The sequence below is a fragment of the Plodia interpunctella genome, chromosome 24 (assembly GCF_027563975.2).
Source record: "Plodia interpunctella isolate USDA-ARS_2022_Savannah chromosome 24, ilPloInte3.2, whole genome shotgun sequence".
Taxonomy (NCBI): domain Eukaryota; kingdom Metazoa; phylum Arthropoda; class Insecta; order Lepidoptera; family Pyralidae; genus Plodia; species Plodia interpunctella.
The window spans coordinates 5,573,253-5,717,431 of record NC_071317.1 but is presented as its reverse complement, the minus strand read 5'-3'; the positions used below and the strand labels follow the sequence as shown (position 1 = coordinate 5,717,431).

Genomic DNA, 144,179 nt, shown 5'->3' with positions numbered 1-144,179 from the left:
ACTGATAGAGATACTTTTTTATAAATGGAATTTAAGTCGGGTAAAAGTTGAAAACTGACACATTGAATAAAAAATATACTTTTAAAGTTGAGTACCATATATCACTTTTGTCAGCGACTTTACCGAAGCAGGTGCCCGCAACTGCGACGCAATATTCTTGACACTTGACGTTGTCTCCGAATGAAATGTTCAAAGTCTTGATATTTCGCCTCTGGATTTAGCCAGCTCGACTTGACGTTATCATTTTCAACGTCACTCATCACAGAGTAATCATTATAAATGAATGAGTAAAATGAACAAGCATCAATATTTTTGATTCTATATCTTAATATATATGGACGACCTCGGTGGCGCAGTGGTAAAATTCTTGCCACTGAACCGAGAGGTCCCGGGTTCGATCCCCGGTCGGGTCACGATGGAAAATGATCTTTTTCTGATTGATCCGGGTCTTGGAAGTTTATCTACATATGTATTTGATATAAAATATAGTATCGTTGAGTCAGTATCCCATGACACAAGTCTCGAACTTACTTTGGGGCTAGCTCAATCTGTGTAATTTGTCCTAATATATTTATTTATTATTATTATTATATTCTTATTTAGGTAAGTATATATTTTGATTCTTTATATACTAATTTAATTTTATATACTAATTCCATGGTATATTCATATGTGGCGTTCCAAGCAAAAAAGGTACCCTTTTTTATTTTACATATGACTGGGCAGATTCTATGTTCCGATTTATTTGAGATTTTGTGAAAAAAAGACGGAAAAATTGTCATTTTACTATTTTAATTGATTTCAATGCAACATGCAAAGGGCCACGTGTTCATACAATAATCGTCTCTAAATCATGTACTTACACAACGTGAGACAATTGCAATTGTATGTTAAGTAACTAGAACTCTGGCTGTTACAGTTAAACTTTCAATGACAGTTTCCCAACAATTTGATTTTTGCAAGTGTGAATTTTGATTTTCCTTTTTCAAAAAATGTAAATAAAGTTAATAGGGAATATTGCGCAAAGCTCAGCGCAGATGGCGCTACTGGTACAACTAAGGTATACAAACATTGCCATTTTCAATATTGTTGCCGATTTACGACCAAAAATACCTTCTACGCAATCGTGGTGCGAGTTTAAAGGAAAATGGAAGGATTTTGTGGATTATCCTTAAAATAATAACACTATTTTAGGTTAGGTTTACTGGCTCCAAAATTTTACAGCTTGAAGCGTATCCCATAGTTTTCGAAGTTTTTTATCTTATGGAAAACGATTTTTCCCAATATATCGGCACCCGAATATGCTACATAGTTGTATATTTTCACAAACGAATGCTTACACAATGAAAGGATTTATAAAGTGCTCTAAAATAAACGTTTTAATCGACATAGCAAAAGGCGGCAAAGCTTTTGTGTACATAACATACAGTGCTGTACTCTGGAGGGATAAATGTGCAGTAATACTCCCTATTGATTTTTTATTCCTTATGATAAACCAACTATTTAACTATCTAAATAGCTTCAATATTACCCAAGTGGTACCTAAACGCTTGGAACGCCACACTGTCCTTTCCTCAAAGTAACCTGGAAAAAGCTGTACTAGCGACAATGCTGCTATTTTAGCCTCTTTTTAACCCCCGACGCAAAAAGAGGGATGTGAGTTTAACATCTCTGTCAATGTATCTGTGTATCTTCTGTGTCATCGTAGCTCCCAAACGGATGGACCGATTTTCGTTTAGTTTTTATTTGTGTCATAGATAATTTTATACCGAGTGTTCTAGCGAAATGAATATTATATACTCGGGGTTTTTTTAATTTGCATAACAAATACAATTGTTAGTTGTCTTGTTCTAAATTCTATCTTGTTTATGGTAAATTAAAGTATTTTTATTACCACAGTGTGGCCGCAACAGCCGAAACGCCCTGAGAACCACCCTATTGCCTTCCCTGTGCCTTTAGGCGAAATCGAGAGTTTTCAACAATACACCAACAAACAATAACACAATTTTCAAACAATTAATTTATTGAAACTCTGCCATTACCCTTTCTAGAATGTTCAGCATCGAATTTTCGAAGACAAAAGCACTATTGTAAGCAGTTTTCGGTACTAAAGTACTTATGTACTTTACTTTCCGCATCTCAGCCTAGCGTAAAATGGGATGCCGTCATAGTAATGAGATTATTTTGCGAAGTCTAACGATGCCTCGCGTAAAAACTGCCATGTTCTAGTGACTTCAATATTGTTATCTTTTTTGACTTGTATCACACAATAATTTGACGACCTCGGTGGCGCAATGGTAAGGTTCTTGCCACTGAACCGAGAGGTCCCGAGTTCGATCCCTGGTCGGGTCATGATGGAAAATGATCTTTGTCTGATTAGCCCATGTCTTGGATGTTTATCTATATATGTAGTTATTTGTTATAAAAATATAGTATCGTTGAGTTAGTATCCCATAACACAAGTCTCGAACTTACTTTGGAGCTAGATCAATCTGTGTGATTTGTCCTTAATATATTTATGTATTAATATAGGCCACATTTAGCGGTCTGCTGTCACCCGCTGCTTCCCGAGCGTGCATGCCTTGTCTAATTATTATCCATATTAATATTATGAGTGTGAATGGCTGTTTGTCACGCTTTCATTGCTATAAACAACACTGATTTTGATGGTTGGAATATATTGTTAACTAGTGACTACCGACTTCGCTGGGGTAAAATCGTAATAAAAAAGCCCATCTTGGAGGTTTCGTCTATATTTGTGTTAGCTTTCATCAAAATTGGCTCAGTAGTTTTTGAGTTTATTTATTACAAATAGAAAAACAAATTCTTCCTCTTTATAAAATTTAGTATGGATATGGATGACCCGAGGTTAATAATAAAGACTACGTGGGAATTCAACTATATATGCCAACCGTATAGAGAAGCGACATTTTGAATATCAACCAGAGATAACATCCGTAAAAGGTTAAATTTATGTCAACTAAGTATTGCTTGTGTTCTGAAAATTTATCTTGCATGACTCGCCACCCGCCACTCGCCACTCGCCACTCGCCACTCGCCACTCGCCACTCGCCACTCGCCACTCGCCACTCGCCACTCGCCACTCGCCACTCGCCACTCGCCACTCGCCACTCGCCACTCGCCACTCGCCACTCGCCACTCGCCACTCGCCACTCGCCACTCGCCACTCGCCACTCGCCACTCGCCACTCGCCACTCGCCACTCGCCACTCGCCACTCGCCACTCGCCACTCGCCACTCGCCACTCGCCACTCGCCACTCGCCACTCGCCACTCGCCACTCGCCACTCGCCACTCGCCACTCGCCACTCGCCACTCGCCACTCGCCACTCGCCACTCGCCACTCGCCACTCGCCACTCGCCACTCGCCACTCGCCACTCGCCACTCGCCACTCGCCACTCGCCACTCGCCACTCGCCACTCGCCACTCGCCACTCGCCACTCGCCACTCGCCACTCGCCACTCGCCACTCGCCACTCGCCACTCGCCACTCGCCACTCGCCACTCGCCACTCGCCACTCGCCACTCGCCACTCGCCACTCGCCACTCGCCACTCGCCACTCGCCACTCGCCACTCGCCACTCGCCACTCGCCACTCGCCACTCGCCACTCGCCACTCGCCACTCGCCACTCGCCACTCGCCACTCGCCACTCGCCACTCGCCACTCGCCACTCGCCACTCGCCACTCGCCACTCGCCACTCGCCACTCGCCACTCGCCACTCGCCACTCGCCACTCGCCACTCGCCACTCGCCACTCGCCACTCGCCACTCGCCACTCGCCACTCGCCACTCGCCACTCGCCACTCGCCACTCGCCACTCGCCACTCGCCACTCGCCACTCGCCACTCGCCACTCGCCACTCGCCACTCGCCACTCGCCACTCGCCACTCGCCACTCGCCACTCGCCACTCGCCACTCGCCACTCGCCACTCGCCACTCGCCACTCGCCACTCGCCACTCGCCACTCGCCACTCGCCACTCGCCACTCGCCACTCGCCACTCGCCACTCGCCACTCGCCACTCGCCACTCGCCACTCGCCACTCGCCACTCGCCACTCGCCACTCGCCACTCGCCACTCGCCACTCGCCACTCGCCACTCGCCACTCGCCACTCGCCACTCGCCACTCGCCACTCGCCACTCGCCACTCGCCACTCGCCACTCGCCACTCGCCACTCGCCACTCGCCACTCGCCACCAATATAAAATCTCGTCTTTCATATTTTGTGGCAACCCTGACTGCATTGTCACCGCTGGCGGCTGTTTCGCATTTAGCAAGGCTGTCGAACAACTGTAAGAATCTCATTAACCTGTGATAATTAGTACTGTAGATGGATATTAGTGTAGATTAGATATTTCTAATGTAGATGTCGGGCAAACAGAAAATGGCTGAAAAATTACTACCTTCGTGAGCCACTTATCAAAATCCGGGTCGCGTGATCTTCGAAAAGAACATTAATTCTTTATTTTTATCTGACCACACGAACGGTCGACTTACGGTACAGATTAAATACAGAAATAGAGAGAACAGAGAATATTCTTATCGTTATATATTATAAATCAAAGTCCCCTACCACTTCTGTCTGCGATAAACTCAGAATTTACTGCACGGTTTTCCATGCGGTTTTCACCAATAGTCTAATTTCTGAGGAAGGTTTAGGTGTATAATTGATTATGTTTTTACCCGAGCGACGGTTTTTACTAACATTCAAAGGTATCAGACATGATTTTTACGACTAATTACCGCCATCTAGTGGCAGGTAGTCGATTACACACTAGTGAACTAAACTGTCCATCAGTGTGCAAATAGTGGTCTATGAAAACTATTATATATGATTCAGATTGGTATACAAACTCATATGGCACGAGTAGGATACGAACCTGAGACCTTAAACACTACACCACCACCGCTTCAATATATCTTAATTGCTACGGTTTACGATATATTATGTATAGGAGATCTACACTGTAAGGATGCTTATGAATTATGTGATAGAGTGTTATACTTGCCATTCGCATTGTCTTGGGCTCCGTAATTATTCTCCTCTGCATCCACTTTACGTCCATTCGTGATGAAGGTTAGCCCGGATTATTAACCCTTCCCCTGACCCTCCAGAATTCAAGGGCGACAAGCAATGTGTGGCTAAAACTGGTTTATGTACAGCTCTCTGAATTAGGTCAAACACTTCCGAAAACATATATAAATAAATAAATAAATTCTTTGTTTCAATAACTTAAATGGTAAAGTTTTACAATAAACAAAAATAAGTATAAAAAGTACAGGTACCATAAAAACGATGATATTTGACATCAACCAATATTGCGCGTTTGGCGTGTGGTTCCGCCCTAGATTCGGACCACTATATATCCTTCCGAGGATGTCGTACACGACTATCTGAGCGTGTTCCCGCTGTCTTCTCAGCGGTTGAGCGTCGGAGCCCAGGATCCGCTTTCCTACTTTATCGTCTCGACTTCGCACGTTTGTCGGCATCCCTAGTAGTGTTGGGTTTAGGGGAAGTGTTGGAACAATGTACCACCTCCAATTAGACTTGTTTCTTCTATTTGTAACTTTAAAAATAAAGTTCGGCCAACCTTCTAAATTCACAAAAAATGAACTGTACACTTCGCCGCCGGTAGCGGGTGTTGCCACTAGAGTAAACTTTATTTTTTAATTGTTTATTTTATTTTTAGTAAAGTGTATGTATTGTTTATAATGTACTTTAGCATCCTTTACTAATTTACCTATATTTACCTATATATTTTTCTTTATATATTATGTTGGGTACGTGCGACTTTAACACAAAGTATGCCATTTTGTCTTTAAGCCAAAAACACAAAGTATACCATTTTGACTTTAAGCCTTTAGGGTGGGTTAGTAGCACCGTCGTGCAACCCACCCTAAAGGCTTAAAGTAGGTTATTTTTATGTTACGAAAATAATAATTAATTCACAACCTTATTACAACATACGTTCAATCATAATATATATATATTTAATTAATTCTGTTTTTTAATAATTAAACAGTACCCAATTTTTCAGTATCATTAAATTCACCTGTCTGAAGGGAAGAAGTACCCCAGCACCTAATCTTGGAACATCAACCCAGTTAAGTATTTAAAGCCTGCTGAATATTCTTTGACATTTAGGGTGGGTTGCACCGTCAACTTTGACGTTAACTTTAACGTGGGCAGAAAAACTCAAAGTACGCCATTTTGTCTAAACTCACGCGGCAACCCGTTTGCAATCTAGGTTAAATTTGACGGTGCAACTTACCCTTAAAAGTTATGTTCAAACAATTAGCATAATTTTGTCAAGCTTAGGTTGTCACGTAGGTTACAAGCAATGCTCATAAGTTATGGGATAATATCCAGATCTTTACTTTCTAACTTTTGTAACGGTGAATTTATAATGTTATTGTAATGCTAGCGGCCCGTTCGCTCGGGTAAAAAAAAAATAATTATACACCTAAATCTTCCTCAGAAACCACACTATCTAATGGTGAAAACCGCATGAAAATCCGTGCAGTCGTTTTTGAGTTTATCGCGAACAGACAGACAGGTGCGGCAGAGTACATTGTTTTATAATATTTAAAGATTATAATGTAAAAAACATGTGAACAAAATCGATCACGGTTTTTTTCCTTAAATCAATGCAATAAAGAACTTTATTTCTGACTAGATGTTGCCCGAGGCTTCGCTCCCGTGGGAATTTTGAGATAAAATATAGCCTATAGAAATCTTGGATAATGTACCTTTCTAATGGTGAAAGAATGTTTGAAATCGGTTCGGTGGTTTCGGAGATTACCCGCCTCAAACATACAAACTCACAAACGGTAGAAAGAGGTAGCTCTTTATAATAATAGTATAGATTACATAGATAACTTCGAAATTTAATAATCAGATAATCAAATAATTTCGAAATTGTTATTCTCACAGTTAGGCTAAATTTGCAGTGGTTAGAATCTACAACAAAGTTAATTTTACGAATCGGTGGTGGTGTAATGGTTAAGACTCCCCAGTGAACCGAAAGGTCCCAAGTTCGAATCCTAGAGAGTAGGATTTGGACGCGGATCAGTCAGATGACTCATGTATAACAGTTTTCATCGACCACCACTTGCTTCCGGTGAAGGAAAACATCGTGAGGAAACCTGCACACTAACCGATTATAAACTTGTGTGTGAAATGGAGAAGGCCAATCATAACATTAATAGTGGCAAGAAAGTCGTTGTGTGTGTTTAATTCCCCATAACGACCACGACTCCCAGCCATGAATACGACTATGAAGAAGAAGAGTGGAAAGAAATGTTGTATTCCCACAGTTTATAATATTATGTTAATATACAACGCAACTGCACAAGAAGCAAGAAACATATGGAGTTAGATCAAAATTAAAATAAAATCAAAACATTTATTCAGAAATTAGGCCTTCACAGACACTTTTTCATGTCATATTCTAAATTAAATGATTTTTACCAAAGCTACAAACTACTAGCATTTCGAAAAGACCACTGCTGAGATGCCTACAAACGGTCTATAGTCAATAGACTACGTGCATCGAATTTTGGGAATCAAGTTGGCTGCATCTCCAAAATTCAATCAAAACATTGCTTTTTCACAGCCACTGAAATTCTAGAATTATATTTATACAGAACTAGCTTTTGCCCGTCTCTCATCATCATCATTAACTAATCTGCACGACTGGTAATCGTCTCCCTTTCTGTTTTTTCATTTCCCGTTTCCCGCTACTTTCCCACCCCGTCACTGTCTACGTGTCACGTCCCGTTGTCCCGTTACCAGCACATTTTCTTTTTCTGTTCGCTCCTGTTTGTTTTTCACACATTTTCAGCAATTTTTAAATGAACATTCACTTGTAGATTTGTCCTTCCTGTAATATAGCAAAAAGGATAACTCGACAAGTTTTTATACTCCGAGCCTGACGGTTTCCTATATCGCGATAAATTCATGAAATTACGGACCCGCGCGTTGAATGCTTTCGGAATATTTTCAGGTATTGCCGTGCCTTCAGGTGATGCTTAGTTGGTTTAACCCACACCTCAAATAGAGAGGAATTGTAACCTATTATGACGCCAGTGATCAGAAGGTCATAGGTTTAATAAATCTGTGAAGAAAATCGAAATGAACCACGCCGCTATGTGATCGGTTCGCTGCATCTCAATTAGACTCGATTCAATAGTGAGAAGTGAAATGCCAATCGCACGGAACCATATAAATTCATACAAATATTAGAAATGCGAAAGTCTGACTGTTCCGCTTTCACGGCCAAACCGCTAGACCGATTTTGATGAAATTTGCTATGCATGTAGTCAAAGAGCCTAGTTCAAACATACGCTACTTTTTATTCCAAAAATCAACCCCCAAAATATTATAATGGGGGGTTTAATTTTGTATGAAAATTGTTTCTGTTCCGCTTTCGCGGAGAAATTCACGCGGCCGAAGCCACGGCCAATAGCTAGTAATATATATATTTACCAAAACTAATCATAAACGATATTCATCATCGACAACATTCTTGATCCAATTCTCATACAATATGTGTCAAATAAATTTGCTGCAAGGCGGTTATCAAATTATAGTAAGGTGATATAATGTTGGCTGTCATCATCAGGTATATAGGTATATTTAGAGTGTGGACCAAGTTATAAGCGGGGCGGTTGGGATAATAATATTCAATTATATACTAAACAATAGGTATTAAACGCGCACATACCTTTTTTTATTTCCCAGAAGCCTATACACACAGACAGATATATACATTTGTACATGCAGATACATTTGTAATTGCATTAAAAATAATATTAAAGTGAGTAATATTAAAATGATAAGTACAAAGCAAAAAAAGACATCCAGGACCCAGGTCAATCTAATAAAGATCATTTTCCATCTTGACCTGACCGTGACCGGGGTTCGAACCCGGGACCTCCGGTGTGACAGTCCGACATGATGTCCATTACGCCAGGGATACGCCTGGTTTGTAATAATAAATTAGCCACTTGCCAATCATCTACGCGTGTTGCGTAAAACCTCTCGTATAGTCTACTTTTGACGTTTCTGCTGCGACGTCCATTTTGAAATGACTGGCCTTCACCGCCTATGTTTTGTGCCACACTAAACCCTAGTAATCACGTTAGCCTCAGGTTCGAATCTTGAGGCATATCCACCTGGTTCGAGCTGGATATGTAATAAAATATATTAAATATCGTTACAAGAAATATATGCCCCACTAACTTCAGCCAACGGCTTCACCCGGATTTCCCTTCACTATCATTTAATCGTTCCCACTGCTGGGACACAGGCTTTCCTTACGGATGGATAAAGAGTATGGGCCATGACCCACCATGCGGGCCCATTGCAGATTGGCGGGATACAGGCTGGACCAACAACTTAAATGTGTCTTTCGAATTATGAAGCGAAGGATTTCACTTGGATAAATATACTCCTATGTTTGACAATTAATATATATGAATTATCAGGTGTCACGTACATTCACGAAATTTTAATACAATTTTTATATTATAAATGTTTTATACTTGTATTATAATAATTATATTTCATTTTTCTCTTCTATCTTTCGTGATACTGAGTCAACGATACTATATTCTATAACATATACATATATAGATAAACATCCAAGACCCAGGTCAATCTGAAAAAGATCATTTTTCATCTTGACCTGACCGGGGATCGAACCCGGGATCTCCAGTGTAGCAGTCCGGCATAATGACTATTAGGCCACGGAGATCGTCAACTCTTAACCTTGAAATAAAAATCCCAAATCGTCGATTAAAACATTAACAAGTGTCGATATTTTTCTAGTAAGTATGCTGAAAAATATTTTAATACTTTTGACCGCGGCTTCGCTCGCGTATATTTTCCGCGGTAACAGTTATTTTTCCGGGATAAAATAATATGTGTTTCTCCATGTTTCGAAATACATGTTTGCAAAATTTCAAGAAGATTAGTTGATTAAGTAGATAGGTTTTAAACAACAAACCTTCACAGTTTATAATCTTCTTATTAGTCGTATATTCCTCATGGCTGAGGGACGTGGTCATTACGTGGAATGAAACACACACAACAACTTTTTTGGTGATTTGCCATTGCCTTCTCCATTTCACACACAAGTTAATAATAATCAACCAGTGTCCAGGTTTCCTCACGATATTTTCCTTCACCGGAAGCAAGTGGTGGTAGATGAAAACTACTGAGTCACACTGGTATACAAACTCATGTGGCACGAGATGGATTCGAACCTGGGACCTTTCGATCCACAGGCGGGCGTCTTAACAATTACACCATTACACCAGATTCACATTTATAATATTAGTCAGGATAATATTATAAATGTGATCTATTATATCGGATCAGTATGGAATATTAGTTTTGGATGAATGAAGAATTGAGATGAATTAAACATAGAATGAGTACACACCAACCCCTTCAAAACCACTTAGTAATTAATGGTCACTTGGTTTGTCTCTAAATACCACTTCAAAGGGCATCCGGCAAAACTCGTGCTAACCACTCTCCTAATTTTCGTGAGAGCTTCATGTCCAAATTATTTATGGCCAAAAGGTACTTGTTCATTTACACAATTTTTAGAGTTCCGTATGCAAAGGGTGAAACGGTTACTTTACGAGTATTACTAAGGTTCCGCTGTCTGTCTGTCTGTCTGTCTGTCTGTCTGTCTGTTGGTACGAAATCTGACTCGCATGTGAACAATTTTTTTAAATGATTTATTTAATACAATATACAAAATTAGAAACATGATACATAGGCGCGGAATATTATTATGCCGACCACGCGAATGAATAAACATTGCGTCTTTTGTATACTTAAGAGATTTTATTTACCGCACTAAAAAAACAGCAATGTATAACGAATCCGCCTTTACACTTTTTAGGGTGGGTTGAACCAGTCAACTTTGACGTTGACTTTAACCTGCGCGTCTGGCGTACGTTACTCTGTTCTGCGCAGGTTAAAGTTAACGGCAAAGTTGACTGGTTCAACCCACCCTAAAAAGTGTAAAGTCACTCTAAAACATTGCTATTTAGATATTCGTCGAGCGTTTGTTAAACTAAGTGTTAATTAAAATTCAACGCAAATCCCGGCTAAGGTTAAGCCGGGTGTCGTAATTCCGTCGGATTTTAGCAGTTCGCAACACACGGGTGGCACTATCAGAGGTGCATTGCACCTGGGTGCCAGCGGAGTCGGAGCGCGCCTTTTGATAGACCTACTTTACCATTTCTACCATATACACAAGTTTGACAGACATAAATAACCTACTTTACCATTTCTACCATATACACAAGTCTGCACAGACATAAATCATAAATAAATATATTAGCACAAATCACATAGATTGAGCTAGCTCCTAAGTAAGTTCGAGACTTGTGTTATAGGATACTAACTCAACGATACTATATTTTGTAAACATATAGATAAATTAATGATGCGGACTTATTTAGGCATTGTAAAGTTATAAATATATGTGTGAAAACATAAAAAAAATAAATTCCTTAAAAGTTAAAACTAGAAGCTCGGGTTAGCGCAACTTAAGATACTTACCTAGATATAGGGTATATCTACACCTTCAGTTAACAATGTCCACGGTAAAAGAATGTGGGAGTATTTTCTGCCATCTATATTGAATGAATACTATAACAATATTTGTGAGCAAATAATTAATTTGGAAACCAGTATAACCAAATGTAAATTAATGCTTAAGAACTATATATTAACTGAGTAAATTTGTAATGAGTTGTGACTCGCCTTACCACGTATAAACCTATATAGGTTTTTGTTGGTAGTGCTTGTATTTTTCATGTAAATTATTGTAACATAAATAAAGAAATAAAAAAAAAAAACACCCAAACCCCGGCCTAATCAGAGAAAGATCATTTTCCATCATGATCGATCGAACCCGGGACCTCTCGGTTCAGAGGCAAGCACTTTACCACTGCGCCACCGAGGTCGTCATCATCAAATCGAACTTATTATAGCTAACACAGGTGTGTAGTCCAGTTGTTTGTAGCTTTTGAGAAAACGTATGTTTGTAACGCGATAACATTCGAACCGTTGGTCCGATTTTGATGTAATTCAAAAGGTATGTAGGATCTGTCAATGTAATTTTTAAGTTCGTATGAGATATCAAAATCTGTTAAGTGATTAGTCAAAAAATTATTGTGTTCGCGAGGTCAAGTTCGTGGCGTGGCAAACAACTAGTATTAAATTTGACGTGAAACAGTACCTGTGAAGCTCTAATTTCTGAATAAATTATTTGATTTGATTCAGACTTTTACGACTCCGCGAGCCAATGGCGGGTTGATCAAACTAAACTGTCCACCAATGTGCAGGTTTCCTCACGATGTTTTCCTTCACTGGAAGCAAGCAGGTCATACAAACTCATATATACCTAGTCTTTATCGATTATTCACTATTAATTTTTAGGTTTTTGCTGTTAGAAATAGAAATATTTTTCAAAATCGAGTATTGTGGCTTTGAATTCATTCTTCACCACCTAATGGAATTCACCTCACAAACAAATACGAAAGCGTTCGAAAAATAGAAAATTAAAATTGCATTTCTGAGCTGAAATTGTGAAAGAGATGAAAGAGATAATAAAAAAAAAAACACGCAGATGACTACGATACAAAAGCTAAAAGCTCTCAAACAAACGGCTCATACCTGCGAAAATGAAAATTGCAAAAAACAAATGGGTGAGTTGCACAGTCAATTTTGACGTTGACTTTAACTTGCGCGCCGCTGTCGTTTAGACATGGCGCGTACTTTACGTATCTCTGCGCAGGTTAAGGTTAACGTCAAAGTGACTGATGCCGCTCACCCTTAAAATATCGACGTGTTGAGTGTTGAGAATGAAAATGTTCTGAAATGAATTGGATCTGTTTGCATTGGAGGGAATATTTAGTTTGTTTCAAGTGTTTTTCCAATGAAGTAACTGAAATAAATTGAATTGGCATGCTATATGTACATTTTTTTTTTCATTTTACATCTCTCTCTCATCTGAGCGTTTCCCAGGTTTCTTCCTCAGCCGTTGAACGTCGGAGCCCAGGGTCCGCTGTCCTACTTTTTCGTCTACACTTCGCACAGTCATATCACACATTGGCACGCATATTTTATGTTTTAAATATATGCACACTGCTCCGTCGTGCTCGTATTGCGACGACTCAGCACCTCGTGTCTTCATTGTTGTAGTTTTTAAGAAATTTATACGTGGAAACTCTATGCCACTGCTGTGTTTGCCGTCGACGAATGTCTGCGTACACGACGGTAGACGACGGAGCGCAACGAAGCAACGGGGCATGACACAACGAAATTTCAAGACGCTCCTGAAAGTTTCGGGAATTCCCAAAGTCACTTGGCATTACCGCAATGCAGTTCGTAATTACAGTTTCTTTATTTCAAAGTGGGTTTAGTGAGCGGACTGCACTCGTGGAAATAAAACAAATAGGTACTTGCGCTAATTAGTTAACTCTGCTGACAATTAACTTAAATTTTTACCTTTTTGTGACTCTTGCGCTAAACGGTTTTTTGAATGATTGTGAAAGAATTTCTCTATTATATTTCATAATTCAGAAAGCATTTTCCTGGTCGAGTGTGGTTCCGCCCTAGAAGAGGACCACTCCATGTCCTCCCGTGGATGTCGTATGAGGCGACTAAGGGATAAGTACATGGCACGGTAGGCCTGATAGCATAACCAAGGAGGGTGGTTGTCAAATATGCTGTTATTTTTTACGTTATTTAATAGATTAAGAACCTTGATAAAGAACCTTGAATATGCGAGAGAGAGATTTTGGGAAGTTATTATATGTTTTGCGTAGATACAAGCTTTTTTTAAAAATAACTAAAATCAATGAAAAACTTTAGTCTAATGAGTGATACTTAAAGAAAAATTGGAGAAATTTATTACCAGTTAAATCAAATGTTACAACACGCGACGGGTTGATGTCTATCCATATTCTTACAAATTATAAATCCGAAAGTCTGTCTGTCAATTTCACGGCTAAAACGCTGGACCGATTTTGATTAAATTTGTTATGCATGTACTTAAAGACCCCTGTTCAAAAATAGGCTACCATTTTTCGCTTTTGCGGAGAAATTCGCGGCGCGGGTAAAAGCTGGTTTTAGAAATTAAATGACATCGTCAAATGAAGGCTTTACTTTCTTCATCTCACTCTTTTAGCTGTCTTTCGTGTCTGTCGTTCTCACATGTTTATCAGTGGCTTCCTCGTAAAAATGTACTACCGAAATATCATCTCCGTAATTCTTCGCTCCAGAACGACAAACGATCCAACGGAGACCAATTGTACGGACAAACCGACAAATTCATATTTTTGCATGTCCAGAACTTGCAAATTAATTTATCACCCAGGGCCCACCCAAATGGTGAGCACCTTGGGGAATATCCTTGTGGATTCCCGTAATAAATACATTACACATTGAGAATTTATAAAAACGAAGCTGAAAAATATGTGTATATTTTTTCAGTATTGCCCAAGGTGTGGTATAATTATTTCCTTATCATATTATTTTTTCTTTCTGATTAGCGTGCCGTGTGCGAATTTGTAAAATGGATGTCACAAACAAATTCAAGTAGTTTGATATGACTATCACTAATCTCTCGAATAATAGGTATTTTTAAAAAAATAATTTGCGATTCGGCAGGAAATATTTTTCACTAATAAAATAATAATGAATTTGTGTCAATCGTTTTAGCATAATAATATATTCTAGGCTGTAGTTATTCATAAAAAAGATAAAGAAACTAAAGTACCTGTATTTTGTCACTATCGCACTTCACGAAATAAGAATTGACAGAACGAGACAAAACAGCATGCTTTATCTTTTTTAGGAATAACAAGGTTAGTTTGTAAAAAAAAATAATAATAATTTATATGATAAAATAATGGTTGACTTCGAATTGCAGTGCCAATAAATTTGAATCTGTTTTTGAAAACTATAAATTTCGAAAACAATCCTATAGATTAGTGTTTTATTGTGTCAATAACATGCTAAAATCATTGAGATTGGATAATACTTAGGGGTAGAAAAACATTCTCGATTTTTATTTAGGGGAGTGGTCGGTATAAAGCAGCCTATATTGGACCGACTTTAATTACATAAATACTAAATTTTATGAAAATCCGTCTAACGGTTTAGACATGAAAGCGGTACAGAGAAACTTATTTCGCATTTACAATATTAGTAAGTATACGGATTATAATTTTACCTGAGCGAGGCCGGGATGGGACGCTTGTAACATATAGTTTCTTGGATGGATCTTTGTATGAACTTCCATACAAAGATGATCAAAGACAGTTTCCATTGAAATTACCTCACAAACCTTCGCTTAGACATAACCGCTGTCATAAATGTGGTTTATAGCCGCAGTTTACAACTCTACTTAGACGTAACGTAGTGGAAAATGTTCGCCTGTTTTACAGAGGACATATAGGCAAAATGTTAATCTAAATTTTTTAGCATATTTCTAGAAATTCTATTTATTTTTGAAGTCTTTACAGGTTCCACATTTGGTGATGGGTAAAAATGTTAAACTCGCGTCAGGACACGTGATATGATCGAAAATTCGTAAGTCGACAAAAATGCACAACGTTAATATTCAAGTTTTCACTTCTGCCGGCACTCCCGGGGCCTTCAACCCGTTTTTTTGTTTTATATATGTTATTAGCTGTCTAAAAATAAAATATATAATCCCAACTAATATTACAAATGCAAAAGTAAATTTGTCTGTTTGTTAGGTACACCTTCACGCATTATCTACTGGACCGATTGTTATGAAATTTGGTACACAGGTAGAAAATAACCTGGAATAACATACTACTTATCCCGAAATCCCCACGGGAGCGAAGCCCCAGGGCGCAGCTAGTAATAATTCAATCAATTCTCTCTCCACGTTGGGGTAATTATTTGAGTTCATGTAACTCAACAGTCAACTCACCAGTTGAGGAACTTCATTGAGTTCCTCAACTGGTCAGTATCACAGTCGAGCGCGCTAACTACTGGGCCATTGCCCAGTAGTTAGCGCGCTCAATAAAATCTCTCTCGATAAAATCGACTGTGATAAAAGCGGTTAAGACACTCCCACAATGGTCGCTCATTTTATGGGTACTGCTCAAGAGTATTTCCAAACTATGCCGTTTCCACGAAGGATCTACGTGTTTTGAAACTAGATTAATAATTACATAATGTTTCAATTACTAAAGTTACGCTATTGGATTGTAACTTCGAAATTAGTTTTGACCATCCCATGCCTCATATTCTATGTAATTTGGATGTCTACCGGCTGACGCTTGTTCAATTGTAATGTTAATAGCTGTTGCCCGCGACTTAAGTAAGTAAAAGAAAAAGTAGCCTAGTAGCTAGCTAAAAGTAGCTCTCCAGCGTTTCAACTGTGTCCAAACCAAAAATGAGCCATTTTGACGAGAAAAATTGACAAACAAACTTTCACAAAATACACGGTTACTGGTATCTAACGCATAACCTTCCAATGGCGCATGAGATACATAGAGACTAACATCTTTTGTTCTACGACTTTTATTTAAACGTATAAATACAAAAATGTTCCTTTTTTTAGTTTTAATGTCGCTTCTATAAAACGTTAACTCTATGTTCGATTCCGCTACATAACGCCGCTGTACTGTCTCGTGTTGCTTGGCTATTACATAGAGTTAAGATGTGTAGAAACGCAAATAAGATTGTATTTATTTTTATGAAAAAAAAATTACGAGTCACGAAAAGTCGTGGAATAAAAGTTGCTTGTTTTGATGTACCCAAGTAATCTTTAGGTTTTGTCTTTGATACCAGTAACCCTGTATAATATTAGTATAGATATGTTGTATAATTTAATTTCCGAATATGTTATAAGAAATTGCATATTTTTAAATTTCAATAAGTATGATTTATTGTTATTTAATTACACAGTATGTGTCTGTGTTTAATTATAAATTAAAATGAGGTTCTGAATATTTTTTTTTGCCGAAAGAGTTAAATGATTGGAATATTTTTTTTTGCCTTATTGATGATATGATGATACTGCTGGGCAAAGACTTCCCCTTCCGTTTAAATTTTTTTTGGGATAAATTAAGAACCTATAATTACCAATAAAACATTTTATACGACTATATTTCATATATAACTATCTTATTTGCCAAAATAAAAAAAAAACTCGTTATCCAATTTCAAATAGTTTATTCAAACTGATTTTTACAATCTTAAAAAATAAAGTGAAAATATGACAGGTCATCTATTATGCATACATAAGTACTACCTATGTCGATCTAATTTTATATATATTTACATTATTTTTTTAATAAAACTGATGAAACATCACATTGATTCTACCGATTATTAAAATCTTACATTTAAGATTACAATTTTTCGTTAATATTCAATATTTACAATTCTTTTATTTCATTATTTTCAAATATTTCATTATAAAAACAAATCTATTAAAATATGTTATGATACAAGAGGTGGACGATTTTACAACATAAACAATATATTTTTTTTAATAATGACCAATTTATTATAAATTTATAAATTCTGATTTTGTAGATCATTTATGATAATAGACACAAATTTAAATTGTAAACAGTTACATTTTAGCTATTTTATAAGCCAATACCTTATAAGCGTAACCTATTTTCCCGATTTTATTACATATTTTGTGGTCTTTTTTTGGTCTTACAATATCTTTGCTAATATGAACTATCTGTTATAATGCTACTGATACATAATATTAAAAAATAACAGAAATTGTCGATTGATCGATTGATTAACGACGTCGACGAGATATATGATCAACTAGTGAACGGCTATCACATATAATTATCAAAAAGTATGATCATTCCGCCTACATCTAAACGATCTTAATTGTTTTTGTCCGGTAACTTGGTAAAAAAATACTTTAAATATTTGATTTAAAAATATGCTTTAATATAAAAATGTCTGATCAATTAATCTCACAAAAACATTTAAATAGGTAACTCCTTGAATACGAGTATAATCAGTATCTGTGATCGCAATTCACAAAATTACTTATCCGAAATAACGGGAAAATTTACGATTTGAATAAACAAATATTTTTTCAAATCAGGCTTGTTGCAAAAGTTAGATTTTTTTTAAATCCATTAAGCTTTCCAAGTAAAAGAAAACATGACTTGTAGTGTATGTCTATATTCACTTCCTCTTCACTACTGTGATTAAGTCATAGCGCTGCGAGCAAGCGCTCAGTTTGGTTACGTGACGGCGAGACGCACAGACGTTGGAGCATCAGTCATGTGGCTGTAATGTACATTTACGCGCGAGGATGGGGCACATAACCTCGCAAGTACACTACAAGACTTATTTCCAACCGCACGCAAACGAAGTTGCGGGCATAGCTGGTATAAAAAATATAATGGTGATAACTTTGTACTTGTAGTTTCGAGTACAAGCGGTAGACGCGCGCGCGATTATTTATTTTGTATTTTGCCAGAAATTGAAATAACTTTATATATCCTTTACTTTCTCAACTTCTCATTATTTCGGCTTCTCCGGGCTTCTATTATTTGATTGACATGAAAGTGAATATTTCCCATCCTTTTCGGACAATTTTTTGTTTGTTTGTAAATAAAACGGGAACCTTCCAACTCCCAACAAATAACAACCTTTTTATTTGTCAGCGAAAGAAGGTCCTTTAAGTAGTTCGTCCTTATACATATGTTATTATTTGTTTGTTGTATCGAAAACGCTTATTTTATTTCAAATAAAAAATATTATTTTTATTAGAATTTTACTAGCAATTGTGTCCATAAGTGTACATAATGAAAAACTGTCGATTTCCTAAATAGACGTTTTGCTATATAGACCTCTTGATAGTTAGGCGTTTTGCTACATGGGCGCTTAGCTAGCTAGGCAGATTGCTCATTAGATATTTTGCTACATGGGCGATTAGCTAGCTAGGCAGATTGCTCATTAGACGTTTTGCTACATGGGCGATTAGCTAGCTAGGCAGATTGCTCATTAGACGTTTTGCTACATGGGCGATTAGCTAGCTAGGCAGATTGCTCATTAGACGTTTCGCTTTGTTGGACATTTTGCTACTTAGACTTTTTGATCGGGAGGGTTATTATTTATATTATATATTAGAAGACAAAGTCTGTCTAGTAGATTTTGCGTGATTGAGTTACAAAAATCCTCAAACAGTCGCGAGTATACAAGATTTTGTTTAGTTTCACGTGTCAATGTTCCCATGTTTGTTTGACAAATTTTTTGAATCTGTTTGAATGAAATCTTGCAAGTTAGATTTCTCCTACTTCCATTTGTTCTACACAGATGAAATTTCCCATGTCGCTTCAGTTTCCATAACAGACACCCAGGATCGGACCGAAACGATGGAACTCCTCAACGGTTTACAGCACGGATAAGATTTTTTTGTCAGGCGTTAAATGCCGTAAGATCTCTCTGATGATAATAAAAGATTGTGGCCAAAAATTATTTGTAAAAATTTTGTTCATTTAAATCTAAACTTTCATTGGAATGTTTTTTAAATATTGAATGTCGAACAGTTGTATGGTATTCATATTACACCGAAAAAACTTTGTGCTCAACAAAAAATATCGGTTCCATAACTCATGGTAAGCAAATATTATTTCGTTTCGAACCAGATGCGACATATAACATATAGCTATAAGTCTACATCGGAAATATGTTTGCGCAGTCAAAGAAAATGGTATTGTACAAGATTTATTTGAGTTCCACTATCTGAGGATCACAGTTGAGGTAGGTATTATTTTCGTTTCAACGATTTCAGAGGTTGGGACAATAATGGAAAAACCTTCATTATTTCTGTACCAAATAATGATTTTTTTTCTTTACGGATCAGGAATTTTGGAAGGAGGCTTCCAAATTTTGGAAGCTAAACGTCCTTGGGTGCACATCGACTACAATTTATAATACTCTGAAAGCAAAACGTCCTCAATTTAAAACGACTGCTAGTTTTCAAAACTGCTTATTTCTGGTCCTTATTGCTGAATGTTCTCATTGTAAAGCGTCATGACAGCCAGTAATAAAACGAACGAATTTCTATTCGATTATTCTTAACAAAAAGCGAAGTAATTTTGCATAATACTCAAGTTATTAAATAATTTAGATAAAATAAACGGTATTTATTATCAAAATTTAAAAGAGGAAAGCCTAGAACAGGATAGGGAAATGACAAATGACAGGAATGCGTGAAGGAAATAAAGGTCCAAGGAATTTTAACGTTTCATTTCATTCTGTAATTGGGCTTAATAAATAACGTTTCGTTGTGCCATGACAAATAACGTCTCAGTAATCCAATTACAACGATAACGGTGTAATAAGAAATTCGTTGGATTCCAACGGGAATCGAATTTAAACCTCTTTTGTACTACATTTTGTTTTGTGCGAAATTTCAGCGACTGTCATCGTAAACCTCTAGGAACAAAATACTAGAATCTCAAATGACTCAATAAATTCTACACATAATAAACGTCGAAAATTGGTAATAGCTAAGTCTACAGCCAACTTCTAAAGATTTGATTTTAGAAACGATTAGTACCACAAGAAAATTGTCGGATTAATAGAAATGAATGACAGAGCGGCCGCGTCGCGGTCGATGCGCTAGGAATGGCCAACATATTCCATTAGCTCACTTTTATGCTATCAATGGAAATTATTATGTATATTTATGGAAACGGCTATTGATTTGACCAATAAGTATGTGAGAATAAGTAGTAATAAATATTTATTCAATAACATACTAATATATAAACCACGTTAATCCACGAGTAGCCATGTAATTTTGCATTAAATTACAATTTCACATTTTATTACATACATACTTTTAAATAATGTATAATTCTATATATTAACATTAACATAGTATCTCGTTTAACATTAATATTATAAAACAACTCATTCAACACGTAGACAATATGCGCATTATTACAATTTATATTTTTAATGTACAATTTTATTACTAAACGTAAATATTTACCGCAATAATTCTAAATTTGAAATTATAATTACAAATACGTTCCACATTTGAAATTAAATATAGGTGTAATTTACATTCACATTTCAACATTCTCAGAATTGTTAAATTTTATTTACATTACTGCTTTGTATTATTAAATACATTGAATTCTTTAAATTATGTACAATTTTCACAAAATAGGGTGCTTATATATAATTATACAATACAATATCACGGTGTGTTTATCTACAGGGGATCATTATATATTATTTGGCACATCATAGCCACATTTTACTAAATAGATATGTAACTTTTTATTAAATTCTCATGTATATCTACATATTGATATATGTTTGATATAAATATTATTACAAACTTGTCTCCATTAAGTTTCTACAAAATGAACAACTGATATTGGAAACCTAAGGATCCATATGTATCTGGTCATATTTGTGATAATTTAATGATTTAACCACTTACATAAAAACAATAATTATGTTATTATTCCGTACCAAAGAAGCCGTCTTAACGGTGTCTCGTGAAAAAATATATTTTTAACTTAACATAATATTCTTAAGTTTCAAAACTGTTCTTTTTTTTGTTGTCATTTTCTTGTACAGTCAACCTCATGTCAAGTTACCCTCCGTGGATCTTTATGCCCCCTCGCAATAGGGGCAAGTTTGCAATGAATTTGGATAGCTTGACGTGCTGTTGACTGTATATAGTTCATGTATTGTTTGCAGTTTATTATTGTTTGAAACATTTAAAATAAAATAAAAATGCACGGATGGGAACTTTGTGGTCGACTTGACAAATGTCTATGGTAACTGGCACTATTTTTAGGGTTCCGTACCCGACTACAACCCGGGAAAACGGTAAAACGGGAACCCATTACTAAGTCTGAGTTGCACCGTCAAATTTGACGTTGACTTTAATCGGAGCCCCGATGACGTTTTGACACAATTGCGCAAGCGACTGATCACCTTTAAAATATCGACGAATTGATTGTTGAGAATGACAATGTTCTGAAATCTGTTTGCATTGGAGGCATTATTTAGTCCAACCCAGCCTAAGAATGCTGCTGTCCGGCCCGTCTCTCTGTCCGTCTGTATCTCATATATATATTTTTTAATTATCTTAAACGCAAGCAGTCTACTTTCAAATATGCAACATGCATAAAGAGATAATATATAGAGATGGTATTAGTAAATCATCCAGTTAGATCTATTTTTAACCCCCGACGCAAAAAGAAGGGTGTTATAAGTTTAACGTGTCTGTCTGGGGCATCGTAGCTCCCAAACGGATGAGCCGATTTGGGTTTAGTTTTCTTTTTGTGTCATAGATAATTTAATCCCGAGTGTTCTTGGCCATGTTTCATGAAAATCGATTCAACCGTTCAAAAGTTGTAGCGAAATGAATATTGATTTTTTTTAATTAAGGATTTTTTTAATTTGTCTAACAAGTAAACTTGTTTCCAATGTAATTGAACTGAGATCAGCCATAAAGTCAAATATTATGAGAGCGAACTCAATTCATTTTAAAATTCGATAATACGAACATAAAATATTCTATTGGACAAGCTTTTAGTTAATATTAAATATGTATGAAGCACTTACTAAATTTATTTTTGTTCAATGAGTCTAATACATATTACAGATCTATACATATAATAAAACTGCAAGTGGGCTATGTCTGTATATTAAAGAAAATCTATTTAGGGGGGTAAAATAATTATTTAGGCGACCAATAGAAGCCAAAAAAAATATTTTTTTAGAATTTTTGTCTGTCTGTCTCTATATATGTATGTAGTACCTATTCAGTAGTTTTAGTAGTAGTTAGTACTGAATAGAATTTGATACGGTTTTTACAGTTATATACGAGAAGGTCTAACTTAAAATCTGGCATAGGTTTCATCGCGACGTTGCTTCGACTCAAGTGAGATATATGTCACTATAATTAATTCAAGTATATGTTAGAAATATATATGTTTTTTGACTCCAAAATTTTGTTTTTGTCATTAGAAAAAAATATCCGATAAACTATAGTTAGAGAATAGCCAATTTTATCGGTATACAAATGATATTATTATATAATTATCCAAATTAATTATCGGGCAATGAAGCAAATATAAAAGTTTATATCATATCCAAAATCTATCAATAAAAATCAATTAAGTATTAAACGATTCAATCTGAAACCATTTGAAATGATTAATTGATTCTTTAATCGAGAAAATTTGAAACGCTTTTAATTTTGACGATATCGAGATTCATTTCATACAAAAAGATAAGTGAGTATTTATATACTAAGTTTTATTATATGTATAGATTATTATATTAGCTGCGCCCCGGGGCTTCGCTCCAACGGGAATTTCAGAGTAAATTTTTTCCAGTTTATATTCTACTCGTGTACCAAATTTCATAACAATCCGTCCAGTGGATTTGCGTGAAAGAGTAACAAACGTATATACACACAAACACCCTCACAAACTTTCTCATTTATAATATTTTATAATATTAGTAAGGATTTTATTCATTCGCGTTGAATTTTATTGAAAGTCTAATTTGAAATGAAAAAGTAGGAGTGCGGTTTCTGGGCTACGAGGCTCTGCGAACACGGAAGAAACCTGCAGCTCATATATATATAGGTTTCCTCACGATATATATATATATATATATGTATATATATGACAACCTCGTAGCGTAGCGTAGTGGTAAAGTGCCCCTGAACCGAGAGGTCCCGGGTTCGATCCCCGGTCATGGTGATGTCATGGTCATAATGGAAAATTATCTTTTTCTGATTGGCCCGGGTCTTGGATGTTTATATATATATATATATATATATATATATATATATATATATATATATATATATATATATATATATATATATATATATATATATGTTATAAAATATAGTATCTTTAAGTTAGTATCCCATAACACAAGTCTCGAAATTACTTTGGGGCTAGCTCAATCTGTGTGATTTGTCCTAATATATTTATATTTATTTATTACTATAGTGATAGAAGTCTACCTACTATATATATATACTTAATGCAAAAAAATAATTTCCACTCAACAAGGCAATAATGCATTCATTGACAATGACCTTAATAAAGTGCATAGAAGTGAAGCCTTGCTAAGAATTCCATCTAGTTCTTTATTACTTTCTATTCCTGTCTATGTCGTCTCGAATAGTAGCTTTTACATAACTAGCGCCCCGGCTTCGCATGAGTGCAATATTATGCATCCATACTATAAATGTTAAAAGCTGTATGTCTGTTCCGCTTTTACGGCTAAACCGCTGGCACAAATTTGATGAAATATGATATGCATATAGTTAAAGACCCGTGTTAAAAGATATGCTACTTTTTTTTCAAAAATCAACCCCCATATGACTATAATAGGGGGTGAAAGTTTGTATGAAAATCATGTCTGTTCCGCTTTCGCTGAGAAATTTACGCGGGCGAAGCCGCTTGCAAAAGCTAGTGTTATATACATATAAACTATTGAATGTATCTGTTAAAGAATCCGCATGATATTCCGTTGCGTAGACTTAAAGATCTAAGCATACCAAAGGAGATACAGCGGAAGGGGGCTTTGTTTTTATGCTTGTGAAGATTGGAGTCGAAGCTGTTACGAGTAGAGTGGGAATTTTAATGCAGGATGACTTTATAATCACTGAGAACTTAATTACCTATATGCTTAGTCCATATTACTTAACAACCTTTCGTATTGCAACACGGAAGTCACGAAAAATAATACAGGCGATCCATACATTTTCTTAATTTTTTTTTCAGACAGACTTTTTAAACAGACCATTTTCGCGATTTCGCGGTTACTCCCATACGAAACGAAAAGTTAAGCGTCATTGACTAAGCATGTGGGGCCTATATGCTTAATAAATGACACTTAACACTTGATTAGAAATTTACACCCGCTAAAAGCCGCCAATCCGCAATAGGCCCGTGTGGTGGGTGCCATGCTCTATCCTAGAGGAAGGCCTGTGTCCCAGCGGTGGGGACGTTTAAATGGCTGATTATTTATTAAAGATTATATAGTTAATTGGTGAAGGTATAGCAAATAAACTTACTCTCACATGTGTTTATCAAGTCAACGTTAATATTTGATGTCCTGCTGTTATGACGTAAACATCGTGTGGAGAAATTATAATGCTATACAATTTCTCATGACTAATTTATACGTCAGAATAGCAGGACATCAAATATTTACGTAAACGATTCATGTGCGGTACGAAAATATAAAATCAATAACGTAGGAGACGTTGTTGAAAAACTTTAGTAAAAAAATTAGTACGGTCACTGATAGACAAATAATTGTAGTGGTTGATTATGCCCACCATGCCCCGGGTTCGATTCCCGGTCACAATGGAAAATATAATTCAGATTGATCTGGGTCTTAGATGTTTTGATGTAATGTGTATGTTATAAAATATTGTATTATCGAGTTGTGTCTTATATATAGGTATGTTTTGGACTTTGGGGATAAAAACCCGTGTGACTTGTCCTATTGCATCAATTTTTTTTATCACGTTATTCTTTAACGAGGACATTTAGTATTTTTTATATAAATAACTTAAGAGTTGACAACACATTTTTTTTAATAACCTTTTTATCCAGTAATTCCTGGTTTCTCGTAGTTTTTTCATTATATGTTAATCGAATACTAAAAATACAGCAACAAAAGTACTTCTAAAAAAGTTAACGAACCACGCAGTGTGACGTGTATATTAACGACCATATAATGAAAGATGTTTTTATTACAAATATGACCTGAATTCCGGGTCACAAATACTACTCGAATCACAACCCTACGAATGCACTATATAGATATTATTACATAGAAATATATTTTGTTTACATATAAATATAAAACGCAAATTGTATCTACACAGTTTTAGAGTGAGTTTGCTTTTGGTCGCGCGCAGTTACAGTTAACTTTGACGTTGACTTTAACGCGCCGCCGTTTTCACAAAATGGCGTACCTAGCATTTTTCTGGGCAGGTTGTGTTTAGTCTTAGCGTCAACCTTACGAACCGGTGCCACTTGGCGCCGGCCAAACAATTGTTTATATCTAAGTAGGTATTGTGTCTCCATTCTGCGCGATCGATGTGTTACAAGAAAAAGACGTATCTATCGTCGAAACTACATATGAGCCAATACAATCTCACTAAATGAAAAGGAGTTAAGTCCCCACGGTAAATATTTTCTCGAAATATTATTGCGATAAACTTATGATAATATTCATATCAAATAGAAGCAACATTTACATAATACAAATAATTAACGTTGCCGTGTTTGTTTTCCAGTATTTCCCTCTCTTATCTGACCATTTTTCCGTTTACTTCCTCAGTTGTTAAACTTCGGAACCCAGGCCTCATATAAGCTTCCAATAATTTATCTCACGATACGTTACTTCATAGTATTTGTCAACGTCGAACTCGTGTCCCATTATAATTGAAAACTATAATACTTTCTCTATAAAATCAATTATCTATTGTACCTAGTAATATCTCATTGGACACCATTGATGAATATAATATAAGCCCTCTGGAACGATCGATCCGTTTTCTCGATCGATCTACTTGTCCAAATGGTCTTCTTTTCCAATTCGTGTGCTTTTCTCAACGGTCTACCTTCCCAGTCAGTGTACAACTTAAGAAAATAAATGGTCTTTAAATATAATAATCGATCAAAAAAATCTGGAATCGAGCGGGATAGTTAAGTGTAGTAGTGTGGTGTACTACACTCTAATGAAAATACTGTTCGTCAGCGTAAGACGTAAAGAGATGAATTAATTCAGTCGAACTGGCATGGTCTCAATAGCTCAATGGTTAAGAGCACTGTCCCGGATAGACAGGGGCGCGGGTTCACATCCCGCTCGATTCCAGAATTGTTTTCATCTCATTATTCTTTTCAAATAAGTTAAAAAGCATGTGTGACACGAATATAAAATCCGTTTAAAATTAGTCTTTAGCCTGTCTTTTCAGTTTAGCTCTCCACCAAGATTTCCTCAGGTCTCGAGCTGGACGCCTGGTGGGCTCTGAGCAGGTCAGCTGAGGTTGACTTGACACAGTTATTCATGTGGATATCTGATGATGCGTTGGAGTGGGGATGTTCGCGACGTGGTCTGTAGCAACACCGTCGACCGAATTCCCCGCATATCGATCTGTGACAGACAATAATGGTTACAATCTAAGTTAAGTTAATTAACTCTCTAATGGTTATAATTAAGTCTATAATCTTTGAATCTGGTTTACGGATAGCGGATACTGGACTCCGATGCTCAAAGGCTGAGGAGGCAACAGTGAAATTATTCAGATGAGAGAGAAGTCCAAACAACTGATCGTCCTTTTTGAATCTATATATATATATATAAATCGTGAGAATCGTGTCTATGAGCGCATGCTTTGTTACTTCCTAGCTTTAATGCATCGGAGCCGCGAATCCGTTCGATTTTAAGAGTGTGATGTAAGAATAGTGATTGGTTAATTTATAGAAAAGGTACGAAATATAATTAACTTAAAAAAACAAATGATAGAGTGAAAAAGATTAGTTTGGCAGAGAGAGATGAATTAGTGGAGAGTGAGAAAGAAGATCACCTGTTCGGTAGACTGACAAAATAATCCAACGCCCAGTTATACAGAAACCTTTTGTCAGTGTGAGTGGTGGTATCCCCAGTGAAATAATAATCTACAAGAACAAAACAATATTAATAAAAACAAAAAATGTGTCCGACCGAAAATTAGGTTTCAGTTTCGGCCAGTCTCGGCCTTAAAACCTGGTTTCGGTTACAGTTTGATTCATAATCTGTATTTGATATTTAAAAATAAGTTTAAGCCAATAAAAACAAACGAAATAAAACTTTAAGGATACTTTTTTATTCGTCGAAACTAGTTCTTTTAACCCCCGACGCAAACAGAGGGGTGTTATAAGTTTGACAGCTAAGTGTGTCTGTCTATCTGCGTACGTGGCAACGTAGCTCATCAACGGCTGAACGGTTTTTTTATTTGATAGATAATTTTTATTCGGTAGTTCTTAGTTATGATCAATATTGATCAAAATCGGTTCAGCCATTCAAAAGTTGTAGCGAAACTTAAAAATAAACGAAATAAAATATAATAAATAATTATAAATATATTATGACGAATCACACAGATTGAGCTAGCCCCAAAGTAAGTTCGAGACTTGTGTTATGGGATACTAACTCAACGATACTATATTTTATAACATATACATATATAGATAAACATCCAAGACCCGGGCCAATCAGAAAAAGATCATTTTCCATCATGACCCGACCGGGGATCAAACCCGGGACCTCTCAGTTCAGTGGCAAGAACTTTACCACTGCGCCACCGAGGTCGTCGAATGTATTAAAAAAATACGATAGGTAATTAAGTGTTTATTTAATAAAATGATCGTAAATATCTTTGTAAAAAAATATATTGTAAGATTTTCGTCTAAAAATCATGATTGCTGTTTCGGTCGGACATTATAAAACATATAATTTTACACATCAGATAGCTACACTAAAAAAGTGATACATCAACAAAAAAAATGTCCAAAACTAAGTCTACTTACTTATGAAATGAATAGTCTAATAACAAAAATACCATAAAAGTTCAAACATTAAACAATGATAATGTACACACAACACCACCAAAAAGGTTACCCCAATAAATAGTAATTTAGCCATATAGTAGCCATTATGACCACAATAGGACTTATATAGCACTCTTACATTACCGTTACGCCGATCATGACGTTGCGTGTAGGCTGTATGTTTTGTCTGTATTGTTTAAATGAGTTTTTTTCGGCATTTTTCCTAGCTCTTAGTGGTTGTTCCAAAATGTCAGTACTTTGTAGCTTTTTGAGAAATTACAATATAATATAAAGTATGGCGTGGAAAAGTGCCTGTGAAGGTCTAATTTCTGAATAAATGCTACGACTTTGACTTCCTCATGACTTTGAGGCGTAGTTATGATATGTGGAATATAACACACATAATGACATTTTTGGAAATATTATTCTAGTAGTTTAGCCATTGCCTTCTCAATTTCCACTGAAGCTTATAAATCATAAATTATATTTTATAAAATATGTCTAGAGTCCTGTGACAGATGTCAAATAGTATGAACATATTACATCAGTCTCTGTCGCTCTCATTTCGAATGTATCAAATTCAAATTCAAATTCAAACCATTTATTCAGAAATTAGACCTTCACAGGCACTTTTTCTCGTCAATCTTTATATTTATAGTTATTTCTCACAAGCTACAAACTACTGGCATTTCGGAACGACCACTGCTGAGAAGAAATGCCGAAAGAAACTCATTTGAACATTACAGTGTTGGTCCCTATCATGCCAGATCGGCTTACCATTATTGTTTCTTACAATGTTTTTTTTTTTCTTTCTAATAATATATAAAAGTACATAATGTACATAGTCAAAAGGTATATCAAAACAGGTTATGATTGTGATCCGAGTGCTGATTATATATATCGGTTCATCCTGCTGTCATACTTCTAACACGCTACAAACTAGGTTATTACTAACTATATTTTACATAGTATAGTAAGCAGATTTCCTCGCGATGTTTTCCTTCACGGAAAGCAAGTACGCAAGAAGTGGGATTGAAACCTAACACCTGTCGGTTCGTAGGTGTCAACCTTGTCAAAAATCGCCCCCTAAAGCCTCATCTTTGCCTCCTATTAGGAGGTAAAGATAGACATAGGTTAGATTGTTGCATATATAACTGAAAAAATAGAGTATTATAATTCTTGAACAATAGTTACTTATAATTATTATTTATATCTTACTTTATAATTCCAGTTATGTCTTCGGTATTTTTAATAATGTCAATCAATATTGCAGTCTTTCATTTTTATTTGAAAAAACTTTAGCCGTTAAATCTCAACTTCAAAGTAAAATATCTTCAACAATCTTAAAAATATTGTGTGCGGCGAATTGCTTTTATTAATAGCTTGTTCGTTCACGAGTGACCGCTTAATCGGTAATAACGTTGATCAATATTATTGCTTCTATATGAGTATTAGCTGTTTTAAATGCTACATGACATTATACGTGCCTATTCGGTAAGTATAGTCAAGGGGTGGTGATTTTGTGGTCAAGTGAAAGTCAAAACTCTGGTCAAGTTGCACCAGTCATCTTTGTCGTTAACTTTAAACTGCGCAGAAAATCACAAAGTACGCCATTTTGTCTATACCTCGGCAGCGCGCAGATAAAAGTTAATGTCAAAGTTGACTGGTGCAACCAACTTTTACTACGATATACACCACTTATCGACGTAAAAAATTTTGTCAAAACTTAACAAAACATCGTTTTGGCGAACGATGAAGCCATAACACAAGAAGTGGTTCCAACTCTCCTAGTGCCGTATGAGTTGGCACATCAATTATGTACCTATTCTATTGCAATCATAAATTAACTGGCAATTTATAGAATTAACTGGCAATTTTTTCACTTGCCTTCAGTGAAGGAAAATATCGGGAAGAAGATTGCACACTTGTAGACTATTAAGTCAGCGAACTTAACAGTCTAGTGTGCAAGTTTCATCTTGATAATTTTCTCGCGATTGCAGTATTTGTAGAAGTTTTATCAGTGGAGAGTCTTTAAGACGACTTGAATAAAATCTGACACCAATGTAGGTTAACACACACACTCGATAGGATAAAAGATCGAATATTTCACTCACTAGAAAACATTATCTGTCTGTCTATCAGAATCTCTCTGATGAGCATATTCATGTCGAATAGAATGTATTTAAAAATTAATTTGAACAAGCCCAACGGCAAAACATTGCCGTTGGCGTTGTTCGGATTAAATTAATTTTTATGATTAAAACTTTTATTTGATTTATGTACGCTTGCATTTGAAAAATAAAGAAAATAATCCAGTTTTCATAAAAAAATCAAATTATTTATAGTAGTTTACGGGATAAAACATGTGAATATAAAATTGTGTTAACTGTCACATGCAAATTTTATACCAGTATTCTTTATGAAATATTTAATCAATCATATAACAATATACAGATTTAAATAAAATTAAAAATACAATTTAATTGGGAATTATAACTATATTAAAAGCAAATTTATTTTCAATATTTGCAATTCGTGTTTTCTGTTTCCTAGAGTTCAAATGATTCGTTCCCTTTCACATAAAATGATCAAAATAAATGCTTATCCTATTAATATTATACTCGTAAATGCGAAACTTTGTGAGGATGTATGTGTGTATGTTTTATGCAAAATCTACTGGACGGATTGTCATGAAATTTGGTACTCGGGTAGAATATAATGGAATAGTACATAGGGTACTTTTTATCCAGAAATTCACACGGGAGCGTAAGCCCAAGGGCGTAGCTAGTTTCTATTAATAACTAGCTGATGCCCGCAACTTCGTTTGCGTGGCCGAACTATTTTTGGTAAGGAGTCATTATTATTAGAGAAATTTAACTGTACAGACAAAGCGTAATGATACCTATACAGAATATGCCCATCAGACTAAAAAACGTTTGTTAACGTGTCATTTGTATATTATATGATTCTTCTTCAGGTGTTCCATAGATATTCGATTTTTTTACCTCAACAGAAAGTGCTCATCAGACTGAACAATTTTTGTTAAGTCATCATTTTCTATATTTCCTATTGTTTAGCTGGACCATTCTTGTTCTCCATCAGGTGTTCTAGTTTTCAAAATCATTTATACCCTATATGTTGTCCCAGGCTTAATACCTATATAACAAAAAAGTTTCATTCGAATCCGTCCAGTAGTTCCGGAGATTAGTGTGTACATTAGATAAACAGACATACAGACAAACAGACAGATTTTTTAAAATTCTTACTCTATTACCTATAACTCTATCGCCTAATTTTGTTTTCATGTAAATATATCAATACGTATACAGTAGAAAAAAAAATGTACAGAAGTTTTTTAACTTATTATGGTACTGCAAGCTGGTTAAGGTATGAGTCTGGACTATTAGTAATATTCCTTATGAAATCTAAATACGGACTAATTGGAGTAAAGAAAGAGTAATTTGTATGATTCTTTCGCATCTTGTCACTTATACTGTAAACACCAACAATTCTATTGTCAATCATCAATGGAGCACCTGAATCACCTATATTAGGTGCTTGGTGCTTTTTATCAGGTTTCGGCGCAACAATTATCACTGGTTTAACATATTTTTTAAGACTATTGTCATTCCACACAACACCTTCGCCGATTTGCAAAAGCATTTTATTGTTGATCAACAATTTTTGCACGTGTTCTTTAGGCGTGCCAATTTCTGGAAATATCGATCCAAATCCAGCATATTTACACGCTCTGCCCGTAAAAGTTTTATAATCTGCAGTGTGCAATTGTCCATGCGTTTTAATTGGAACATTGTCTATTAATAATAATCCTACGTCGTTTTCAAGCAAAAAATTATCCGATTCGCCTACGAGTAACTTGAATGCGGGATGTGGAATTTTTTTGCGAATTTTCACCAAACACCTGCTTTTGTTTCTTGGTAACATCATATTGCCACATCTGACTAGTTTCAAACTTGGGCCGAGACAGTGGGCCGCAGTTAACACCCATTTGTCTTTGATCAAAGAACCAGTGCATTTTCTGAAGATTTGCAATCCTAATATTACTGGTTTAATGCGCTCTAGAGATACTGCAAATGGATACTCGTTGTTGACATCAGATATTCCTTTTATGACCCGAGGTTTCGGAGAGTGGCGATAGTGATTACTTAGTGTTATATATTTTAGTGTACTTGTTACTTCTATTAAGCATAGTAACAGCAAACACCTGTAAAATGAAAGAATAAATCTGTTATTCGTAAAAAAGATAAAGCTAAAGCATGTTTTGTCTCGTTCGATCAATGCCAAATTTTGTGAAATACGATAGTGACAAAACCATGGAATTAGAAGGTAATACTCCCTACAACGAAGTACTTATTAAATCCATGCACAAAACATATTCAGCTAATATAAATTATATTTTTTATGACTAAAAGGCTTTGACGTTAAAACATCCCAGGCTTTTATTGTATCTTGTCTCTTTGATTTATTTATTTAATCACAATATTTACAATTAACCTAACGCATATTTACCGTGAGCCAAGAACAGATATATCATCGCATCATCACGTGTTCTCGGTTTCATTCTGAGCTATGACGAAGCCCGGGTTCAACGTTAAAAAATGACCTGTTTTCTTTTCAGATTCGACTGTGATTTTACAACGAATATTTACCATTCTTGTAAATACTATTATTGATACAGCTTTGGCCCTTAGCTGCTTCGTACATCATGAGGATATGCTAGATAACTATTAGTGTGTCTTTCATATCATTTTTGTAACACAAAAACAGCTAGATTTTAAGCTTTAGTTTAGATTTGTCTAAGAAATTTTAATTCTCCTTGATCATCATTGCAACGATACAAGTGTATCTGCAATGTAGTTCCAATGTATTATAAACATGTTTCGCAAAGAATCCAGATTAAAAAAAAAACTATGTCGCGCAGTATAAATAAATATAATATAAATAATAAAAATAAATATAATAATAGTACAAAAAAATAAAAAAGACATTTTTACCATTGCGAATCAGCTCCCAGTGTCCAAACTAACAATAACATCTCATAAACTGAATGGAGATTGGATATTTCAATTTATCGCGGTATAAATTTTATTTCATGTAGCAATAAAAATTGTTTTTTTTTATATAAATTCAGAAGTAAATAACGCATGCACCAGATATATCCATTTTTTCTATTTTAGACAAAGTTAACTACTCTACACTTGTTGTTATAGAAACTTAAAAAGTTTTTACAAAATTTTGGACAAAACAAAAGATAATATACACAAACATTTACAACGATAGCTATTTGACATACTTATATAGACATAGTACATAAAAAAAAGAACAAATAGTTATGGACAAATCTTTATGGTTTTTAGGTGAAAAAAAAATTGTAATAATTTTTATTTTACTAGATCTACCTAGGTAATTAATGAAAATAAAGCATTGAAATACGAACAAAAGCAGATATTTACGTCGAGATTTTTTTCTTTATTTATTTCTTTTGCAATGTATTTATTATAACCATAGTATAAACATTTTGTAGCGCAGTTTCAAATTATAATTTTATACTACAATAAATTTAATAACCAATATATTTTTACAATGTTATTGCTAGATGGCACTTTGCAGAGAGTAAATTCGACATGGTAAAACTATATTTTATTCTTTTTGAAATCAAATTCAAATCATTTATTCAGAAATTAGACGTTCGCAGGCACTTTTTCTCGTAAATTTTTATATTTATAGGTCTTGACCTTTTTAAGCCCCGACGCAAAAAGAGGGGTGTTATAAGTTTAACGTGTCTGACTGTGTATCTGTCTGTGACATCGTAGCTCCCAAACGGATGAACCGATTTTCGTTCAGTATTTTTTTTTTGGTGTCATATGTAGATAATTCTTAGCCATGTTTCGTGAAAATCGGGTCAGCCGTTCAAAAGTTGTAGCGAAATGAATGTTGAAAGTCGGGGTTTTTTAATTTGTCTAACAAATAATTGTTCACAAGCTTTCATTTAACTTGCAATGTATGTCGCTATGTCCCTATGTCTCGAGTGGAATCATGCAACTCAGCAGATATCTTCAACAGATTGAGCTGAAACTTAGTACAATAGATATTACGATTAAAATATATATATATTGCTTCAGCGATATTTTCCGTGAAAAATCAATCTATTTTTGTGTTACAAAAATGACATGAAATAATGTTTTTAATCTCCTATACTCATAATGTTGATAAAATTTGTTTTGTCACTATCGCGCTTTATAATATTTGAAATTGGCAGAAAGAGACAAAACATACTTTAGTTTAATATCATTCTTTTTTTTTCAGGTGTATACTGTTAATGTGTCTTATACCAGCAACGAATAGTCGCTATTGTGGAACTCCCCGGCGTCAAATCATACAATCATCGACTGACGATAAAATCGCGTACCCATTTGCGGTATCCCTAGAACTCGGTAGATCTGTAATCCTAAGGTTGCCAATATTCAGAAAGTGCACTGGATCATTAATAAAAGACCGATGGGTATTAACTGCTGGCCATTGCCTCAGCCCCAATTTAAGATTAGTAAGATGTGGCAACTTATTACTACAAAGAAATAAGAGTGTATGTTTATCGAAAATTCGCAAAAAGATTCCACATCCGGAATTCGTGTTTCTCATTGGCAAAACCGGTAATGTTATCATTGAAAACGACATCGGATTGCTATATATAGATAGTGTTCCAATTAAGAAATACGGACATATACATACAGGGCATTATAAATCTTTTACCGGCAGAACGTGTAGGTATGCCGGTTTCGGAACAATATTCCCTATAATTGGGACGCCTGAAAAGCATTTGAACAGGTTGTTAATTGACAATAAGATGCTTTTGCAGATCGGCGAAGGAGTTGTGAGGGATTGGAATGACACTAATTTAATAAAAACCATTAAACCAGTCATGATTGTTGGTCCTAAGTCTTTTAAAAAATGGCAGAAGCTCCACAGGGTGGACTCAGGGTCTCCATTATTGATTGACGATAAGATTGTCGGTGTTCACAGCGTTAGTGATGGGCTGCGAAAATATACAAATTATTCATTTTTTACTCCGATTAGCCCTTATATAGATTGGATAAAGGATATCACCGGTAGTCCAGAGATGTATCTTAATTTGTTTAATCTATTTACAGTACCGTAGTCATATAGAAAATGAAAAAGTGTATAAAGAAATGATACTCGCAAACAGAAGAGATAAATGGAACAATAACGTGACGCTGCGTGCCACAAAATGTTAAATGTAAACTTTTAATTAATATTGATTAAAATATTGAAATCTAATTTTCTTTTAAAATTAATTTAACAGCAGCGACGATCTTACTGGGCTAGAAAAGTTTGCCTAACCTAACCTGTATCGAATGGCGATAATAATTTTGAACAACTACAAATAAAATACATTTAATAAATCATCGATGTAAAATCATGTCGACAAGTATATGTGTCGTCTCAATTAACCTAAATATGTTGAATACAATCAAGCTAAAATCTATTTCAATGTGCGTCAATTACATAAATTAAAATGAAAGATTATACTTTTGGCGTTGGATGAACGCAACCACAATACGATTAGCCATATTTGAATATTATTTTATTAACATATTAATTTAACATGAAGATCTTCTTAGAAAGATCTTCTTCTTATGAAGATCGTATCTTATCATTATCGAGTGATTTAATATATTATTCAATAACTTAATTTACTTGTCTAAACTTATTGTTATTGAATTTTAGTTTGCTGTACACTCGTTACACTTTAGATTTATCACGATTTACGTAAACACAGATTTGAGTTAATTTATTCCTACATAGTGTCAGTTTTTTACTCAAATCGCTTGTCAGATGCCTTTAGATTAACCTAAACTCTTGCCCCCTTATTAATACTCTGATTAGCCTTGGAATAGTTATTCTTTGTATTGTCTCGTTCTTTCAAAGTCAAATGCTGAAAAGAGAGAGAGGGACAAAACAAAGATTTACTACTCCAAGCCTAATCAGAGAATTAAATGTTTATTAATAAGGCGGTTTGAGTCGAGTCTAAGAATCTGAGAATAGAGGCACAGGTAGAAGGGCTCTGTCGTTCAAACGCTCGATGTCGAAACATTCTGTCGACGAAACGTTCGTAGACGAAGCAATTGTCGGAGAACTGTTTCTTACTCCTTTGGATCAAACAAGCTATGGAAATCTATAACAAAAATTCAGTACTCACCTGCAGCAAGATCCTAGGGTCTTTCTAAACGCAGCTCGGAAGTCCCTGTTGAAGTATGCGTAAATGAGTGGGTTCAGTGCCGAGTTGAAGTAACCCACCCAGAACACTGCGGCCACCACCGGCGGTGGTGAAGGGCACGCGTCGCCACACAGCGCTGTTATGATGTACCTGAACACAAAACAAACCAAGGTCAAAGTCTAACCATTTCATTCGGCACTTATTAATTGTTTATAATATTTAACTTTGTCTTTTGTTTGTCTTGATTAGTGTAGCTCAAGTATCTGTGCACGCTTAGAACGTTAATTTGGTATAATAACTGTATGATTTTTATTTAATTCTTGTTGTGTTGCATTTGGAAATAAAAAAATAAAAACTTCACAGGAATTTTCTCATGTCTCATTACGTAACAAACATTGCTGAGAAAAATTCATAATTGAAACACGGGTAACTGTAAGCATAAAAATTTAGCCATAATGTAATAAGCATATTGAATTATGGCATAGATATTTTACCTAACCTTACCTATAAAAGTTAATTATGCCACATTCACCCGTATGCCAAAAATCAATTAAGTATGCCAAAATAAATTATGCGAAAAAAAGGGACCCCTTGAAACACACTGAAACTTCTAATTATTATTTAGGAAATACATCATGTTGCATCCTTTTCTCTCAATCAAATAGTTATTGTTTCTTTGCCTGTCGAATTTCTCCAATTTTGTTACTTAGAAAGTAAATGACGTGTCATTGAAGTTACTTCATAACTTTTGGATCTCTGACGCCACGTAGCGCAATAGAGTAATGTGGATGCTCACGTACCATAGAAAGAAGGGCAGCCAGCAAGCCAGGAAAGCAGACATAATAATGCCGAGCGTTCTCGCCGCTTTCCGCTCCCTCTTCATCTTACTGCTCGCCATCGGCTGCATCTGTATGCTCTGTCTCTCTCTCATCACCTCCCCCATTGAAATGCCGTTGATTTGCAGATGCTTGTCCAGGAGAAGTGCTGCTACTTTGCTCCTGTGTAAGAAAAACAATAATGTGAACGAGAGAAGAGAAAACTAAGCCGTCTCTTCGGTTCGAACGTGTTATACTAGTAATTACACTGGTATTTTAGATCTTGTTTATCTGTGCGTTGAATTATAATTGATTTTGTGACGTGGATGTTACACACAGCCTATAGAGAATAATAACATACCCAAAGGAAGTGAATGTAAGGCATACGGCGATTCTAAAATCACAGCCCAATCTTCAAATTGTAAGGTTTATTTTAGGCTAGGCTATTTTAGCAGCCACCACAGCCCCAAACATATTCGGTAACACGCAATGATCAGAGGAAAAGAACCTATCTCTGTCATAAATGTGCAACGTTTTAATAACTCTTATCGGGCTACTGGTAAGCAACCTGATAGTAACATCAGACAAGCCACAAGCTCGTTTGCCATCTGTGCTATAAAAAAATCTTAAGCCGTAGGTAGCCATCTGATATTAAAACGATCACATCATTATATGTGTACCTACAGCATTTGTCCAGGTTTTATGTTTAGTACACTGGGCACTGATAAAAAAAGAAATTACAATGTGTTCTTGATTTAAATATTTTTTCATATTGACAGATAAAATTGCCGCCGATTGTCTTTAACATGTAAAATTACGATTTATATTTTGGAAATTCAGTGTAATTATTTTCATTACAACTAACACACGCTAGTTTTAATTTATTATAGACCAACTATTTGAACAACATTTGTCGCATATAATCAAAAAGTACATGTATGCAGGTATCTTCGCAATGATTACTTTCATCAGTAGCAGAAAAAAAACTTAATATGAGTCAGATACAACAAACTAATATGACAGAAGTAAGATTCAAATCGATGGTCACAAATGGGATGTGGGGATGGGAGCATAAATATGAGACAAACCACTCGACCACAGCTCTCAACAGCTAATTGCGAATTAGCTTATTTTACAGTCTATCACATCAGTACCCAGTCCCTGGCAGTTAATTTAAGACGAGTTCTAAAGCTAGAGGAAAGCGAAACTTGTAAACAATATTATGAGCTAGACAACTTCGGACGCAATTTAGAAATTTCAAAATAAATAAATAAATGAGGACAAACCACACATATTGGGCTAGCCCCAAAGTAAGTTCGAGACTTGTGTTATGGGATACTAACTCAACGATACTATATTTTATAACAAATACATATATAGATAAACATCCAAGACCCGGGCCAATCAGAAAAAGATCGTTTTTCCATCATGACCCGACCGGGGATCGAACCCGGGACCTCTCGGTTCAGTGGCAAGAACTTTACCACTGCGCCACCGAGGTCGTCTTTTAGATTTTCAAGTTAGATTCTACGGTTCATTGTTTGTATTTCAAGTTTAGATACATGTGAAGTTACCGTACGAAACGTCAGCACTTTCGCTTTCAGAATCTAGCGGACACAACAAAAATTATGACGATATGTAATCATTGAAGGACCGAGTATCTAACACTACAATTAAGCGCAAAAACTATAATTATGGACGAGGGAAGGAAGGCGGCAAAACTTAATTGGGACTGGGCTGGCCACATTTGAAGAATGCAGGAGGAAAGTGGACTGGAATAGCCACATAGAATATCCTGTTGGCTGGTGACGGAAAAGAAGCCGCCCCAAAACAAGATGGTCGGACGGTTTGCGATGAATAATTATAATAAGACTTATTACATTAAATAAAATAAACGTAAAATGGAAAAATATTGGCATGTTCCCAAAATTTATCAAGTTGGTGTTAGAATTATAGCGCTATATTCATTGCAATAAGAATATTGCGTCTTTTAAACTATTAGATAGTATTTTAAATTCTGATCAGAAAAAAAGTCATAATTACTCGTCTCGGACACATTTTAAAAATATTCTTTCAATTCGTCTCACGTAACAGCCATAAAATTTTAAGTAGCATCTTAAAAGACGAGACGGGTTTTCGTGGCCGTCGCAACACTTTAGGACACTTTAGTTAAAGAAAAATATGGAGGGCTTTCACGAGGTATATTCATATTTCGGGCGTACATTTCATGCGTGAATCTGGCTTTTAATTGTGTGTTCATCTATTGCCTACATCACACTAACACTGACAGATGCCGACGAGAACGCATGAATATTGCATAGTTTGTATAAGAGCTATTATTTACCGCAATGAAAAATCAGCAAGTAGTAGGCGGGTAACACCGCGGGCAGCTAATAGTAATATAAGACCGCGTTACAAGGGGTTAATCATTATAAAACGCGTTAAATCCAATTAATAATATCCTTAAAACAATAATGAAATTTTACGAACATCCTTTTAGTTTAATATCCAACACTTAATTAAGGGCCTTTAAATACATACCTAAGAGAATGGACTGTGGGGTTCCCCCTTAATACTATGTAAATCTCCACCTTCCCAATACTTGGGAGAAATTAGGATTCTTTCCCTTTTATTTGTTCCCGATTTAATGACTACCAAAGTCTTAGGTCGATAGAAAAGCGTATATGTAATATAATAGTTTGTCCCTATATATCTTTAAAACCACAATACATAATGTGATTCCAGAGGAAGGTTTATATATATACGACCTCGGTGGCGCAGTGGTAAAGTTCTTGTCACTGAACCGAGAAGTCCCGGGTTCGATCCCCAGTCGGGTCATTATGGAAAATGATCTTTTTCTGATTGGCCCGGGTTTTGGATGTTTTATCGTTGTGTTAGTAACCCATAACACAAGTCTCGAACTTACTTTGGGGTTATTTCAATCTGTATGATTTGTCCTAATATATTTATTTATTTATTTTATTATTATACCTATGTAACATGCATATTATATCTCCCGTGCGAAGCCGGGGCGGGTCGCTAGTGTTTATTAAATATATCGATCAGGAAAACAGACAGCTCGTTTCGAAATGATCAAATAATGTTCTATCGTAGTTTCTTTAGGGAGCCTGCAGAAACACTGCAATATGATGATTGATATATATATATATATCTCAATATGTCGGTAGAACAAACAGGAACTCCCTAAAAGGTTATGGGATTAACACGCTCACAAGTCCCATTACAAACGTAACGCCGCTTAATCCCAAAATAATATGGAAATTTTTGTTTGTATCCCTCTCAAGTTATCGTAATCCTAGTTGCGTTCATGGCTCGGAAGGATACATTTTAAAATTTTGAAGTTTTACGATCTGCTGTTTGCCTGAGGACATGTAACTTGTCATTATCCTAATATTATTATTGCCTATCAGTTGCTAAGGCTATTTATTTATTTCTTTATATATAGACACATACAGATTAACAGACATAACATCCAAAACACCTGCATGCTATTCAACACTAAATTATAAACTAGAAATTGTTATTAGATTACAATGTCGAATTGGTTAGATATTTTACAACATCATTATACAATAAAAATAAATAAAAATAAAAAATAAAAAATAAAAATAAAATAAAAATAAAAAAATAAAAATAGCCTTTATTCTATCACAAATTTGTATACAAGAAATATATTTTAAATCGTAATTGTACAGCTATTCGATAATTTTATTATTGCATATTTAGTTCTATTTATGTATATAAGTATAGTTAATTTGAATTCTATAAGATATACATTATTTATTTATTTATTTCATGCATTAAATTATATTAATCTGTGACAGTCGCCTCTTTGGCGTAGGCCTCCCCCAGCTTCCTCCAGTTTTCTCTGTCCCTGGCTTCATTATATATCATTATTATGACATCATTATATATATATATATATCTATAAAATGTTTGTACAATAAAGCCATGATAATAATAACACGTCATACAATGAAATTAATAGTATTTAAATAGGTCAATACATATTGGATAAATACACTTTTGGAGTCATTGAATAAATCTGTGACATTGTGTTTAACGAGCATGTCACCGAGCAGTGGCAGGGCTCTCGGCGTGGACGCGTTCCGGGCGTAGCAAGTGCTATGTCCCTTAGTCGCCTCGTACGAGATCCACGGGAGGATATATGATCGTATTCTAGGGCGGAACGACGCGCCATTTCCGAGACAATAATATCGCGTGAAAATTACCAAGAGTGCGAATAATGTCGTAAACATTTTATTATTTATCGCCATCACAAAGGGTTAAATGAACCAAGGAATTAGGTGCTGTATAATTAATGAACCGTTATCTTTGTACCAGAGATAAAACGATTTTAAATAACGAAATTAATACACGAGAGTTTGGCGCATTTTAACGCTGTTAGTTAAAATAGCAGAATACTAACCACATTATTTACAGTAATTTATAAGACTATTTATAAACCAAGATATTAATAAATAAATATATTAGGACAAATCACACAGATTGAGCTAGCCCCGAAGTGAGTTCGATTTGGACTTGAGTTTTGGGATACTAACTCAACGATACTATATTTTATAACATATACATATATAGATAAACATCCAAGACCCGGGCCAATCAGAAAAAGATCATTTTCCATCATGACCCGACCGGGGATCGAACCCGGGACCTCTCGGTTCAGAGGCAAGCACTTTACCACTTCGACACCAAGGAAAGCGAAGGATTTTACACTAGGAGTTCTAGGCGAGGGCGGATAGTTATGTCTTGGATGAGATAACATCACTTTACTATCGAGGCACTCTGCTTTTTATTTCGAGTGCGAGGAAATTGGTAACCAAACATTATTTTAAATAAGCATTCGTGGATGTATATATGATTATTAGCCATTAGTCGATTAAATGGATATTTTACTTGTGTTTTAATATAATTTTAGGCGGCATACATCAAATCATAATGCCAAACTTTATGAACGTAAGAATTGAAAAATATATTACAAAACAATAATTGAACGTCATTTTCGTATCTGTCACAGTTAACGTCAAAATACGCTGTTTACATCGAATGCTAATCTTCCAGTAATACGAAACGTTGGGGACCGATTCCTACGTCTTTGAAGATAATTTCATTAATTTTGTCAAAGCTTTTTTGAAGATTTTAACACAGTTTCCATCACTTTCACAGATAATCACAATCGAACTTTTTCGACAATTAACTAGCTAAAATTGAAAACCTTTGAAAAAATTACTGAAATGTATGAATTAAGCTGTGGGTGAGTTTAGGTTCGAATCCTACTTGTGTATTCATATTTAAACTAGCTTTTGCCCGCGGCTTCGCGCTTGCGAAAGCGGAATGGAAAATTTCACCCCCTTGATATTCATTGGGGGTTAATATATAAAAAAGTTGCCTATATTTGAACGGGGTTCTTTAACTATATGCACAGCAACTCTCTACACGTCACTATTTGGGAATGCTATCGTTGCCTATCAGCTTTCAATGCTTTCCTTAGTCGCATGTTTATTATCCACAGCAGGCGCGGTCTAGGGCGGGAACCAAACGCCTCAGTGAATGCTAGTGAAGTCTATAGCAGCTTCACAATTTCAAATATTAAAATAAAGTTGTTTTGGACTACTCTCAAAATTTGAATGAAAGTGACTTAAAATCAAATATTCTGACATCTCTTTAATTGTACAATGTTGAACTAATTAAACTGCTTAAGACAGTCTGAAATCATTCGAGAAAACGAGTGTTGGTATAATTAACATTTATCGTAACTTTCAATCGATTGTTGGACATAATTCATAGATGAAATTTGTTTCCCCCGAGCTATCAATATAGTTTATAGAAAATCTATTTTTTATATCCTTATATATTATAAAACAAAGTCCTCTACCGTGTCTGTTTGTCTGTTCGCAAGAAACTCATAAACTACTGAACGGATTTTCTTGCAGTTTTCACCAAATAGATCGCAAAGACACTAGTGAACTTAAACTATTCATTAATGTACAGGTTTCCCCATGATGTTTTCCATAACTTGAAGCAAGTGGTGGTCTATTAAAACTACTTACTTCATTTGAGTCATTGATGTACAAACTCTTGTGGCACGAGTAGGATTCGAACCTGGGACCTTTCGATCACATAGCGGTCGTTACCATTTCACCTACATCGCTTCATTGAAACCCAAAGTGAACATTCAATATAGGAAAAAGGATTGAAAACGATCATAAAAATCGATTCCAAGTATCACTTTATGTATCTGATGATAAAATATTTATATATGAGGAATAATTGATGTCCCTACGTTTATGACGGCATAAAATTTCTGTTCGGAGCCAAACAGTGAGCTTTATAATAAATATTTTATTAATTCTTATTATCAGTTTTCTAATATTGACAAATTCATATTTTAGTAGTATTGTTTGCGCGTACTCGATTTAGGGATCAAAAGTCAACTGACAGGCAGACAGCAGCTTTCCGACTGTGTCGAGAACGCTCGAGTATGTAGCTGGCAAAAATTTATCTAGGAACACCTAGGTGAACCAGGGATACAAAAAATTAACCGTAGAACACCTAGGTTCGGGTCAGAAAGGAAGAAGCGGTCACTAAATAAAAGTTAATAAAATAATAATAAATGTTGAAATAAATAACAGTAGATCAGTAGCCAAGGGCTGGAAGGCATCAATTGCAGCGCCAGATATTTAGGCGCACGAGCGCCTATAAGTTCGAGGCTGCAATTGATGCTTACACCCGAGCTTAGATCTCGATTGTCAGGAAAGTACAAAAAACCCGGCATTACAAGAATAAAACATTTTAAAGTATAAAGGTGAAAGTAAGAACCAAGTAAAGAACTTTTTAATTTTTTTTTTTAACAAACAAAATTGGGCTTCGCCGTTCGATATTTAAAATTGATGACTATTATACTCATGCGACGTCTTTGGTCATTGGGCTGAATGCATGATGTGTATTGCCAGTATGACGGTTAGTTGTACGCGAACTTTTTGAAAGAGTGAAGTGTTTTTTTTTTTTTTACTTACTTACCATCCTATGGCTTTTCTAGCTACATTATTATCCTATAATAGATGTAAAATTACATAAACTCCACGTACCTATATAACATCCTCTCCTGTCGATCCGCTTCCACATATATCCTATAGTACATGAACAGCATTATCACGCCAGGAATCCAAAAACTGACACTACTCGATATCACTGCGTACACTTTGTTCACGGTAAAACTGCACACTTTTGGGTATCTTCTTCTGAACTCCATGTGGTCTTCTGTTGTGTACCAGCCCATGAAGATCGGGAGAAAGGAGACTAAAGCTGGACTACACCAGACCACAGCCAACATGATGCCAAGTTTCCCTGTGGTCATTATCAGGGGATAATCTAACGGTTGAACGATAGCGTAATATCTATCGACACTGATGCAACATAAATGTAATATAGAAGCTGTAGAAAAATAAACGTCAAGTGAATTCCACACGTCGCACATGAAATAGCCGAACAACCATTTCCCATTGGTAATTTCTACACTAAAATTGAAACACATAGCCCAAATTGCTACTAACATATCGGCTAAAGCTAATGACACAACGAAATAATTCGTTATCACTCTCAGTTTTCTATGTCTCATCACTGACACTATGACTAGCAAATTTCCTAATATTGCCGAGATTATTATGAACAACATTATAACACATTTTAACACGACTAAAAAAACTATAAATGGCTCGTCGTGGAATTGATTTGAGTAAACCAAATCGTTGCCGGTCGCGTTGAGTTCCAGCGTTTTGTTCACATAAATGTCGGTGAGATACATTGATGTTGAAAGATCTCTGAAGTCCAGTGTGAAATTGTCTAAATTTCCAATATTGAATACGACTTCAAATTTCATTTTTCATGTTCTTGATTCTTCTAAGTGAGGTTTATCTCTTTTGCCAGTAGAAAAGGGTTTTTCCGGTGTAAATATCTGATGTAAGTCGCCATTGTACGCTCTGCTTGTTGAGTACCTGAAAAAAAAAGGTATATTGTGTGAGATTTCTTTGTAAACGTCGACTCTTTTGTTCGTTTGAGTAGGATTATGACTGGAGGCGTTATTTCGCGCGATGTGTCCCCCGCATTGATTTATAACAAACTAGATGCAACATCGTTACAAAATATTTCTAAAAGCACGGAAGTCAGAATAAAAATAAATAATATCGAATAAAAATTATATTCATTATTATAATCAGAATAAAAATTAAATAAAATTAATATACAATACTCAACGGTCCGGTCTGATAGACACGATGTCTGTACACAAATGTATGTCTGTCATGTAAATATCTATAAAAAACTAATAATATTACCTAATATTTATTTAGTGGATGTTTAATATATATTACCTATATATTTTAATATATTATAATTCATTGTTGTATTATAATATATTAAATTGAGATGTTATATATATTTTAGATGTATTATTATTTTGGTACCATCTTGCCTGTTTGGTCTAATGGTTGACTGGTAAAGAATGTCTTATGACCTTTTGTATATAATTTGTGCAATAAACTTTTAAAATAAATAATATAACTGCACAATGCATGTATGGTTTGTTACATTTAACAATAAATGCCGCTATTTTACTCTCTTTAAATAAAGTTTATGTACACATATAAATCAATACATAATTGAAGAATCGACTTTGTTGTTTTCATCATTACCTGTGTGTGAGTGAGCAAAGGAACTCAATCTATGTAGATTTGCAAGAATATGGTGCCAAACCAATGTCCCAACTACACCTCACTTCCGTTTAGTTATCTAGGTTGATATAAATCAACGGATTTGGACGGATTTGATATCTTCTGAGCGGTTATTGTTATTCTTATGTCAAGGAAATGGCTCGATTTTTTTCACTATAAGGATTTATTTATCAAGAATGAAATTAGTAATATCTAATGTACAATAAGCGAAGCCTATATCTAAAACTATAGTAGATTGACACTTGAAATGTTTACTTCCCTATCTCTCTCTTATTTGAGCGTTTACACGGTTGCTTCCTCAACCCGGAGCCCAGGGTCCGCTTTCCTGCTTTTTCGTCTTAACTTCCCAAGGTTGTTGTTTTAAAATGGCCGCTATTTTAAATAAACGCATGACGTCACTGCCGAGAGTAAAACTGAGTACAGTCAACAGCACATAAACTTACCCAAATTCATTGCAAATTCGCCGCTATTACCGCGACATAGAATTTTCTATGCAGGGTAACTGGATGTGCCGTTGACTGTACACGCTCAGATGAGAAACAGATATTTAAATTAGATATATTGTGCTCATTCAATTGAGGCACTCATTGACGCGGATAACATAAAACAACTGAATACCAAACGTCATTAAAATTTAACTCCCGATTGACATTAAAATGATTGTCAATTCCTCGAATTGCTTACCCATTCAAGCAATATTAAATTATCAAGAATTCCAATTCAATAATTAATAGGCAAGTGGAATATCTCAGTCAGAATTAATTCATAAATTATTTGTCTTCGCATCTCGGATGAAATCGCTAATGATTTTGAGAAATAGCAGAATTTATATTTGGTAACTTTGCATTGTACTCCGAATGTTTTTAAGCCAATTCGTCTAAGAACTGATTCAAAAGGATTCAAGCGAATAAAAAAGCACACAAACAATTATCTTATGTTGTTGTTATTGGTGATTTTTCAGGAATAAAAGATACTCTATTCTTTCTCCGTACTTCAAATTACATGCACGCAATCTTTTAAAAAAGTTGGTTTCGTATATAGATCGAGAAGACCGCTAATTGTACTCAATTTTAGTTAATTTGACTTGTCCCTCATCCCCAATATATATATAGAAAGCAAACAATGCATTAAGAGTCACTTTCATGAATCCACTTTGACGTTAACTTTAACCAACGTGGAGAAACGAAAAATAAGTGGTTCTCAGAGGGTTTCGACCGCTGCGACCGCGCTGTCATTACGATCTGTCAATTTTTTTTGAGGAAGGAATCATTTCCAAAATCAATCATTCATAAAATTGACATTACCACAATACCGATTAATTATTTTAAAGTCAGATAGTTAAACTAATTATTGTCTTTGTTAACATTTGAAAAATTGTAATGACAGCGCGGTCGCAGCTCTATCGAAGCGCTCTGAGAACCACAAACGTCAGCGGGACGCGCAGATCAAAGTCGACGTTAAAGTTGACTGGTGCAATAAATGCCACATAATGGCACAAAAAATCTATCACCGAACTATCAGAGAGCAACTAAGTTAAACTAAGTAAACGATTGAAAGTCAAATTATTAGTGCGAACAGGTGTGAGCCCAAGTTCGGATAAGCAATTACTTAGATCAATAGGGTAGATAACCTACCTTACCTACGTGTGTTGATTGAAGTTTATATTGAGGTACTATCAGTGGTAGGTGAATGTGTTATTTTATATGTGGTTACAGCAGTAAATGTTCAAATGAGTTTCTTTAGGCATTTCTTCTCAGCAGCGTCTCGATGACCTCGGTGGCGCAGTGGTAAAATAATTACCTCTGAACCGAGAGGTCCCCCCGGGTTCGATCCCCGGTCGGGTCATGATGGAAAATTATCTTTTTCTGATTGACCCGGGTCTTGGATGTTTATCTATATATGTATTTGTTATAAAAATATAGTATTGTTGAGTTAGTATCCGTAACACAAGTCTCGAACTTACTTTGGGGCTAGCTCAATTTGTGTCATTTGTCCATATAAGAGTATATTAGTGGTCGTTCCGAAATGCCAGTAGTTTGTAGCTTTTGTGAAATTACTATATAATATAAAATCTGACGTCAACAAGTATCTGTGAAGGTCTAATATTTTAATAAATGGTTTGTTTTGATTTGCAACACTTCATATCCCCCGTGGATGTCGTACGAGGCGAGCGCGGGATGTGCCTTGACAGCTGAAAGACATTAGCATTCCCTATGTGTTATTTTGAAGCTATAAGCTTCGGGGCGTCACAGCCATAAACGAACCACGCTCAGGGATGGTTCTCAGAGGGTTTCGACCGCTGCCACTACAATCCGTCAATTTCCTTGAGGAAGGAATCATTTCCAAAATCAATCATTCATAAATTTGACATTACCACAGTACATATTAATTAATGTAAAGTCATATAGTAAAACTCATTCATGTCTTTGTTAAAATTTGAAAAATTGTAATGACGCTATGCGATGAGAGAAAGATGATAGTTTACACAAACCTAAATAGATTTAGATTTCATTATGTCAATCTTAGAGTATTCAGACTAAAAGCAGATAGCTATACAAAATAACTTTATTTTTAAATTTATGATTCCACTGTTTGAACTCAAGCTAGCCTGATAGGAAGCGAGGATGAGGTCTTGGGTGCTACACGCGAGCTCAAAAATGCATGCTCATTCTTAACTTGAAGATCCTTAAATTTTATAGTTCGGGAAATATCGACGCGGGCAGGGAATCAGCGTTTTGTACTAAGAAAGTGAATTTATATTAAATAAATAAATAAATATACTAGGACAAATTACACAGATTGAGCTAGCCCCAAAGTAAGTTCGAGACTTGTGTTATGGGATACTAACTCAACGATACTATATTTTATAATAAATACATATATAGATGAACATCCACGACCCGGGCCAATCAGAAAAAGATCATTTTCCATCATGACCCGACCGGGGATCGAACCCGGGACCTCTCGGTTCAGTGGCAAGAATCTTACCACTGCGCCACCGAGGTTGTCAAATATATATACGAATATTTTTATATATGTATATAAAATACGAGTTCTAAAATAAATTTCAGATTTGTGCAATCCTATTCCACGTACTCGATTTCATTTAATATATATCTAGGATAAATGTTAAAGTGAGTTTGTATGTTAGTCTTCAAACTTCTATTCAATAGATATTCGTGAAATGTTGCAAAAGAAATGATAGATCTCTGAACTGTTCCCGTGAGAAATTGACGCGGACGAAGCCGCGGTCAAAAGCTAGAATAAAATATTAACATACATTCTATTAAATCATGGAAACACAACGTATATAAACATTACAATTTTCCTCTTCGAAACGGTAAATAATATTAAAATTAAATCTTTTTTTTTTATAAATAAATAATAAATAAATAAATATATTGGGACAAATCACACAGATTGAGCTAGTCCCAAAGTAAGTTCGAGACTTGTGTTATGGGACACTAACTCAACGATACTATATTTTATAATAAATACATATATAAATAAAAATCCAAGACCCGGGCCAATCAGAAAAAGATCGTTTTCCATCATGACCCGACCGGGGATCGAACCCGGGACCTCTCGGTTCAGTGGCAAGAACCTTACCACTGCGCCACCGAGGTTGTCAAAAATCTGTCAAGTGCGAGATTAACTCGTAGAGAAGGATTCTGTACCTTGATCGCGTGGAGTAAAGGTTGGACACCCTTTGGCAATCAAAGACCCCAATGTGGTAAAATATAGTGTAAATCTAGCCTTCTAATTTTATATCTAGAAGTCATTCGACTTCCTATATAAATAGGATTGCCAATATGCGTATTGGTCATGTACAGTCAACGGTACATCAACCTACTCAAATTCATTGCAAACTCACCGCTATTACCACACCATTAGAGGTTGATACAGGGTAATTTGATGTACTGTTGATTGTACCATATAATAAAAATATATATATGTGGCGTATATAATCAAGATATGGAACGTTCTCTACGCGATTACAACTCCCACATGACCGATTTATTTCTTCAAACAAACCTTTTCATTTATTGCATTACACGATATTATTTAAATAATTTACTCCCTAATATAAAAATTAATTTAAGTTACTTGTCCGTCTTTGTGTCACACATTTACATATGCATACTAAATTTCAAGTCAATTGGTTCAGTAGTTTCGGAGGAAACTTGCATGGAAGGTCTTTCAGATAAATTAACGAATGATTTTGTAAGGGTTTCGTTTTCCCCTTTTAAGGTACGGAACACTAAAATACAGCTACATTTCAGGGAAATCTTACTTTGCGTTGCCCCTTTGAGAAGTAGCGAACTCAAAAGGCGTGTGTTTCCCTCAATGTTTTCACTTTAACGAAATGACGTTTACGAGCCAGGAATTTCTGCTTTCATTATAATGACTAAAATTTTTTTCACATCTTGTTTGTGAATAAAAAATAAGTTTTCCATGCTGGTCTGATAGCGATAAACATAGAATATATCCGAAGCGCGAAGGTGAAGAAGAAGAACAAACTTCACCGCACCCTTTTCTCAAAAGACGTCAATTAACAAATGTGGATCTTTATAAGTATTTAAGTTTACTAATATATATTATTTATAATGTCACAATTTAAAATTTTACAAAGTATTTTTTAAAAATTAATTATAGAATATTGACAAAATATTATTTTAAAAAAGTCGTAGGTAAGGTACATAGTTTTAATTGACCTAGTTACCTATTACCAATATTTATTAATTATGGAAAAAGTAAAAGTTCAGTAAATAAAAAAGTAACAAAACCCATCCACAAATGAACAAAACTTCAGATTGGGAATTCGCCAGAACATTTTAATTTGCTACAAATGGACTGGGTACGCTGCCAAATTGTTATATTAAAGTTACACGAACAAATCCTATATTAAGGCGCCATGAACGTGTAAAAAATTACATTGTATGATTACCTGGAAATTGGTGCAGTGAAATAATTTTGTAGATTACTTGCTTCTACTCATAAAACTCCTAACTACATCATAAAACATCTTATTAATATTATAAATGCGAAAGTTTGTGATGTATGTTTGTTACTCTTTCACGCAAAATCTACTGGACAGATTGTTATGAAATTTTATACATGGATAGAATATAACCTGCAATAACGTTTCATATTACATTAGGTGTAGATGTTCAAATATATTCGGGTTTATTTTTGTGATAAAAATAGGATAGTTGCCAGCAAGCGGTGCGGTTCCCGCCCTATAAGACTATTTATATAAATGTATAGTAATTTTGTTAATGATTTGTTTTTATTTTTTCATTCTTTCAAAATCTCATAACTTCCCCTTGAATGTCGCAAAAACACTCGAGAGGCAACCACAGTATTCCCAATGTAATATGAAACGTTGGGGATAATATGCTGCAAAAGTTTAATATTTGGGGGAAATTAGGTCACTTTCGTGTTCCTAGCAGTCGTTAAATTCTGAGATAAAGTAATTAGAATAATATGAGTGGGAATTTGATTGTATTTGTCGAGTAGCTGTTTCCTGTCGCCTCGATTTTATGGGAGTTTCCAAGTTCTGAACAGCTTGTAACTATCCTCATTGATGTGGCTGTCTTAAACAGAAAGCATTTTTGAAATATTTTTGAAATTAGGGCCAGTAGCTCCCGAGATTAGCGCGTTTCGAACCTAATATATATAAACAAAACTGTTGTACATATATATATATATATATATATATATATATATATATATATATATATATACTATATTTTATAGCAAATACATATATAGATAAACATCCAAGACTCGGGCCAATCATTCCACCATGATCCGACCGGGGTTCGAATCCAGGACCTTTCAGTTCAGAGGCAAGCACTTTACCACTGCGCCACCGAGGCGACCGATTATTGTCGCCGTAAAAATATAATATTTCTTTGATTATACAATGTTTTGTAATACATACGTAAGGATAAGGATGATTATTGTCTATCTCTTTTTTGTATGATTTTCCAGATTTTTTCTCAGCCGTCGGAGCTCAGGATCCGATTTCCTACTTTTTATATCCATGGATATAAAACTTTTTATATCCATGGATATATAGATATCCGTGGATATAAAAAGTCCATACTTATTTATCCATCCCTTTAGTTATTTAGCAAACAACATTACTCTCTTTTTTCGCAGTCGAATAAAACTCATAGATGCCTTTTCCATTTGAATTCATGGAAACGTTGAAACATTTTTAGAATACCCAACAGATTAATTAAGAGAATACTGGAGTTTGTTTCGCTCCACCTATACATTTTATGTAGGGTTACCACACGTACCGTAGATATAGGACAATCTCTCTCTCTCTCTTCCTAACATGCTATCTCAGCCGTTAAGTGTTGGAGCTCAGATCCACTTCTCAGGGCTTTTGATCGATTGACAATATAAAGTAATTACCAGATGTTGCCTGAGGCTTCACACTTGTGGGATAAAATATAGCCTATTAGCAATCTTGAATAATGTACCTTTATAATCGTGAAATAATTATTGAAATCGGTTCGGTGGTTTCGGAGATTACCCGCCTCAAAAATAAACACACAAATTCTTACCTCTTTATAATAATAGTACAGTAGATTTCAAAGTTCAAAACCGCATGCGCAAAGGAAGTCGTACAGCAAGTAAAAATAAATTCATCCAAAAATCTTCGACTTTTTCGCCCAAATGTCCCGTTTTGGTAACCAGAACATATGGTAACCCTACTTATACGCCTATTCATTTAAATTCGCCTTTTTTGCAAGGTTTTATTTAACCTGCAAACTTTGTTTAGTTTACATTCTACAAGCAGAGTGATACTTCTTAATAATTATCTTCATTAGATAATTAATTATACATCATATTACTTATATATTAATTACTAGCTTTGAGCGCGCTTACTTCATGCGTCCGCCAATTATTATTGTCAATATCTCAGGTTCTAAGTAGGCTATCGCGATGTAACCTATGCCAGATTTTAAGTTAAACCATACGCTATACAACTGTGAAAACCGCATCCAATTCCGTCCAGTAGATGTTTCGTGATGCGCGAACAAAAACAGACAGACAAAAATACAAAAATAAAAATTGTTTTGGTTTCTATTAGACCCATAAAGATCCCCAAGAAAGATAATTATTTTTTCAGTTACAAGAAAACAAATTTAATACTCTCATACTGAAACCTAATTAATAAGCTTCCATTATGAGTTCACCTTTACATTCCTCGTTGTAATCGCGCTGAAACCCCTCGCTTTCAAAGTTGGGTAATTAACAAAAGTTTGTAGAATTTTTCGCCCTCAATTAGAGTCGTGTTTTTATCAGTCGAAATATGTGTACTCGGAGAATTAATTACGATTTTGGGAGTTACAACGTGGACCGATATAGCTCTTTCGTTCGACCGCTGTGGCCGTGTGTCATTAACAATTTTTCACATACAATTTTTCAAATTTTAACAAAGACTAGAATTAGTTTTACTACATATCCGACATTAAAATAATTAATCTGTACCGGGGTAATGTAGATTTAATTAATGATTGATTTTGGAAATGATTCCTTCCTCGATAAAATTGACGGATCGTAATAACAGCGGTCGAAACGCTCTCCTTTATTATACGATTTTTTTGTGCTAATGCTTAATGGTATTTTCATTATGTTATCTATCTATAAACATTATAAAACTGTAACAGCTCTATGTCTGCATGTTATGTGAATGGTTTATTTTGAACTAGCCGTTACCCGCGGCTTCACCCGCTATATGACACTTATATGACACTCTCCAGCTCGCCAACTATCTCCACACCAAAAAATCACCTCAATCCGTTGCTCCGCTATGACGTGAAGAGGTAACAAACAAACTTACTTTAGCATATACAAGTAGGGCGCGTAATCTATATAACCTAAAAAAAGAAGCACTGAATAACTAACTGACTGACGTCGATGTGCACCCAAGGACGTTTAGCTTCCAAAACCTCCAGATCCGTAAAGAACAGATCAACAGACAGGTCTAGAAACTTCAAATTTATCACCTAGGTTCCTTGTGTAGTCTAGGGGTGCACTAAGAATGGATTTTTCAAAATTCATCCTCTAAGGGGGTAAAAAGGGGGCTCAAAATTTGTATGGGGAATACCAGATTAGTTAAAGAGTTTCACTGAAGGGAAAATCACGCGATCGAAGCCCAGGGCAAAACCTAGTTACAACATATGCCTTAAAATTACTTAACCTATAGCCCTTTTGCGATATAAAGTACAAATTACAATAACGAATTACTCAAAATCCATCCCAAATAATAGCCAAGAATTACGATTTTGATACAATACAATGTTACAGTCACGTTGCTCTCCATAGACCTCTACGTTGTGGTAATAAGAGCTAGTTTGACATGATTATGTTGGTGTTCAGTCGACTGTACGTGTATGCGTATCCACTAGTTGAACACTAAAACTACTCTCCGTTATTGCGTTCCCGTGTTGCCCTCCCACGTCGCCATTATTGCAGTCAGGAGTTCCACGCAACAGGACTACAGAGGAGGAAGCAGAGCCACAGCAATTTGTATGTACTATGTCAATCTGACGGAGCAATGTTCATATTTACTGAGGAGTTCGGGGAGCAGTTTATGAACTGAATTGAGTCTAGAAGTACTAGACTCAATTTAATTTATTATATAGGCTTCTTTGGATAAGTAGATTTTGCGGATCAAAAAAGTTGAGATTGGGCTAAAGCCGAAGCGTTTTTTCGGAAATTAGATCCTCACAGGCACATTTTCGCGTCAACTTTTAAATTTTATAATAATTAAAGGACTGCAAGCCAATAAAGCCACCTGCTTCTCTTCCGATGTATCCCTGTCGCTGGCCTTTCTCATCCTATCTTGTCCTAATCAAAACACATGATTTAATAAAATAAATTTAAAAACTCAAAAAATACATAACTATCTAATATATATTACAAAATTTTAAATATACAAAAAAAAATATTTTATTAAATAATAATCCTATGCATAAATATTTACAATAACGCCAGTCCCAAAATTCTTCCCCTGAGGTAAATTGCCGAGACGCCTTCCGTTCCATTCGATTTTTAAAAAAGAACTTACTCTTTTTTCGGATACAAATTGGTATAAATATCAAATAAAAAAAAAATATTTCAGAAAAAAAAAAAATATATATATGTATATCTATGTTAGTGAAAAGAACTGAATAAATATGAGTACAAGCCTCTTTGTAATAATTTCATCTGTGTTCAGATTGTTCTTGATTGATCAACGTGGCCATGATCTCATTGAAAGATCTAGGTATTAAGATATTATTATCTATATTGTTTCATATCCAGAGAATTATATTATAGAGAGAGAGAATTATATTTCTAAGTGCCTTATTGATACTAATCAATAAGGCACTTAGAAATATAATTTGATTAGATTATTGTCATGGATTTAATAAGTATTACGGAGTACCTACTCATTCCATGGTTATTGTAAAGGCGATTTGGTATAACTGTCTAAACCCCTTCGGCCGCATAGGTAACTAACGGTTCGTAACCAATTTCGATAAAGGAAATTATTCATCTTCATGCGTAACCAGTTACCAAATAATAGGTTTTTTTCCACACACGATACCGGGTTTCGAACTGGGAAGTAGTAATAAGTTACGAGAAAGTATTTTCTATTCTTCGTACGTAACTAATTAGTTATGGCGTCGATCTCTTTAGGTAGGTTAAGATTTATTGTCTTCGGAGTCTCCTGGCACAAGCATATATTTGCTTAAAAGGAGGCTCCAGCAACATGAACAACCATTGTAATTCGTAGATACCCAATAAACATGTTTTATTTTATTTATTTTATTTTATTGTAACGTGGCCATCACGTTGATATCACTAAACCTATATCGATTGCGCTGACACACAACACGTTACAACTGTCATAATTCAAATTCTTTTTACCTCTTCCCATCGATTTAGTAAGTACAGTTGTTCGTAGTACTTACTAATTCCATGCCTTTTCCAATTTCTATTTTTTGAAGGCAGGAGTTTCAGAATCACCACAAACAACGTATTTAAATTATTATAAATATTAAAAAAAAACTAATATCAATAATATTTAAGACCCTAACGAGTAAGTTTTCTTTTTGAGCTAGCCCCAAAGTAAGTTTGAGACTTGTGTTATGGAATATTAACTCAACGATACTATATTTTATAACAAATATATATATATAGATAAACATCCAAGACCCGGGGGCCAATCAGAAAAATATAATATACGTTTTTATACGATATTACGTTTTGAATAAAATATGATCTTTGCAGAGCCGTTATAAGCACTGTGTATATAGGCGGTGAATGCTATAATCGATTGACTCTGTTTTATACACCATCGCCTCTCAGCCGAGAGGCAGAGGAGGGAGGGGCGGTGGCGTAGCTATCGAAGGTCTATGTGCCGTGTACCAGGATAGAAGTGGTGGTTGTCAAGTAGTTAAGACACCTGTGATCGAAAGGTCCCAGGTTCGAAACTTACTCGTGTCACATTTATACCAATAATACTTATAGGTTTCATCAATAGTTGTTGTGATTTCTATAGTTCCTTATAAGGGAGATAGTTGTATAATTTATAAGATTTTATGTATAACTTTACACGTGCTTTTGCAAATAAAATATCTTGTATCTTTTTTATTTTTTTATCTTTATATTTTTGACGACCTCGGTGGCGCAGTGGTAAAGTGCTTGCCTCTGAACCGAGAGGTCCCGGGTTCGATCCGCGGTCAGGTCATGATGGAAAATTATCTTTTTCTGATTGGCCCGGATCTTGGATGTTTAACTATATATGTATTTGTTATAAAATATAGTATCGTTGAGTTAGTATCTCACTTACTTTGGGGCTAGCTCTATCTGTGTGATTTGTCCTAATATATTTATTTATATATTTATATTTATCCGAGTGAAGCCGGCTACTGTCATATACAATAAATGTTAAATTAATTATCGAATCGATTCGAAGTGAGACGCAGCGAACCAATCACATTGCGCCATTGTGACGCAACGACAACCACACTGCAATGTGATTGGTTCGCTGCGTCTCGCTTCGAATCGATTCGATTGTGAGAAGTGAAATGCAAACCCGCACTAACCCATTGATCCCCCAAATACTAGTATTTAGTACTAGTATTTAGTGTTACCTACTCACAATTTAACATAGTAAAATTTAAAATGTTTAATTGAAGTGGGGCCCCGAATCTTTTTTGCACCAGGTCGTATAGAACCTAGCTACGCCACTGAGAGAGAGAGAGATAAATTATGGGATACAAAGCGAGTGATTACTGGCTACTTAATACGGCTTTGTCTGAGCTTGAGTAATCTTTATTGGGAATATTACGTAGTAAATAAAAATATAACATTTCGTCGAGTTGTGATACATTTTACAGTTTGTTTCTAAGCCCGCCATTTGTACATCTAAAAGAAGTCTTTACAACTCTTGGCTCTGTCTACACCGTAAGGGATTAGGACGTGATTCTGTGTCTATATGTTCTTGTACTATCTGTGGCCCGCGGCTACCCTATGTCCTTCTCCATACTTCTAACCAAACTTCTTGAAATTTTGCTTATTCATCAAGAATAAGCAGCAAAATTTCAAGAAGTTTGGTTTAGTAGATAGAATGTGAAGTGGTAACAAACAAATAAACAAAGAAACTTATTTTACGCATTTATAATATTAGTTAAGGATTAGGATAAGGAAATTATCCCTTTATAAGAGATCCTTCTTCGATACGAAAATATAGAAAAGAAAATAAATTGTACGAAAAAAAACGAACGCACATTCGTAGGTACTTAATACGCACACTCGTTTTTCCGGAGACAGTTGGTATGTCTTTGCCATCTTAGCCCCCAAATGTTTAAACCGATTTTGTTTTAACTAGAACTTTTCTTGGTTATTTCCTCAGTCATAGAGTGGCGAAGCCCAGGGACCGCTTTCCTACTTTTTCTCTTCTTCTTCGCTCAGTCTTCAACTTCCTTAGTTATCAGACCATTGGCACGCATATTATCTTTGAGTATATCAAGCTATCACGAATCAACCTCAGACAGAAACACTCTTCCTTTCTTCCTAAAGCACGTTTCGCTATAAAAAAATTTAATATCTCTAAGTTACTTTAAAGTTTGTAAACATGTTCTTACCTAACCCTTAAGAGTTAGTTGCACCATCAAATTTGACGTTGATTTTAACCGGCGCGCCGATGACACTTGGACATAATGGCGTACTTTGCTTTTTGTTGCACACATTAAAGTTAACGTCAAAGTTGACGGTGAAACCCACCTTAATAGTTCAATCTTGAACTATAATATATTCGCGCGGTAAGTTTTAACCGTTCACGTAACTCCTAACCATTAATTTCATGTAATAACAAGATTGTAACGCAGATTCGTCACGAACTCTGTGAAATATGCTGAATTATATTGGGCGGAGACACCATTTGCCAACACGCACTTAATTTTGACACGCCTGACCCATCCTAGCTGCGCCTCGGAACAATACACGACGCGATGCGACTGTGCACTTAAGAATTTGGTCGAACACCCGCAACGCATATTTTTTTGTAAAGCTTTTAGCCTTTGCTAAAAAGAAATTGTCTGCGGTCGTTTGAACACATATTTATCAGTTTGTCATGAATATATCTGGAAAATATCTAGTTTTATTCGGCCACACTAAACATGTGTATGTGTGACCTAGGTAAAAAATTCTGATAAATTTATGGTAAACTCCTGACTATACCTATCTAGATACAACGAATTGTATGTTTATAAAGAAGACAGCGATAATCCGCGATAGCACAAACCACGTACACGTGTATGCGTATTTTTCTTATTGTCATATCGCGCTGGCCGCGCAGCCTTGTCGCATTTGTAGCCTAGCTAGGACGACGGGTGACCCTTAATTTTAGAGATTTCGCTGACCGTTTCATTATAGTAGGTTAGGCTATTGACAATGTAATAATGCGTTTGATAAAAAACAGTACTGCCTTTCTTATTGTTAGTTTAGCGTGTTATTTTAACGAAGATTCTTATTCACTTAACTTTATCGAGTTTGAACTTTGTATGACAATGACATTACATGTATAGGTTATATATATATATATATATATATATATATATATATATATAGGTATAGGTTTACGTCCGTAGTCACCTGGAATACGCCTTGCAGGTGCGCACAGCAGTACCTACTTAAATTGATTACTGTCTATGATAAAATTGAATAAACACTAATGCCGCCCGCGGCGGAGTTCAAATTTTTAATTAAAATTTATTTTTAAGTTTTTAATTTAAATTTTATGTTATTATTGTGAATTTCTTGAATAAATAAGTAAAATAAATATAATATGTAAGGATAAAAGACCAGCTGTTGCCCATAGTCCTTCCTAAAGGGCTCTCCCTTTCGTAAGGTTTGGGTCCGGGATAAATTTCTCTCGCGTGTCATGTACTGAAATCTGGAATGTATACATGACGTGCTGACAGATAGCTGCGATCTGTTATTGTGAAATGGATTTCTGCGGTATCCCTTATCCCTTTTTATGTGTTATCGGTGTTGATCTATCGGTAGAATTATCTAGGTTGGTACCTAACCTACATATATCTGATTTTTGCCTCGTGGTCCCACCCATTTTGTCCCACTATTACTAATGGTCCCACGAATCTTAAGAACTAAGCCCATATAAAAAGTAGAATAACAAGTTTATTTGTTAGAATCCTAAACTTACGATATTCACTTCGCTACAACTTTTTAACGGCCGAAGCGATTGTCATGAGACATGGCTAAGAACACTCGGAATAACATTATTTATGACTCAAAAAAAAAAAACTAAACGAAAATTGGTTAATTCATTTGGGCGCTACGATTCACAGACAGATACACAGATAGATATGTTAAACTTTTTGCCACCACCACTCTTTTTGCGTCGCGGCTTAAAAAGGTAGAAAATGAGACCGTTTTTATGTACCTAATTTATTTGGGAATAGTTTCCCGACCTAATTTACCCATCTCAACGCACACGTGGGAGCGAGCAGAGTAATTTTCTTTTTAAATTACAAAAAAAAAAGGTTTCCCAAAATCCTACGGGCGCCCTACATAAACAACAGCTGAATGTGTTATTTTTAAATAACTACTAGTTGTGAGAATAAGCGTGCACGAATGTAATGAAGGAATGATTCTAATACCGGCTCCACACAGTTTGCCAAACTTTGTCGGAATATACATTGCTGGTTTTTCATTGCATTAAACAAAAGCTCTCATACAAATTACGCAATGTCCACGCATTCGCGTCGGCATGTGTCTGAGTTCGACGGCAGTGTGGACTTGGCATAATGAAGTACCTAATAATGAACTAGAAGCTCAATGACACAGCGTTCGGTTGTGGCGGCGAGAAGCGATTAAGTCACTCTCACAATGGTCGGTTATTAGATGCATGACTGAAAATGTATTATCTTAAGCTCCTCCGTGCTTCGGAAGGCACGTAAAACCGTTGGTCCCGATTGTATTTGAAGTCGTTATAACCCGCCAATCCGCAATGGGCCCGCATGGTGCGTCATCGCCCAACTTTGTCAAGGAAGGCTTGTACCCCAGCACTGAGAAAATATTTCAAATCTATACTGTTATTATAAAGAGGTAAGCGTTTGTGAGTTACGATGTTTGAGGCGGGTAATCTCCGAAACTACCGAACCGATTTCAAACATTCTTTCATCATTAGAAAAGTACATTATCCAAGATTGCTTTAGGCATATATTTGTTTTAACTCAATTAGTTTTTAGCCATATCAATGTAAAAAAAAAACACTTAATCCGAAAAAAAAACCGCTACCAAAAATCTTGACGTGGGTGCGCTGGCCCTACTGTTAATTATACATGCATATAATATATTACAAAAATATAGGTTTTTAGTAGATCCATCCATCCAAAAAGTTCGCGGCTAGTAAAATAAATTCCAGCCCTAAGGGGGTGAAATAGGTGTTGCATGTTTTACTTCGATTCTTATATTGGAAGACAAATAAATACGTGAATGAAGTTGCGGGCGAAAGCTAGTTAATAAATAAAATCAAAATAAGTCGAGTAGTTTAACCGTGAAAGCGTGACAGACTGATAGACTTTCACATTAATAATATTAGTATGAAACTATTAATAAGACTTCCACAGACACTTTAAATTTTTATATTGTTTCTCAAAACACGAATGCCCCCAGATGAATCTCTCATTTCACTCTGCAGAGAGAGAGAAAGGAATAGAGTTTAGTCCGTATGTTATTACCGATTAGTAGCCACAATTCATCAGCTTAAATTGACAAAACGTACGTAACCTACTAGGAAACTACTACTGGAAACGCTTCTAGCATTTTTTGGGCACTGTGTCTGGAGGAGACGTATTAGACGAAATTTTTAGCTGGTAGAATATAGAATTGTAACAAATGTATTGTAATTATATGATATTAATAAAAATTAAGTACTTATTGACAAAATGAAATCTGATTAATGCGAAACAGACCGGCCATTTAGCGGCATATCATAATTGCTTCGTTACGATGAGCGACGTTACATGTTTCCATACAATTTTCCATTAGTTATTATTAGATACGAAAATGGATTAATAAATTTTAATAATATTCGGGACACAAACACAGTTATTAAACATTAATTTCTTTAGAAGCAATTACTACTTTTATACTTTGTTTCGTAAATGTAATTTGTATATATAATCATGTGTATATAAATAATAAATTAGTTTATGTAAACTTGTAAAGTTTCATTTATTTGAACATTCATATATTCATAAATAAAACTTCAACATTTAGTTATGCAGTCCGTCTAACTTCCGCGCGATAACATCACCTTTTTTGTGACATACAAAGTTAAATAATGATAGTGTGTGCCCATCATAAGCACAGCGCTGGATCCGCGACTGTTCGTTGGAAAACCTTTTATTTCGTGGCCTCTTGAAGTGGCCACATGTCCGCCAGAGCGATAACACTCGATAAACCGGCAGGCGCCGGCGAGATCCGGCCGAATCCGGTCAAAATCTGGACGTATCTGGAATACGTTCGCCCTAAGCGGTTCAATCTGCCATTTCAATTTCAGCGGTAGGCACAAAATCCTAGATAACTTACAAACAATTTGTTTTTAAGTATGTTTTTCCTTGAAATAAGAATGTGTTCTTATTGTGTGTGTGTGTGTACTCTATTCAATATCCTTGTCACTTAACCAAACTCAAAGTATTTATTCATAAATTAGACCTTCACAGGCACTTTATTAGGAGTACATTAAATTTTTAATTCATATTTCAAACAACCACAAACTATTAGCGTTTCGGAATGATCACTACTGAGGAGAAATGCCGAGAGAAACTCATATAAACAGTGGTGGCTAGAAGGAATTTACATTATTATTTATACGACATGTAAAAAATAAATGTGTTTATTTTATTTATTTATTAAAATATACATATTACAAACTAAGAAAACTGTATCTTGGGAACCTGCGGGACCTTGGGAACCGCACCGCTACTATAAACAATTATCATGTAATTTAAGAGCGAGGCTCTTATCGGTTACTATACAAATAGCTTATGCTTGCTAAGTACATGGTCAAAATTTTATATCAAACCATGTTGTCACTGTGACATAGTGCTGATAAAAAATATAACCACATCAATTTTAACCCCACTAGAGACGGATCCATCTAAGGGCTTTTACGGCTTAAGCCCGGGGCCCCGCGGATGCAAAGTCCCCAATAAAATAAATAATAAAACTGTTTTTAAATAAAGAAAGAATAATAAAATAAAAATAATAAAAAAGCCTCAATTTATCTTTAATACAGAGTTACGATTTGTATTACTATTAAAGAATTTAAAAATAAATTAGAAAATCGTAATTTTATTGATTTTCTAATTTATTTTTATTCGTATTTAGAAAGAAAGAATATGTAAAAAAAAAAAAACATTCATATGTTTGGTAACCCTGTTCGGTCAATTCAACCCGTGTACGCGTCTTGCGAACGAAACAGGTACACATTTTAGCGGGCATTTATACATTTTGCATAGGGGATTCCCCGCAGCTTATCATCCAACGCAATGTTGCTCCTGTCTTCATATATCACGTCAACTTGTATTTTATTTCCTTATTACTGACCTGCCTTATTGTTCTGCTGCAGTTGACCATGCCTGGCTAAGCTTAAGGTCGTGGGTTTGAGTCCCACCGATGACAAATATTTGTAATTTTCAAATTTTTGTCATGAGACTGGGTGTTTCTGTGCATAATATGCATACATTTACAAAAAATGATATTTATGCAATAATATCAGTTATTTAGTCACTGACACACTGGAGTAGATGGCACTGTGTGAAATTATCCGAGCATATTTATTATTTATCTATACCTACATCACTATAAACAATTTCTTGACAAAATGACAATTAGTTGAATATTTAATAGGCCCCCCGAGTAATGTTAGCCCAGGGCCCCGCAAAGTCACGATCCGCCACTGTATACAAACTCCATATCAAGTTTACAGAGTTTTTTTCTTATCGACCTCTATCGTTCAGCAGACTGCCATTTGCAGGCGTAGGGTCAGCAAAAAAAGATTTTGTGCACGACCGCCCAAACTGAAAACTATTTTCGTAGACACATTTGTATTTCATATTGATGTGGCTTTGATGTTCAAATACTATTTTTATTGTCTAGTAAATGATGATCACCGACTGACTGAGACAGAGTTCTTTTAAGCTAAAGAATTTTTTTCTCTTGCTCTGTCACTGCGAAATATTGCAAAGTGCGATAGTGACAAAGCGTATTTTCGCTCAAAGCGTGTTTTAAAGCTTTTTTTGTGAACATGCCATGAAATCGTAATAGAAAGTATGGTCAAAAAGGTTAATGAAATTTGGAATAGATTTATTTAATTAGCTAATGTCGAATGGGCAACAGCAAGCGGAACTGCGAGCAAGTGCTAATTTAAGATTTCTCTCTCATCTGAGAATTTTTTACATATTTTAAAACAAATACTGTTTAGCTTTGTTTTTTTTTTTTATAAAAAAATATAATGATGTTTTTGCCGACTGTACGCTTTTATGAATGCGGTAATTGGGATCGGGTGGATGGTTACACCGCGCAATGTCATCTACATACATATTTTAAAATACTTCGGGAAAATGTACTCGCTTTGTGTTTATTAACAATTTTATACGCGGCTTTGTTCACGTGATTTTCTCACGGACACAATGCTATTTTTCTCGATGAAACGTACGGTTTTTTATATAGGCGTAGTTTTTACGTCGCGTCACAAAATCCGCATTGGCGAAGGTATGCGCTAGTTTTTTTATATATTAATAAGATAATTTAATCGAGAATATTCTCAACTATGTATGGTAAATGTGTGCTTCTTCTGTGCTTCAGTCGTTTGGACACCATCACCATCATGTAAGGATGCCAACATGTTGTCGGGGTTATTAAAATTTTTAATTTAGCTTTTATTCATTAACAAGCTTTTGAGGTTTCGCACGCGTGAATTTCAGTTCTTAAAAGGAAACTAAGTAAAATTTCAGTTATTTTTTTATCGTGTATGCTAAAACTAAAGGTAAAAATTATTTATTACTATGATTCAAATTCGTATTTTTTTTGTCATCTTTAGTTCAACTCCCCGTTTCCCGCTACAATTTCATACAAACTTGCAACCCCTATTTCACCCCTATAGGGATGTAATTTTTAAAATCGCATTAATGGATTATTATTTCTTACCAACTACAAATTAAAATTTAAAAATTCATACTTCAAAAATGACGAAGTTTCATACAAACTGGGAACCCCTATTTGATCCCCTTAGAAATGTATTTTCAAAATATTCTTAGCGGACGTCTTAGGAGACGTCACAATCTATTTTCCTGTCAAATTTCATCTTCATGGGCTCAGTAGTTTTCGAGATTTCGTGATGAGTGAGTGAGTGTTTTTCGCTTTTATATATATATAGACAAATGAGGCCGGTCACCTGTTATCTCGCGATGTAAAACTGAAACATGACCTATCTTATTGGTCAAGGGTCATCGCGCAATCTCGGCCATCGTGACCTCTTTACGAGACTGCCGACATACTTTAGTCTAGTTTCAACTGGTTCTGCAGGTTCATCGGGAAAAGGTGATCAATAAATAGGTAAAACAGTACAAGTAGATGTTATTTACTACCACAGATAATACTTCTAGTATTGAGCAAGCAATCTCGTGTCGATGGAAAATCTACAAACGCTCCACTATATATCCCTTTTTATATTCCTCGCGTGTTCTCAGCTACACTTGGCGACCTCGGGTTCGATCCCCGGTCGGGTCATGATGGAAAATGATCTTTTTTGAAGCGATTAATTAACAAAAAACAAATTTAATAATTACTTGCCCGTAGACGCGGCAGATCATAATGTGTGTGTGTGTATATATGTTATTAATGATATTATTAATGATCTTTCCTATTTAAACGAACATATATATATATGCATATATATATATATATATATATGCATATATATATATATATATATATATATATGTTCTTGTGTTCGTTTAAATATGAATTTTTAATAATTAATATTTTATCGGGAAGAATGTTAAATATAAATTAGAGCGAAACACCGCTATATATGAAACCGTTGCAAGACAGAGATGAAGGTACACCTGTTGACATAATGATTATCTTGTATACTCCGAATAGCCAATCTACGATGTTGTAAAACTTTTATTTGCAAACTTGACTTTACCCGCGTCTTCGCCCGCGTTTATTTTCCGGGATGAAAGATACCCTATGTCCTTCTCTATAATTCAAACTACATGTATGCAAAATTTCAAGAAGAATGGTTGAGTAGATTGAGCGTGAAGAGGTAACAAACAAACTTACTTTCACATTTATAATATCAGTTAGGATTAGGATAAATGTAATTGGTAGAAATTATAAAAGATAGCTATGTACCCTTACACATTACAAAACATATTCGGCTTCTGTCTGCATGTCTGTCTGTTCGCGATAAACTCAAAAACTACTGCACAGATTTTCATGCGATTTTCACCAATAGATAGTGTGATTCCTGAAGAAGGTTTAAGCGTACAAGTTATGTTTTTACCTAGTAAAACTACTCACGGCGCGTCCCGGCTTCGCTCGGGTGAATCTGTGACACTATATATTAATTGGTAATATACACCTAAAACTTTCTCTGAAATGGCTCTATTAAAAAAATCCCCATAAAAATCCGTTGCGTCGTTTTAAACACGTAGGAACAGACAGCGGGAAGCGACTTTGTCCTATAGTATACAGTGATAATAATAATGCCTCCGTCTAAGTAATATATTTGAATAAAATATAATTTCATCAAAACGTTTAGAACATTTAAATTTTCCTCCGTTCTTAGAAAAAAGGAAATACTCAAAAACATTTTTCTCGACATTTTTCCATAAAAGAGCTACTAATTTAAAGCCTGCTTAAAATTTAATGGTCCATTTATTAATTTAATTAAAGTTTGTAGGCGTAGTTCGGATCCATTCCGAAAGTATAAACGTCACAGATTTATAATACACTAGATACAACATATTAATAATAAATAAGTAATATAGAAAAAAATCCACATAGTTTTTTTAAGGAAATGGTTTACCGCTACAACGATCAACGAAAGTGTTTTTTTATAAATAACTATATTTTTCTCAGCTTTATAATAATTCTAATTCTCACGGGAACAGTCCTTTTTCCGGGATATAAAGTACTCCTATGTGTATGCAAAATTTAAGGACGATTAGTTGAGTACATATAGAGATAACATACAAACTTACTTTCACTTTTGATATTAGTTACCCCCTATTCATCTTGGACTGAGACAAAAGGTAAACAAACCTTGAACAAAAAATCATTATTCCTCGTTATTCCTTTGTTAATTTTGTACTTATTTTTTGTTGTTGTTGTTTTATGGAGTCATGTCGCTTACTTAAATGTTTGGCTTGTTAGGTTCTCGTTTCTTTTTTGTTTACTTTTTGTCTCAGTCCAAGATTAATAAGGTATAGGATGTAGTATTTTTTTGTTTCTTACTTATTTAAAGGTATAATAATAATAAAACAATAATAATAGGGCCTATAGGTGTTTGATCCATATCCCCACGCAAGCCTATCAAAGGACCGGACTTAGTGCCGTGAATTCCAAAAGAGGAGAAACATGGGTGCAGTGTATTGTTAAGGAGAAACATATATAATTTGCAGGGGGATATCACACTTGATAGATACACTTATCTACCCCAAGCACAAAAAAATGTTCTTACCATTATTAGTCAACTTATTTTCGAACTTATTGCGTACTAAAATGTGCTACGCTTGGTCGCGCGGTATCTAGCGTAATAAAAATCTATGACAAGGATAAAAACAGTAAATTTTATGTAAGAGATCGTGTGGGATTTTAATTCAATTTGACATGCCGTGGGCGCCCTGTGATGTCTGATATTTAATCAGACGTATTTGATTAGGGAATTAATTATTTTAACTGTAAAATTTAGAATTACACAAAATGAAAATCAAATCATTTATTCAGAAATTAGGCAACACATTATTGTGTACAAACAGTACACAATAAAGTACATGGTCAAAAGGTATACTAAAACATATTATGATTGTGATCGAATGCGGATGAAAGGAATATATATATATTAATTATACACATTATTAATTTAAAAAATTAAAATTTATTTCAATAGATATATTATGTATTAAGATTATTTTTGTAATAGACAAAATTTAAGTTAAGGTTAATGTTTAATCCTATAACATTTGCACGCCAACTAATGTTGGTGCAACACGCTTATTCTGTTGAATCTAGACTTATTGTCATAGCATTTATCTTACCGTGTTTGGCTGCAAATTCATTAATTATATACATCTAACATTATTTAGCAGACTTACAAATCCTGTCTCCCTTTTGTAGCAATGAATACTCCAATTTTAATATTATGTAAGAAGCCGTGGGTTAAAACTAGTTATAATAAAGAGTAATGACTCAAAGGCTCGTAGCACTAGCTACGAACCGCCTACGACGTCTACGGAGCTACGTCGTAGCGCAGGCGAAATTTTTGAAGACTGTTGAAATGGTTATACAAAAATAATCAGTATATATAAAGCTCTTGCGTTACTGAGTGTAGCACAGCCGAAAATACTGGGCGTAGAAAGCTGAAATTTGGTGTGTAAGGTACCTAGAACAGCGTAGGCGAGCACTAAGTAGGGATTTCCTGAAATTCCCACGGGAAATTGATTTGTCACTCACATACGAAGTTGTGGGCAAAAACTAGTGTTTAATAAAGATTATCTAACTTTATAATTTAGTTTTAGTATTCTAAACAAGACCTCAATTGCTACAACATAAGTCGTGATTTGGCTTTTAAAGTAATTTAATGAAACAAATAAATATATTACAGCTAAACCGAAGTGGTTTAAGCCGGTTAGACCAAGGCGTGTGTCTACGTGGAAACGTAGACCTATCTATAGGTATGGCATGTGTAGTATGATGTCACTGCTTGAGACAAATAAAGACTGAAAATCCAAGACAGATCCAGAAAAAGATAATTTTCTATCATGACCCGATCGAACCCGGGACCTCTCGGTTCAGAGGCAAGTACTTTACCAATGCGCCACCGAGGCCGTCAAAACCTAGTTCTATCCTAAGATAAGTAGGTGTAATCAACTGAAATCTGCTGCACTAAGGTTTAGCTGACTAAACTTAGGTCTAGTTCGCTGTTGTAGCCGTAACACGTACTTTCTTAAAACGCTCTATGCCTTTTAATTATTTCTTAAGACTCCTTTTAATTATTTAAATAATTACTTATGAAATTTTCGAAAATGAATTCATATTGGAGTCTGGTATTTTTTTTTTCTTTTTTTATCTATGTGGTTGAGACGTTAGGTGCATGGAGCCCCGAAACAAAACTATTTCAAAGGCTTGTCGACGCATACCTCACATTTTTATTGTAGTAGTAATCGTGCGGCCCGATCGAATTGCGATCCTATTGTTATTTAATTGTTTTTATTATCTATTTATTCCTATTCAGTTTCAGTGTTGTAAACATTTCCGTACCTTTTGTCGAATAAATATATTATAGTAATTTTAATAACGTGTCCAGTGCTCAGAATTTGTTTAGTTTCCAATTGGGAGAACAAGGAATATTCTATACAACAAAGTCCTAAAATAAATTTGAGATTTTTTTCAATCCTATTCCAGTTTATCGATCTCAACTAATATCGTAATATTTATTTTATCTATGATCCTAATCCTATCCTAACTAATATTATAAATATGAAAGTAAGTTTGTTTGTTAGCTCTTCACTCTATCTAACTCAACCAATCTTCTTGAAATTTTGCATACACACAGTTTGAAATATGGAGGACATAGGGTGCCTTTCGTCCCGGAAATTAAATGTTACCGTGGGAAATTTACGCGGGCGAAGCCGCGGGTAAAAGCTAGTAATACAATAAATGGTCCACACAAAGAACTCAACGTAAGGGGGTTTTAGAAGTGCTTTGATCCATCAATTGGGACAAATCGGATTGAGGCTGGGAAAAAATGCTAAGTCAACATGAACGATCTAAGTATATCGTCTATTGGCTTTGAACGTTTTGAATATCTTTGCTAAATTATCAATTTGTCTTCGGGATTTCCATTTTCGTGTCATTTACATTTGGCAAACCCATTGCGCGGCCATTTTTTTTCGCTCCATTGAAGCGGTGTTTATTTTGTTCTTTCATTTCGAGTGTGTTAATTGCAAATCATTGACAGAACAAAATGGAAGGAACTTACATGCTGTGCCGACCCCACATGAGTGGGATAAGGTCAAGAAGAAGAAGAATTGCAAACAGATTTTATTCAAGTCGCCTAAAGCCAACTGACATTACTTTCTATCTAATACGTGTCTTTTAGCAAGTAATCGCTTACTAGTGAACTTAAACTGTCCACCAGTGTGCAGGTTTCCTCACTATGTTTTCCTTCACCGGAACCAATTGGTGGTCTATGAAAATTATATATGAGTCAGATTGGTATACAAACTCATGTGCAAACTAATTTTAATAGTGGATTGTATTATAACTAGCGGCCCAACCCGGCTTCGCTCCGGTAAAACCATAATAAATTATTCACATAAACCTTCCTCAGGAATCACACTATCTATTTAAAAATCCGCTGATTTAAAAATCAAAATTCGTTGAGTAGTTTCAAAGATCTAAGCATACTTATGGACAGAAAGCGGGAAGCACCTTGTTTTATATTATACGAAGTCCATTTCAGCAATATTCTTCATTTTTTTAGAAGGTTTGAGAAGACGACCTCGGTGGCGCAGTGGTAAAGTACTTGCCTCTGAACCGAGAGATCCCGGGTTCGATCCCTGGTCGGGTCATGATGGAAAATGATCTTTTTCTAACTGGCCCGGGTCTTGGATATTTATCTATATATGTATTTGTTATAAAATATAGTATCGTAGTAGTGATTTGTCCCTATATATTTCTTTATTTAACACGGTTACATGACTTACGAAAAATCACAATTTAAAAAGTTTAAATTCAACGTATCGATTTTTCCTGTTATAAATTTGCTAAAATTAATTTGAGAAAATTGAAGATACATGAACTTCGATTGCGTGAGTGAATCGAGCAACTGTTTAAAAATTTATAATAAAAGTAATCAAGACCAGTCGGTAATATAACGTTCAATGAGTCAAAAGTTCTGTGTTTTTTTTCAACGGTTGGAAATTTATTTTTGTGAATCGCTAATCTTCTAAATTTAGGTGGAAACTTTTGTGAAGATCTAACATTTAATTATGAAAGGAACAGTTAATTATGAAAAGAACGTTGTTTAAATCATTATTGGAATCAAATTTAAAATGTAGTACATTTGGGCCGGAAAACCTTTGAATTTATCAATATTATATATCGGAAATTCAGTTCTTATTTAAACAACTACTTTGAAACTTGTACGGAACTCTTGCTGTGCGATTGGAAGTTGAAGAAGAACATTTATAACATGTCATTACTGTAACTTAGATAATAATAGTGGTAAAGTACTTGCCTCTGAAGCGAGAGGTCTCGGGTTCGATCCCCGGTCGGGTCATGTAGGAAAATGATATTTTCCTGATTGGCCCAGGTCTTGGATATTTATCTATATATGTATTTGTTATAAAATATAGTATCGTTGAGTCAGTATCCCATAACACAAATCTCGAACTTACTTTGGGGCTAGCTCAGTCTGTGTGATTTGTCCTAATATATTTTATTTATTTTATAGGAGTAAAAGTTTATAATCGCTAATAAAATGTGTACAAACATAGAATAATATTTTAATATGTATGCCAACGCTAATTCCAGGCCATTAAACACGGTTTTAATTAGAATTGTATTGATTCTCCATTACCTCCATTCATTAAAATTAAAAGGGTCGATGATAACCTATTAATATTGGCCGATAAAATGTGGGCAAAGTTTCGTTTGCGGCCCTAAAGTTTCTGAAATAAGAGTGCTGGTACACTTTTATGGCTATACTCGCTTGTGATCACGACGTTTTCTGGGTAAAGGTCATTGCAGTTCTACTGCATTGTTTTTACGAAACGTTCAATGAAAAAGGGTGAGTTTCAAGGCGCTTTGTCCCGGCAAACTAGCGCCACCTCACATTTTTAATCACTTTCTTTTATTTGTTAAAAATATTTTAACAGTTCCTGCCAGACTAGATAAAGAATTTTTGTAGTATATGTTATAGTTTTCCATCACAGAATGTAGTCACAGTCGATTAAAATGCAAAAAGTGGCCACGAAAATCCGTTTAGTTAATTTTGACGTCATTTTATTATATGAAAGTCATCTCGTTAGAAGTAGATGTTCTATGACATTTATCACGGCTTTTCCAAAATCTAAACGCTTATAAACGACCTATAAAGAATCTGTAAGGAGATTGTCAATTTTCTACGTTCAGCGTTTCGGCGATCAAAATTAAGAATACAAATTTTATTTATTTAACGACACTTTGGTATGTGCTTGCCAAATGTCTGACAAATAAATATGCAAAAACAATACCTACGAAAAGGAGTAGCAACGCGCTGCGTTGTCTATTTATTTTATATTTTTCTATAAAAAAGACATCTCCTATATAATACTGATATATAAATATATATGGCTCACTAGTGTGACAACACAATGTGACAGAGAGTCGACACACATTTTGTAACTTTGTTCAGTGTACAATCTCACTTATCGTTTGACAGTGACTCCCAAACTTGGCAGGATTATAGTCCGTAAACGCAGATGCGTACCCATAATTAGTTGTCCCTAGTTAAAGGCTAGCTATTTGTCCTGTATGTTTGTGGAGGATTTGTGAGCTTGGTCAAAGTTGATCCGGGCAATGATTTTAAGGGATTTGTCAAATTAACTACGACAGTTGGATGGATGCTATGAGGGAAATAAATGCGATGTTATGTTATTATATTGAAAAATATTCGACATTTTGTAATAAATAAACATTAGGACAAATCACACAGATTGAGCTAGCCCCAAAGTAAGTTCGAGACTTGTGTTATTGGATACTAAATCAACGATACTATATTATATAACAAATACATATATAGATAGACATCCAAGACCCGGGTCAATCAGGAAAAGATCATTTTCCATTATGACCAGATCGGGGATCGAACCCGGGACCTCTCGGTTCAGTGGCAAGAACTTTACCACTGCGCCACCGACGTCGTCGTTTGTTCCTCCCATACAACGCCAATTTCATATATAAAGACCTAATATTAAAACAAAATACTTGAATAAAATCTGCTTCATCTTCTACTTTAGCTTTTAGGGATTTTCTCGTGGGGGTTAATTTTTCTCACTCGAACTCAAAAGTATGAGGTTAACTCCCTGTGATATGTTTCAGTAAATTTGTATTTATATATACCATATATTAATATGGTATACTACGATTACGTACTAATATTATAAATGCGAAAGTTTGTGTACTAATTCCATGAACAAACCGTCATAATGCCAGATAAATAATCTTTTTTGTTGTGTCACTGTTTGTTTATCTAAGTAAAGAGAAAAAATATATTTTTGCCCATGCAACGCCGTGCATTTTTTGTCTGTCTCAATTTTAAATTACGATCTTTGATGACTACAATAAATAAATAAATAAACATGTTAACCTAGTTAGTATTCCCGTGACTCCACCCGTGTGGAATTTCCACATGAATCCGCAGCTGGTATTCAATAAATACAAAAAGAATTGTATAAGTCAGTATCAATCAGTAAAATGATTTCTTTGAGTTTTCATTTTATCTGTAAACATTAAAAAAAAATACAATTAAAACAAACTGTAAATTTAACTTAGACTACAAATTAAATATCTACAAATATTTACTTTATCAGTTAGTTTCTTTAGTTTGAGACCCTTTTATCCCAAGGGAGGAAAACACTGAATAATATATGCCTTAAGTTTTTATTTCTTTCTCCCCACCATAACTAACCCCGTGGAAACGTCGTAAATATCACTCTATTACATATTTAGGCTGCAAAATAAAAATTGGCAGAACAAAAGTTTCGCGAAATAAATTCTACTAAAAAAGTTTTTTTAGTAGAATTTATTTCGCGATTATTTCTACAAGTTTAACGCTGTCTTCGAAGATCAGGTAATAATTGTTATCTATATGTTACGGTAACAGTGATTAATTGAAAATTATTAATAATTGTGAACTATTGCCTATTGTTAATAATTGCCGAAAGTCGTGATAAATGTGAGAAGTTAATCATATTTGTTGGTGATTATTAATAATTTAACATAGTACCGACCGATAAATGCAATAAATGGGTCTCTATTGGTTCCCCTAATTTAATATTTTAATAGTTTGAAACTCCGTTCGCTCCGCTTTGTTTGATCAAAATACTAACCTAACCTAACCGTTACACAGGTTTGTGCAGGGGCGCTGTAGCGAATTATTAATAATAACTAATAAAAGTAATTAATTTCAATTGATTATTAATATTGTAAAATTATTAAAAATTTTCAATTAATCAAACTTACCGTGACATATATATTACCTTGTAAGGCAGTAAAATTTAGTTGTAAATGTTAGTTGTATTGATTACAGTAAATAGGTAATGCATATTTTAGCTATAGAATATATTCTATAGCTAAAATATGTACAAATATTATAAAAAGGGAGTGTTTGTAAGCTTGTTGTTTGTTGATTTCCAAAATACTTTCACCTATTCCTCGTTCAGATATGGATTGGTCTTAATCTAGGGCGGAACCACACGCCAAATAATGCGTCATTTATGTACCCTCCTTATTGTGTTTCGCTTGAATAATATAAAAGTATCGCCTTCCATCCAATTCATAAGGCATTTTGAACATGTAATTAATTTGTCTGTACATCTGTAAATGTATTGTAAAGTCCTTTGTTTATATCGTCATCATCATCTGCAGCCCTCCGTGACCCACTGCTGGGCATAGGCCTCCCTCCGTCTACTCCAACCATCTCTGTCCTGGGCCATCCCCACCCAGTTGTTGCTAGCAATTTCCTTTACATCGTCGACCCATCTAGCTGCCGGATGTCCTACGCTCCGTTTTCCAGTTCTGGAATACAACTCGGTTACCGCTACACACCACCTTCCATCGTTTCTTCTTGACGACTTCGGTGGCGCAGTGGTAAAGTTCTTGTCACTGAACCGAGAGGTCCCTCGTTCGATCCCCGGTCGGGTCATGATGGAAAATGATCTTTTTCTGATTGGCCCGGCTTATGGATGTTTATCTATATATGTATTTGTTATAAAATATAGTATCGTTGAGTTAGTATCCCATGATACAAGTCTCGAACTTAATTTGGGGCTAGCTCAATCTGTGTGATTTGTCCTAAAATATTTATTTATTTGTTCTAGTCCAGTTACATATTCTTACATATTGTAAAACAATGTCCTCTGTCGCGTCTGTCTGTTCGTGATAAACACAAATGGACGGAGATGTGGGCGGGCAAAGCTAAATATATATACTAAATTAATTCCAATATTTACATTACTACCTACGTGATTTAATACAGTAATGTGTAAGTATTAGGTATAGAACTTATACTAAATTAATGCCAATGTAATGTTGTAGTTGTATCTCTATAAAATACGAGTTAAATACTCGTTCATAAAAAGCATTATATATTTATTATGGTACATATATAGATGACTAGCTGCGCTCCTGGGTTTCGCTCCCGTGGGAATTTCGGTCTAAAAAGTACATTCTATAGGTTTTATTCGACCCGTGTACCAAATTTCATAACAGCCCGTCGAGTAGATTTTGCGTGAAAGAGTAACAAACTTACATCGTCACAAACTTTAAACTACGTAACACAGGATTTTCCTAGCTTAGGCTCCAGTCCACCCCCTTCCATATTAATTACAACTGTTGTAATCTGAATTATGGTGGAAATAAACAATTTTTTTCTTTCTTTTCTTACGTACCTACTAATTCCACGGGTTTGATCAAAGACACAGACAATCAATTTCTAGATAAATTAAATGTCTACGATCAAAAATCCCTCAGAATAATAACTAACGCAAGCGATAGTCTAATACGTTTTATTAATTTGGCAACACTAATTTACAATCACATTTATTACAGCTTATCTGGGAAAGGTGTTGGGGAGGCGCCCAGTCGGACGTCCCGGATATCGCTGGAGCGACGCTCTGAAAGCTGATCTGCACGAGCTGGGAGCGGTCAATTGGCAGAACTCCGTGCAGAACAGAAGATTATGGCGTACTCTTGTTTCGAAGGCCAGAATCCAATTTGGGGTCACTGAGCCAGCGTAATAAGTAAGTAATTTACAATCTGTCGATTTTGTTTACGAGTTCGTATTGTAAACTGAGTGAAAGCATTTTATAAATTGAAAAATAATAAATTTGGTAAACATTGACGTTAATGCTTTATGAATTCATTGTACGTTTGAAAATATATCTCTTATTTTCGCAGGCACGTTTCTGATGTTACAGTCGTCACAGCGACATTGTGACGGAATATTAATTAAGTATTCAGCTTATTATGATTTGCTTTTACAGGCGTTCTGGATCTGCGGCATCATACTCGTATTTGTGTTTCGTTTCATTGTACGGGGTGAGATTTTTTTGTGAAAATTATGTTTTTTAATTTGAGTCTTTTCGAGTGTGTTATTTCTAACACGGAAACGGTGGTGGTGTATCTGATGGTGAACTGATATGTCCCAGGTTCGAATCCTACTCGTCCCGCATTAGTTTGTATAGCAATCTGACTCATGTAATAGTAGTTTTTTATCGACCACCACTTGCTTCCTATAATATATATCTGCAAACTCACTCTCTGTCTTCCCGCGTAACAGGTTTCGGGGCTGTGACCCACGCCCTGGGTTCAGTGCCAATACATAGTATGAACAAAGTTACTTCCATCTATCTGTCCCTATGTATTCTTAGATATTTAAAACTAGCTACAATAATAAACTATATTTAATTATGCTAATTGAGATGATGAGATTTGCATAATTCAATATTAATGCATAATATGTTTCAGTATACCTTTTGACCATGTACTTTATTGTGTATCGTTATATTACTGATAAAAAATTATACATAAATTTATATTTAAAAAATGGTAAGCCCTTCTGGCATAATAGGGACCAACACTGTTTGAATGAGTTTCTTTCGGCATTTCTTCTCAGCAGTGGTCGTTCCGAAATGCTAGTAGTTTGTAGCTTTGGTAAACATCATTTAATTTAGAATATGACGTGAAAAAGTGCCTGTGAAGACCTAATTTCTGAATAAATGATTTGGCGGCTCTGCTGAGATAATGGCGGCAGGAGTTTTGTACCCAGCAATGTTAAGGGACTAATTAATAGACAACCATAGCATTCCCAAAGAAGGTTGACATTAAGCAGGCGGCCGGTTATAAAATCACAGCCGGATCTTCAAAATTTCATACGGAACCCTCGGTGCGTGAGTCTAACTCGCACTTGACCGGTTTTTTAATAGATGGAGTGGATATAAAAAAAGTAAAGCAAATAATAATATTTCCATGAACTTGTTTTAGTCCAACATTCTTGCCAATCGAGACAACGACGCAGATAATATTATTGAAACTGTGTTACAATATCTAGGTCAAAACATTTTCCATTTTTATTGAAATATTTATATCTAATCTATAACTTTTACGCTGGGCTGGGACTCCACCGAAGTTGTTTTTTAATAGATGGAGTGTTTCAAGACGTAGTTTTAGGAGTATAATTTACTATGGTTTTATCCGAGCAAAACCAGGCTGGGCTACTAGTAATAATAAACCTTCCAAATTTGAAGCTTTATCACTGTGATTTTAGATTTGTCAAAACAAGCGCTAGAACAGGCCATATGCATATATTAAAATCAAATTTATGCCGAAAGCGGGTTCGAAAAGTAAGAAATTACTTTTTTCCTCATTGGATTTCCTCATTTCCCTCATTTTCATCCTCCGATAACCATTCAAACCAAACGGACCGTACTCCGCAGGTGGTACGAGCCCAAAATCTTAAAATAAAGTGAATTCAGAAGTGAAACGATATATCCATACTAATATTATAAATGCGAAAGTCTGTCTATCTGTTATGGCTTTTATGGCTAAATCGCTGGACCTATATCAATTTAATATTTGGTATGAAATTTCAAATCGTTAAAGAATTCCATTCAAACACAGGTTACGTTTTTAAAAAATCAACCCCCAAGAGACTATATTGGGGGGTGAAAGTTGGTATGAAAATTTAATTGAAAAGACGACTTCATTGGGTCTCACACAAAAACACTGGCACTAGAAATCAGTAATCTGGCAAGCGTAAACACATTCATCATAAAAAAATTAAATTGGCAGTACCAATTCTACGCTGACGAAGGCGCGTGTAGCTTGTTTACTATATTATACACAACAGGCGAATAATTATCATGACTATTTTTATCGGAAGGCGGGTAAAGCCGTTGGTCCAAGTCGTATGGGCCGCGTGAAATCAAAAATCAAAATCAAATTATTTATTAGGCCTTCACAGGCACATTTTCACGTCATATTAATTCTAAATTATATTATATTTATCATAGCTACAAACTACTAGCATTTCGGAACGACCACTGCTGAAGAGAAATGCCGAAAGAAACTCATTTGAACAGTGTTGATCCCTATCATGCCAGATGGGTTTACCATTTTTTAAATATACATTTATGTATATTTTTTTATAAGTCATATAACAATGTAAGTACACTATGAGGTGCGTCATGCCCCAAACTCCTTATCCATCCATAAGGAAGGTCAGTGCCCCAGCTGTGGGGACATTTAAATGGCTGCTAATGATGATGATTTATAGTGGAACACTACGACCTTCTCATGTTCGCGTGATTGAAATAATAAAATAATAAATAAAAAAATTAATAAATATTTACCGTTAAACTGCTTGGATGTTTGGCAAACATATTCTTGTAATAGTAAGTTTACGAATAAATAAATATTTATTCGTAAACTTACTATTACAAGAATTCTTGTAAACTTACTATTACAAGAATATGTTTGCCAAACATCCAAGCAGTTTAACGGTAAATATTTATTAAACTGCTTGGATGTTTGGCAAACATATTCTTGTAATAGTAAGTTTACGAATAAATAAATATTTATTCGTAAACTTACTATTACAAGAATTCTTGTAAACTTACTATTACAAGAATATGTTTGCCAAACATCCAAGCAGTTTAATGGTGAATATTTATAAAAAAAATTATTTGTTATTTTAAAAACAAGGATTATCGTACATTTTTGAAGTTTTGAAGATTCCGCTGTGATTTTACTACCGGCCGCCTGTATACCGTCACGGTGGATATTTACATAGAGATAAACTATTGCTTATTCGTATTTTTATCTATATCTGTACTAACGTTATAGAGGAAACATTTCCATTTTTATTTATAATTAATACCTAATATATAACTCAAGAACTACTGGACTAATTTCGATGAAATTTGACACGGAGTCAAACTTCAAGAACTTCAAGAGTGAAAAAATCTTTATTACTAAAAAAAATAATTATTCAAAAATAAATCAGCGAACGAAGTCGCGGGCAGCCACTGGTAATGGACAAAATCAATTGTGAAATCGGTACTCATTCGCAACTCCATTAAAAAAAAAAAAAAAGTAAAGCAAATAATAATATTTCCATGAACTTGTTTTTGTCCAACATTCTTGCCTATCGAGGCAACGACGCAGATAATATTATTGAAACTGTGTTACAATATCTAGGTCAAAACATTTTCCATTTTTATTGAAATATTTATATCTAATCTATAACTTTTACGCTGGGCTGGGACTCCACCGAAGTTGTGTTGCGCGGAGCGGACCACAGCTGTGTTTTGAACAATCTATGTTTGTCAAAAATTACGGAATTGTATTTATTAGTCATGTGGTGCGGCGCCTAGCTGGGTGAATTTCACGAGCGTTTCGAACGCCGCCGCGGGCTGTCATTAGTGTTTATTAAATTGTACCACACACAGTAATCAATTTAATTATCCTATTATATAAATAAGTAGAGTAGAGCACTGGTACAATGTTCATTTTATGTTTAATTTAAAAACGTTACACGCCGCGTTCATACGCTTGTGAAATTCACCCAGCTGAGTTTCTAACCGCCAATAAAAACAAAATTCAATGATATAATTCAATTGACTGATTGAAACACCGCTTCGCACAGCACAATTTTGGTGGAGACGCAACTACGGATGGTTTTAAAGAACATTTCTTTCACAAATGTCGTCCTGGAAAAATTTGGCCACATTCGCGTAATGCCACTTTTTAAAATCGTCATTAGCGATATCAACTTATCAAACATATATTCTATGCTCTCATTAATGTGTACCCAAATCCAATTATATCGTCTATTCCTTGAAATATTTCGGCTTTACCTACCGATAACTTCATCCACTCGGAATTCCGATTATCGCGAGAGCCCTTAGCTTTTCGTACTTAAAAAAAAGCAAATAACTTAATTTATCTTTTACTAGCGGCCCGTCCCGGCTTCGCTCGGGTAAAAACTATAAATTATACACCTAAACCTTCCTCAGGAATGCCACTATGTATTAGTGAAAACCGCATGAAATATCGTGCAGAGTTTATAGGGAACATACAGAGAGACGTGGTTTTATTTAATTAAACAGATAGAAAAATATTTATACAGTATAAAAAACTAGAATTTCGATACTCTACAAGTGAAAGTAAGTCTATTGAATCTTCGTGCTTTATCTACTCAACCAACAATCTTGATAGTCGCATAGGTACTTAGAGGTATATTTAGAAGTACGTAGAAGGCCATAGATTACTTCATATCCCGGAATTAATAACTGTTGAAGTTGACGCGGGCGAAGCTGCGGGTAACAGCTAGTACCCACCTAATGATAATTTAAAAAAATATGGTGAAAAATAAAAATGCCATTCTTATTTCGAACCTTCGAATCGAGTTCTATCTATAGCCGTTTATTTTTCACATTGCCAGTATCTAAAACGAGACGAATTACAAATGGGACAGATAAATAATGTTCCGGCGTCTAGCTCCTTGCTACAAATGCCTTGTTTCTCCACAGAGTAAAAAAAGACTGTAATAAATAAGCCATTCTAGGCTATGGGCACTGACCTATTTGTATATTTCCCTGGATTTAATTTCCCGATTGAGTTATGGCTTTTTTTTATGAAGGATTGAGTTTAAAAATGATTCCTTCCCATGGATTTAGTAAATATTAAGGAGTACCTACTAATTCTCATGAAAATTGACGGATCCTAATGAAAGTGCGGCCGCAGCGGTCGAAACGCTCTGAGAACCAAGAACAAGATAGTCTCTGTTTAGAAATTTAATTTCTCTAACTTCTTTGATGACATCGTAAACTTAACTATAAAACGTTATCTCAAAGGTAAGGAGTTTATTTCAAGTGGATACATTACTATTGCCAAGGTCAGTAAGATTGTTCTATCTTCTTCATAAAGTCATATTCCTCATGGTTTAGTGCCGTGGTGGTGAGTAATCTATACTATAATTATAAAGAGGTAAGCATTTGTGAGTTTGTATGTTTGAGGCGGGATCTCCGTAACTACCGAAACGATTTCAAAAATTATTTACACCATTAGAAAGGTACATTATCCAAGAGGCTATAATATTTTATTTCAAAATTCCCACGGGAGCGAAGCCCCGGGCAACATCTAGTAATAAATAGAGTAGTTCGCCATTGCCTTGCACATTTCAAACAATCCTACTTCATCCTACAAATATTATAAATACGAAAATTTGTAAAACACACATACATCCTATGTGTCTTGTTACTCGTTCACGTAATCTACAGGAATAATATAAAATATCATATTGTAATCTGACAGATAAGTTGATTGCTAGGTAGCCTGGCCAGTTAGCCCTATCTAACATTTGTGAAAAAAAAAATTAAGGCTACCTGTTTGATATGTGACATAAAGACTGTCAGATACTTTATCAGCAAACTGTGAAACAGGACCTTAATCTGAGGATAGATGCGGATTATACCAATCTAACTTTCCCAGTTATCGAGAACTAAACTTTTAACTGAGCAAACAATCTGACGCGGAGATAATAATTTCAATTAAGGAAATATTAGTTTCTGTTTTACACCACTATTTTTTAAATGTAGTCTAGATTTTATTCTAGATGTATGTAGTATTACATACAGAAGTAGAATAAAATCTAGATTAAATTAAAAAAAAAATTGATTAAATTTAAATTTAAAAAAATAGATTAAATTTAAATTACACAACATTACAGCTTTGTCAATATAGTTAACATGTCATACATACACATACTATGTATGATATTTTCAAAGCTGTATTTTTATGAAACAACATCGCGAGAAACTTCCACACTTCGTCTTTTGAGAAAAGGCGCGGTGAAATTTGTTGCGCCGCTTCTTCTTCATCTGCGCTTTGGAATTCGGCGGTAGAGTTAGTTTAAGTAATTTTTTGACGTTAATAATTGTATATCATTCTAAATTGAATAAAGAATTTTGAATTTGAATTTGAAAACTGAACACTAGTTGATGTCGTGTGTAAGCGACTTGTCGCAAGACGGCGGCAGGCGGCAGTCGTAAAAGTAATGACAGATGCCTTTAGGCGACCTGAATAAAATTTGACAATAGTGTTAGATACAATACACTCGAGAAGAAAGAACTAATATTACAAGTGATACGAATGTCCTTATCAAAAATCAAATCATTCATAAATTAGGCCACCACAGGCACTTTTTCACGTCATATTCTATGAATTAAATAATATTTACCAAAGCTACAAACTACTAGGATTTCGGAACGAACACTGTAGAGAAGAAATGCCGAAAGGAGATCATTTAAACAGTTGCTTGTATCAAGAAAGATACAGTCTTCTCTGTATAATCAAATTGTTGACTGTTAATGAATGCTCTTAGAATCAAATCCTAATTATGTGTTGTCATATTAGTGTAGGTATTCCGTGTAATTGTGTAGTTTTACATAAATCAATAATTGAGATAATCTTAAGATTGACGACCTCGGTGGCGCAGTGGTAAGGTTCTTGCCACTGAACCGAGAGGTCCCGGGTTCGATCCCCGGTCGGGTAATGATGGAAAATGATCTTTTTCTGATTGGCCCGGGTCTTGGATGTTTATCTATGTATGTATTTGTTCTAAAATATAGTATCGTTGAGTTAGTATCCCATAACACAAGTTTCGAACTTACTTTGGGGCCAGCTCAATCTGTGTGATTTGTCCTAATATATTTATTTATTTAAGATTCAGATCTCAAAAATATGACTTCGTGGCGTCAAAGACGATGATGTAACCGAGAATTACTGATAACACGTGTTAAAAAGAAAACTAGATACTTATTTTGTGGAGCTTAATTAATGTACGTATTAATATTAAACGAGCGATAAGAGAAATTAATAATGTTAATATTAATACATATTCATCCTTACATATTATAAAACGAAGTCCCCTGCCGCGTCTGTCTGTCTGTTCGCGATAAACTCAAAAATTACTACCTACACGGATTTTCATGCGCAATAGTGTGATTCCTGAGGAAGATTTACGTTTGTAATTTATTATGTTTTACTCGAGAGAAGTCGGGACGGGCGGCTAGTAATTAATAATTATTAATACATTTATTAATAAGTTTTATTTAAGTTTCGATAATGTTGTACTTAAAACCAATGTAAGTTGAATAAATATTTTTCTCGTTTTTAATTAATATAATATCATTAATAAAAGTAAAAAAAAACAAAAACAGACAAAACCCTGTAAAGAATACTCAATTTGTGTGTACAATTAAATATTTCTTTGAAGAGTTTTTAATAAGACAACTTACTAATTTAAGAAGTTTAATGTAATTTTTTAAATTAATGATTGCCTCAAATAAAAAATCTCAAAGAACTTTCAAACGAGATTTTCCACAGTAAATACTCTTAAATACTCCTACAACGGATTACATCTAATTTCTAGTACATAAATAACTCGAATTTCATAAGTTTCACATTATATTTAAAATTCTTAGGTTTTATATATACCTAAATAGTTACAACTTTATTATAAGTACATATCACTACATAAAAAAAAAACACTTACCCAATTTGATAGTTGCATGAACAAAACAAAAAAATAAAATGAATCACCACTATTCAATCACTTTTTAATTCCATAAACTCACACACTTTTTTAATATTTGAAAAAGGAACGTACGTAAAGATGGCGGCCGACATGCGGAGCGCGCCGCTCTTTGAGACTGACTGAGGATGATTCTGCAGAGGAGCGCGGCGCATGTTACCCGCACTTCTGTTCACCAGTCTGGACACGAGCCTATGACATAGACAGATGGCCATTTTAATATAGAAAATAACTAATTAAACAATCTGCAATGCTCAATGAAAAAAGTAAATGAGTACCCTGTAATAAATTTAATCAAAAGGAAGTGGCCAAGTACGAGTTGGACTCGCTCAAGAAAAAATCTGTAATAGTACAGTTGTTTTTTCGCAAAAAAAATACTTTATTTTTATATAGGTTTGTCTTTGTGCAAATTACTTGCTGATTTGGAAAATATGCTAGTCATAGCTCAATATAAAGGTATATAGGTGACTAATTTTTATTTTGCTGACTGATCGAAAGCCTCGTTATTATTAGAAAAGCCAGTGAAAAAAAAAACCTGTGATAATGTCAATGCTTTCGGAGATATGACAAAAATAAAATCACACATTTTTGGACTCGTCCAAAAACGCTCCGTGCGTAAATACCTAATACTCTTACGTGACGTCACGATAGAGTTAATATCTTAGCGAAAAAACCTATGTATGTTCAACAGCTACCTTAATTATTATGCATATTTTTATGCAAATCTATAAAATGTTTAGATCTGGTTGGGAATCAATAAATCTTTGCAGAAGGGACAAATCGAAAAGGGACGTTCCTATTTTTGTAAACCAATACTTACTTGTGGTCACTGCGTTGCTATTAATAGTTGGTATAAATCTGCTATATATAAATCCGCTTCTACAGGTTATAATAAAATACCTATCTTTGTATAAATAATACTACTAGATCTATTAATATGAAATTTGTCAGGAAGGTAGATTCAAAGAGACGTCCGCTAAGAAAGGTACAATATGGTGTGGTATGTCATGGTGATAGTAGTTTGCATTGCAGCTTAGGTAAATGTTATTCAATTTATAATATGGCATGACAAAGAGCCTGTGAAGACCTAATTTCTGAATAAATGATTTGATTTTGGAAATTCTATCGCCATGGGTAAACGCGGGCGAAGCTGCGCGTAAAATCTAGTATATAAATAAATGAAGTAGGTACACAAGATATTGGTAGGTACCACAGGAAGATCCTTTAAGAAGCTTCAAGTTAATATATCACTTCTAAAAATTAGTGGAGAAGAAAAAGTAGAATAGTGGGCCCCACCTAACGCTAAGAAACGATAAAAACGCTTAGGTGGCAGGAAAATAGCTACAGAGTTCTCCCCTTAAGGCCTTAGAAATCGTACTAGACGATTAAAGGACACCATACCCTCACATTGACAGCCAACAATAGCATATCCTATGAAGGTTAACGCCGGACAGGCGGTTGTTAAATCACAATCGAATCTTCAACATTTTAATACTTTATTTCTTATGCGGGTTTCGCGACATCGCAACCCCGAACAGAAGATGCGAAGATGACAGAGGGAGACAGGGAGAGAGTTAGCTTATATTTTTTGAATGTGTGCGGTTAGTGTGAGCTAATGAAGCAGACAGCAAGACGGCTCGTCAGCTCGGCGCATTGTTGACCTGCATCTGGCTTGCGAAGGGTTGACACCGCTGACTTTGTGACCCCCGACGCAAAAAGAGAGGTGTTATAAGTTTGACTGCTAAGTGTGTCTGTCTGTCTGTCTATCTGTCTGTCTGTGTACGTGGCACCGTAGCTCATCAACGGGTGAACCGATTTTTATTTTATTTCATTTGATAGCTAATTTTCATGCGGTGGTTCTATGAATTGCTAGACCAAAATCGGTTTAGCCGTTCAAAAGTTGTAGCGTAATGAATATTGAAAGTGAGGGGGTAAAAAATAAACTTTTCAAGGGTTGTCATTAAATAAACGTAGTGTACCATAATACTACGGTACGGTAGTACCATATCTACTACGGTACGGTACTATTACTAAGTGTGCGCATTGGAAGATATTTCTATAGAAAATGTTGTACCATTGTTCATAATTGCCTATTTTTAGCGGTATATGAAGCGTTGGTGGAGTAATGGTTCAGACCTCCGCCTGTGAACCGAAAGGTTCGAACGTAAATTGACGAAAAATATACCACATATTCTTCCAGAAGGAAGAAAAGGGTGTTTTCCCATATAGTGGCAGCCCTTCGAAGCCTCTTCGCTTGGTAAGGGCCGTGGTTCGTACCCTATAAATAGAAGACAGTATTTTCTCCCCGACTTGCGGTACTCGCTCGATTGATCGTCTTGTATTGATTTCAAAGTTGTATTTGATGAGGAAACGGCTCGGAATTACGTGAGAGTTCATTTAGAAAAGTGTCTTTCTTTTTACTTTTAACTTTACCTACTTCAAAAAGGAGGTAGTCAATTCCATGCCAAATATTATTATACTACGGAAAATATTTTCCTTTTTATTTTAACTTCATCTATTTCAAAAATATTTGATAAGGTCAAATAGATATATTTAGGATCAACATGATGATACATAGACTTCAGCTGGATCATTATACGTAGATTTAAAGTTCGTAGGAAAGTCCATTTTCAAAAAGAATGACATTATAAAAATAAATTTAACCATCATAAATAACAAAAATTTGTAAAAACTTTTATTAGGAAATCATCACCATAAACGTAATATTTAATGTAGCTGTCGAACAAATAACTTCTTCTACTTACCATTTAGTTTGGAGCGTTTGGACGTGTCCAAAAATGTGTGATTTTATTTTTATTATAATTTTGAAAGCATTGTCATTATCATGGTAATTTCTTTAGTGGTAAAAAATTTACAACTAGCTAATAGCGGGCATATTACGCAAAGCTCAGCGCAGATGGCGCTACTGGTAAAAAGCGCCTATTTTCAATATTGTTGCAGATTTACGACCAAAAATATCTTCTACGCAATCGTGGTGCGTGTTTAAAGGAAATAGGAAGGATTTAGTGGATTATCCTGAAAATAATAACACTATTTAGGTTATGTTCTGCATTATTTGGTCAACTGTGGTCGTAAACTGGCTCGACACTTTAGCAACGTGTGGTGAATTCCCATAATTTTCGAAGTTTTTTATCTTATGGAAAACTATTTATCCCAATATTTCGGCACTGAAATATGCTACATTGTTGAATGAAAGGATTAATAAAGTACTCTAAAATAAACGTTTTAATCGACATAGCAAAAGGCGGCAAAGCTTTTGTGTACATAACATACAGTGCTGTACTCTGGCGGGATAAATGTGCAGTAATACTCCCTATTCGGAAAAACATCTTACATTTACTTTATTTCAAAAAGCCGAACCATAGATTTAGAAGGGACGCGCGCGGCTGGAACTTAACTAAAAAAATTGTCTATGAATGATTGCCTAAAATAAAATTGACATATTCCGACATCATCTTGTATCATATGCGTATGCTATAGGTACTTTATTTTTAGCGAAGTGTTTTTAAAGTTCTTTTTGTTATAAAGTATGTGCAGTTCCAAACTGTACTCATGAAAATGGTTCACAGTTTTAATTACAGATTTCAAAAACGAAATTATGTGTAGATTGTAAGTGATTTATCAGTTACTAATTTGTGTAATTATAATCGTGATTTCTATCGAATTTCTTAGAAATACATATCCTTACATACATACACGACAACCTCGGTGGCGCAGTGGTAAAGTTCTTGCCACTGGATCGAGAGGTCCCGGGTTCGAACTCCGGTCGGGTCATGATGGGAAATGATCTTTTTCTGATTGGCCCGGGTCTTGGATGTTTATCTATATATGTATTTGTTATAAAATATAGTATCGTTGAGTTCCCATGACACAAGTCTCGAACTTACTTTGGGGCTAGCACAATCTGTGTGATTTATCCCAATATATTTATTTATTTATTATTTATACACATTATAAAACAAAGTCCTCGGCCACGGTTTTCTGTTGGTATTTATTGTTTTATACGAGCGAAGCCGGAACGGACCGTTAGTACATATTATAAAACAAAGTCCTCACGTCTGTCTATCGGTTCCCTATTTTTATGCATATAATTTTATGACATACTTAATTTAACATGGCATACTTTTACTTACCATAATAATAGTTACGCACAATATTAATTTGGCATAATGTTTTAGGCACATTTTTTTACGCATACCTAAATACCATAAGCATAACAATTTTCAAGCATAATATTCTAAAGCATATTGGCTGCTTATGGGTGGCCCAAGGGCCACCACGCCGCACCCTAACCTACTGCTACACTATAGCTTTATGCAAATCAAAATTATGGTAAAATACATTAGCCTAAACTATACTCATTGACATACTGACAATTGACATACTGTTTTTAGGCATTCCAATAAACAAGTACGTAAAAAAATTATTATGTCAAAAAATATATGCCTAACTCATTATGCTAAATTAGGATAAAAAATGTATGCGAAAAAAATGGACCCCTGTCTACCTGTTCGCGATCAAGTAAAAAACTACCGCACGGATTTTCAAGCGGTTTTCACAAATAGATAGTGGACCACGATTCTCGAGGATGGTTTAGTTATGTCATTCATTATGTTTTTACTCGAGCGAAGCAGGGACGGGCCGCTAGTTCATGTTATTCGACCTCTCTCGTCTCGCATTTTCGGTGGTCGTTGATAGCGCAGTCTTTCAGTACCTATTGAAGAAGTCGTCGACCGACCACTCGCCCACACAAAAAGAGAAAACGTGCCTCTACCCCTAAATATTATTCAATACCTTATGCAAATAGCCTAATGCAGCGTCGTCATATGTAGAACTTGCTGCGCCCCGGGGCTTCGCTCCCGTGGGAATTTCGGGATAAAAGTACCCCTATATGTTATTCCAGGTTATATTCTACCCGGGTACCAAATTTCATATTCGGTTCAAATGCGTCCAGTAGATTTTGCGTCAGAGTAACAAATCTACATACATACATACATACATACATACACACAAACTTTCGCAATAGGCTAGTTGCCAAATTTTTGTCTTGATGACTTTTTGAAGACTCTTATATCATTAGAAACAGACCAGTGAAAAAAATTCTGTGATAATGACAATACTTTCAAAGATATCACAAAGATTCAAACATTTTTGGACTCGTCCAAACGCTCCATACTAAATAACACGAACAAGTGACGTCACAACGTGCGAAAATGTTCGCGAAGAAAGATATGTTTGTTCGACAGCTACATTAAGTATTACGTTTATGGTGATGATTTCTTAATAAGAGTTGTTACAAAATTTTTGTTTTTTATGACGGTTGCATTTATTTTTATAATTTAATACTTTTTGAAAATGGACTTTCCAACCAACTTTGAATCTTCTTATTTAGATCCAGCTGCATCGTTATAGTCTATGAGTTATAATAATGATCCTAAATATATCTATTTTATCTAGATTATGCATATTTTTTACAATTCTCTGGCCTTGGCAACTACCCTATTATAATATTAATAGGATACATAAAATTCACTATTTATATGTTTTATTTTAATCCAGTGGTAAAAAAAAGTTATGTCCCCCGGACTGGGAGTGGGAGGCGCTACCGGATACGTATCAGCCTGTGGTGAGGACTCCCCTGGACAAGTTCGGATTTGCGATGAAATGCTGCTATTGTATACCACTCAGGCCGGCGTCGATATTTGTGTGTATTATATCCATTGTAAGTACTATACTGTATGTTTGATTTCAAAAACTTTAATGCACAAAAGAATCAGAAAAAAAAAAGATTAACGTAAAGATAAGAACTTTTCCACTAATATTTTCATTTATAACAGTCGGTAAGCGACAAAAAAAAACATAAAACATTTGTAAATTAATTAATTAAATATTTGTAAATTATATTAATCTTGTTAATCTTCACTAATCTGATTCGCCGAGGCGACACGCTAGGAAGTACTAAGTTTATCTCTCTCTCTCTCTCTGATTTGAACGTTTTCTAGCTTCTTACCTCTCTTATAGCTATAGATCCAAGAAATAGCCACCGTTCACAGCGCGCTTTTTATCTATACAAATACATGGGTTTTCCATTCAGATTGCGATCAAGCATTTTTTAGTTACTTCTAGCGGTTCAAAGTCAAATCTATTCAGAAATGAGACCCTTCAAAGGCACTTTTCATATAAATTTTAATTTAAAATAAAAAATATACAAACTACTGGCATTTCGGAACGATTACCGCTGAGAAGAAATGCCGAAAGAAACTTATTTACACAGTATTGGTCCCTAACGTACCATAAGGGTTTCTTGCCTGAAATACTTATTTCGTTCGACTTGCGAATGTGATCTTTCAAGCTGAAACAAGTTTTGGTGCGGACAACGGCTAGAACACAGTTAACAACAATACACAGAATAAACTTGCAAGCATCCTTACCGAACTGAGAAAATCGTAAATTTTTCGCGTAGAATTTGATTCTAAAGCCCAAGTGATAACGCAAACAGAACACCACCGGAATATAAATTGAGAAAAAATTTACAATAAACAATAAATAAAGCCTTTACGAGGGTGAACTTCTCGTAATATTTTAAAAATAAAACTCTTTTAGGTACCATCTATTGTGATTCTTTGCTATTGTATTACGAGAACATTTTCACATCTCAATGGCCATATTTAACGAATATTTTCTTTGGAAAATATAAATAACTGGATAAGGTGTAATTGTACTTAACTTGGCTTCGCAATACCTGTTGTATATTTGACAACGTTTTTTTTTTTCACAAAAATGTGAAATCACACTAACAAAATAAGAAATATGGAAGGCGTACCAACGCACCCGGTTTTTAATATACTAACTAGTTACCAACTAGTTACTTGCGAACTAGTTGGTAACTAGTTAGTTACGAAAAGAAACCATAACCACAAAGAAAATTCATTTTCATAACTTAAGCTATGAATAAGAATAAAATAGTGCTTATTGATTGGAACAGTGAAAAAATTATAACTAATTATGGAAAAACAATTATGAATATGGACTAAACGAAATATTTATCATAGATAGAAATTAATTTATCAAAAACTGATAATTCAAGAAATTTATAAACTAGCGACCTATCCCGGCTAAACGCCTAAAGCTTCCTCAGAAATCACACTATCTTTTTAAAAAACCCGCATCAATATCCATTCTGTAGTTTTATATATCGAAGCATAATCAAAGACAGGCTGAGCGAAGCGACATTGTTTTATACAATGTGTGATGTGATAAACTACAACGTTTTTGAAAATGAGTTGTGCTTTTACGGCTGGCCATTCTGATATAAACCCTCATTGGGAATGCGGTTGATACCTCTTGTTGATACCGGTTAAGGCTGTTTTTCCTTCAGTCGTCTATTACATCACTGGAAGATGTGGAGTACCAGTCCTATTTTAGGATGGGAATAATGCTCAAAACCTACCATAAAAAACTCGACCATCAATGATGAAAGTTTTTTATTGAGTGAACTTTTTACGGGCACTGAATCAGCTTGACTCTGATTAAGTGGTGAAACTTGTTGAATCGTGCTTTTTACTTGAGAGCTTCATAATGTTCGTCCAAGCAAGCTCTTCTGCTTAAAGCTAATTTTCTGTTTATCTTGAGCAAATAGTTTTAATGGGTAATGTATTTTTATTTGATAATATATTACTTGACACAGTTTATAATCTCTCGAGATATGTTATAACTAAGATTATTTACGCGAGTAGGGTTGGCGCATGGTTCCCGCCTTAGAATTGGACCTATGACCATATATATATCCAGCCGCGAAATTCATAGTGACAGAGATAAAAATCCTTGGTATCTGATAGCCAAAAATAGCTTTCCCAATGAGGGATAACGTCTTAAAACGGCTGATCTTATAAATACGCAGAGTTTAGATATGTTTGTTTTTTTTTCAAGCAAACCCATTATGAGATATTCCGAGTGGCGTTCTGCCCGTTAGAATTTTGTAATGTAATTATTTTTTAGAATATTTTTTTAAATTATTTAAATACGCACATTAATTTCAGATATGGTCATGTGTCCAAATGTACACGGGGCACAAATTGATGAGGAGAATTTTCGAAAATCCCACTGTTTTATATTGGTCAACAGCATTATACACTTTAATAGCTTTAATGATGATGATTTCATCAATTGTTTTGTTATTGGGCATAATAAAGGTATGTTTTGTGGCACAGTTTTGACTGACACAAGATCGGTCAATAGTATACTTTTGGCTGTTATTTCAGTCTAAAGTAGTTTTTACTGATTTCGTTGGTTAAAAGTGGTTTTGACCGGATAAGTGTTTTGACTGCAACGTATATACTACTGGCTTTTGCCCGCGGCTCCGCCCGCCATGATTTTTTATACCAACTTTCACCCCCTATTGTAGTAATTTGGGGAGTGATTTTTGAAAAATAAATAGCCTATGTTTGAACGGGGTTCTTTAACTATATAATACATAATACATTTCATCAAAATTGGTATATCCGTTTAGGCGTAAAATCGGAACAGACAGACTTTCTCATTTATAATATTACTAAAAGTAAGTACGCGTAATATGTCCCAAGGGACTGCCATTCATAAAATATATTTTCTCGTGGCACGTCACAAATATAATACTTCTCATTCTAGAGGAACTATAAGTTTCTGAATTTCTACGTATGGTTTGCGCTAATCTACATAATTATATACATCACTATCGTCATGTTGGGCGCGGCGTCCACCGTGGCTGCCTCAGGATATATATCATTGAAGAAAACATTGAGACTTTTGTTAACCATGCTTTGGACTTTATGTAAGTAAAATTGTGACAAACAATCATTATCTCAATGAAATTAAATTTTATAATCACGTTTTTAATGCCATTTTACATTAATGTGAGTTAATTCATTAATTTCTTTACAATTAGCGGCCTCGCCTTCGCTCGTTTAAAAACATATTAAATTATACACATGAACCTCCCTCAGTATAATCACACTATCTATTGGTAAAAACCGCATGAAAATCTGTCCATTAGTTTGAGTTTATCGCGAACAGACAGACGTGGCAGAGGATTTTGTTTTAAATATGTAAGGATAAGATATTAATCATGTATTAAATACTAGCTGCGCCCCAGGGATTCGTTCTCGTAGGAATTTGGTATAAAAACTACCCTATGTGGTTCCAGTAACCATGGTATCCAGGTGGTGTCCAGGTGGTATCCAGGTTATATTCTATCCGTGAACCAAATTTCATAACAATCGGCCCAGTAGATTTTGTGTGAAAGAGTAACAAAAAAACATACATACATATACATATATCCTCACAAACTTTCGCATTTATAATATTAGTGGGATATTTTTGAAGTTACTTTAGCTCATATAAGTACCATTTCGCATTTTTTAAAATTATATTTTATATTTTCTTTAATTTTCAGTGTTTTTGTACTTCATCATGATCGTGAACAGTTACAGGATAACAGTTTGGGCTTATTAAGAATAAATAAATAAATATATACGGACAAAACACACAGATTGTTTTAGCCCCAAAGTAAGTTCGAGACTTGTGTTAAAGGATACTAACTCAACGATACTATATTCTATAACATATATACGTACATATATAGATAAACATCCAAGATCCAGGTTAATCTGAAAAAGATCATTTTCCATCTTGTCCTCACCGGGGATCGAACCCGGGATCTCCAGTGTAGCAGTCCGGCGCGGCGTAATGACCATTAAGGTCGTCAAATCAATTTATATAATCTTCACAAGACGTACGTAAGTACCTACTTATAAATTCAAAATTAAAATCATTTATTCAGAAACCAGACCTTCACGGGCACTTTTTCTCGTCAATTTTTATATTTATAGTTATTCCTCACAAGCTACAAACTACTGGCATTTCGGAACGACCACTGCTGAGAAGAAATGCCGAAAGAAACTCATTTGAACAGTGTTGGTCCCTATCATGCTAGAAGGGCTTACCATTATTGTTTCTTACAATGTTTTTTTCTAATAATATATAAAAGTACATAATGTACATAGTCAAAAGGTATATCAAAACAGGTTATGATTGTGATCCGAGTGCTGAATATAATATATATATCGATGTGAAACACAATTAACTTACATAAAAATATATGAGAAACGAGATGACCAGTTCCCTCTGGCAGCACCCGTTCACGAGTTGACGCATGGGTCAGCCATCGCGTAGCTCAACCATAACCTCACGACCCGGCCCACGACGCCACCACCAGATTGACCATTTGAGTGAGCATATATTAAATTAAATTAAATTATAAATTTAAATTGTATATTTTTTTTTATTTACCCTATATAGTTCCTGGTCTTCTCCATATGCTCTTACCAATAAGATAGTTAACAATAACTCATTGGTTAACATTAACATTGGCGCAGTATTCATTATTATTTTATTTTTATATATCAATCTTCTTCTCTGTCGTTTCGCTCTTGGCAGAGCGGTCGTGGTCACATTAAGACGTCATGTTGGTGTTAGAGACGGACACAGCATTCTTTACGATCTACCGCCATTGCAATCTATACATATAATAAGACTGTAAGTAAGCTATATCTGTACATAGATGATGGTTTTTTATGGGACTAATAAAAACCAAAACAATTTTAGAATTTTTCTCTGTCTGTCTGTATGTTTGTTCGCATGTGTAGTACGCATCACGCAAAATCTATTGGTTCGAATTTTCACGGATTTTAGTAAATGGTCCAACTTAAAATCTTTTATTATTTTGGTTACATTGCGATACGTTGCTTAGAACCCGATATATCGACAATAATAAGTTATGGGTGGACACATGATGTAAACACAGCCGACGCCACGGGCAAAAGGTAAATGTATTTTACCCGTGTTTTTTTTTTCATTATAATTCAGTATCAAATATTTTTTAGAACGGTATTACGATAATCTATATAATATAAAAGCGAAAAATTTTGTATATATATATTATAAGTATATATTTTATGCTGCAACTAGCATTTTAATTTCTGTAACATACAATCATGCCCCTAAGGGGCCAACCCTTAGAGGATGAATTTTGAAAAATTATTTCATAGTATAGACCCTTAGACCACATAAGGAACCTACGTGCTAAATTTGAAATTTCTAGACTCAGCGGTTTGATATGTCAGTCTGTCATTAAGTGTATTCTTTTATACCTATATATAGAATACCTACCTAGATTCTCTTACTAAAATAGCCGTTGTCGAGTATAACCCTAGGCGCCATCAAAACAAAAGTGGAAAGCAAATACAGAGACTAAGAACCAGCGACACTCGGCCGTAACAACGAGGTCAAGAGACCAATCAGAAGCGGCGATACAACGCGCACAGCGTACACTATTGAGCGCTGAAATTTCATGAATGAAAGTGATGTGGTCGTATCGGGTGTGATTACAGCTTTACCTAGATTTATACAAGTTGCCTGAAGGCTTTTGACTTTTAATACCGTGTAATGTTTTATTTTATTAATTAACCCGAGTGCCGATTTTCTGACGAGGATTTCCTTCATAAATAAATATATTAGGACAAATCACACACATTGAGCTAGCCCCAAAGTTCGAGACTTGTGTTATGGGATACCAACTCAACGATACTATATTTTATAACAAATACATATATAGATAAACATCCAAGACCCGGGCCAATTAGAAAAAGATCATTTTCCATCATGACCCGACCGGGGATCGAACCCGGGACCTCTCGCTTCAGAAGTAAGCACTTTACGACTGCGCCACCGAGGTCGCATAAATATGTAACCTATATAGGTATCCACACTAAGCGAAAGTTGGTCTGTTTGGCTCTCTGTTCCGCTTTCACGGCTAAACCGCTGGACCGATTTTGATGAAATTTTGTATTTTGTATTTTGTATGTATTTTGTATTTTTGACGACCTCGGTGGCGCAGTGGTAAAGTGCTTGCCTCTGAACCGAGAGGTCCCGGGTTCAATCCCCGGTCGGGTCATGATGGAAAATGATCTTTTTCTGATTGGCCCGGGTCTTGGATGTTTATCTATATATGTATTTGTTATAAAATATAGTATCGTTGAGTCAGTATCCCATAACACAAGTCTCGAACTTACTTTGGGGCCAGCTCAATCTGTGTGATTTGTCCTAATATATTTATTTATTTATAGTTAAAAATAACCAAATTTTGTCAAAATCTTTTCATCAATTTTAGCCGTGAAAGCGGAACAGACAGACTTTCACATGTATAATATTAGTAAGGAAGTATAGATAAATACAAAGGAATAATGTGGAGCATGCAAAGACTAAAACGAAATAAAGCTACTTGGTTAACATCCGTACGCTATTTACTTTGTATGTTATCAAGCGAATTCCCGACTAACTTTTGTTTTCAATATAGTTTACATGGAAAGCTTTGAAGTGCGATAAATTAATATTGCCAAATATTTGGAAGCGCTTTCAACTAAGTTACTAAGGTCAAAGTAATGAGGTTGGTAGGATATGTACGAAATACTTTGTCGAAAATTGATCATCGATGTGGTAAATGAATGGTTAGGTATCTAAATTTAAGTTGGCTAATTTTAACTTTAACTAGGCGTGAGTTTCGCCGGCAACCTATCCTGAAAATTTGGGATATAAATATTAATCGTGTATAATATAATATTGTGTAACGGCCGCTATAATATAATATATTCCTACCATATTATTGTCAAAGCCGACTGGTTCATAAAGTCGTTTATTGAATTATTTTTAGTAATTGACATCTTACTAATATTACTAATGCGAAAGTTTGTGAGGATGCATGAAGGTTTGTTACTCTTTCACGCAAAATCTACTGAACCGATAGTTATGAAATTTGGTGCACGGGTAGAATAACCTGGAATAACACATAGGGTACTTTATATCCCGAAAATCCGAGCGCATAAAACTGCGTGCGCGCATTTCGTACAAATCCGTACAATCTGTGTTTCTCATTCTCTTCCTCAGCCGTTGAGTGTGCGAACCCAGGGACCGCGTAAAATATCCTTGTAATTTTTATGTATTCTAAGAATCATACCTACTTAATTTTTCTTACATTAATGTATCCATTTCCACGTGAATGAACTTTTAATATGAACCGCCTTAATAGTCCGAAATACGAGCGAGTTTGTTAGTACTAAGTATGTGAAGCGGTAGTGGTGTAATGATTAACGCCCGCCTGTGGATCGAAAGGTGCCAGGTTCGAATCCTACTCGTGCCACATGAGTTTGTATACCAATCTGACTTATGTATAGTAGTTTTCATCGACCACCACTTGCTTCCGGTGAAGGAAAACATCGTGAGGAAACCTGCACACTGGTTGATTCTTATTAACTTGTGTGTGAAATGGAGAAGGCAATGGCAAACCACTCAAATCAAATCAAATTATTTATTGCAAATGTAGGTAACACAGTGATTTTATATAGATAGAAATAGTGCCGCTACATTTTACCTTTGGGCATGCAATACTGAAATACTATTTTAATAAAAAAATAAATTCTAATTTTAAGTGTAAGATAATAAGTCAAGTAATGTGCACATTCCATTTCAATTCAGTTATACAATTCAATATAATAATTTTATATCAATTTCAAATATATAAAAATAATAATAATTAAAATACCAATTTATAAAATGTCAGAGAGATATTCGTCAATACTATAATATACCTTTTTTTTAGCAAATTTAGGACACAACGTTTGAACTGTACATAACTTAACGACAATATGTCATTTGGTAGATGGTTATATAATCTTGGTGCCTGAAATACGCAGTTGTTATGGAAATATCCAGATTTACTTATTGGACAACATACTTTGTCAGGATATCTACTACTATTACGTTTTGTGTACAAATGAATATTCCTTTTTACAAATGTTACACATTCAAATATGTATAAACAAGGGACTGTAAGTATTCTTAAATCCTTTAAATAGGATTTACAACTGTCGGTCTGCTTCTGCAGTTTACAAATTGCTCTTATGCATCTATTTTGTGCTCTAAATACTACTTCCTTTTCGGTAGAATTTCCCCAAAACATAATTCAGTAACGTAGGGCAGATGAAACATATGCATGGTGGGAAACTAATGCCGCTGATTTATTGACTGCATTACCAAGCATGTAGAGAGCATAGGAGAACCTGTACCAACTTATTACAAACACTTTGAGCATGCAGTTTCCATCCATCAATATAGCCATGAAAGTTGTTGTGTGTGTGCTTCATTCCACGTAATAACCACGACCCTCAGCCATGTGGAATACGACTATGAAGAGACCTGAGTATGTAGCTAATTTGCAAGTTCTATACCAAATAAATTTACGTTTACAAACACAGAATTATGTTACAAATTCACTGTTTACTGAGTTGTTTTGATGTTTGTCTCCAAAATGTTGTTTAGTTGTGAATGGAAAATAGTTGATTTCGATCAAAATTTGGTCGCTTCAAGTTTTTTTTAAACTTCTTCTTTAAAACTTCTTCATTCTTGCTACAAAAATGAAGAAGTTTTAGACTCTAGACCTCATATTTGCTATTCATCAGGCCAGATTGAGTACACAATACATCACTTTGGGTCGGATCATTAAAAACTTAATTAATTTTTTAGTCTTTCTTATTCTGTAGGAATAGGTGCCTTCAATATTTCTAATATTATTTTCTGTATTTGTTCATTTTTATTTATTTATTCAAACTTTATTTACCAATATGGTACAAAGGGCGGATTTAATGCTAAAAGCATTCTCTACAAGTCAACCTTCGGGAAAAACTGAAAGATTATTCATAGCGATAGATTTATGAATAAAAAAACAAGTTTATATACAAAATTATTTAAAAATTATATTATTTTTAAATGTATATCAAAGGGTAGGTACTACAGAAAAGCGTAAAACAATACAACTTGGGTCAAGCAAAAAGTACGAATGATATTAAAATATCGAAAAATGTTTTTATCGTGTTCATCGAGGGTGCTTGGACTTGAAAATTATCAATTTCTCTGAACAGATAAAGGAACGAAGTTCCAAGCCCTTTGTTGTTAAGCAATCATTTCAGTTCCAGGTTTACTCGGTGCCCTAAGTGAGCGATAGATGCGTCAAAACAGCGCGACGCGACGCCTACTGTGACGTTTCCGCTCTGGCATAGTGTTGGACCAGTCCATACTCCCCGCATATGTATTATTAAACACGCGTCTAATTTTAAAAATGAAATTAAATGTATTTGCATTTGATATATAAAATGGTGATATAAATCACATTTATATGCCGTTTTAAGCGTACAAATTAATAATTTTGATGTTCTCTATGCTTCTAGACTACCTACTATCATCTTATACTTCGGAGTGACCACTACTGCTGAGAAGAAAAGCCGAAATTAATTCATTTTAACAGGTGGTCCTTGTTTGTACCTAATACACACATTAGTAAATGTCCTCCTATATTATTGCCGTACTAATCACTTGTATACGTCCGCACTGCATCGTGTTGTGCAGTATTCAGTCGCTCACCTAGGACGCCGGTTAATGACAACAACTTGTAAATTACTTCAGTTTCTGAGTTATCGATCTGAGATTGAAGACATACCTATTTACGTAGAAAAGCTTTGCGTTACTTAAAGGTAATTTTCAAGTCAATTCTGTATTAGGTTAATTCTGGTGTTGTGGAGGCGGTAGACAATTTGTGGGCTATAAATAAATAATGAATTTATTTTGGATCACTCCATATTAAATTACATATTACAAGAACAACACAAAAAAACAAAGCAGTGTTTCAGCTCGCGGCAATCTTTGGTAACTCTTCACGCTTTATCTACTCAACCAATTTTCTCGAAATTTCGCGTACGTATTGCTAGGAGTACGGAAAAGGACTTTGCCGACCTTTCATCGTACAAAACGTAGGTACTATTATGGGATTCGTGCGAGTGACGCCGGAGTTTTAAGCTAGTCTTGACTAAAACATGGTAGGTATACGCGCCAGTGATGCCACAGGCATAACCTAGTCCTGACTGAAGATATTATAAATGTAAGTTTGTTTGTGACCTCTTCACGCTATATCTACTCAAGCAATCTTCTTGAAATTTTGCATACATGTAGTTTAAAGTATGGAAAATATAGGATATTCATCACGGAAAATCAACTGCTCCCGTGGGAAAATCACGCGGGCGAAGCCACGGTCAAAAGCTAGTTAACTAATAAATAATTCAAACTGTGGTGACACCCAAGCTTAAGGTTCAGACACACGTCAAACTTGTAACACCCTTCTACATCGAGTGAGGGGATTAAAAAGATATTTATTTTATACCAAAAGAGACCCTCTTCATATGCAAGGTGTCTGGTGTTGGGGCTCTTAAAGTTTCGACTTCTCTGAGCAACTTGATCCGTGTGTCGCGTAGTCGAGGTATTCGCGTTAATGTTTGTAGTAAGTAAATACAGGTTTGTAATTAAATTACTTGTACACTAATTGAGTGCTTGAAATTTTCAACTATTGTATGTGGTAATTAGGTAAGTACACAAATTATTGTGTCTATCTATACATATAATAAAACGGCAAGAGAGGCCAATTCTGTACATTGAATATAAATAAAAAAAATTACTTCTAAAGGTCTTTAAACAAGTAATAGAAGCCGAAAATATGATTTTTGAAAGTCTTGTCTATCTGTCTTTTTTTTGTACATCAGTAACATAATATGAAATTTACATCCCACAACTTTCATACTTTAATGTAATAATTTATTTAAGTATAGCATTTTTATAAAATTCAACAAATTAGATTTTTCATTCATACATTCATCAAGTGTTTCTTTTTACAACTAGTTTGGACCACGAAAGGAGTTCCTGGTTGCGGCCAATCTGTAATTGACAATTACATTCTATTCGTTCAGTTCTATTAGTAGAACTAAAAGGAAAACCTATCCTTTAATTTCTATTAGTAGAACAGAATGGATAAAACAAACCGTATAGATAGATATTAACGGAGAAAAAAATAAGTTAGTTAATTAGATAGGAACTTTATTATTATATTGCTTTCACGAAAATACGCAACGGCGAGCGTAGAGGCGATTTGAGAAACATTTGAGTCCAGAGGGACTGTGGTCGTTCCAAAATGTAGTTTGTAGCTTTGGTAAATATTATTTAATTTAGTTAGAATATGACGTGAAAAATGCCTAATTTCTGAATGAATATTTATATAATATTTGATCTTGATACAAGCAAAACATTAGTACAAATGACGAATAAAAATACATTTCTAGACAAACATCTTCACTTAATATTGTATTCCACAAACTCTCAAATTGTATGTAAACTAGAAGCCGCAACGGGAATACCATAACCGTACCGAAGCTGCTCTCTATGCAGATTCAATCTAAAAGATAAAAATAATACTGAAAGGCTTGTGTCAAACTTCGTAAAACGAAATTTTATTCAGTTCTAGTAATTCATGAATTAGTAATTAAAAAACGGATTGTACTCCGGGAGTGCCGGCAGAAATGAAAACTTAAATAATAACGTTGTGCATTTTTGACGTCTTAAGAATTTTCGATCATTCACGTGTACTGAGGCGAGTTTAACATTTTTTACCCATCACTAAAAGTGCACAACGCCGCTAAAGAAGTTTTCAATTCAATAATAAAAAAAATGTTTTTGTTTACAAATCGTCAGAATAGCTAGTTTGGTTATCGACTTGGGGCAAAAATACATTTTTTATGTATATATGTATGTATGTTTGTTTTTTTGTTACCGCGTTAACTTTCAAACCGTGTTGGTCTGATTTTGATGAAAATTGAAAGGTATGTAGGAACTGTCAATAGAATTTTTAAGTTCGTGTGGCAACAAAATCGGTTAAGTCGTTTTTTATATGTTTACAATTTTGCAAAAATTGTGTTTGCAACGTCTAAGTTTGCGGCGAACAATTAATACTTAGTTAAGATAAAGTAACAGAAAACACAAATTGATTCTTCTAGAAAACCTATATCTTTGATTACAATATTGACTTGCTGCGACTTCCGAGTGTAGTACATCTGTTGCCTACTTAGGTATAAGTTGCTTGCAGGTTGTTTACCATGACTTTAGATTCTCCCGGCTTCACTCGATATGGTACCAAATTGAGACAGAATTTTAATGACAACGCAATTTTAGAGCAAACTACAATTTACACTCGTATAAAATCATAATAAATTATTATATGCCTGAACCTTGGAATCGCACTATATATTGGTGAATACCGTACGAAAATCCGTTCGGTAGTTTTTATAGAATTGAAATTAGATAATTTTCACAAAATTGTGAAGATAAAAAAAAACGACTTAACCGATTTTGTTGCCACACAAACTTAAAAATTCTATTCGCTACTAAATTGTAAACAAAAAAATACAATTTACTTTCTTAATAAAAAAAATATAATAGGCGAACTAAATAGTCTTAAATTACCAAACAAAGTTTAAGTAGATAAGGTTAGGGCGCTGGTAATCTGCGGACACCAGCGGTAACATGGCAAACGAATTCTCAATTTATTCATTTCAATTTTTAAATACATATACCAGCGTGATACAATGAGTGTGACTATCGCCCTAGACTAGTGGTGGGTCGTTGACGTTTTTCGAGCCAACGAAACTCAACTGTTTTTTTTTCAACGAGCAACTAGTTACTAAACCAGTTGGCGTTGCCAACTGGTCAGATATGACAACGTGGCTTTGTTTTTTCATCTGATTCGTAGCGTTTTTGGCTCAACGCATTACACGTAGCCAAAACAGTTGGGAACAATAATAAGTTAGAAAAAATTACAGTTTTTTTTTTACTTTCACGCTACAGTTCTACGTTTGGTTGTTTCCGTGGCGCGGCATGTCTCACGCTCGCCGCTCCAATTGGAAGCAAACCAATTGGGCATTCCAACCACTTTTGCAGTTATTATTAAACTGGTTGGATCGTTGAGCATAGAAAACAGTTGAATAAAACGGTTAGTGGAAATAACGCCCACGACTACCTAGACTACACCACACCCGCATACGTTGTACGTGCCGATTAAGGGACAAAAAACCTTGACGATTTAGCTATTTTAATCAGCGGGAACATCTGGTCTTTTGTGAAAGGTTTTTCCGTGATATAGATCTATATATATAGGGCTATCTAATAGTAAGACAACTGGAATTTGTTCTGTACTATTTTCAGAAAATTTTCCTTCAGCCAACGGGCAACTTTTTTTTTATTAATGTTATCAAGTGATCAACCTTTATATTGATTAGTCTTTAACTCACAATGGAACACGAATTGTATAAATGTATACCCAACAAGTCATAAAACTTTACCTTTTATTTATATATCTGAACGGTAAAAGGAAGGGCTTTACATTTCATAAATTATACCGGCGACAAATACGCCCACACATTTTAATGCTTATCAAAATAATATCTCTCTCATTATTGTAATACTAGTCGCGCCTCGGGGCTTTGCTCCCGTGGGAATTTCGGGATGGAAAGTAACCCATGTGTTATTCCAGGTTATATTCTACTCGTGTATAAATTTCATATCAACCCGTCCAGTAATTTCGCTTGAAAGAGTAACAAACATACAAACACATATACATCCTCACAAACTTAAACTTTTTTTTTTCAAAAATCAACTCCTAAATAGGTAAGTATACCGATCCTGTTCCGCATTCATGACTAAACCGCTGAACTGATCACAACATAGGACATGTACCTATGTGAAGCGGTGGTGGTGTAATGGTGACGCCCGCCTGTGAACCAAAAGGTCCCAGGTTCGAATCCCACTCGTGCCACTTGAGTTTGTATTTACGAATCTAACACTATATTCTTTTTCATGTACCACCACTTGCTTCCGGTGAAGGAATACGTCGTGAGGAAACCTGCACACTGGTTGATTATTAACTTGTGTGTGAAATGGAGAAGGCAATAGCAAACGACTCAATTAATAGTGCCAAGAAAGTCATTGTATGTGTTTCGTTCCGCGTAACGGTCTCGATCCTCAGTCATGAGGAAATACCACTGTGAAAATACTAAAATTAGTATAATTTTATGCGACATACCTCGACAACAGATTAAAAACAAACAATAGAAGAAAGGGGAGCTATAATTTATTTAGCGACATAACAAATTGTAAGATATTCAATCCCCGAAGTAAATTAAATTTTAACAAGAAATATAAATCGTTGACAATATTATTCTGACAGAATGCCTATCACGAGGGCGGGTTGCACCGTCAACTTTGACATTAACTTTAACGTGCGCAGAAAATCACAAAGTAGGTACGCCATTTTGTCTAACCGTCAGCGGCGCGCCAGTTAAAATCAACTTCAAATAAGACTGTGCTTAAAACTCACCCTGAAAATTGTTATTCTTTAATTGAGGCATATTACAGCATATATTTTTGTTCACTTCAGATAAATTCTCTTAAGTGTATACTTATTATTTAAATCTGCAATGCTGAAAGGAAGCTTAGACTTCAATGTGGCTGTAAAAACACCGGAAAATTAAAATCTTTATGGGTGTCCCGGGAACAGGTGTTGTATTCGCTACATAACAGCTTTACTCGAATGAGGCCAGCAAAAAATTAAATACCTACCCTTTACTTTTGTTATTAAAGGGCTCCTCAGCTATTAATTACCAAAGAAATTAGAAAAAGTAGCAATCTTAAAAAAATTTAAATTTAGATTATTTAATTGGCTTCTAGAGAAATGTCATTATGACACTAATGAAATTGACACTAGTTCAAATATAAATTGTAAGTAACAAAATTATTATGACATTTGAATCTAATTATGCCGGTTATTAATGTTGACTAAATGTATAAAATTATGTAATGTAACTATGTATAAAGCAGATGATACGTACGCTAATATTAATTTCTCATGTTTGTGTTAACATTCCTACGCCTGATAGGCAGAATATGCTGTACATTACCCTTCTAACAACTCCGTATCTCCATGTTCTAAATAATAAATTATCTATCTATCTATCTATCATCTAAGTGTCGGAGCCCAGGGTCCACTTTTATTCTCCTCTCCGCACGGCATAAGAAAGGCCGGTGTCCTACCGGTGAGGGCATACAAAATACTCATAACGTAAATGGACAATACTCAACGGCTCATACTAAGCATAAGCTTGCATCACGGGTCCGATGGACACAAACACAGAAAAGGGCACAGCACACCCAGAACAAAACAAAATATTATGCTCTAATTGAACCCAAGACGTCCAGATATCGCACGGGCGTGGTGACTAAGCCACGGAAGTCTCCAAATAATTGATGATATTTAAATGCCTTTTCTAGTTCATTAACGCGGGCAAAGCTGCGGACATATTTATTATTACTGATTCTCTATCGATCTCAATTTTTTTTATTTAAATATCTTCAATGTACAGAAATACTTTTTTCTTTTACTGTTTTATTATATGTATTTGTGAGAGGTTTCTTCGAAAGTCAGAACAATAATAAATAAAATAAAGTAATTTGAATTTTCAAATGTTTATCAGTGTGATAATTTTTATTACACAAAGATATACCAAATATTCCTCGAAGCGCACCCGTTTTGAAACACACCTAAAAAAGTCACCTACGTCAATTAAAATCCACCATGAAGATCCGCGCACCCTAAGACCTACCACGAAACACACAAACAAGTGTTACTAACGTTCACATGCTGGCTTTTATTCCTATATTCATAACCTGTTTTGATATACCTTTTGACTATGTACATTATGCACTTTTATATATTATTAGAAAAAAAAAACATTTTAAGAAACAATAATGGTAAGCCGATCTGGCATGATAGGGACCAACACTGTTCAAATGAGTTTCTTTCGGCATTTCTTCTCAGCAGTGGTCGTTCCGAAATGCCAGTAGTTTGTAGCTTGTGAGAAATAACTATAAATATAAAGATTGACGAGAAAAAGTGCCTGTGAAGGTCTAATATCTGAATAAATGGTTTGAATTTGAATTTCGAATTTGGATTTGAATATATCGTGGACGCAACGTAAAAAAGTGAACGTGTGGACGCTATGCACTGCTGTTTATCTTTCATGGCAGCCCTCTGTCAGCAATTAAAATATGCGCTTCGGAGTTTAGCTAAGGTTCACTTCATTCGGTTGAAAACCTCCATCTATTAGCGGTAAGTTCGGTTGTTAGTCCGGTTGACCGGACTAGGGCCAACTTTTGGGTAGCAATAGTTCGGCGGATAAAAATTATCGAATTTTTAAACTCTAAGTGGCAGTAGTTCTCATAAAAAATAATTAAATTTAAAAGATAATAATTGATAGCTTATATTTCTCTGATATTATGCTGTTTGTGAAAGTAGGTTCTATCGTAACTATGAAATGGATTGAGGTACCTACCAGCATAAATAAATTAGTGACATATCGATCGACTGCAATGCTGCAAATTCAGGTGTGCTTCTTGGAAAGGGTTATTAAACTTTACGAAATTCGTCTTCAACCTTTGTCTCTTACATCCTCGCGTGTTCTCCGATTTGTTTTGTGGCTGTGGTGTCGCGAAGCCCTGTTGATACCGGCCGTAAATAATAAATCCCCTTCGGCCGTCTACAGAATCGGAGTATGTTAATTTTTTTAGTCGACTGTGATTTTAGAACTGCTGCCTGTCGTCAGTTCTCCTTGAGAATGCTATCTTGTACATCCACGGGTGTCTTTCTCTGTCTTATCTTTGCTTATTAACTACAATATTTCGTTTATAGAGAACTAGTATTTTCCCGCGGCTTCGCCCGCGTTAATTTCCCACGGGAGCATTCATTTTTCCGGCATATAAGGTTTCCTATGAACTTCTTCAAAATTCAAACTACATATCGGTATGCAATAAGACTGGTTGAGGCGTGAAGAGGTACAACCAAACTTATTTACGCATTTATAATATTAGTTAAGATTAAAATTTCTTTTCTATGCTAATATGTGAATCTAACATATCTATTGTTTTGCGAAAGGGATTTTGAGTTTTTAATGTACAGGCTACAAAAGTTTGGTCAAAGAATGACTGGACTTTTGCAGCCGGCCGTACACACATACATTTCATTTTCCCTCATAGACACATCGTACCATGGAATTAGTAGGTACGTGTACCTACGTAGCATGCGTCGAACATCTTTGTAGCAAAAGTGTACACGGCTCCTAGACATTTACTACAAGCCTACAACGATTTTGTTATACAGGAAATAGAAATGGAAATAGCTCGTGAGTTCTCTCTCTTTCATCTAAGCGGGATCCTGGTTACCTCCATAGCTATAGCGCGGAGCCCAGGGTCCACTTTCCAAATCTTCTACATTTTAACATAAGTACATTTTATTATCCTAAGTTTCATAAACATTTTCATTTTGTACATTGTCTTGTCTATGTAAAATAAAAAAAAAACATAATGCTCTCTGGTCTTTTTTGCAAATCTTTTGACAATATTGTAAATAGTATAATATTGACATGTTGAATAAGATTTTGGAATTTAAGGATGATAATAAAATCGCATATCGATTTGGTCTGAAAGGCGGCGTGGTGTTCCTCGCATGGTTTGGCATTGTAGGTACGTTTTATTTTGATAATAAACTATTGCTCATACTAAAGTATCATCATCAGAATATAAGTGCTAGGGCTCATCTACACATGAATTGAGGAACCAATACAGATTTTAAATAACTTACCCGTTTAATACACGGTGAAAGTAATTTTTAACCACATATACTCGAATTTGTACAAAATCAAAGACAACAAGCATTAATTGCAAAATCTGTTTGTACATGTATGTACAATGGACATGTACCTACTTACATATATACCAATAATGGTAAATTTAATTGAGAGTTTCAACAGATTTCCCTTTCAGGCATGCAATATTTGTCAGTAACAAAATTCATCTTCTATCATCATAATTTTAATAAAATACATAAGAATGGTTTTTGGTATCATAATCAAAATACTCATTTAAATTATAGAATATAAATGCATTTTTTTTTAGTTACTGTTTAAATTGTTGGCAATTAAAAATAATCTATTGGGATAGTTAAAAAACTTAGATACCATTAATGCACCTTTTTTTGTATGTTTCATTAAAGTTACATCAACATAGGTAATATCCACAATTGTCAATTATAGGTGACTTAATCTATCTGGTCTTAGCCACCTAGATCCTAAATCTATACGTACATCTAGGATCTTATATGTGGAGTTCTTTCCAGGTATTTCTTTAGATTGCCAATTGATTAATTACATAACAAAATAGGACATAAGGAAATAAAGGACAAAGTAGTGCATATTTACTTCCTTCTCATCTGTACGCATGAGTTTTAGTGGTTACTTTCGCAGATGTAAAGCGTCGGAGCCCAAAGTCTGCTTTCCTACTTTTTCGTCTCCACTTCCCAAGGTTTATTGACAAGCACATCATTCTTGACGACATCACGCCAGCACTTCTTGGGTTTGTCCCTCCTGCCAGTTCATATATCCAAGGCCTGTGTACTTCAATACAACTTACAATTTATTATTATATTTGTTCCAGTTGCTGTGGTGTACAGAATTTCTACTCCACAGAGACTACATCGCGATCCTACCGATAAGCGATAGACATTTGAAATGGTTGTACAAACTCGTGTGCTTCCTATACTCAGCTTGTTTGTTGAGTTTAATATTGAGTTCTTTTCATTAAAATTATAGCTAAAATAATAATATTTTTATTCTAATCCTCTATGTTTTTTGTAGCAGAAGAGCAGCGTAGGTATATCTACAATATTCTTAGATATTACAGTTCTCATTCCAAATATTAAACAAAGTTTTGTGCCAATTAAAAAAAAACCTCTATGTTTTGTCTTGTTCTGTCAATGTCAAACATTGTAAAGTGCAATAGTGACAAAACATAGATACTTTAGCTTAAGTATGCTGTAACTTTTATTTAACAAGTTTCTGTTTGGTTTATTATTATTATTATTTAAAAAAAATAGATTTATTATTATTATTGGTATGAAGCGTGGTGGTCTAATGGTTAAGAATATGTTCGGAAAAGGCTCGAATCCTACTCGTGCCATGTCAGTCTGTGTACCGATCTGATTCATGTATTGTATGTTATCATACACCACCATCTGTTTCCGGTGAAGGAAAACATCGTAAGGAAACTCTGGTTGTTAACTAATGTGTGAAATGGAAAAGGCAATGGCATACCACACTTATTAATAGTGCTCGTTAAAGTCGTTGTGTGTGTTTCATTCCACATAATAACAACGACCTAGAAGCATTTACCAGCCTCCATGATAGTGTTTAGTGAAAATCAAATCTTAATGCAACTGCGCAACATAAATGACTACACATTTTTTATTATTTTCTGTTTAGAACCGGTGAAGCGGTGACGGTGTAATGGTTAAGACGCCCGCCTGTGGATCGAAAGGTCTCAGGTTCGTATCGTACTCGTGCCGTATGAGTTTGTTTACCGATTACGATACCACTTGCTTCCTGTGACGGAAAACATCGTGAGGAAACCTAGGGAAACCTGCACACTGGTTGACAGTTTAGTTCCTAGTGTGTATGCGACTACCTGGCACTAGATGGAGGTAAGTTGTCGTAAAAGAAGTCATGTCAGATGCCTATAGGCGACTTGAATAAAATCGGACACCAGTGTTAGCAATAACACACTCGATATGAGGATATTTAGAACCAATAAAGACGACAGTAAAGCATTAAGCAGATTTCCCCACGATGTTTTCCTGTGCGGACCACGCGGCTGAAGTCGCGGACGAAATCTAGATGTAAAATAAAAACTAGAGAATAAAAGTATAATAGTTTATTTCAAATGAAAGCAAAAAATATTTACCTTCTTGAAAAACTCTTTACAATTTATCAGTATAACCACATCCGTAGGCACTCGGCACATATACTAGACTAATGCCTACTGTACACTAAGTTAGTAGCTATGCACTTAGTACCACCGAACCATAATTTGACAAAATTGAAAAAAAATATCAACCAGTTTCAACTGGCTTTGTAAATGCAAAAATATCTAATTATATAATAATGTGAGATTTAAACATTATTTTCTTGTTTATCATGTTATAAATATGAAGCGGAATTTTCCGAGTCGTTACGTGGTCAATTGTGATAATAAATGACTTACAAAAAATACAAAATATTTCGTGCAAGAGAAAGCGTTGTTTGTTGTATGTTTAGTGTTTGTTTGTAGCAAACAATGTGGTTGACACTGCCAAAATTAAAAATAAAATAAAAATAAAAGATATTTATTTCTTTAGCAAGATTGTGTAAAACATCACATGAGTGTGAGAGCTGCCCATTAGGCAAAAAATGCCTGCGCCAGACAGCCCAGCTCTTTCTTAACATACTTTGCAAAAATTATACTTTACATATTTATATTTTTAATGGCTCCGTTATATCCATGGTTCGTAGAAATTTTCGTATTCATAATTCTACAAAATACTAAATGCATAGGTAATAAATTACTAACTATAACTAAAATTTCATATGTACAAACATTACAGAATCCTGATTTTGCTTTGTCGGGTGTTGTATGAGACATTATTGCGGACTCTGGGCTCAGACGCTAGGAAGCAACCAGGAACACGCACAGATGAGAGAGGAAATAAAACAGCATATACATATTGACAGTTCCAAATATAGTAATTTTAAAAAGAAATATGTAAGCTTTTTTGAAAATAATAAATCAATTACTTTTAGTCAATCATAAAAAGCTCTATCTAACATAAACAAATATTTTATTACTAAAATATGGCGAAATTAACTTTATATAAATAAGACGGCATTGTTAAAAGAAAGACAAATTTTCGTTAAACAGATTTTTATTAGACAATGCGTCAAACCCATTGAAAGAAAAAAAATATAGGAACTGGCATTTAAAAAGAAATACAACAGACGAGGAAAGCCAAGAACAAAAAGATAAAGTAGGTACTATGTTTATGTACGTAACTTAATATAACTTTGATATGCATAGTTATAATAACACAATCTAACACTATACAATTTTGAAACTTAGATTATACTAATGACCAAATTTTTGGTAACCAATATCAACACAATTTCATTGACTATATTCCCAAAAGGTTTTGTTCAATTGGACATTTAACAAAAAAATAATTCGGTTTTTTTTGTTCAATGAATAATGTCAAAATATATATATATATAACAAAAACAATCGTGGTGTATGGCTCCCTATATAAAGCTGTGGGTTCCCACCTTGAATAAGACCATCATACTTTCACGAATGTCGTTCGAGGCGATTAAGGGATATAAAGACTTGACTGCTTAGAGGTAACGACGGCATTCCCAAAGACAACAACAGCAAAGTCTTCAGAGAAAATTAGTTTCTTTTTCAAAGGCCCTTAATTTCGAGGCGTCACATCCGACAATGATGAGAACACGCTCTTATGACAGATAGATATAACAAAAAACAGACCACTGACCGTCACATTTCACACTCATTTTTCCCTCCAATATGAACAGCGCCATCCAATTTCATACAACACAAAATCTAATTAAACCTACTCAGTCAAAATCACCCTTTTCCACGTCCAACTTCACCTTTTTGACACTAGGGTAATTCAAAACTATATCTTCCGAAGAAAAGCTGACTCTTTTCCTCTTCAACGCTTTGCTATTTCTGTCTCCCTCCACACTACTTAGCCTACTGTTACACTCAGAGTCACTGGACAATCCGTTAGTAGCACTTTTAATGATGAGCAAGTCTTTTTCAATTTCCGTCAATTCCTTCGGCTTAGCGGGTCGTCCTACTGGCCTTTTTGGCTTGCATTTCGTAGACGGCGATTCTTCTGTGTTTTTCCGCTTCTTGTATGTCCTTTTTGCTGCGATTTTATTCTTTTTTGGTTGTGATTCGTCCTGTAAACAAAATTTTAATTGAGATTTCATTGAAGTAAGTTTCAACATGACTTCTCTTTACAACAACAAATTCCTCAACAACTGTTTGCTCGCAATTTTCATCCGGTTTTCCCGACGAATATTTCGGTGTATAATTTATTTACATTTTTACATGAGCGAAGCCGACATGGACCACCGCTACTATTTAAGTAATTTTTTTATTATGATATTCGCATGCCACTGTTGATAAAACATGTAATAATATGCTATGACAATTTTTTGTTATAATGACTATTCTAAGAAATCACCAGTGGAAAAATTAGTTTGATAATGACAATACTTTCAAAGATATGACAAAAATAAAATCACAACATTTTTGGATTCGTCCAAACGCTCGATCTTTATCTTAAGCTTAACGAGTGTGTCACCAGTGTCGGACTTTATTAACCCTTTCACCGCCAGAGTCGGATTAATCCGACCAATGTTATCGTGTCCATTTCGCCTAGGTCGTATATATCCGACAAAATAGCTGTGTTTGTTTTTAGTGGCTTTTCCGACTCGTCATGTTTTATATTGTCTTAAACTTGTTAATATATGAAGATATATTACATAAAGCAATCATTTGTAATGTCGTACACTTTTGGCTCGTATTAAAAAGCCATAAAATTAAGTAAGAAGTTAGGTGAAATAACTGATAATATTCTCTTGTAATTGCATAGGTGCCAAACGCCCGCGTCGGAAAAACCCGACACTAGTGTCGGGACATTCTTCAAAGAGTAACATGTAAAAAATATGTACATCAAAGCAGTTCTCTTAATATTGACTTATTCAGAGAACAACAAATAAATTAATTACTAATAAATATTTCTTTACAATAGTTCTACATAGTTTTATTAAATTCTTTTGAAAATAAGCAAATAAGTTGTCAAATGTCGACAATTTTTATATTGAGAATTAATAAATCATTAACAATATTCAATGGCTTTGCATTCAATTCTTTCTACTACCAAAAGTAAAAAAAAATTTTGCCCTGGGTTTAAGCACAGATTGTTAATTAACATCGCGCTGCAACAAATTTCGATATTATTTATCGATATTTAAATAGGTAAATTACATACAACCCTCTTTGTAGTAGGTATTTTTTTCTGTTGGACTGAGCTGGGCGCTGGGGGCACGACAGCTGATAAAATGCCAAGCGGTTAATAGGTTAATGTCGCTTCAGGCATCTGAGATGACTTCCACCACTACCATCTAGTGATAAGTATACACACTAACAAACAAAATACTAATCATTATTTTTAGAGTTCCGTATGACTTGACTATTATTATGACTCTGTCTATCTGTCAGTTATAATTTTCAAAATCAAATCATTTATTCAGAAATTAGGCCTTCACAGGCACTTTTTCACGTCATAATCTAAATTAAATTATGTTTATCAAAGCTACAAACTACTAGCATTTCGGAACGACCACTGCTGAGAAGAAATGCCGAAAGAAACTCATTCAAACAGTGTTGGTCCCTATTATGCCAGAAGGGCTTACCATTTTTTAAATATAAATTTATGTATAATTTTTTATCAGTAATATTTCATATATTTATGATGTATTTCTGTTGCCACTATAACAACAAATACAAAAAAAAAAAACAAAATAAATGAAAAATTTAACGGGACTCCCATACAATGTGATTTTTTGCTCGTTTTTATAGATATGGAATACGGAACCCCTAGCACGCGTCCGACTGGCACTTGGCCGTTTTAATCTACAGTGAACACGGGCTTCGCGACGTCACAGCCGCGGAACACGCGAGGACGAGCGGGATACGCACCTGTTTGGGTTTGGCCCCGATGTATCCGGCGCAGCGTTTGGCCCCGCACATACATTTCTTCTTGTCGATCCCCGCACACTCCAACAGATAGTTGAACGTCACTTCGCTATTCTGAAAATTGGGGGAAAACTACATTAAACAAATAAAAGGGGGGGAAAGGCTTGTCAAAAAGAAAATTGATTTGTAATGAATTGATTTGCAATTTCAACACCAAATATAATGATCGAGATTGGTTGATAAGCACCCAATGTTGCAGCCAACAGGAGACAGTGCATTCATTTTATTTTCTTAATTTTCTTTTAAAATTTGGTGCACAGATAAAAAGACTTCAAACGCATTTATTCCAAATGATTTTCGGAAAGATTCAGTTCTTCTTTTTGTGAGTTTGTGAATTGTGTTTGAGGCGGGAAATCTCGGAAACCACCGAACCGATTTCAAAAATTCTTTCACCATTAGAAAGGTGCATTATCCAAGATTGCTATAGGCTATATTTTATCTCGAAATTCCCACGGGAGCGAAGAATAAATATCTAGTGATGGTACGAAGAAAACTCACAGCGGCGATGTCGCCGACAGCAAACAGACCGACGCGCACGTCACCCAGCACCGTCCACTTCTGTGTCTCACAGTTGGGCTCACAGCTGTGGTTCATGAACCTGCACCACGGGAGAAATATAACTACATAAATTATATTATAAATATAAATAAATATAATAGGACAAATCACACAGATTGAGCTAGCCCCAAAGTAAGTTCGACACTTGTGTTATGAGATACTAACTCAACCGATACTATATTTTATAACATATACATATAATATAGAAATAAACATCCAAGACCTGGGCCAATCAGAAAAAGATAATTTTCCATCATGACCCGACCGGGGATCGAACCCGGAACTTCTCGGTTCGGAGGCAAGCACTTTACCACTGCGCCACCGAGGTCGGCAAATATTAACGGGACTTATCGCCACTGCGACTACAAGGTCGTTGAAACGTCAGCAACATTAAATAAAAAGGTTTCGTGCTAATATGATTTATGTAGTTACGTATGTGTTCGATGCGCGAAAGTGTACAAATCACAAAAAAATCCTAATATTTATAAATGCGAAAGTAAGTTTGCTATAAATTCAAAATTCTTTATTCAATTTAGGATGACATACATCACATATTGACGTCAAAAAATTACTTAAACTAAGTCCACTGCCGACTTCCAAAGCACAGGTGAAGAAGAAGCGGCGCAACAAACTTCACCGCAGCCTTTTCTTATACATTATATTAAAAAAAGGACAAAAGAAGAAGGACATAGGGGACCTTTCGTCCCGGGATATTAACGCGGGCGAACCCGCGGGCACAAGCTAATACATAGTAAATAAATAAAATGTGAGATCCTACAAATATTATAAACTGGCTGCGCCCCGGGGCTTCGCTCCCGTGGGAATTTCGGAATAAAAAATACGCTGTGTTATTCTAGGTTTTTTTCTATCCGTGAACTATATTTCATAACAATCCATCTCAAAGATTTTGCATGAAAGAGTGTTAAACTTACATACACACGAGAATGTATGTGTAAAAGTTTGTTACTCTTTCACAGAAAATATACTGGACGCATTATTATTTAAATTTGGTACACGGATAGAATATAACCTAGAATAACACATAGGTTCTTTTTATCCCAAAAAATCTCACGGAAGCGAAACCCTGGGAAGCAGCTAGTACTAATATTTTGAATATAAACAAAACTCCTATTGTATATAATAAGAATAAAAATAACAATTTATTTTTGTAATATGCTGTTTTTCCCGCTTTCTTACCTTCAGCGTGATCATCAACATCAAGGAACGTCCAAGGGACAAATAGCCGGCTGCTGATAGGCAACAATGGCATTCCCAAGGAGGGTTAACGTCAGACAGGCGGCCGGTTGTAAAATCACAACCGAATCTTCACAATTTTAAAGATATTTTGACGCTGACCCCGGGCTTCGCGGCTTCACAGCCCCGGAACATGCGGAAGTGAGAAAGAGATCATATAAAAAATTTTACTTACTTTATATTGTAATAAAACATATTTATATAGAGAGATAAAGCGAGTCGCGCCCGCGTATATATTTCTATCTTTGAAAAAAAAAAGTAGCCTATGTTTGTAGGAGAGGGGGGGGGGGGAAAGGCCGATGATGCAATTTCATCAAAATTCGTTTAGTCGTGAAAGCGACACCGTGACCGTGAAACAGACACATAGACAGACGACAGACTTTCGCATTCGTATAGATTTGGGATCTAAACATACCTAGCCAGATTTCCCTTGGGCCCGGCATCGATCATCCTCTCCTTGTCCAGAGTGAGGAAGTAGAAGTTCTCGTCTCTGATCTCGTGTTTGCGCGCCATGCGGCGCCGGAACTCCTCCTCGTCTATGAGTTCCCCCACGTACTCTATTACGAATTGGCCTAGACAGAGACAAACATAGAGATAAAAAATTTAGAACATAATTCTCTTCGTAATCGTTACGCCTGGTGACATTCCTCTTTTATAGCTAACATTTTTTGCTGTAGTTAAAATTGTAAGGCGCAGGCGCAATCTATGGGGTATGCACATATTTAAGGTTCTCTTTTTCTCATATACCTGCATCCTTTTCTATTCGCCTTTGAATTAGTAACCGGTGTTCAGTTATTAAAAAAATATTGTATATTCTTGTTGTGTATGTAATTTTAGTAGTAAGTGTAGTATTTGATAAAGATAGTACAAAAACATTTGCACATTTGTTGCATATTCCGGAATAACTTACCTGCTTTGATATCCTCCAAAGTTTTCAACCCCCACCCCCTGTGGGGGGTGCGATAGGGGACCAGTTTGGGGTACAGCCTCTTCTCGAACGCGCGATTGTTACACCTGTCGCCCGCACGGCAAATTGGACCGCATTCTGTTAGTAACATTCTGAAAATAAATACTTTATTAAAGCTCGCACAGTTTAGACTGGCACGTGTGCCAGTTTATATAAACAAAATACCGTGGTATTTTATAAACTGGAGATAGTTTATTATAAAAAACCGCATCATTATGCAGCTTGGCGGCATAAGGAAAAACTGAAAACGTCAACTCTGTAGAACAAGCGGAAGCAAATTAAAATTTGATTGACAGACAGACAAACAGGTGTAACTAAACAAAGTAAATATTTAATCTTACCTATTAAGGCACTGAGTGTAAGGCCCGCACGGATCGCTATCGTTGGGGTCGCAATCGCACTGAGTCAGCGAACTCTCTTCGATTTCCACTTTCCTATTGACCAGGGAACCATAGGGCTTGTTGACCTTCAGTTTGACGTAATGCGGCGGGAGTAAAGAAGATGCAATATCGAGGGATTCCTCCTCATTCTCTTGGGCTTCTGGAATAGGACATTTGACATGACCACAGTTGTTCGCCGCGAACTTACGACCTCGCGAACACAATAAATTTTCGATGAGTTTTTAAAAAATTGTGAATATTTCAAATACGACTTACAACGATTTTGATGTCCCACGAACTTAAAAATTCTAATGACAGATCCATCATTTTCAAAATTAGTTAAAAAAAAAAACACGTGTGACATTTATAACAAAACCATTTAAATATAGTAAACAACTTCCGTAAACAAATACTGAATATGTAACTCACTTTTAAGTATTTGGCACGCTCTCTGCGCATGCTCCATGGCCGTCGTGAACGCCGCATCGATTTTTGATTTCTGACTGGATATTTTGCCAGAATCACCTGAAAAAATATTTTTTATTTATTTATTAACTAGCGACACGGCCTTCGCATGAGGCCTATAAACCGACTAAATTGTGTGAATAACAGTCAAAATCACATAAAAATCCGTTGCGTAATTTCAAAGAAGAAAGCTTAGACGTGAGAGGCGACTTTATTTTACACAAAAGCACTACGCTTTATGTACAGTACAAATAGGAAATTATGTACAATAGATTATTATATAGGAGAATGAAAGTATGATAGATAAAAAAAGGGAAATATATATTTGCCTATTTACTACATATATATTTTTTTATTATTATAATCATGAGTAAATTTATTTTAGACGCACTGTTTGGTCCTATGGTTGACTGTTAGAAAATGCCATATTATGGCAGTCCACCTTTTGTACGTAATACAAAGTAATTATTTAGTGGAAACTCGATTGGTTTTTTTGTAATAATTAAGTTACATTTTTACTGTTTTTCTATATAACTGTTTGTTTCGCAAATATAAATAAAATTAAAATTAAATAATTTTTAATTTTAGAGCGATATTCCTTTTTTAATTATAATAAATCAAAAAAAAGGAAGTATTGATAAGAGGCGAATAAAAAAAAAATAGGTACCTTCCTGGAAGGGGAACACTCGTCCCCTATTGACCCAATAATGATCGTACTGCCCGAAGAATCTTACTACGAACTCTCCCGGAGAATGTTTCACCGCCATTATGTTATCCGGAATCTCTGTCGGATGGAGGATTAGTCCGGGCCACCATCTGTAACGGATATAATATGTGAGCAGGACTCCTGGTATTTATTACAAGATGTTGCCTGAGGCTTCGCTCCCGTGGGAATTTTAAGATAAAATATAGCCTATTCTTGGATAATGTATCTTTCTAATAGTGAAAGAATTTTTGAAATCGGTTTGGTAGTTTCCGATATTACCCGCCTCAAACATACAAACTCACAAACGCTTACCTTTTTATAATTATAGTATAGACTAGCCTTTGTCCTAATATAAAACACGCTTGCAGTATTAACTTACATATACATATATTACTAGATTTTGCCCGCGGCTTCGCCCGCATGAGTTATTCTGCGAAAGCGAAACACAAATATTCAGCCCCCGTTATAGTAAATTGAGGCTTGATCTTTGAAAAAAATCTACCCATGTTTGAACGGGAGCCTTTAAAACTTGTGAATTGGAACGATAAAAGGAATTGGTATCTCTTGATCTGGTTAAACATATTAACATGTGTCATTATTTAATGAATTTATACATTTTATTTTGTCCACAGGCAACTACTTACTGCGTCGCACCGAGCGAAACACTTTTACAAGCGTTAGAGCCACGCCCCATTGTATGTTGCAGCTCCGTCGTGCTCAATTGTTTTCTATAGGTTGTGACATTAACCTGCGTCGAATCTCCATATCAAAATCAGACGGATGTCAACGTGACGGAGGACGACGGAACGCAACAGAGGAATGGGGCGTGGCTCTTGACGCCACTGAACCACAGACCATTAAACAAAAGGAATACCTGTAATGTCCTAGCTTCACCCAGACCATTTCCCCATACAATGGCAGTCGACCCGTCTCGCAATCTTCACACATGTAATTACCTGCAATACATATGTATAAAATAATATAGTTATTAATAGATTAGAAGATTATTAATAGATTTTGAAGAAACGATAGAAATAAACTAACACATAAAACAAAATCTAAGTTTTTAGAAATAGAATACAAACGTTTGTGAGGATGTGTGTATGTATATATGTTTGTTACACTTTCACGCAAAATCTACGGGACAGACTGTTATGAAATTTTGTACACGGGTAGAATATAACTGTAGGATCTTGTCTGAGTATATATTTATAAATAATTATACTCGGTATTTGACAAAGATTATTTATTTAGGGCTGGTAAATCACGAGCATTTAAAATACCAACAGCCAAGAATCGTCCAATTGCTGACAAGATCAATAACCTTGAATAACACATACTTTTTATGTCGAACACATACTTTTTATCCCGAAATTCCCACGGGAGCGAAACCCCGGGGCGCAGCTAGCAACACAATAAATAGATACTTACCCTCCGGTGGGCTAATGTTAAGGCACTCGGCGTGGAACGACGTGGGGCAGTATTCACAGCATATGAGTGTCCCTCCCAAAGCACATATGAAACACCAACCCGTATTCACGTGACAGGGCACTTTCCCGGGCCTGTACAACAAAATAAAAATATATTATGTAAATGGCTATCTTTAAATGTATTCCTAACTAGCTTTAGCTATATTTCTAATTAGCTTTAAAAGCGGAACAGACATGTCTTTCATACAAACTTTCACCCCCAATTATAGTCGTTTGGGGGGTTGATGTTGTAGCCTATAAGCCTATATTTAAATGGGGGTCTTAAACTACATACACATACCAAATTTCATCAAAATCAGTCCAGCGGTTTAGCCTGAAAGCGGACCAGACTTTCGCATTTATAATATGTATTTATATCACATGCATAGAGTATGGATTAAGAGGCTGCTGACTAGATCCACCATCATATATTTTTTTAATATAATGAAATACTTTAAAACTCATTGTCATGTGTTTAAATACAAATATAAATAAATGTTTTGGGACTTGGAACACTGATGAGAGCTGAGGCAGTTAAGCAGAACTGTTCAATTAAGCAGCTCAAAGCTATTAATAGCGAAAATTAAGAAAATGCCACAGGGGATTGTGACGTTATTCATAGCCACTCTTTCAATTAAATAATAATTAATTCTCAGAGCTAATGTGTAAACAGAGCTGAAAACTAATTTCTAACTAACTACGTTTTTGTTTATGGCAATACCAAATATTCAAGGTCAAGATAGGTCGTTAAAAACACGCAGTGTTGCCAGCTAAAAGTAAGTTCTACTATTTATACACAAACTACGAGTTTTATACATCTTACCTGTGCTCATAATGACGTGGACATATGATATGCGATCCAGTCAATATCTGCGTGCCGGCTGGAAGACACTTGGTGAACGAGTGGTACGTGGCCGGACAACGCACACACCGCGCCAACTTGTCACCACTAAACCTAGTCTTACAACCCCTTGGGTCATCGCACACACAAGTATGACACACATGTCTCGGACACATGTGTGACTCAAACACTTCATTTGTCTTTTTATTACGCGATTCACTTGACGTAAACTGAGTTTGAGGCCAGTGGTCCAAGCACTCCAAATGATAGTATTTATTACAATGAGTCACTTGACAACGCTGCCTGTATTCCACACCAGTTTTGGACGCGGCCATTTTGCACACAAAACACACGGGAGTGTCGTATTTTTGACAATTGTTACATTTGAAATCTGTGTTTTGGCTTTTCGGTTTCAGTATTATGTCGACGATTTCGCATTTGCCCGCTATAGAATTGTCCCAATCTATGCCGTCGTCGCTGGAGTAAGAATCGTAATGTATTTCTTTCTCTGTGCTTTCTAATAATTCTTTCATTTTTGCAGATAGTTGTGTTTCGAAATTCTCAGCGTCAACCGTGCGGGATTCAGGCTCTATGATGTCCTCTGTAGACATATTTTCCGCTGAAACATCTTGCGATTTCTCGTCGCTCATGCTTCCAGAATCTTCTAGATTCTTCGGCCGCCGTCCGGGCTTTTTCTTCTTTTTCTTTCTACCTCTACTCGGCACAGACGCTTTAGTTTCAACTGATTCTGTCTCATGTTTAACACAGTCCAGATGAAACATTCCATTACAACTTTTACATTTGATTAAACTGCCAACTTTTTCGCAAATTTCGCATACTTTCTCCCTAAGAAGGCCTTTGAATACATTTGGTTTAGGCTTAGACAATTCTTGAAAATATAATTCAACTTCGTCTACAACTTCTTCTATTTCAATAACTGATTGTTCTTCTGTTGTTTCTTTTTTTCCCTTTACTTCTTTAGATTTCTCTTTCAAATCCAATTTGTTCATTTCTACTGTGGGAGAATTCTTCATAATTTCAAATATTGCTATCTCATCTTCCAAGTCAGGGTAATCTTCATTATAACACTGTTGCATTATTTTACGTTTAGGTTTAGTCTGCATTGGCTCATCAATATCATCTTCTACTTTGACTTTCTTTTTTACTCTTTTAGGCATAACAATATCCTGATTTATGCCTCTAACTAAATTAGATTGTTCAATTTCGTCAGATTTCTTCAAATCAGATTTAACACTTTCCTCATAAAGCCAGGTTTTGTACATATAGCTAACAACCTCTTCATGAGTCAGTTGCGGATTTTCGTCAATTAACGCGTCTTGCCTTAACTCTAAATATTTAGCGAATTCGGGATCATCTATATTTCTATCGAATTTAATTTTTTGTTTACGTTTCGATAGAGATTTTTCGCTGTCTTCAGACTTAACTGAAACAGTATCAAGATCAAATTCTTCCTTGACTTCTGCAATAACTTCTGCTTCGTTAAAACCATTGACCATTTCTGGTATTGACGCTTTTATTAAATCAATTTTAACGTCGCCATTTTGTAAGTCAATTGGTTTGCTCACTTCTGTATTAGTGGATTTTAGTGTCAATGGACGTATTTTTAATGAAAGTTTACTATTTGTTCTTTTTATTGGTTTTGATATTTCATCACTTGGTGTTGAATTATTTGTTCTATATTCTTCACTGTCTACGGAAAAAGTATCAGTAGTTTCGTCGGTTATTACTGGACTAGAATCTCTACTGCTATCAAAATCTGCGTAAAGTTTAGAAGTATATTTTTTTGGACGAAGCCATCTTTTGATTGATGTACTTTCTTCCGACTTTAAAGACGCAGTTTCTACATCGCAAGTCTCGTTATCAACTTTCTTTTCTTTAGTTTCACGTGTTTTTCTTTTCTTAGTTGCTGATTTCGATTCTCCAAGGCCTTTAATCAAGTTTGATTGAACAATGTCATCAGTCTTTTGAATATCAGACTTTGAATCTTCTTCGTACAACCAAGTTTTATACAAATATTCGACAATTTCGTCTTCATTCAGCTCAGGATGTTCGTCCGCGATATCATCCTGTCTCATCTCGAGATACGTAACGAATTCGGGATCTGCAAATTTGTTCACTCGCTCCTTTCGTTTAAGTCTTATTTTATTTTTAGTTACGGAAAGAGGTTCGCTATCTTCTGAATGAACTGATAAATTATCACCTTCAAAATCTTCAACAGATTTCGAAACATGTGTGCCATTTTTGTTTACTTCTGAGTGTTCTATGCTAGCAGCTGTTTCTTTATTAGGAAGTGTTTCAGTCTTTGGTTGATCATGTATAGTTGATTCATTAGATACAATATTTTCTTTGGGGCCAGCTTTATTAGACATATCTGTTACATTTGCAGCTTGTTTTATGATAGTAAAATTACTATCTATAATACCATTTATAGTTGTATTTTTCTCAATGTCGTTGGTTTGAGTAACATTACTTTCAATATTATCCGTAACATTATTTAAATCCTCAATATTCGGATCATCGGCGTCATCTCCTTTAACACTCAGAGGTGATATTGCGTAAGAAATATCTATAGAATCACAACTTGAGTCGTCATCATATTTATCTTGCGGTATTGAAGAAAAATTGAGTACAGTTTCAGATTTTAAGTCATTTTGTTCTTTATTTGCAATAATTTCTACATCACTTTGTTCATTAACTCCGACTTCTACTGGTTTGTTATTTGAAAATAAATCATCACTTGAAATAGAATACACGGCTTTTGTCTCATATTTTTCTTGTCTGTGTAAATTATGTTCATCTAAGTTTCCATGTTCATTTCTCTCTCTTATCTCACGTCTATCACTGTCGCCTTCACTTGAAAAAACCTTTGACACAAGTTTACCATTTTCACATAATTTATCATCGTCGTGTAAAGTGTCCTTCACACTTTCTGAAGTAGTAACAACTATTTTATCGTCCTTTGAATCTTGTCCACATGAAATATTTTCGTTAAATGTTTTGTTTTTATTAATTTCATCTAGATCAATATCATTCACTTTGCTCAATCTAGGCAGATGATTATATACGTTGCTATCATCGGAAAGTTTGTTTTCAATTGTTTCATTTGATATTTTACTAGAAATATTATGGATGTCATCTGAGTCTTTTATAATATCAGCCATAGATTCTTTCTTTATATCTATACTATTTGGCAGATTTTCGGAAATATCCATCTCGATTGTTTCATTAGATTTTTTGTTACAAATACTATGAATTGAATCTAGGTCAGTTACAATGTCAGTTTTAGATTCTTTTTCTACATCGATTAATAAATCATTATCAGTATTTAGCAGATCTTCGGAATGATTCATCTCATTTGAACTATTGGTTATCATTTCTGATAATTCAGTGCTTTCTTCAGTCTCTTCAAGTTTTATATTTTCATCACTGTGTTCATTAGGTTCAAACGACTTATTATTCTTCTTCCACCTGCTTCTTTGTGGTTGTTTCTTTTTGTTGGATTTAGTATTAGATTTCTTAACTGAACTAGGTTGATTGTAATCATCATTTCTGCCATCACATTCAGTTCTATTTTCTTCATATAACCAAGTTTTGTGCAAATATTCTACAATTTCATCCTTACTTAGTTCTGGATTTTGATCTATTAAGTCGTCTTGCCTCAGCTCCAAATATGTTTTGAATTGTGGGTCTCTACAAACATGTTTGGAAACTCCAGAACTCTGAAAGACATTCTTTACATCTTCGTCTTGACTGTCTTTGTTAACACTATTTGTTGTGGGTTCCAGTTTCTTTAAATTATAATCTTTGGAAGACATTTCAGTCTCATTATGGTCATCAATGCCACCATTTGTTAAGTTTAACAGTTCATGACTTAATTCACACGTCACAGGCTTTTGCTTTGTATCTTTTACTAAAAAATGCCTTTTGATCTCATTCACATCTTGATTAACATTCTCTTCAATGGATGATATGTCCATATTATTACTATCTAAAGAATTAGTATTATTCGTCATAATTTCACTGTCAATTTCAGAGTACGAAGAAACTGATTCACTAACTAGCTTATCAGAAAACTTTCTATCATTGTGTACTTCACTTGCCATATGAATTTTTGAATTGCTATTTTCAGTTGCACTTTTATTAGTTTCTACTGTAACAGCTGAATCAACACTACCTTCATTATCATTGTTTATTTCACTCTCAGGAGCACTATCACTCAGGTTCTCAACTTTAGCAATAACTACAATTCCATTCTGCAATTCATCAATATTCATAACGTCGTCACAACTGTCATTACCAATTTTATTTAAAGTAGAATTTAAACTAGGAGCAAATTCCAAATTAGGGTTGCAATCAGGTTCTATGTTTGATAATATTTTTTGAGATTCATTGGCAGATCTTCTGAAACTGTAAGGTTTTTCTGACAAAGGTATACTAGGTTTGGGTGACTTCTTGCTCTTTTTAGCACCACTCACTTTTGTTTCTTTCTTTTCTACTTTTAGGGGGACAATTTGAAGTCTATGTGACTTTTCTGGAGTCTTAGACTTTGCTTTTTGAAGCCATCTATCCATATGTGATTGTCTTTGAATTTTAATGTTGCCAGTCTTTGCAGCCATGTTATCTAGACATGCTGTAACCACCTCGGACACATCAAGCGACTTATTTCTCGATTTGTTTCGCGACCTATCTGAATCATCTTTTCCGTCATCTTCAGAGAACAAAGTGTCATACAAACTCTCGCTAAGCGACACATCGCTGCCTGTTCTGGTAATTTTACCGCTTTTATTATTTTTTGGAGTGGTTTTTACAGCTCTGTTGTTCATGAGCATTTCATTAAGGATGTCTATCCGTAGTCTCTTTGGTTCTCTAAACAACGATTCAGCTTCTTCCACAGATATATTCCATTGTGGTTGTTTCTTCTCTGACACAAAGAATGCAGCATACAATCTTGGGTCTTTCTTCTTATCCTTGAAACAGAAAGCATTAACTTCAATACAGAGAAGCAGTATTTAAACAATTATGAGGGATTTCTAAAACACAAATAGAAGCAAGGATAATTTTATTTTAGTCAATCCTGCTGAGTTATTCAGTCTATCTGCCTATGTACTAGGTGTGGTTTTATCAGTGTAAGGTGAAACTTACCCATTTTCATTTACAATTTACTATTATGTAATTTATTTACTTCATATTTATTTATTTTATTAAACATTCAACAAACCCCGGGAAACTTTAAACACTTTGTTTGTTTAATCCTTGCATAATTATAAAAAAGTCACGAATGTCGCGTCTGTTTGTATGAACACGATACATTCAAAAACTACCAAACGGATTTTTGTACGGTTTTCACCAATAATTGGCGCTTAAAAAGCAGATGGCGCTACTATGTATGAAAACGGAAATAAATAAATAAAATAGCTATGGGGATGGCACAGTAGGGAGCTAGTAAATATATAAATTAAAATTTTGTACTCACAGCTGCGGTGAACTGCTCCCTAGTGGCCTCAAACTCGAGTTGGCCATGGAACTTCCTCAGCATGGTGTCTACGATCCAGCCACGACGCCCATTGTCGCCGAAGAAGGTCACGTGAATGATGTCGCGTTCTATACGCCCAAATACTGGAAAATGGTATTGATTTTGTTTTTTTTTTTTCTATGGCATGATAAAAACTTATAGAGCTGGGTTCTTGCGCGTGGTTTTGTTTTCATTTACTCCTTTTGATTCTAAATTACTGATATTTAGAATGAAAAGGAGTAATAATACTATTATTATAAAGAGGTAAGCATTTGTTAGTTTGTATGTTTGAGGCGGGTAATCTTTGAAACTACTGAACCGATTTCAAAAATTCTTTCACCATTAGAAAGGTGCATTATCCACGATTGCTATAGGCTATATTTTATCTCAAAATTCCCATGGGAGTGAAGCCCTGAGCAACATCTAGAGTCTCATATAGCTAGATCTTGTTATTTGAATTCAAACTGTCTTATAATTATATATATGTCTGGGCTAATTCTTGCAAAAAGAGAATATCTTTGTGAGTTTGTATAATATTGTATTGTTTGTGTAAGCGGTAATCTTCGAACCACTGAAATATATTATTACCTTATTATATAGAAACAAAATATTATTGCATAGTATATTAAAATTATTTACAGCAGAAGTTAAAAGTGCTATAAATAAACAGGTTTTGTGTAAATAAGACCAATGAAATTTGATACATGGGTATGTAATAACACAGAGTAATTTTTATCACGAAATTCCCACGGGAGCTAAGCCCCGGGGCGCAGCTAGTTTATTTGAAATTCATAAAAATATTCTGAATGAAAATATTATGACTTTGTTCTAAGGATCATAAGATTCATACTGAGGTCAATAAACTTGAAATGCAGATTGTACAATAGCTGTGATGCATTTTGAAATTCAAATGTTTTGAATCACACATCTATTAATTCTAATTTTAGACGTCACCAATAGAGGTACAGACAACAAGATAACTTGGAATCACATTTATAAAAAATTTTTGTTGTATTCTTTTACTAAAATAGTAGGTATGTGACTGCTTCCCACTAGATGTCGGTAGTTGTCATGTCCTATAACTTTTGCCGAACTCAAACACACGCCGACGCGAATGCGTGTACGCGTAGTTAGTATGAGTGCTTTTATTTACCGCATTGAGAAACCAGCAATGTATACCGAACCCGCCAAAGTTTGGCAAACGGGTCGACGACATTGTGGAGCCGGCATTTTATGCAACTTGAATAAAATCTGACTGCAGTTTGCTAACACTAACACACTCTATAAATAAGAAAAATGTATGCATGAGAATAATGTCAAAGCTGTTTTTTATACCAATTAAAATTTTATTGAGACTGAGAGATAACTGATCTACTAAAGTAACTTCCCTTCCTGTATGCTTTATTCCCTTTATATTATTTACATTCGCCAGCACAGTGCAATGAAAAAAAAATCATGCAAAACCTACTTACACTTCTTTTTAACAAACATTCCATTAAAGGGTTCTCTTGTAACAATACATGGCCAAAACGGATATGTTCCCATTCTAGACCACGCCAGGTCACCAACCTGGTATTCACATTTTGCTTCCATTTCAAATAATTCACTTTTAGACATTGTCTTTCCATCTTTATGTTCTTTCTTTTTCTTCTTATTGCTGTCAAAATCTAGAGTTTTCACGACAGACGCATAGCCATTTTGCATTTCAGAGTGAGATGTATTTAGCACATATTTTTCAGATGATCTTTCTAGAATATTATTTACATGTGAATTTGATTTGCCGCCACCATTTGATGGCGAAAACAAGTTCTTTATAAGTGTTATAGTCTCTTCTTCTTCTCTTGTCTGTATTAAGTCTTTGCGGACATAAACTTTAGGAATTTTATTTGGAGTAATCTTTTTCTCTTCAGATCCAAATCTGCTCAAAGATATATTTTCGTGGTAAATATTTTCTATTTGATTGTCCAAATTGTTTTCTATTAATACAACTGGAGTTACTTTAAACGATTCACACCTTATAGGAGAATTAGAAGCATGCATTCTATAAACTGGACTCTGGTTTCTTACTGGGGTCTTCTCAAATGATGGCGACTTCTCAATTTTAGGTACAAACTTCTCCACATCAATGATATTTGGATCGATTTTAAGTTTGCGAGCTCGGCCATATCTACTGGTGCTTGATGCTTCAGCATTTGTAATTGGAGAAGTGACCCGGGCAGTCAAATTTGTTTCCAATTCTCTTTCAATGATTGACCGTTTCTTCGGTTTGGGCTTTTCTAACAAACTAATGTCTGGTTTTATATCTTCAGCACTCATATTATCCTCAGACTCTTCCATTTCGACTAAGATACGGTATCTGTGACGGCAACAAAATCACTGACGTAATAAATAATACATCGTATCAAAATTCGTTATTCATGAATTTTATCACCACCAATCTCCAAAATAAAAGGCCAAAGCTGCCCTTGGAGTCTCGCGAACCGATCCTAATCGTCACAATAACCCTACATTCAAAGTCTGAAACAAAAGAATCGAAATGAAGTTTGCTTCTACTCACGAAATAGGTTATTTAAATATTTTACCAAAATATCCTTCTAATTTTAGTAAATATTGCTTTATTATGAATGAATAATGGTTCAAGTTACTTACCATCGCATTGTGCGAATTCATGACCTTAGTGTAAGCCAATAACGCTATGCAATTTAGAACGTTGGATGTCTCCTTGGTACAATATCAAACTCACAAAATCGAAAACTTAATTTCCTTTTTTTCGGAACAGACAGGTCAAGTACGAATGTATGAGCATTATTTTCACAATGGAATAATTACACAGGGTTAAAAACATTAATTTAATGTAGCAGCGTTCTGATATCGTTAGCACAAAGTCAGAATTTATTTCGAGAAAGAGGCCACTATGTACTGCACGCGCGCCATCATATCAGCTTTACGCCGATACAATCGAACTGGTGCCAGGGGAGCTAATATTTTAGTTTATACATACGCCTATAATATTTCACCCACTGTTAAAACACAAATCTAATATTTAAATCAATTAATTACAAATTCACAAATTAAAATAAGTTCACTGACGCTCAGTACCGCGAAAACCAACATGGATAATTTGATGGGTATGTGTGGGTGAAAGCAATTTTTTATATAGGTACACACAACGCACACATAAACAAAACGCACATTCAAAAATATCCAATGGTGGCTTCCTGTCACCGCTACTTTTTTGAAATATCGTTCGTTTTTTTAGCTGTGGTAAAGAATTTTTAACCGACTTTGCAGATGAAATTTAAAAATGGCTTTGCCCCACAGATAGTGCTTTGCCGAAATAAGCGTTTAAGCGATTGACATGGCATTAGTTCAGCCTATGGTTTCAGCAGTTAAGCAGCATAGATGATAGGATTGGTATGCAATCCATACTTTTAGTATACCCGAATGTTCCCAGTGAACTCACTCACATAGGTATACCTAAACATACTCGGTTTATATCAAGCATTAAAAAATTTTCTCTTCAGTGTAATGTTCATGTATGTATGTGTTAGTGTCTAGTTGCATTCTTCTGTGTTTAATAGATTGAGACCGCTGAAAGAAAGACAATACCACAGTAGCTAGTGGGTATTCCCATGGCCTTATATCTTTTAGTGAAGGCTCTAAGCCCATGGCACACAAATCTACATGTTAATAAAATACTTATCTTTACCTCTAAGCTATCTCTTGCTTTTATTGTAACAGTTTGCTTACTTACAGCGAGTTACTGTTAACGATAGTTTCGTTCGTAACAAAGTTGTAGATTTAAATTTCATTTTTACTGTATTTTAGTCAAATAATATATTTTTATAGTTGGTGATGGTGAGTATGAATTTTGGAGCTAAATACAAGGTCATTACAAGCCTATGATAAAAAATATATATATGTCATGTTACGATGTCATTCACGTTATTGTCACTGTCAGGAGTGTCAGGCAGGAGAAAAGCAAATAAGACCAGATTGATTGAAATCCTGGATTCAACTTGTGCTCGAATTTTTATGAATTAAGATATAATTTGCTAAGTTTTACAATATTCTTACCGATTAGAACATTATATAATGTCGGCTGTTACGAAGGCGAAAGATAACAAACCAGAACCAATCGCCTATAGCGAAGCAGCACTCAGAAACAATGCCGCTGTCGTGGAATATTGCCGAACATCCATGGCAGCATTATCCGGCTCTACTGCAGGTAACATTAACAATGACTTAAAATTATTACTATTATAATTAATTTAAAAAAGCCACTTCAATTCATTTGTAATATGTAATATTTAATTTTGTAAAACTACCTATGCACTGACAGGAGGTTTGTTTTCTACCAAGTAATATATTATAATAGATTAATATAGATGTATAGACTAGAGGTGTGGTAGTCTTCTTGCAAGTAGCAAAGTGATTACCTACATTTCTGTCCTGTCTAGTGTGGTCTTATTCTAGGATAGGAACCATATGCTATTATAAGTTAAAATATACTATATTATACTAAGTTTAATAAAGAATCTCATTCTTTTCAGGAGTGCTGGGCTTGACGGGTTTATACGGATTTGTGTTTTATGTATTTGCTGTTATTACTCTGTGGCTAATGTTTATGGTAAAAGCAGGACCAGACTGGTACAAATACTATATTTCAAGACAGAGTTTGCTCACAAATGGATTCTTTGGAGCTCTATTCACTTATGTACTGTTCTGGACATTCATTTATGGAATGGTTCATGTATATTAATAGTTAATAGTTTTAAGTAAATTCGAGATTGAGTATTAATTTGTGTAATTTTCTATGATTACATATATATTACGGCTAAACCCCAAAGTTCTATCTGAATTGATGAACATAGGTCTAGCTAAATTGATAATTAATTCTTCATCTGTTGGGCGTCGGCGCCTAGGGACCGCTATCCTGCTATTTCTTTGTTGTTTATGTAACTAGCTTTTTCTCGCGGCTTCGCTCGCGTAAATTTCCCACGGCAACTGGTATTTTTTCAGGATGAAAGGTAATCTATGTCCTTCTCCATACTTCGAACTACATGTATGTAAAATTTCAAGAAGATTGTTTGAGTAGATAGAGCGTGAAGAGGTAACAAACACACTTTCACATTTATAATATTAGTTAGGATATAATGCCAACTTTGAAAAATTATGCATGCAAATATCCAATCTCTAAGACACCATAGTCTTATAATTGTTTTATTTTTTATTTAAAAATGTATAAAAGGTTTTTATGACGTTTTATAATAAGTTATTATTCCAGTACCTATTTTATAATTTGGTAAGGTGGTGATAGTAAGGACAAATATATTTACGTACCATAAATATATGTTGTTTTTATCGTGTGTTTGTTTTTAATATAAAAGCTCATATAAGCTACACAATGTTCGTGCATTCATGTCTGCATCTGATCCCGGCTCCACACTGTCGTCGAACAGTTTGCCATACTTTGGCGGATTCGGTATACATTGCTGGTTTTCATTGCGGTAATAAAAGCACTCAGGTACTAACTATGCAATGTTAACGCATTCGCGTCGGCATGTGTCTGAGTTCGGCGACGATGTGGAGCTGGCATGACTTCAGCCTATAGATAAAAGAAAAATATCTATGGTTCGGCCAAGCATGTCTTAACTGGCGTCACCGCAGAGCGCACTTTATATTAATTAATTCAAGACAAATCGCATAGATGGCGCTGGTGACCTCAAATTTGCGAACTTTTGTTAAAAATATACTCCCGTGGAACCTCTGGCGTTGCAGGCGACCATAGGCTACGGTGACTGCTTTCCATCTGGTGAGCCGCATGCCACTGCATGTATTTCAAAATTCTATAAGCTACCTGAAAAATATTCATCTATCTCTGTCATCCCGTCGTTTTACGACCGCCTTTTTTACGTGAGGGTGTAGAGTGCTTCTGTTCTAGGGCGGGAACTACACGCCGCGTTCATACGCCTTTCTGACATTTAATTATTATTTAATTGCGAGCTGTCAATTGCCCCACTGCTGGGCAAAGGGCTCACTCCATTCTTTACAAGTATTATGCCCTTGTACTGCGATGATAAAACCACGAATACACTAGGGAACATTTGACGCTCAACATATCTTTCTTTCCTTTTCATTACAATCTGCATGAGTGAGATCGACTTTATGTGCTATAGAGTGATATGTTGTCAAATGTTGTATAGTGTATTCGTAGCTTCAAAATATAGAAGGCTTTGTGGTAGAAGTAAAATGACCATTGACTACATAGTCAAGGGTTTTATAAGACATTTGGCTCAGGTGTCTTAATTTGGGCTCACCGAGTGTGTGTTTCAAGATTAAGTAGCCATAGACATGTTTCAAACTTAACTGCCGCCCTGAAAAGGGTTCGTAAGGTTCAGAATGACTATCTGATGTAATTACTTATGCAATGAAAAACCAGTATTGTATACCGAATCCACCAAGTTTGGCGATATAAACCTTCCTCTTTGAAATATTACTCTATTGAAATAATCATCCTCAAAATCTGTTCTGTACTTTTAAAGGTCTAAATAGGAAAGTTCATTGGGACAAAATGCTCAGCGTTTTTTGTTGTTCGAACGTGTTGCACACGTATGGTCGCTGCCCATATTAGTGAATAGGTAGATTTCTTTTAAAATTACATACCTTGAAATACATTAAAATTGCTATTTTCATAGTTGAAAAATCCTGTAGGTATAATACCAGTTGGCAAACGTTTTGCAGACAATAAAACCAACAGAACGAACAATGTTATCAGAAAAGCAATCATGTCGGTGACTTAAAAATACATAGTCACCGGGACTCGCTAACGTTTGCACAGGACTGCACACACATAGGCTTTTAGTGATGTCATTGATGTGAAGAAGACAGTTAGTTGTTCAATAAGAATTTTTTCACTTCCACTCCTGCGAATATCTCGTCTTCCAACCCATATTCAGACATGGAAAAAATTTAATTAACTGTCTAGTGACTTATCACTACACAGTTAATTATCTCTTTCTCATCTTGATGTGTTCCCGGCTGCGTTCGGGGCTGTGACGTCGCGAAAACGTCGGTGTCAACGTACCTAAAAAAATTCACATTACAATTTTGAAGATTCTATGGTTTTCGGCCGCTTGCCTGAAGTCAAACCTCTTGGAGAATGTTATTGCGTTGTCTATCAATTACCAAAGCAGTGTCGCATAGTCGCCTCGTACGACATGCTAGGGAGATGGAGTGGACTATTCTAGGATGAAACCACACGCCATCCTTTGTTAGGCACAAAGCGATTGGTTGACGATGGATGAGGTTGGAGGAGGTATTAGTGGCGCGTAAAAGGGAGGCCTTAATAGTGATGTGTGAGATGAAAACGATAATGATGACGGTAAATCTAAGAGCCATGCCCCATTGCTCATGCCCCGTTGCGCTCCGTCATTTAGACGTCTGCCGACAGACAACGCAGATATTATATGAAATTTCGAAGTACGTTAACGCGCGTCCGTGTCAAAACCTATAGAAAACAACTGAGCTGGAACGTGCTGCGTCGTCGCAACGGAGCACGACTGAGCAATGAGGCATGGCTCTAAGTCATACAGTTAAATTTTTATTTATTTATTTATTTCATGATCTTACTACTACCATTAGATTTACAAACTATTGCGATAGTGCAGCTTAAATATTACATCCTGTAACATATTATATGTAAACTTACTCGTGTGAATTCACTCAGTGTGCAAGCAAATAAATCGATCTCATTAGCTATTCATCCAATTAATTAATCGGCCGCTTCATAATTACGGCTTGATGTACAAACTGATAGACTAACTAATAGCAACGGTAACTCGTTTAGTGCGCTTCATCCGATACATTAACTATAGTAATGTACATACGATGTTAGGCAAACGCCATGTTCAGAAGACACGACACGACACGACCGTACTGAAGGTCTACCACGAAACAAACACGTGGCACGTTACTAACGTCCACATGCTGTCTCTTTTCCCCATATCGTGTATGCATCGTGTAAAAAAGATAGAACGTGTGGACTGCAACGTGTTTTATGTTTCGTGGCAGTCCCCCTGATTCCAAGAACATCTGGATGGAATCATCTTGAAACAAAAGAAAATCGCGACTATGGAATGCCACTATATAAACGACCGAAACTGTTTAAATCAGTTTTTTTCCGTAGTTAGTTTAGTATGAGTGCTTTTATTTACCGCAATGAAAACCCAGCAATGTATATTGAATCCGCTAAAGTTTGGCAAACTATTCGACGACAGTGTGAAGCCGGCGTAATTTCTTATTATTATAAAGAGGTAAGCTTTTGTTAGTTTGTATGTTTAAGGCAGGTAATCTACCGAACCAATTTCAAAAATTCTTTCACCATTAGATAAAATATAGCCTATAGCAATCTTGGATAATGTAGCTTACATTATCCAAGATTGCTATAGGCAAAATTTCCACGAAGGCGAAGCCCCGGATAATATCTAGTACTCGTAAATTAGAAGTAGATTTCCGTAATCTTTACTAATAAAATATTTATTCCGTAATTCATACTATACCAATGTTGTAAATGTCAGAGTGCGTCTCTTTGTCTGTCTTTCACGACAAAACGAAGCAACGGATGGAGATGATATTTGGTGTGGAGATAGGTAGTTGGAGAACTGGAGAGTGTCATAGACTAAGCCGCGGGAAACAACTAGTAAAGCTATGAAAATGATGATTTTGTACATTTAGTCTTTAATTTATATACTTATTTTATTTTTGTGACAATTTTCACTAATTTTGTTGAAAATACAACTTTATTTATTTAAATTTTGACATTTTTATGATGTAAATTCGTGCTCTTAATTTTTAATATGTACCTAGGTATATGTATAACACCTAGATTTGTTAATTGACGTCCTTGGAGAAAGGGCTGCGGTGAAGTTTTCTGCGCCGCTTCTTCTTCACCTGCGCTTTGGAAGTCAGCAGTTAGTTTAAGTATTTTTTGACCGTCAATAAGTGATATTTAGTCCTAAATTGAATAAAGAATTTTGAATTTTATGTGGCTATTTTCAAAGAAGAATTCATTGATGTCAGCATACTTAAGCCCCTGACACGTGATCGCAACCCGTTCACGAGTACTTAGCCTGTTAAGTGTAGTTTATGGCCGTCTCGGCTGTGCGAGCTGATCTTGCACTATAAATCTAAGTCCACTAAGAACAGTTACAGATTTCTATCAGACTGCTTGATATTTTTAACCCGCATTTTGAAGAGGAAAGGAGTGTTATAAATTTGTTGGGAATACCGATTACCGAGACTTTGTCTGGTTGATTTTAGATAGTTACAAATTTATAGGTATTAGGTGCGCAGGACCTACATCCTACTAATTTTATAAATGCGAAAGTTTGTTTGGATGTGGGTACTTATATGTGTATATTTGTAACTCTTTCACGCAAAATCTATTGTACGGATTGCTATGAAATTTGGTACACGGGTAGAATATAACCTGGAATAACATATTAGGTTACTTTTTATCCCGAAATTCCCACGGGAACGAAGCCCCGGGACGTTAGTTAGTTGTACATATTAGTTCTAGTCATTCAAATTGATCTTTTTTTACAATTACCTATGTGTTATTACTTACTTTTTTTTATGAAATCCTCATTCTTTGCGAAACATTATATCCGAGCATAAGATTTACCCTAACTATAAAATGCAGTCTGCAAGGGCCGTAAATCTGTCGTGAAAAATAGCAGAATAGTACCACTTGTCATCTGAAAATATTGCTTGGAGTCGTAAAGTCATGTTTCCAATTACTTAATTTGAGAAATAAATCAAAGTACGTTGAACCCTTAATTTTTATGTAGGTACATTGTTCATACAAAATATTTATAACTTACCCTGTTATTCATAAAAAAGTTAAAACATGTTTTGTCACTATCGCCCTTTATAATATTTGAAATTGACAAAAAGAGACAAAACATATTTTAGGTTAGAGTATGTTTTAACTTTTTTATGAATAACATTGTTACTAAATTAACAATAATTAATAATTTTCGCGGGTCTACTGGAATAAATTTCTATACAAATATGTACCTAGTAACTTTATACTAGTTTCCTATTTGTAAGTTTTATATTTATCACAGATAACACGTATGTATATGACATGTAATGTTCTTATATCTGTGATATTTGTACTGTTTTGTAGTACATGAATTAATACTCGTAAATGAATAAAGTATTTGGCGTTTGGTATAGGAGGAACAAAAAGTCGAATATTTTTTAATATAATATATTTATTTAATCAAAGTAAGAACCATTATTATCTATGCACTTTTGTCATCTCATAGGTAGTTCATTGATCCCTTTACTAAAAAAAACATTCGGACGGGAATCAATATCTTTGAGGGTTTGGACTACCCTATCGGAGTTGAATTTTATCCCTTGGAAGAAGTAATCCAAATTTTGTAAAAAATGGTAATCTATTGGAGCAAGGTCCGGGGAGTACGATGGATGTCATACAACTTACATTCCAATTGAAGCTCCTCTAATTTGGTAGCCATATGTTGTGCAGTGTGTGGTCTAGCTTTGTCGTGAAGCAGCAGTGGCGTGGAGCGATTGACCAGCCTCGGTTGTTTAGCAGCTAGCCTTTCCATCATAGTTTGCAATTGCTGATATTAGACGTCTGCCGTAATCGTCTGGTCAGATTTGAGAAAACTGCAATGAACGACACCCTTCACTAGTCCACCAAACGCTTACAAGTAACTTTTTTTTGGCTCGCCAAGGTCCAGCCATTGCGATGAGCGAGCCGATTATCGTAGACAATCCACTTTTCATCACAGGTAATGATTTGATTTAAAAACCCTTAATTATTGTGCCGGTTAAGTAATGTAACGCAGTCGATACGCGTTTGCCGCTTTGCTTCTCAAACTCAATTCGTATACATGTGTAAATAGAACCAAAGAGGAGAAATTTGTGATATAAGTGGCCAGAGTGGGTACAACAAAACGCCAATTTCATTGTAAGGACCTAATAGAAACTTTGCATATGCCATATCTTAAATTTCGCATTTATGTGTTTTTAGAAAAAAATAAACGGGAGGCCTTGTCCAACAGTGGGATACAACTGCATACTTATATTTTTACATAGAGTACAAAATCATGATATGGTCTAAAATAATGTATTTTAACACTCGATACGATAACGCGTGATGCGCATTTTATACAAGCTTTCGGAATAGGGTTGCTTCATTTAAAAGAAAAAAATGAATCCTTTGCAGAACACTTTAGATCTACAGACGTCATAACAACTAAATTTCTTTTATGTCACGTTTAGTCTCCGTGAGAGGGTTAAGTTTTTAAGTAGTGTTGGTGCAAGAAAAAATTACACAGACAGATATTTTTTTACCTAATTACATTACAATCATCGATTGGAGATTATTTTATACCAAACCGTACAACTGGAAAACGAATTTCGTTATTACAAAAAAAAATCCCTGTTAAATATAATCAGTTTTATTGTATTTCATTCGAAAATCATAAATACACTAATACTAGTGATAAATTGCATAGTGCTTAATATAAATGTTATGCTTAATATAAAAAAAATGTTTCGTTCTTTTTATTGCCCCTGCTATCTCTAATTAGTCCAATCAATTAGTACATCAACAAGTCGTAAAATGTTACACTAAGTCCTCCTAGAATTTGATAACATGTGAATAAAAAAAAGCAAAAAAAAAACATTTATAATAGAACTAGCCGCGACCCGGGGCTTCGCTAACGAATTTCTGGATAAAAAGTACTTGTACCCTATGTGTTATGTCAGGTTACCAAATTTAATACCAATCGGCCCAGTAGATTTTGCGTGAAAGAGTAATTAGTAGGATTTTTGAACAGTCTTCACTGTAGATAAAATTAAAAAAACTTCACCTATTTAAACTTAGGTTTCTAGGTGCTTTAATTATTCACTGTTTGGTGTGTGCCAGCCCTACAGCCGGAAAGGGTGACTCAAGGTCTGGTTGGTGATATTTTCTCTGCTGCAAAACACTTTTTTATTCCACAGGTGACATTTAATTTCGGGAAATAACTGTACTGTGTTTCTAGAGGCGTGCTTATAAAAATGTATGTGTACCGAGATACACCAAATTTCTTCTGAATATGGAAATATTTTATAAGTGGATTATTCTTTTTGTACTTTTAATTCTGTGAGTAGGTACATTGTAGTTGAACGTGTATTATTTTCCTATTATAGCTTTGACAGCTTCTTACGCCATCTCCCCACTGTCGTCGAACAGTTTGCCAAACATTGGCGAATTCAGTAAATACATTGCTGGTTTTTCATAGCGGTAAATAAAAGCACACATACTAACTAAGCAATGTTCACGAATTCGCGTCGGCATGTGTCTGAGTTCGGCGCCAGCTAGAGTGGAGCTGGCATTAGACATTGCGAGACCTATTGAAAGGTGAAAAAAGATGTGCTGGCCGTAGAAAATGAATGTTGAATCGATCCCGGGACCTCCAGATAGCGGACGAGCGTGGTAACCACTACGCCACGGAGGTTGTCGAAAAAGTAATAAAAATATACGTGTAGATAGACACACAACCCAACCTAATTGCCAGGCCTTGTACAAATTGGCGCGGTTTTTGTCGTCCCCTAATTGGGTCGCATTCTATATAGTTAGTCAGTTGTGGTATGTATTTACAGATCATATGATGGACTTTCGGAAACCAGATAAATTAACATCATTCAATCTATAATTACATGCCAAACTTCATCAACATCGGTCCAGCGGTTAAGCCGTGAAAGCAGAACAGACAGACAGACTTTCATTGCATATTAGTATGCTGTGTGTAATATGTTAATAAATTCTCCAAGAATTATAGCATAACAGATTAATCAGATTGTACACTAATATAATTAATCTGTCTAGAAATGTTATGAACGATTCGCATACAAATTAGATAACCCACGTAAGGATAATATACTTCTTTTACATACACAATTAGAATACTAAAAGAGAAAGGATTTGTATTTTTGTTTTTAACGAAAAACTGGACCGGACCGATTTTGATGAAATTTGATACTGAGATAGACGAAATTTAAAATAGTTTTACCCGAGCGCATATTTATTGATTAAATACACAAGAACGTTATGATTTTAAAAAGTTCTAACTTACTTTGAGGCTAACACAATCTGTGTGATTTGTCCCTTTAAATTTATTTAACATACTTAATTATGTATTATATAGTACGTTTATCCATGTATCTACGTGACACATGAATTTGTATTTATAAAATTTGAAATACATAGTTAAAGGAACAGACGAGTAAAAAGAAACAAATTAATTAATTTATTTTTAATTTATTTTATTTATTTATTAATTCATAAGCTTAAATCTATCTTTACGGTTCTCACCAATGCGAATGTATAAATTACGTCCTTTTAGTATTCAAACGAGAAGTTTTACAAAAACGTGGCAAAGGAATCAATTTAACTCTGGCTGTATAAAAACGATCGTCCGTGCCAGCTGTACTCTGATTGAAAACTAAATCTGATGTTTTTGTGCCCAACTGTTTTATAATCTGTCCTCCACTAGCATAGACAAAAACCAGACAAAATGTTTATAAATAACGGCGCGCGCAAATGTGGTTATTGTATAAAATTCAACCAAAGCTATTGCTACTTTTATTATTCGAATTCAAATCATTTATACAGAAATTAGACCTTCACAGGCACTTTTTCTCGTCAATTATATTATTTTATATTTATAGTTATTTCTCATAAGCTACAAACTACTGGCATTTCGGAACAACCACTGCTGAGAAGAAATGCCGATAGAAACTCATTTGAACAGTGTTGGTCCTTATCATGCCAGAAGGGGTTACCATTACCGTCTCTTACAATGTTTTTTTTTTCTAATAATATATAAAAGTACATAATGTACCTATATCAAAACAGGTTATGATTGTGATCCGAGTGCTGATTAAAATATATATGTATATCTATCGATGTGAAACACAATTAACTTACACAAAAATATATGAGAAACGAGATGACCAGTTCCCTCTGGCAGCACCCGTACAGCTTAACATCCTATATATATAATTTCAGTTTCTTTAACGGGCGGCTAGTAGTAAGTAGCCTATGAATATTAAGTTTATAATGAAAAGATAATAATCAGTCTCTTGATAACGCAGCGCTGTAACAGATTTACACAAAGAGAGAGTGAACTCTCATGAATTTTAATATTCACATGAATATTAAAACGTATCACTTTAAATTGTATCACTGAAATTTTCATTCATCCCATTGTGGAAACATTTTAAAGAACAGCTTGGAATGTAAACCATCGGAAATTATGCACAAATCCTAGGCAAAAAAGCAGGTACGCCCGCGTGACATGCCTGATGTTGCAACCGTCCGTAAGGCAGGTGGACTTCCCATCAGATAGACAGCATGGTTCCTTAGTGTTTCTCAGAGCGTTTCGACCGCTGCGGCCACGCTGTCATTACAATTTTTCAAGTTTTAACAAAAACAATAACTAGTTTTACTATTTGACTTTAAAATAATTAATCTGTACTGTAGTAATGTCAATTTCATGATGCTGCCCGGGGCTCCGGTCCCGTGGGAATTTTAAGATATAATATTGCCTATAGCAAGCAATCTTGGACAATGTACCTTTCTAATGGTGAATGAGAATTTTTTAAATCGGCTGGGTAGATTCGGAAATTTCCCGGCTCAAACAAATTCACAAACGCTTACCTCTTTATAATAATAGTATAGATTGGTTTTGGAAATTGTTACTTTAATGACAGTGACAGCCACAGCGGTCGAAACGCTCTGAAATCCATTTGTCTCCTTATTAGTAGTTATATAAAAGAATCTAAAATTAATGTTTGCTTAGGGGCGGCTACAGCCTGTGTGATAATTTTTGTTGTCGAGTTTGAAATTCTGGAGTAAAAGGATTTATCCGAAATGAGTATGTCATCCATAGGGAGTGATCGTGGTCTACTACTGAGTGGCTCGGTTGACTATCACAGGTTTGAACCTTACACACTTTGAGATAGAAGACGACTTTGTCATTCATATAATACAATTTAATGCGGATGAAAAATGATTTTCTAACCTCAATAAAACTCTGTTAACAGCTGCTTTTATTATGTGCCGTCTCGCTCTCGTAACACCTTAATCCTGCTACTTATACATGCGAAAGTTTATAAGGATGTACGTGTGTGTGTGTGTGTGTATATTTGTTACTCTTGTATACAAAATCTACTGGACGGATTGATATGAAATTTGGTACACGGGTAGAATATAACCTGGATAACACATAGGGTACTTTTTAAACAGAATTTTCACGGGAGCGAAGCCCCGGGGCGAAGCTAGTAAATTATACAATTAAACCCTCCTCAGGTTTCATACTATTTATTTAAAAAATCCGCATCAAAATCCGTTCCGTAAGATTTAAGCATAGCACAGCATAGACATCGGAAAGCGACTTTGTTTTATACTATGTCGTGAAATATTTTTGTACATAGGTACAATCTGAGTTTTCAATTACTTTTTATCTGGATTTCCAGATAAAAAGTAATTGAAAACTCAGATTCCCATAGGATTTAGCCATTTATCATTGGACAAAAGTTATTAGTCATTCAGTAACTCTATCTGTTAACATCTCTAAGTAACAACACCCTGAATGGCCAGCCTGACCAGACGGAGGGCTAATATTTGCCCGTGTGTTTATTTACCAGTCTGCTGTGACGTCACGTCATGTGTCATACGGACATTAACGGGGCCTACAGTAAGTATATACCATAATGTTTTTTGTTTTTTTGAGATCGTCAAATGATGTTAAATCTAACATTACTCTCCCGCTCCTAAAATAACAAATCAACCAAACAAAACATGTTATGTAAACATTTAATTTTCTAACATTACACCTGAATAAAGTTATCCGTTAACCGTTCTCTGATCATTTTAGATTTGAGATTATTATTTTTACAATCGCCATTGCTTATTAGCACACCGCTCAACTCATTGACGGACGGAGGGAGATGTTATCGACATATTTAGAACAAGACAGTGAAAATGTTAGACGTGATCTTATTTCCTTGATCTCGATTTTATAAATAGCCGCTTTTGTTTGCGGTTTCTCATGCTATATGCAAGCAAAAAATTATAAGCATTCATTTTTAACAGGACTTCAGTAAGAAAAGTACTATGTTTTACTGGGTTACTAATTTTTTTTTTATCTCTATACTATTATTATGAAGAGGTAAGCGTTTGTGAGTTTGTATGTATGTTAATCTCCGAAACGACCGAACCGATTTCTAAAATTGTTTCATGATTAGAAAGATACATTATCCAAGATTGCTATAGGCTATATTTTATCTAAAAATTCCCACGGGAGCGAAGCCCCGGGCAACATCTAGTATTACATAAATACACATGCATCCGCCTACGTGATATAAAGACGACTTTTTCATTGAGTTAGTGTAAATTAATAATTTGTTTGTGGGCTTGCACCTCATTCATATTTATGGATATCTATCTACGAGTATATAGGTTTACGCTTTCTCTTACAACACCAATATACTAATGTTTTCTGCAAATAAATGTTACACTCTTTCCTCGAAATCTGAATCCCGAGAACACACGAAGATGAGATAGAAAGAGCTATATATATATATATATATATATATATATATATATATATATATATTATAAATATGATATATTAGGATGAAATTCCTGTCCAAACTGAAGCTGTTTTCGAACCCGTTACACTAATTGGAAGAAGATTTCTACAACCTCACTTTATTCATGCAAGTATGCATTATATATATATATATATATCGGAATCAGAATCGGAAAATCAATAGTAGTACTATTTAGGCTCAGTGGACTTCAAATAAACAACGCACTTTGTATACCATACCAAGTCCTAAATTCTTTGACCCGGGAAAAAATTAAGGCACCAGTGAAAACAGTAAAACTAGAATTGGACCACTTATAGTGTTTTCGAGAAATTTCCAGACAAATAACATTTTGTTAGGGCGCGTTCACATTAGGCTGATAGATGAAAATGATGCTTGTTGCCAAGCGTGAAACTTAAGTATGATTCCCCATACAAACCTTATGCAAAAATTAACGTTATTTGTGTTTTGTATATTACATATGTATAATAATAAATACAAATAATAATAAAGAAACTCATAATCAATGAAAAATTAATTGATTTACTAAAATAAATTCCTCTTCGATTGCTGCGTACGTAAGGGCCCTTTTTTGTCTCTATTATACAGAGTTATTAGTATCAAACGAAAAAACTCCTAAAGACTACTTGGGTACATCAAGACAAGCAACTTTTATTCTACGACTTTACGCGATTCGTAGGTTTTTTATTCATATAAAAACAAACAATCTAATTTGTGATTCTACACATCTTAACTCTATGTAATAGCCAAGCAACACGAGACAGTACAGTAGCGTTATGTAGCGGACAGCGGAAAATAGGTTTTGACATTGTCGTGCGTTGACGTATGTATGTCTATGAACACCTACCGACATAGCGACATAGCGCAACGGAGCAATGGAGCCGGGCCCTTTGTGTGAATAGGCTGCCTTTTAGACCGACCGTAAAGTGAACATGAAAAGACATTACTGGAAGGTCGAGAATGACCCACGTACTTTGTTTATTTCAGAATAATGTAATCAAATCAGACTCAGACAGATCGTAAAACTACACGCGAATTCTGAGGAAAAAAATAAAGAAACGAATTTTTTTTTTCAGATCTTAGGCAGTTTGACTCTTGTGTGTGACAAGCGAATTTTCAAATATCGAATAGAATATAATTGCGCTACCACACTATTGTTTCTTAAAAAAAAAAAAAGAAATAAAACAATGTTTCTGAATTAGTATTTACTCTATACAATTAAATATTTTGTCACGCATAATACATTCCGTAGAAGTCACAATTCGAAGCTCGTAGACGTGCTACGAACGATGCTACGACCTCTACAGTCCGTAGCAAGGTCATTATGCTACGAGAATAC

General features: G+C 35.0%; 4 protein-coding genes and 1 long non-coding RNA gene across 6 annotated transcripts; 2 read left to right on the top strand and 3 right to left on the bottom strand.

Annotated features, from left to right (window-relative positions):
- Window positions 1-23,948: 23,948 nt before the first annotated feature.
- LOC128680498 (octopamine receptor beta-1R-like) lies at window positions 23,949-84,336 on the bottom strand. Of its 2 annotated transcripts, XR_008405868.1 has the most exons (6): window positions 84,189-84,336; window positions 44,888-45,793; window positions 37,743-37,940; window positions 36,925-37,092; window positions 27,683-27,773; window positions 27,112-27,249 (listed from the first exon to the last, which is right to left on the bottom strand). XR_008405868.1 is itself a non-coding variant. In XM_053763700.2 (5 exons), exons 2-5 carry the CDS (start codon window positions 45,676-45,678, stop codon window positions 27,072-27,074), a joined length of 1,335 nt encoding a protein of 444 aa, XP_053619675.1. In that variant the 5' UTR covers window positions 45,679-45,793; window positions 84,189-84,336; the 3' UTR covers window positions 23,949-27,071. The 2 variants fall into 2 exon arrangements, 1 of the variants encoding a protein (XP_053619675.1); XM_053763700.2 differs by lacking the exon at window positions 27,683-27,773 and having other exon boundaries at window positions 23,949-27,249.
- Window positions 31,097-33,993, bottom strand: LOC128680499 (granzyme G-like). Its single transcript, XM_053763701.2, has 2 exons — window positions 33,701-33,993; window positions 31,097-32,910 (listed from the first exon to the last, which is right to left on the bottom strand). The coding sequence occupies exons 1-2, from the start codon at window positions 33,739-33,741 to the stop codon at window positions 32,049-32,051; spliced, it is 903 nt and encodes a 300-aa protein (XP_053619676.1). The 5' UTR covers window positions 33,742-33,993; the 3' UTR covers window positions 31,097-32,048.
- Window positions 34,204-36,210, top strand: LOC128680500 (uncharacterized). The gene is made up of 2 exons (XR_010370233.1): window positions 34,204-34,333; window positions 35,013-36,210. It is a non-coding gene; the product is annotated as an uncharacterized LOC128680500 (long non-coding RNA).
- A 27,278-nt stretch (window positions 84,337-111,614) lies between the features above and the next one.
- LOC128680356 (uncharacterized) lies at window positions 111,615-129,273 on the bottom strand. The gene is made up of 14 exons (XM_053763441.2): window positions 128,789-129,273; window positions 127,612-128,656; window positions 126,101-126,243; window positions 120,589-125,594; window positions 119,728-119,858; window positions 119,171-119,252; window positions 118,258-118,406; window positions 117,555-117,650; window positions 117,087-117,285; window positions 116,689-116,837; window positions 116,194-116,350; window positions 114,465-114,564; window positions 113,910-114,020; window positions 111,615-112,102 (listed from the first exon to the last, which is right to left on the bottom strand). Exons 2-14 carry the CDS (start codon window positions 128,474-128,476, stop codon window positions 111,752-111,754), a joined length of 7,539 nt encoding a protein of 2,512 aa, XP_053619416.1. The 5' UTR covers window positions 128,477-128,656; window positions 128,789-129,273; the 3' UTR covers window positions 111,615-111,751.
- An 831-nt stretch (window positions 129,274-130,104) lies between these two features.
- Window positions 130,105-130,941, top strand: EMC6 (ER membrane protein complex subunit 6). Its single transcript, XM_053763442.2, has 2 exons — window positions 130,105-130,367; window positions 130,693-130,941. Exons 1-2 carry the CDS (start codon window positions 130,235-130,237, stop codon window positions 130,899-130,901), a joined length of 342 nt encoding a protein of 113 aa, XP_053619417.1. The 5' UTR covers window positions 130,105-130,234; the 3' UTR covers window positions 130,902-130,941.
- The last annotated feature ends 13,238 nt before the right edge of the window (window positions 130,942-144,179 follow it).

Bases quoted from the DNA above. Each gene is read 5' to 3' on its own strand.
- LOC128680356 (XM_053763441.2), bottom strand. From the start codon at position 128,476: ATGGAAGAGTCTGAGGATAATATGAGTGCTGAAGATATAAAACCAGAC. The intron at 119,859-120,588 runs GTAAGATGTATA...TTTGTTGTACAG, and splicing joins CCACGTCATTATGAGCACAG to GCCCGGGAAAGTGCCCTGTC. The intron at 112,103-113,909 runs GTGCGTATCCCG...TTTTGTTTACAG, and splicing joins TCGGGGCCAAACCCAAACAG to GACGAATCACAACCAAAAAA.
- LOC128680499 (XM_053763701.2), bottom strand. From the start codon at position 33,741: ATGTTATTGTTAGTTTGGACACTGGGAGCTGATTCGCAATG. The intron at 32,911-33,700 runs GTAAAAATGTCT...TTCATTTTACAG, and splicing joins CTGGGAGCTGATTCGCAATG to GTGTTTGCTGTTACTATGCT.
- LOC128680498 (XM_053763700.2), bottom strand. From the start codon at position 45,678: ATGAAATTTGAAGTCGTATTCAATATTGGAAATTTAGACAATTTCACA. The intron at 37,941-44,887 runs GTACGTGGAGTT...TTTCTTACACAG, and splicing joins CAGGAGAGGATGTTATATAG to GAGCAAAGTAGCAGCACTTC. The intron at 37,093-37,742 runs GTACGTGAGCAT...TTTTGTGTTCAG, and splicing joins TGGCTGCCCTTCTTTCTATG to GTACATCATAACAGCGCTGT.
- EMC6 (XM_053763442.2), top strand. From the start codon at position 130,235: ATGTCGGCTGTTACGAAGGCGAAAGATAACAAACCAGAACCAATCGCC. The intron at 130,368-130,692 runs GTAACATTAACA...CATTCTTTTCAG, and splicing joins ATTATCCGGCTCTACTGCAG to GAGTGCTGGGCTTGACGGGT.